This window comes from Oxyura jamaicensis, chromosome 1 (assembly GCF_011077185.1).
Source record: "Oxyura jamaicensis isolate SHBP4307 breed ruddy duck chromosome 1, BPBGC_Ojam_1.0, whole genome shotgun sequence".
Classification (NCBI taxonomy): domain Eukaryota; kingdom Metazoa; phylum Chordata; class Aves; order Anseriformes; family Anatidae; genus Oxyura; species Oxyura jamaicensis.
Genome location: NC_048893.1, coordinates 108,162,724 through 108,306,902, shown reverse-complemented (window position 1 = coordinate 108,306,902; position 144,179 = coordinate 108,162,724). Strand labels below are relative to the sequence as shown.

General features: G+C 43.4%; 1 protein-coding gene and 1 long non-coding RNA gene across 3 annotated transcripts; one reads left to right on the top strand and one right to left on the bottom strand.

Moving 5' to 3' along the window:
* Positions 1–70,222: 70,222 nt before the first annotated feature.
* Positions 70,223–127,621, bottom strand: HUNK (hormonally up-regulated Neu-associated kinase). Of its 2 annotated transcripts, none has more exons than XM_035315608.1 (11): positions 127,183–127,621; positions 108,583–108,875; positions 100,821–100,876; positions 95,112–95,247; positions 93,163–93,290; positions 87,250–87,385; positions 81,932–82,100; positions 80,735–80,818; positions 75,652–75,832; positions 71,082–73,315; positions 70,223–71,049 (listed from the first exon to the last, which is right to left on the bottom strand). In XM_035315608.1, exons 1-10 carry the CDS (start codon positions 127,462–127,464, stop codon positions 72,669–72,671), a joined length of 2,112 nt encoding a protein of 703 aa, XP_035171499.1. In that variant the 5' UTR covers positions 127,465–127,621; the 3' UTR covers positions 70,223–71,049; positions 71,082–72,668. The 2 variants fall into 2 exon arrangements, with proteins under 2 accessions (XP_035171499.1, XP_035171501.1); XM_035315610.1 differs by having other exon boundaries at positions 75,652–75,715; positions 127,183–127,620.
* Positions 127,622–134,735: 7,114 nt separating this feature from the next.
* Positions 134,736–138,091, top strand: LOC118155831. The gene is made up of 3 exons (XR_004746037.1): positions 134,736–134,898; positions 135,186–135,262; positions 135,453–138,091. It is a non-coding gene; the product is annotated as an uncharacterized LOC118155831 (long non-coding RNA).
* The last annotated feature ends 6,088 nt before the right edge of the window (positions 138,092–144,179 follow it).

Sequence of the window (144,179 nt, the reverse complement as noted above, 5' to 3'; positions counted from 1 at the left end):
CAGGGAAGGAAATACTGCATCTGCTGGAATCAGTAAGCTACCCAGCACTGTCTGATTCCCATGGGACCAGCACTTCAATATCTCACTGTGACCTGGCATGCTGCTAACACTGTCTTGGTTGTTTGCAAGTTTTTTCCTGCTCACAAGATTTTATTCACTGCTAATCCAAAAGAAATCATTTAGTTTCTATTTCCTCCTTTGTTTCTCGAATATATTTCAGAATATTTGCAGTAGGAGCCCTTGATTTGTTGCCTGTTTTACCCCTAAGAGGACATCTGTCTGCCCTGGTGGCATATGACAGAATTTTTCAGGGATGATCACATTCTTCTCCTTGGAGACTGTGTGCTTTTGTGTGATTATTTATTTATTATTACTTTTTTTTTTTTTTTTTTTTTTTTTTTTTTTTTTTTTTTTTTTGTTTTTCTGCTCTGCTTGGGTAGAGTGAATGTTATCTCTGAAAACAGAAACAATGCAATGGTAACCCTGTCAGTAAATGGCTTCACATAGTTTGGGAGCCTGGACACCACGGCTGTCATATCTGGAGGGAGTAGAATTGGAGGTGGTGTAATTTTCTGGAAAGCATCTGATCTCTGGAGACCAATAACAGCGTCTGCTACCACGGTGCCCTGTACAGTTTTAGGAATTATACCACAACTTTGTGTGTGTTTCTTCTCATGCTCCTTTCCTCAAGGGATTTTGTAGAAATAACAAGAAGCCACTGGAAGATGCTGATGACTACTGTGTTTGCGTGTTGGTTTAAAACCACTATATTGTTTAGAAAGTATTTTCACAAATCCATGCCTACACTTTCCTATGCAATCAAACAGTCTTCTCTCCATTCTTCCTCTCCCTTTTATTTACAATAGTTCTTCAGCTGACTGTCACTAAAGCTCAGGAGAACGAAACCCTGAGCCTGGCTGGGGCACCTTGAGGCTACCTTACCACAGGTGATGACATTGATACTGATCAAAATACATATATGGGTAGAGTTACCGCTTGAAAGAAAAATGCTTTCACACTGGAGTCACTTCAAAATCTATATGAATTCTGGTGAAGTCCATTATTATTTTCCTCTGGGATTTTTGTCTTGCAAAAATCATACTCACTAACAAAAAAAGAAAGCCATTTTAAATTATTATTCAGTGAAGACCCGAGAAATTCTGTCCCTTATAGATAGCAGCCTGATTGCATGGCTAAAGCTATTGGATTGTGACTGAAGGGCAAAATCACTAAAGAACTGTACAGGTCATTAAAACTCTCAGGATGTTCAGAAGCTCTTAGGGGTTTGTGTTCACTCAAGTGGAGATGCCATCTGCCTTTATCTGCATTAACAATATGGCTTTTAATAAATGTGTTTCTCACCTGCTGTCCCTGTAGTGCACCCCCATCCTTGGTAGTCACAGCTTTAGGGGAATCAGCCTGCCCATACAGAAACTGTGCTGGCTCACACCAGCCAGCCAAGAGCCTAGCTCTGTTAAAGCCAATGAAGATCTCTGCCCTTTATTTTAACAAGAAAAGGATTGAATAACATAAGCAAAATCTATTGTGTTTAGAGTCTCAGGATGCTATATTGGAAAAGTGATTTTTAGACACTGAAGAGGGCATTCTCCTGTTGGGGGTGGAGAAGAGCTTGTCATTTGTTCTTTCACTTCTTCATCCATCTTCTATTTCTAAATGAACAAGTTGCAAGTCACACTTCAGTCACAAAGGACAAAATGGAAGTAGTATCTATCTGCCCTCTGCTTCCTCTTGAGAAGTCTTTTGGGTGGGTGGAAAGGACACAGAAGGAACTGAGGGTAGACTGGGTGCTCCTGCCACCTTTGTGATTTAAAAAAAAAAAAAAAAAAAAAAAAAGGAAAAAGAAAAGTAATGATAATAGAAAAAAGCTTTCATGATGGACTTTTCAGCCAAGACCACATATGGTTTGTATTATGGTTTGCAGGAAGGTTCAAGAACTGAATGCAAACTTGATTTCTTCTACTACTCTATTACTTGTTTGGCTTATTTGTTTCAAGGCTTGGTGGACCCTCCAGGTAAACAGGGAAGAGGTAACCCAGTCCTGTTCCTACTGGGTGGCATGGCCGAGAGGATTGCATTTAAACAGTTCTGTACCTTTCAGATTTTTATGCTTAGGAAGGGACTTGAAAAAGTTGCAGTGGATGGAGGCACTAAATGAGGAAACAAGAAAACTTGTCTATGTTTGCTGGTGTGCTTGTGTGCATGAATGTGTGCCTCATCATGAGTATGCTGCAGAAGAGACAATAAGCTGAGTGTAGTTACAAGCCAAAACTAGAAAATGTCCTATATGAAACTTAAATAAAACTTACTAAACTTACCTGTTTTTGTTGTTGTTGATGATGTTATTGTTGTTGTTTTTCAACAGCACTGAATAGTGCAGTGCTTTCATTTACTTTTCTTTACTGCGTTTAGGTTGACCTGCGTCTTTTGCTCACTGTAACCCAGATAGGTAAGTCCTGCTTTCCATTCAGTCTTCCTATTTTCTCATTCTGGTCACTCAGGTCAGTTCTGTTTGAGATGCCTGCTCTGAAGTGCTCCTCATGCCTCCATCAAAAGTAATGGAAACATTGCCAGTGGTGGAAGAAGGATCAAACACTGAATTTTTTGCTAAAGTGACCTTTCAAAATGTTCACAAATTCAGTCATTTTATCCACATTGGTTTCCAGCACAGCTGTAATTCCCTTCCTTCCTGGAGGAATAGAAGGAATTGAGGAAAATCACGGTTTCAATTAGATGTATTACAGATAAATTGGCATCTCACAACAAAATAGTTGTTTGCTATCTCTCAGCTTGGTGTGGTAAGATATCTCCTGATAATCCTGAAGGTCTTTTCCAACCTAGAAGAATCTAGCCTCCTAGGGTTCCATGAGGCATAGGAGCCCAAGGACATGTTCAACGTGTCAGCCAGCAGGGAGATCACTCTGAGTTATCTTTTCCTCTGGGATTTTTTTATGTATCACAGTGGTCCTGTTTTATCAAGCTGCTGGAATTTCTCCAAGCTGTAGGAAAGATGTCCTCCCTTGGATGTTTTCTTAGCAGAAGGGAGCACATTTGAGATGTATAGCTTTCAGTCAGATGCTCCCTGGGATTAGCTCCCTATCGGGAAGGAACAGGAAGGCAATTTCCTTCCAGGCTGCTCTGTGTTTATCTGCAGAAGTCCCAATGCCTGTCTCTGAAGTGTAACCAGCAAGGGGTGGTTCTTTCATGGGGAGAAACACCAGGCATGGGAGCAGTGCACAGGAAATCTGGTGGCACTGCCTCATCACACAGCTTTGAGTCTCCTACAAGCTGATATTTGAATGTGTTTCATATGCACTGTGCCAGTACATGTCTGGGATTTTTGTCTTATGGAGATGGCCTTGCCTGACTGCCTGTTGTCTCTCCCTGTAATAACTTTTTTGGTGGACGTTTCAGACAAGACTGACAAAGCAATAAGAGTATCCAAGGTAACTGAGGGCTATAGACTTCGTTAAATGCAGCAGTGTGGTGGGAAGGCAGTATAGAATGTACTACTGAGGGAAATGTGGGCAGAATTAAATCATTATACGTTCTGGACTCACATAACCTCACATAACTGCAGCACATGACAGTGTTCATCTGGGACGTGTGTGACAGAGGACATGGAGCAGCTAGAGTTACTGCAATGCTGGCAAAGGGAGTGGAGATCAGAATCATTATTCTGTAGGAAATCCTGCAGTTTAAGACTGTATGCTTGGTTTTCTGATGGGTGTCCTAACATCTAACTGATTATCTCAGCTGGTTGCACTCCTCATTGTCTTGGAGATGGGACATAATAAGAAATTATGTTCTTCAGCAGTTTGGTATAAACTCTACCCAACTTCTCTTTTCAGATGTTCGTGCATGAATTACTTAGGCTGCTCTATGGCTGCAGAGCAGTTATTCAGGTTCAGCAGCCTGATAATAAGACTCATCCTTTTGCCCCTTTATTCTCCAGGGATTTTCAGCTGTCTTGAATAGGCTGGTGAATGTATTTGAAGGTTGGGAAACAAAGACCTTGATCGTACATGACATTGACATGCTGTAAGACCAGCATGAGCATGTCCTAAACAGAGGGGAAAGGCAGACTGAATGATCTGGAGTCTCTGATTTCTCCTGTTAAAGTCAAGGAAAACTTTGCAGTTTGCTGTGATGGAGGCACTACACAGTCTTTGATCAGTGGGTGATCAGGCAGTGAGATTGTGGTTTGGATGTGTGCAGCTGTGAGGCAGACTGAGCCAGGAGGAAGCTGCATGATGCTTGCTGCCGCCTCATCTGCTCCAGAGTGCCAGCTAGGGAGTGAGTGTCCTGTGACTTCAGTAAAAACTGGACCAATGCAGCTTTGCACTGGTCATGACTGATCTAGGTGCAGAGATGTGTCAACAACTTCCTCAAAGAAAGAAACCATGTCACCTCCCACTGAAAAAACAAAGGCCACAGGCATGGCTAACTGAGGAAAGCTGGCTTTGTGCATAAAATACCAAATGGGGAGGTGAGCTGAGAAGCTTGTTTCCAGTTATATCACCAGGCTGCTCTGTTGGCTTGTCCAAATAACTCCTTGCTCCCTGCATTCCAAGGCAGCTTTACACCTTGAGGGAATGGGGTCTTAGCTCTTGCATGCTCACAAGGTGCTCCAGCGACAAATTCCCAGGAAAGTCAGTCTTCAGGTAACCTCAGATGGTCACTGAGAGCCACGTTACCCATACAGGTGGTGCTGCAGTGGCTGAGAAGACATTCCATGTTCTCCTCCATTCAAGTCCAAAGCATTTTGTCACGTGCACCAGGTCACTCACCAGCGTGGCAAAGCAGTCAAAATATTTTTGTAAATGAAGCTGTTGTAGTGACTGTATTTCCTGATGTCACCTTTGTTTTCATGCTGAAGGAAATTAGCTATTTTCTTTTTAAACAGTGAAATAGCCACCCAGACTCTAGAAATTTCCTTCAAGCAGAACTTCCTTTCATTTCCTCACCAGGACTCCTGGTCCTGTGGGTGCTCATCCTTGTGTGGCACGAGCTGCCTCTCTTTACAAAGAGTGGTTATATCCTCTTGAAAGCAGGGCAGGGGAAAGGGTTGCCAGTTTTAAAGTTTGTAAAGTTTCATATCTGTCTTTCTGGAAAATGTGAAGTTCCTGTTAGCTGCAGCAGCTGGTTTAATCAATAAGCTAAATAAACAATATTCATCTGGAAAGAGTTAGAAGCCCCATCAAGTAGACGAGGAAAGAGCAGCACGTTCAGTGCTGCTGTGTGAACTGAAGTGCTCAGCAGAGTCTGGGAGAACTTCCCTGACCCCATTTGTCCATTCTGATTGAATAGAGGCTCCTGTTGTTCGTTTTCGTTCACATGGACTCCAGCTGCTTCAAGCATAGAGCCTGTTTGCCTCTCTCCATTTTGCACGTACAAGCCTGTGAACACTTGTGTGCAGACACACTTGCACGCACAGAAGAACATGCCCACAGACACACGCCCACTTCCTCATGCACTCGTGAGCACATGCAGACACTTTTTCTCTATTAGATCTCAATGCAGATCCTATGGACATATGTACAACTTCTTTCCTATTAATTGGCAGAGAGAGCATCACATAATGCTAATGAGGAGTGATGGCCACATCCCCTCATCTGGGATGGAGGTGGTGGGAGGAACAAGCTTGTACAGGCAGAGCAACTTGCTATGAGGCCTGTCAGGCATTAATAACTTCAGGCAAATTTTCTCTTAAAAAGGCTGCTTATATATCAGTGATCATGAATTTCATGGAGCAAATGTCTAATTGACAGTTTGACCTTTGGTACGCTTGGTCAATCTAACACGGCCTCTAGCATCATGTGTCCTCCCCACAAAAATACCTATTTTACCTACTTGAGCTATTTAGCTATAAAGTAGGATGGGAATGCACCTCTTGATACAAAAGTTCCTGGCTCTTTGTAGCATTGCCATAGACATTTGCATCCCATTCCCATCACAAGGACCAGACGTGGAGGAGGAATAGCGAGAAGATCCTCAGAGAGGAGGATGGAACCTCCAAGAGCAGGTGGTGCTGGGACCTGGAGCTGCAGGTATGAGAGACTATGGGATCAAAAGACTGTAGGACTGTCCAAGCTCAGCTAGATGAAAAGTTTCCTCTCCCCTTCCTGGCTTCCTGCTCAGCCTGCACTCACCATGCACTCCTTCATCTCCTTTGCACCCAATCCAGCAGACAAGTGAGTCACTTAACTAGGGCACAAACTTGTGTTTGTGCAAAAACAAAAACAAAAACAAACAAACAACAAAACACCAAAAGCACAACAGAGAACGTTACTTCTTCTTTGCTGCTTTCTGCCATATTGGTGAGTTTGAATCTGATGACCGCCTGATCAGCTGAAGGGAGGGCAGCAGCAAACAAGTGGCCTGGGGCAGGGCAGGAGGAGGAAGATGGTGGAGAAAGGCTGGGACCTATTCCCTTAGGTGGAGGGGGGCTGCTCACACCAAGAGGCTCCCAGACTGGATGTTTTCAATGTGAAGATACCACAGAGGAATTTTATTTATTTATTTATTTATTTATTTTCAGACAAAAGCTAATATCTGTGAGTGGTATCAACAAGGAACCCAGTCTTTGTGTTTCATCCTTAAACAAATCTGCTAAAGCTAACCCCAGTGGTAGGAGGATATGGCTAATCTTGGCAAGACTATCTCAAAGTAAAGCCAACACACTTCAAACAGCTTTGAATGGGGTTTTGCTTTTGGCTAGCCCATATAGCCTGTTTATGTTGAAGTAAACAGCACATCTTCTATCAAGAAGAAAGCCTCAAGTTAGCTTCATCTGTCTCTATTCTATGTCTCTTAAAACCATGTTGTTGTGTCCCATGACTGCTAATCCTTGTGACACACACAAGGCTAATATTTTTAGCATAATTTAAACATAACATTTTTTCATGCAATAAATTAAATCTAATAAACCCAATTTATGCCCTCTGGTAGAAAACAAAACCCTTTTTATTGCACAAGTAGCAGTGCTACTTCCCGAATGTTAAATAAAGCCCAGAGGGATTATCACATAGACTTTGCTGAGAATTCTAGACCCCAAAATTAATAAAACGAAAAAATAGCCACCCCAAGGAGAAAAGAGGAAGAAAATGGGAGCAGAAGACATTTTTTTGGCAATGTTTTTGTAACAAGCAAGGTAGAGACCTCAAACCTTCAGCATTTCCATATGTGAGACACTCTTTGGAAGTCAACAGGACTGTCCTTGTAAGTAAAGACTTGCCCATTTGGATAAAATAACTGGAAGAGCTACTGTCACATTAGCTTTCACATAGCTATCCTGGAATAACCTCTCTGTGTTATTTTTAATAAAAGAATATAAATAATTTTATTCCGGAATAATGACTTCTCCCTGGAAACACACTAATTCTTTTACAATAGTATCTGTTCTACCATCGCCAGTTTTGCTAGTTTCTCCATGCAGCCTTTGCCACATGAGTCCCGTGCTAGTTGGGGGTAGCTGGCTAGCTGGCATTCTGGGCTCAAGTATTTGTTCAACTCAGTTGAGACAAAGACTAGTTTTCTACCATTATTTTAGGGATTGCTTTCATCATGATGGAGGCTTTTTTTTTCCTAATTATTTCCAGACGTTATTTCTTTTCCTTTCATTATTGTAATTCTTAAACATGCCAGCAGCTTTGACTCTGGTCATATCTGATGTGCTCTTTTGCAGGCCTTGTAACAAGAGCTGAGGCTCCTCTGCTCCCACCGTGAGCTCCACCAGGAGAGGAGTGCTAGCTCTCCAGATGGAGCCCCATGAAACGTCTCCCACTTGTAAAACCTTCTTGAAGGAAAGACTTGGGCAGGCCAGACTGCTTCCTACCTCTCTGGGATCCAGCAGACAATTTGTGGCTTCCTTGCCTGAAGGTTCAGGCCTGGTTTGAAGTACCAATCAAACTGAGGCTTGAAATGATGAGTAATCCAAGGTCCTCAGCCAAAAGTTTTGCAAAAGAATATTTAGCAATCAAATACAGCACAATTCCAATGTTAATAAGTGCACCACATGCAAATGGATGTAAATATTAGTCAGAAGAACTGCCCAATTAAATGTAATCATTAGCTTCTGGTATTAGTAGAGGACTCAATGAGAATTCAGGTGTAATGCAGAAGTCCTTGTGAAGTAATAATTCGAACAGATCAGTCAGTCAATCAAAGTCATACCAGGCACTTGCATTGAATATCTGGGCATACCTTCATTAGCCTTGCTACATATTTATACCAGCTGAGACTTTTTTTTTTTTTTTTTTTTTTTTTTCCATCTGGAGCAAGTAAGTCTATAGAAAAATCCTAAGTGTTTTGCAGACAAGTTCACCAGGAGGTGTTGGGTAAAGGCCCTTTGCAATAGTAGCAAAAATTAAATCAGAAAAGTGTTATGAACAGAAGGGTCATTGAAAGTCTGCACATTTGACAAACAAATCTGCAGCAGGATTTGTTTTGTTTTTAGTTCATGCCTAGGGGCTGAAAATCAAACACAAATGTCAAAGGTTCACCTAGTTCTTCAGTCTGCTTTCTTTGTTTTGCTTTTTGAATACTGAAAAAAAAAGAAAGAAAGAAAGAAAGAAAGAAAGAAAGAAAGAAAGAAAGAAAGAAAGAAAGAAAGAAAGAAAGAGAAAGAAAGAAAGAAAGAAAGAAAGAAAGAAAGAAAGAAAGAAAGAAAGAAAGAAAGAAAGAAAGAAAGAAAGAAAGAAAGAAAGAAATTATGTGAGCATACATAAACCCTTTCAGTCAAATATTTTTCCTTCAGACATCTGAAGCTTTTCTTCCTAGTAGGATGCTATTAGCATATAATTAAGGTGCCAGATCTGTGACATTTTCCTGTATGCTTAATGGGGTGAGTTCCTGAGGTTTCTTGGGAGCATTTTTTTTTCTGAACTGAGGTCAAACAGTTAACTAGTCCTTCCTTTCCTTGTTCTATTTATATGCCATACGAAGAGCAGGATGTAGTAATATTCTCTTGTGGTTCACCATAAGGAAAACATTCCATTTCTCTTTGGAGACAATCCTCAGCACACCCCACAGCAGTACTTCATTTATGGTTTTCTGGGGGAAACCTCTACTTTCTCCCTAAGTCCATGAACTGACTGCAATGCTGTGTGAGCCCTGTCCATTAATTCAAGCGAAGGACTTGCTTGACCACACACTGGTATCTAAATGGGAATGATTCTGGCTTTGCAAGGGCACCCAAAATTTCTCACATGCTCAAGAGCCTTGTATCTTTTAGAAACCTAGCAGGATGGTGTCTATGTCCTGGCCTTTCCCTAAGCGTCTCTGTGCCCGGGGCATGTAAATAAAGGGTCCTCATTCACAGGGTGCAGGAGAGGCTGCCTTGGAGCAGTCCAGCTGGAAAAGCAATTACAGCAGCCTCCCCCCGCAGAGGAACTCCCCCAGCTGAGCCCCAGCCCCTCTTCAGCTGCAAACAAAAAGGAGAGAAAAGAGACCCTGCGAGTCCCTTTTCACCTTTTAACAGGGCAAAGAGGAAATATCCCTCAGCTTTTGTTTCTCCTTTCAGGCTGTCGGAATCCCATCCTTTTGAAATCTTTGTGTTGGAGTGATGGGTCTCCACCTCCCCTCAGCACAGCATGGGGGGCTTTCCTCTGGGAAGAGCTGAGGGAAGGAAGGAGCAGAAAATGCCACTGATTTCAAAGAGAGACAACATCCCCCAGGAACGGGTGGGACTCCTGAGATGACAGATATCAGGCTACATAACATTTGAAGCTCTTCTGCTCTTTGGCTTCCAAGACGTCCCTGCAATTTGTCTCCATCCCTTTCCCTTTATCTAAAGCCCAAGGCATTGCAAACAGGATCAGCAATGACAGAAGGGCAATGAAGACTGAAAAGGATGGACTCCTCTAAAAAATCAAACTGTTGTTATTTAGAGGCACAGACACTGACTTATAAAACTCTTGCTGTACACCTGGGTTTCATAACTTTGTCTCCTTCACGTGTACAACATGCCAACTTTTAATACATGGCATATGAATGATTTTCATTGGCAATATAGCTGCTGGGGGAGGCTTAAGCACTTCACACTGCTTCTGGTGGTTAAAATCATCAGCTGCCTCACTTGGAGGAGACCATTTTATGACCAAATACAATGTCTGAGGAAGATGAGCTGGCAGAACAAGGAGTGCTCAGTGGCATCTGGCAGGTGATAGGAACAGGACATGACAGAGTTTTGCTCTTTTTGAAGAAAATGAGCAAACAATATAGGAGGTGAAACACGCAAGTCAAGGACAGTTTTTTTGCAGACAACCTACTGCCTTTCTCATGAAAGAAGTGGAAATTGATTGTCATTTTCAAGATGATGAACTATTACAAAACATCATCTTCTTTGAAATGTCTCTAAAAGTAGGAACATTTCAACTCATACAATTCCAGCAGAAAAGAGCAACAGGGTTCTCCCATGTACGTGTAGACAATGCCAATAGTTGAAATAATATTTCTGTTTTCAGATACAGCATTATAAACTTTGACGTCTTGAGCAGGTGAGGAGAAAGCTGATCAAAGCACAGACTTGAAGACATAAAAGTCCAACAGCCTGCCATTGCCCCTTCCGACTGCATTTCCCCTTCCCACTGGAGCACCTCAGAGCTTGCCAAGAGGGAGCAACAACTTCCCAGATAAGGCAACTGGGACTTGTCAGCATCAGTCCCAAGGTAGATTAGAAGGTATAGCTGTGCAGTGTAGTAACCATACATGTAGGCTTAGCTTAGGCATCATCTGCAGCCTGGAAATGCCACCCTTTCTCAGCATGGTCCCCTGTACCAAAAGTTACTGGCACGACTGGCAGCGCTCACTCCCAGCTTTTTGCCAGTTGCAAACTCCCTAGTCTGGCCAATATCTATACATTACTTTAGCATTTCATCTGGTTGAAGTGCTGAGATTTTTCCTAACACCTCCAGGAGGACCAATGCACCTGATTTTGGGGGTAGTATCCTGACACAACAGCAAGCATTGTGCCCACTTCTACACAGCATTTAGATTTTGACCCTGGTTGTACTGTATTGACTCTTAAACTATCTTGTAATGTTCGAACTAACTCCTTATATTACGTGATGAGAGCTGTAGCTCTTGAGCCAGGAGATGGGCCAGAAAAGGAGGAGGAACAGGGTCTGCTGTGAACAGAGGTGCTGTGACCCACCCAGCATCCATTCTGGAGCAGGAATAGGTGGGTCCACACTAGTACCCCTCTGACTTGGCAGCCACCTGCCCAACTTGTCACACTTAGCCACAGCCAAAGCTCAGGCATCCATGTCCACTCCAGAAACTCTGTTTCAGCTTTTCTGTCCCTGCAACTTCAGATGCCTGCCTACTGACCCCTGTACTGCAGGCACATTGTCTGTGTGCTCAGGAACCTTCATTAGATCGCCGAAATAGTGTGATGACCATGGTTCAGCACTTTCCTGCAGTAGCCGCCTGAAAATTGATACCCGAATATCAGCCTGACAATTTCTAAAGTTAAAAAGATATTGGAGTGGAAGTGCCTTTCAGATCCATCAATTTAAAATAATTATAGGGTCGTTTAGGAAATCATACAGTGGAGCACAGTGGATTGACTGGAGCAGTCGTACTGGCTTGAACTTGTTAACTTGACCTTTCAGTCAGACAACAAAGAACTTGTGTTGAAGTAGCCAGTCATTGTGCTCATCAGGAAAAATGATTTCTCCCTTAAAAGTGAGTACGTATTTATCTGTGTAGAGCTTGATGAAAGATTTAAACAATTACCTACTTGAGAGCTTGATAAGCATATTCATAAGAAAATTGGTTCCCATAAAATACCCAAACTAGCTCCAAACAGATACTGGCTGTTCCAGTTAAAATGCCTATGGCAACTTTACAATCACAAACATCCTCCTCAGCAAAATTACTCTCAAAGGCTTACAGAACTGAAGGGGTGAAAGAAGATTTAGAGCATTTGAGTGAATATGCAAAATAGCAGGTTTTAGCCAGCTCTGATTTTTAGCTAATACAGTTAACTAAGAAGAAAATCCTGAGATGTGGCTCAGACAAACCCACTGTACCATCTGTCAATGAGGCTTGATTGAACCTGCAAGCAGCCTCTTGATGAGTCTGACTCCTGGCCTTGCTGAAAAAATGTATGTGGGAGTTAACTCTAGAACCTAAGAATGAAAACCAGCACTTGACTATTCACCTGTTGCTCATTTTAGAGGAAACACCCAACATACAGACTCATTCCAGATATATCATTATGCTTTCACAATCAGAAAATCTTTGTCTTTCTCTCCCTTCTAGGCTAAACATTCAGCTTCCCTCTGTGTGGCTATTTTCCATACAATATTCAGCAGCGCTCTGAATATGAAACGTGATGTGGGAACATTCAATTAATGCAATTAAGTACGACACAATCATGTTTCACGCTAATCATTTCCACAATCCAACAAAAGTCTGCCCCATTTTTAATTTATCTGGAGCTGCCACTGAGTTTCCAGTCTGCTGCACTGGAGCCGTCACAGATTTAGGTCAGACTTGCCACATCCACTCCTGCATGAAACAAGCTGTTTTCTTCCCTAGAGGGTAGATAAGCACATCCTTCACCACCTCTCCCACTGCCAGGGTATAGTTTGCATACTGCAACTCTTCATGCTGGCTGCTGGTTTTATGGCCAGGGACAGCTCCCTGTCACCCACCTGCAGCTCAGTGTGGTGTGCTGTATAAGGGCCTGCAGTGCTGGGATTTGATGCCTCAGATGAAGAAGTGAGCAGAAAGTTACCTCCCCGTGGGGCGCTGGTGGCACGGCTGGGTTTTGGTTGCACCAGGTCACGTACAGAGTGTGAGCGTCTTTTTCAGTCACCACGACAGAAAGCTCGGGTTTCTGTTAAGCTTTAGAGAAAGACACGGAAATCCATGGTTATGTCAGGTGGTTACGAGATCCCTTGTTAATTCACCAGGACCAACACCTGGTCTGAGGTTTCTGTTGCCCCGTAAAGAGTGGCCACACACTGCTTGGATAAAGTGCTCTTCAGATTGCTGAGCTGTGCACAACAAACCAGCTCAGGCTGTTTCACTGGCCCCAGTAATCGTTTCCCAGGCTTGCAAAAGGGAGGCTTATCTGTGTTTTAATCCCTTTTCCTGGAGCAAGACATCTCTGATATCTGATGCAAACTCTATTAATTCCTGTGTGTATTACATCATTCCCAGAGACACCTGTTTCCCGAGATAGGGTGCTATTAAGACAGATTTTCTTCACATATTCTGTAATACTAATTAAACCAGAGTGTCATGATACACGTCGATACTCGAAACTGATGCCTGCTTTGAGGCCTCAGACCTACACATCTTCCTGATAGCTATACCAATAAATTGGAGGCTTTGAAAATCCATCAAGCATATCTATCAGATATAATGCTGAAGAAGATGCAAAACACAGCTGAGACATATAGCTACAACGAATCATTGGACACATCTCTCGTACAGCTGGGGAACTTTACAGAACACCCTGAAATTCCTTAAGGTACCTTTGCAGGGGGGATCCTTCCTCATCTGACCCTTTTCTTGCCTCTGACTTACAAGAGTGTTTGAAGAATGAGGACAGGAAAAAATTTGATATGAAGTCGTGAAATAATACAGCATACAGCACTAAATAACAGGCCTCTACTGATATGGCCAATGCGGAGGCACGTGCGAGCTAAAGGCAGTAACTCAACACGGATGTGAGATTTCCCCCCGTTGACCACCAAAGGGTAAGAGAGAACATTTTGTGAAGCCTCGTCCTGCTTAGATAAATCCAGCACTAGACACATCTGCATAAAATAGACCAGTGTGTCCCACAGACTGTATGGCAACGTCTCATGGACTTTCACACATCCATGTCAAACTTCTACTTGAGACTACCCCATAGGTTTTTGTTCTCATAAATGCTTAAAAAGGCTAGGAAGTGGAATGTCTGAGCTACAGGTTTTTTAAATGTCTTTGAGCCCAAACCATATCAAATTCATAAATATTAGCAATTTTCTACAACCCGTGGAATTCCAAGGAAGGTTAATTTGAAAACAACACTCCCTAACAAAGTCTGCTCAGCACATTACAGTCGATTGAGATGAAATTAAGCCTTCAGGCACCAGGTATTTTTCAGAGAGTGACAGAAAATCCCAGCTCAGCCAGACCCTCAGAGGTGACAATGCTTTACAGCTGTGGCCCAGGCAGTATTGCACAAGCTATGATCTCCCTGGCTGTCATTGTGGACTTCCAGGTCCAGGCCCTCAAGCTCTAGGGCAACGTGCCGTGAATTTAACCTGTGTTCTTCCCTGTGACCTGTGCACTAGGCTGGATAATAGGCTCACTGAAGCTGCTTGTTTCGGACAAAATGTTCCTTATTCAGTGAGTCAGCAACGTCAGACTGCTTTCATTTCGTGTCCGTGCTGTTGAGCTGAAATGCTCTGTGCATCTGCACATGTTGGGAGAGGCAAAAGCAGTAGCTCCACAGATTTTGTGGAAGGAAGAAAGAATGAAAACAGAGGGACAGGAGTTCAGGGAAAGTCCAAAGCTGAATAAGCAACCCATCTGACAGGATCTGTGGAGCAGTTGATTTGCTGCACTCGTTGTCTCATGTTGTCTGACATGACTTGGGAAGAGATACTGAGATTTTTCTTCTGCTAGAACTGCTCTGGCCAGTTCCTCACCTTCAGCTTTGGGTTGGAGTGTTTAGCTCTGTAAAGAGAGAAACTGCCACATGTTGTCTCCTTTGTTCTGAAAGCAGGACTCCTTGGAAATACAGTAGCAATTCTGAGGCAGCATGCTCAAGGGCTCTTGCTCCTAGACTTTTAGCAGAACATTAAGTGGGAGTGATTCATACTTGGAGAGGTTTCCAATAAAGAGTTGTTATTAATTAGCATTGCATTTTTCATATGACATGCAGTGATCACAGGGAAGTTTCAGAAAGTCTGAGACTACTTAGATTCACCCTGGAGATGGATCAGGTCTCTGATGGTAACTAGGTTCATAACTGCAGGGAGGCTTTTATTTTTAAACCCATTGCAAGTTCTCTCAAAAGCATCTGGGGAAAAAAAAAATGCATCTGTTGGATCATTCAGAGCAAGTGAATAAACGAATGATGAGCCTTGACAGTTTTCTCAGCAACATTTTAAGTTTTGCAGCATTGACAATAATGGATGGATGCACTGGATGCAGCATGAATGGACTAGTGGTTACAAATGCATCCTTGGGAGGTGCTTTAGTATGTATGCCTTGTAGCAGATATCCATTTGTAAAGCACCAAAAAGGATGAAAAATGCTGCAGGTTATTGCTGTCCCTGAATACCCTCACTTACAGGACGTTTGAGTCATTTTTTTTTTTGCAGTGGTAAGAGCAATGGTGAGTCTAGCATGGATATTAGAAGCAAAGCACACACTGTAAACACAAAAGTTGGCTGTTTATTTGGCAAAAAGCTTTCCCAAAGCTTTTTTTTTTATTATTATTATTTTGTATTTTTTTTAAAGACATCACAAAATTCTACACATGCATATATATATACATATACATACATATACATTCTACAGGTATATTGACATCTATATGGGATTGTGGCCATGTGTGTGCACATATGTCTCTATTGCTGTAATCTCATGCTTAAATCACTATGGCCCTATAAAATCCCAATTACTAATGTGTTTAAAATAAAATCTGAATGTATATTTATAACGATGTGTAATATTTTATATAACAGTCAAGAACAGATGTCCAGAGAGCAGCAAAATTTTAATTAAGGTTTTTCATTGCTTTCCCTAAGAAGTCAAATCAAAGTCCCAATGAAAGATGGGAGTGAGACAGATTTAAAAAAGCAACACACAGCAACAAACATTTACATGTATTTTATAGCTCTATCTGTAAAGGACATCTGTGGCTCAGTTAGTGTAAAAAAAATCAAAGACTATCTGGTTATGAGGCTTCCCTGATGTATGTTTCTCTAATGATCATGTCCAGAGTAGTGCAAAAAAAATGTTTAGTGTGCTGTTTAGTGTTTCTGAGTTTCCTCAGTGTCCTGTTAGCCTTTGTCACTAACCTTGTGAAAGAGTTATTTTAGAGACAGCGAAGGCTACCTCAGGTGGCACCAATAAGCTGTGGGCTGCTGAAGGCACCAGTGCTATGGGCAGGATTTCCAGCCCCCTTTGGATGCTGTTTCTATGTTCTTGTGGACAAAGCTGGTTTAAAGTAGTACTAGAAAACATGGACATACCTGCAGAAATGTTTGACCTCTGGGCTGACGTATTTGTAAGCGTGTCTCTCAGCTATTATAACTCTGCAGGCTGAGGATGTCATGAGCTTTATTAAACCCAAACCATCTCTGCACACAAGAACTCTGTTTACAGAGAAGTAACCAAAGGAAAAGATGCAGGTAGCTGCCCAGCACCACAGAGGATGGCCCCAAGAGAGCTGGACACAGGCTAATGCCTTCACCACAACAATGGCCTCTTGCCACCATGAGTTCGCCATGTCAGAGCAGAGGTAGGACACAGTGCACTCTTCGCACACGCAAAAAGGGAAATTTTCATGAGTTTAAAGGAATTACCAAGATGCTCACAAGGTTCTGGGATCATGGTGTTTTCCAGAGATCAAACCTTCCCAGTTCCATGGGGAACTTTACCTTTATCCCACATGGCACTGACACTGGAGATGGGATGCAGCAGCAGATGAACAACCAGACCATTTAGGCATGCCATTTCCTTGTGTACTGAAGCAGATACAGAGTGACTCTGAGCCAGACTCTCCAGGAACATCATCAGCCTGCTCAAAATGGAGCAGTATAGCACAGGAATAAGTCACTTGCTGTCCTCCTAGTGCGATGACCACCGGGTGCTATCAGGAAACCTTGCTGTAGGTGGTCAAAGTGCCTCCTGGGGCAGGACCTGCTTCTTTGCAGCATGTCTCGCCTTGGGCTGAGCAGCACTGAGGCCACTAGGCTGGGCTGGGTCTGCAGCTCCTCAGCACTGATGGAAATACACATAGCAGATAGCCTGGCAGGCATAACCATCCAATCTGCCCAGGTGGAGAAAAGATAATATTTTTCACTCTGCTGCGTTCACTTGAGGGCTTTTTATGTAAACATTGATTTTGACTGACTAATGTAAGTGGCCTAATTAGAGCCTGTTTCTAAATATGTTGAGAATTACTGGTCATCCTAGGCTGCTCATAAAGCAGCAGTGTGTTAAAATATTCTGCTTGATTCATTTCATTCAGTATCTCAAAGGCAAATTCACAGAAAAAAAGTGCTGTGAAATCAGTAGTAAGATGTGCACTCTTGATTCTAATTACTCTCCATGGTTATATTTAAGCATTATTAGATATGATTAAATGCATGATCAGTAGACAGACCTGTTTTTATATATTGCACTTAATATTCAGGAAAGGCTGCTGTGATGTGTACTTCATAATGTGAGTAATGTGATGGAAATCAATTAACAGGTGAAAAAACACTCCGCTACACGAAAAAGTGTCTGAAAAGGGCAGTCAGTTCTTCCTTGGGATCTTACTCATTAAACAACAAAAGAAATCCCACACAGATGAAGGCTGAACTATTCATTTGGAAGTTTTTTATTTCTTCCCTAAGGGCAACTGAAGAATATTTTTATGTATATACTACCTACAGTGTCACAAATGACTTTTCTTTGGCCTAAACCATTTGTTTCTTTAGTATGGCCTGTAAGATAAATGCTCTCCAGATAGGCATTGTATAGCAATGCAAAGGAAGTTAACCTCATAATTCCTGTCTGAGACAGAGGACGTTATTCCCATTTACAGGTAGGAATCCTGTGGGACAAAGAAGTTGAAGCCTTCACTCAAGGTCATGCTGGAAATCCTTATTGCAGGCAGGAGCAGAGTGCTGATTCTCAATGTGGAGATCCAGGAAAGTACGTGGAAGTTCAAAGTGCCAACTATGTATCTCGCTTCCAGCGTGTGAGCCAGGAAAGCCTTGACAGATCTACTGAGATGTCTGAGGTACCACAGGATTATGGAGATGTGCTGCAGGACATGACTTTCAAGGCTATGGCTGCCTCTGACCTGTCTCAAGGTCCCTGAAAGGCAGTAAATAGAAATTCTTAAGCAAACCCCAGTGCCCTGAGGAAATGGGCAACATTGGGCTGCATTTCCCACTAGGGCAGCACCTCAGCAGCTGCCACATAAGTTTCAGAGCGGGCCTCTGTGGTGTGGCTCTTTTCAGTAAGGTGAAACAATACCTCATTTTTAGGTATTTTAGGTATAGGAACAAAGGAGACAGGACAATCCTGTCACTACACTGGGGCCAGGATTTTGAAAGCAGAAGTTATTTTCTGCATAGTTCTGTGCAAAGAACTCTTTTCTGTGAACTAATTTTAGCTCCAATGATGTACTAACAATGAGTGACATCAGACATCATGAGGATCATGACAGAAACAGCAACATCACATCCACACTGACCAGATGTGTCTGCAAGGAATATGTATGGCCTTGCCTAATTATCACTGCAGGCTTTGAAGGCATCATGGGTGCTGGCATGTGTTTGATGTTTGTAGAGAGAGAGGCTTATGATTTCTCTGGCAGAAACAGGCCACATTCATCCAGTGGGAAGAAAAGTGGCATTTTCCCATGCCTAGAAAAGTGAATGCTTGAAGAAAAGTGCATTCAAACAGACCTCCACACAAACCAGCATCCGCTGACTGCTGTCTTGGAGGGAATACCATATGATCTATGGTAAAATCTCCGCTTGCCTGTTTGGATATCTGTCCACTCATTTCTGCTCGTCTTCTAGCTCTGCCCCCTACCAAGCAGCGACTCCAGGACACGCGTTCTGTATTTGCATGGCTACAAGTTTTCAAGTGCACGACACTTAACAACAACAAAAAATTGACGGCAGATGGTCTAAAAGGACAAAGCTGAATTTCAGGATTAACCAGACCATAATAAAAGCTGTCATTACAAGTTGTCATCGTTGGTGAGTTATTTATTAGCTCTAAACAAACAGTGTTCCCTTCAGATACCAAATGTCAAATGTTTTAATATGTAGAAACCAAGTCTTCCTCTTCCAGCTGCTTCTATTTCATCCTGCCAGCTGTACCGTCTCATCTTCTAAGACCTGCCAAAGAGACTAATATTAACATACCTTATTATGCATGTTATTTTGCCAAAAGAGGCCAGATGAGGCCAAATTGTTCTGATAATAAGCCCTGCTGTCATTAAATACTATTATGCATGCTACTGTTGATCCTGAAACCTTTGTGGAATATTAACGAGGGCATCCTTGGTATTTGCTGAAAGTGCTCTGGAGTAAATGAATTCAGCACTTACTAGATTTGTCCACAATTCAAAGAGAATCAGTACTATATTGGTCTGTAACTCAGGAAAAAAAAATATTAGGTGGCTGGTATACAATAGGTTTCCATTTCTTAGAAGAATTCTTTCTCCTTTTAAACAACACAGCTAAAGTGATAATGGTTTGGGGTTTTGATTTGGTTCATTAGCAGTGAAGAAAGGAAGGATAAAGGAGGGAATTGCCTCAGGATGATCAGAGTGCTTCATCCCTTTTTTGAAAACCTGTTTTTCAGGTCAATTTGAAATGAAAATGCTATTGTGAAATGAGAAGCTGGAAATGTCATTATGAAAACAGAGCTGAAACTTTTGAAATTTTCTGAATGCTATTTTTTTCCCTATCATACTGAATCAATGTATGATACTTTGACCTAGAGTTGTGATTAGCTTTGGTTAACCCAGAACGAGATTTTTCTGTGATTTTATTGCTTGGGAAAAAAATATTCACCTGTTCTAAACAATCTAACTACCAGGGGCGAGTGTTTGACATTTATCTTGATGTTTTGAAATTTCTTTCACCCAAGGTTTCAGCTATAATTGGAATCTTCTGACTTGTTTTCTAAAATTATTTATACTTAGTAATTCAATTGCTTTTCCTTTTCCTGTCCATCTTCTGCAAGTCTTTTGACAGTTTTTATGTAGCATGATTACAGGATGGCAGTCGAACACAAAAATCTTGGGGAAAAGTACTATAAATTCTCAATTGGAACTTGACCATAAATTCAAACCTTATATCTGTTATGGGTGGCCCCTTCTCAGATATTTAAAGGTTAAAGCCTCACTTGCTGTGATTAACTAGTCAGAATCTCAGGCAGCTGCACACCCTTTGCCAGGACCCAGGGAAAGCATTGGCAGAAAGTTATTGCAGATTTTTTTTTTTTTTACTGTGCCAGAGAGACGGAGTAAAAAGGAACACCCAAAAGGAAAATATTTTCACCTCATAACATCTGTCTGGGAAGAGACTGCACGTCTGCAGAAAAGACCCTCACTGCCCCTAGAGGAGCAAAATCTTACTGTTTTAGCAAGGTAAAAAAATATGTGGGGAAGATATGGGGTCTTCACACCTGGGCAGTCTGCCTCCCAGGCATCAGAGGGGTCGCCATGGCCCTGCAGGGCTGCAGCAGCTGCATTGCAGGCAATGTCTTGAGCTGTAGGCTGGCAGGGGCACAGCATGGTGCTGCAGTCCTGGTGGTCACAGGACCCCCAGCACAGCCTCGTGCTGGTTCACGTCCACATAGAGCTGGCCCATGGCTCCTTGCTTGGGGCAGCCCTCATGGTCTGGAAGGTGAAGCCCCCCAGTTGCACTGGGCAGAGACCTTGGAGGCAAGCATGGGCTGGCAGCAAAATGGTGTGGCTTGACAGACTGGGGTAAATTCGTGCCTTGTCTGGCACGCAGCCACTCAAAATTCAGCTCTAATGCCAAGAAAATAAACTCTGAGCAACACACCTATTTCTCTTATCTGCACTCCTTTCATACTTATAAACATATATATATGTGTGTATTTGTTTGTTTCAGTGTGTTTGGTTTGGATAACGCAGCTTTCAGTACTTGGGCAGACACTGCTCTGGAGACTAATTTAATATATTTTCCCTGACCCTTTTGTCAAGCTGCCACTTTAGGCAATTTATTTCAGTTTATGCAGAGGATGCCTGTCCTGGAAGCTGTGCAACTTTCAGCCTTCCACGAAGCGATGTCCGTGGCTGTTCCTGGACCATACTATTGACCTAACGTGCAGAATTGAGCAAATCACATCATCTCTCTACATTTCACAATCTCCTTCAAATTCAAGGGTGCAGTGAATGGGAGAAAACTCCCAGAGATATAGGATTGAGTCAAGAAGGGGAATCTGAGAGTCTCTGAGAGGCACAACTCCCTCCTGCCATGATGCTGCTGTACCAAAAGGTCCTGTGAAACATCTGCTTGCCATTGCTCAGCTTTGGCAATGCTGAGGGTCTTAATCATACTTTACTGCAAGTCTTTCCACATGTGTGCTTATATGCTCTGTGTAAGTGTGGTTATTCATATAATTTTGTAGCAGAAAGTGTAAGGTCTAGGGTTTTTCTTTTCTCCGTTATACCCCACGGAGCTCTGGTCTCCATTCAGAGCTCAGGACTTGCTTTGACAGGAGGTAGCTCTTTTTAATGAGGTTTTCACTGCATTTATTTCACCATCCCTTGCATCACCCAGGAAAGCTGGCATACCTCCCCACAGCACGTGAACACAGCGGTTGGAGGCAAAGTGAGGGCAGAGGAGTGGAGAGGGAGGTTTGTGAGCTGAGCATCTGAGAAGGAGCTTTCCAAGCACCATGTCTGGGGGCAGCAATGGGACAGGGGCGAGGGACCCACTCTGCCCCCCCACCAATGGCCCCTGGATGCTGCAGGGATACAGGGAGCCCTGGATGTTGCAAGGACACTGCATGCTGTGGTGGGTGGGCAGGCTGTGGATGGGACAGGCTGCTGGGGCCACATGGGACCGAGCTGGCATTGTAAAGACACCCACCCCCCCCCCCCTTAGTGGCAGTATGTTAAGTGTTCTGTGAGAATCCCCCGTGGACTAAAGCTTCTGACTGGTTTTGCAAAAGCAAGAATAAGAGCTGCAACTTAATAACTATAAGAGGCAGGAATGGGTCATGTGCTTTCTGCTGTTCTTGTCGTACCACGGTCCTTTTACTAGATGGTTTTATTTTTGTTGCTTTCTTCTTTCATAACATCTCAGATTGTAGTGTAAGTATTACAGCCATACCATGAAATGCTTACTTTTATATGCACAAGAATGAGCTGTTGCTCATGTAATATGCAGAATTTGCTATTTTGGACTAGATATTTAATTTCAATCAACATTTTCAGCTGAAAAGGTTGAAAATATAATCTTGTTTCCAATCAGCTATGAAGCTTATATAAAAATGAAACTGACACATCATTTTGTTTGACATTTGAAGTTTTGGTTAAAGATAGCATTTTCATGACCATGTTTGGGAAAAAAAATACATTTTTCAATCATCAACTTCTTTTTGTATTTTGCAGGCCACTGTGACTGGCAGGTCATTTATTTATTTATTTATTCTTAGTAGTTAATAAAAATGAAAAGAACAATCAACAACCTAAAAGCTGTTATAAATAGTTGTTTTCTGCTTCTGTGTTTCTAACAATGATGAAACGCCCATTTTATTGAAAACTTTTCAGAATTCATCCTCCAGATTCCATGATCTTCAATATGTTTTTATGACCCAGGCCTCAAACAAAAGACATCAAGAGTAATCTGGAGCACTTCTCTTCACTTATTTCAAAATTAGCCAAACAGATCAGATCAGACCCTCTCTCTGAGATGCCAGTGTTGCACATATACAGACGTCAGCATGGTGTAAAGCAACATTCCTTTTGTTAATCCAGTCCTTCTGCTCAAAGAAAAAAAATTGGGTGTGAGCAATTTCAGGACCATTTCACAGAAGTGGAGCTGATGGTATTAGAACTGTGTGACAAGCTGGAAAAAATAAGGGTAAGAATCTTGCTTCAGCTATTTAGCTGGTCTGTAGTCTAAAAAAACCCCGCCACAAATGAGGCACCTGCATTTTTTCAACAGAAAAATGGCTGTAGTTTATAATATACCTTACCAATGTATCAGATGTGTGCTATTCCCCAACTGTTGTAAAATCTGTGTCCATGCTTTCAGAAAAGGATTTATAGAAAACCATGTGAAAAAAAAAAAAAAAAAGAAAAAAGGTTAAAAAAAAAAAAAAGAGAGAGAGAGAGAGAAAGAGAGAGGCAACTTTTTAGGTAACATTTTTCTGCCACCAAAAAGAAATAAACACAGAACACATGCCTAAAATCAGAGGCAGAAAAAAGAGCCAAGGTATTTTTAGTTCGTCTGGGTTTCCAGCATAAGTAAGGGAATGACTTTAATTAGCTGTAGCCAAGCCTCAGCCATTCTTTCTGTGGTTGACTTCAGTTGTACATCTCACATCTTTGAACAGCTCTTCTCAATTGCACACAGGCAGCTTTGTTTATAGTGTAGGGAAGGATCAAATGGTTTCCATTTTGGGGGGAAGGGAGAGAAAAGGAAGGCATTTTCTTCTTAGAGATCCTTGCCTACAGAGGAAGCTTTATAGCTTCACAAGAGAGGGTACAATATGCTCAGCGTATGTCAGTCTTTCCTCCCAGTAAGAGAGATGAATCACCTGTTTTCTCTTCAAGGGAGATGTTTAAATCCTCTCTGCTCATTAGGAGTAGGGAGCAGCTTTCTTATTATAATGCATATTAGTAATAATCCCAGCAAGAATATCAGCATGTGCTGTTGATGCTTCATATTGGCCATGGATGCTGGCAGAAGGGATCTTGAGGCCTTTTTTTTCATGACTAACGCAAAGTACAGTATTTGCAGCTCCAGTAACTCAGCGTCCATGTAGGAAGCCTGGTTCCTTCTGCATGGGGCCACACTTCCTCCCCAGGGGCACTAATGATGTGGCTGGGAGGCCACTGCAGACTCTGGAAGAGGACCTCTGTCACCTCAGAGAAACTCTCTGGCTCAAGAGTGCATGAAATCAGGGCCTGGAGAGGAGTAAGGCAACACATCTTTCCAGGGAAGTGGGCTTTGAAAACCACCTGCAGCAAAGCATGTATGTGTGGACTTCAGTCAACCCTTGTTCAAGAAGGCATTTTGGTACAGTCTAATAGCCACTATTCATAGTTTTAAGTCCTCGCTAAAAGACAAGCTTCTGTCAGAAACTCCCCAGAATAAGAACAATTTGCAAACTGGGCTGCAAAGTTAAGGGAAGCAGAGTTGCATAACCTCAGAAGGGCTACGGGGGCTCCACTGTAAATCTGATATTTTTGATTAGTACTGTGATGACAATAACCACCAGCCTGAGACTTGTTGATGCTGGGGACTCTACAAACAAGGGATAAGAAGGCGTTCCTCGACTCAGAGAATTTAGAAGCTGTATGAAGGGTAGATGGAGCCCAAGGAAACTGTAATAATATGTCAAGCAGAAATGATTTGCCTGTTGGGTGGCTTGAATCTTTAGGCAATTTGTTGATTCTAAAAAATTGCAAATACATCAGAAGACTGCATACTTCATTCTGTGATCAAGTTAGGAATCCTCTAAGCTCATTTTACTGTTTGCTTTGAACCAAACTCTTTTAAAATTTTGATATAAAAAGGAACACAATTATTCCCTTTCCTGGCAAGAGCATAAGTACTACTTTGGAAAGGCTAAATGGTTTTCACAATTCACCTTTCTCTGTATATGAGTTAATCAGTCACACGGTGGCAAATGTCCTGGTCATGCAGACAGTCATGGTTGAGCGCAGGTTTGTCATTCCTTTATGTAGGAACAAGAAACAAAAGCTGTCCAAAAAGCATCCTATGTACTTAATATCACAGTGCGCTTCTGATTATTGGGCAGGGCAAGAAGTGGGGAGTTGAGTGTGAAAGAGAAATTGTTGCTCTGAACTCAGATTGAACTGAAATAGTTCAACAAATGAAAATTAGTAAAATATCCTGGGAATTAAAGTATGGAGGAATTTATCTGGGGAGAAAGTGGTTAGAGCAAACTTTAAAGAAGGACCTTTGACTTCTTGAAATTTGTGATTTAAAGTGCCTCTTATTATTTCTGGCCCTCTGATCCCAGAGATGGCTTGCTGGTAAGGAGAAGCTTTCCTGTTTGGTGTATACCTCCCCATAACACCTGTGAACAGCCACCCCCTTAAAATGCCAGATAGCAGAGAGCCCATGTGCACGTGTGTATGGCTGCCCTGCTGCTCTGTTTCTCATGCTAGGGCTTCAAAGAGGTGTTTGCAGGCAGCTCTGGCCTGGCCATTCAGGTATGGGCTTTCTTGGTCAGAGCACGAGGTGGACAGCTTGCTCCTTGGGGCATGGGCTGGGGTGGGTTGGCTGATGTGTATGGCTCGCACCTCCCTCAGTGGGGACAGCTAAGGTCTAAGTAGCTTCTGAGATAATTATCTGCCTGCCCTACTAGTAGCTTGTAGGTAGCTCAGGTGCGTGTAAGGCTGTGCAAGGGTGTGGGAACTCTTCCTACTGCCCATACTCAAAATCATGGCTACCTTAACAGTGGATGCTGTTCCCCTCCCAGAAGCATGAGTGCAGGGACAATTCTTCTGATCATGCTACTTTCATACATTAAAGGTATATAAATTTGTCCTGATAGCTTTTCTCTTGTTCATCAAATGACTGATTATTCAATGCCACCAATACACTGAATGTCCATGAAATGGATGTCCTTAAAATATTTCACTGTGCTTAGAAAAAAAAAAAAAAAAAAAAGAGATAGGAAGAAAGAAAGAAAGACACCATTGGTCAATGAAATCTTTTGAAGCAAGCTTCTACTGACGTATTTATAACCATCTGTAGCACATACTGCTCATGTCAGCGACTTCTTACAATATCTACTAATCATTTTAATCCTTTGCAAAATATGCAAGGGAGTGTCATGTATATAATGCATGCCCTAGATTGTTAAAGTGTTAGGAACTGTGTTTCAATGGCTTTAAGATCTTAGGAAATCCATTTCCTACAAAGAGAAGAAAATAAATCTTTCCGCTGACTAACCCCACCATGTACTGCTGCCTGTCACTGAAATGCTCCCCATGCTGTCTTGGCCTAAGTATTTTAGGTGGTAAATTTCTCTCAGCACCTTGAATCCTGTTTAAAGTTCATCACTGGCTGTGGAAATGTTCCTCATTGATTTATGAAAAGTAAACATTCCAACTTGTGTCAGAATAATTTGGAGGATTATTCTCACTTTAAAAATATTTATTTTCAAAGTTGAAAAGTTTAATTGTAGCCCCAAGCACAACAGTTGTGGAAAAGCCTGAGGCTGAAACTGTACTGCCTTTGGATCCTGGGTAGCACATTTTATACACGTTTTCCTTTCACCAAGCTTGAGAGTTAAGGTTATGCAAGTCTATTTTGGAATTAAATAAAACATTTTGCTTTTACAGCCCGACAGTTTATGGGCATTTAGATAAATGCATAGGCGGTGCTTCAGATTAATGTCTTTATTACCAGCCTGAATATTTTACCTCTGAAAAGTAACCTGCCTGAAAGAGATGAAAAAGTCTCTTTTGGTGAGCTCTCCCTAGTCACTGGCCAGAGTCTTTTTCAGCGAGAAGAGGGCAGCCTCACCCCTCTGACCTGCATTTATTCCCTCAATAAAACAGCCCCCAGTGTTCAGGGCTCTGTGTGCTGCCAAGCACATAATGGCTGTCCTGTTTGCCTAAAAAGGCGCTGCTCTGTGCGCTTCCAATTTACACGTTGCAAAGAGCCGTGACACAGCAACTTGTTAAACCCAGTTTTAGTGAAAGTTGGGACAGGAATAAGCCTTGGGGTGCTTGCTGTTTGGTGTGAGATCAAACCTCATCTGTAGGCAGTGCTTTCCCCACTGGCATGCCATTACTGTCATGGGGGAGCCCTTCCTCCTGTGGAGGCCGGAATGGCCTGAGTAGTTACAAGGCCATCAGAAGGTGATGGAGCTTTGCTGGGCTGGCTGGTGGTGCTCAGCTTGGTCCCACCAGGCAGGTAGCTCCACCGTGCCCCTGGCCTGTCCCCACATAGTAATTACAGGATCATTTCTACCCCGGCAGGGCACATGGCTCACAAAAGCACTTCAAAGTCATGTCCCCGTCAAGCTGGTGGCATCATCACATGCCACTTCGTGTCTCCAACAAATCTAACAGCAGCAAGTGGCAATCTTGTAGCTCCCAAGAAAAGCTAGCTGGATCCTTAATCTACCTATTTGTTTGTTTGTTTGTTTGATGAAGCATTACTGCATGCCCTGCTGGGGGTCTGGGCCTTCTCCAGCAGGCGCTGGCAGGATCCTCTTCCACCCACAGCCTCTCCATGTGGTAAGAGATGGCTGGGCAGAAGATGACAATACCTGGAAGTGCCCGCCAGCCTCTTCACAGGAGGTCCTGAGGTTAAAAACTGTTTTCATTCCAGATAGTTAACTTACAGCTTCATAACGGACAGAGATATTGGGTTGCTTAAACATCTTTTTCAAAATTAATTTTGAGCATATAACACAGATATATGATTTCTCCCTCTTATTACCTGTAGGAATCTCAGATGTATTTGTTTAATGGTGGGCTATTTGTTTAAAATGTCACAGCTTTTTTAGAGTCCTTCAGTTGTGCTTCCTATTCATGCAAAATTCATGGAGTGATAGTTTAAAACTCTGCATTGTATCCAGGTGTATGAATTTTCTGCAAAAAAAGAGATTGCCTGCTTCAGTGTATAGGCAGTATTTTTGTTTATGGGAAACAGATTTAATTCCCCACAGAAAGTTTCCAGATTTAACATATATACTTAATGTCTGCAGAGATAACACACAGGCAGCAGAATATTCTGCAACACATTACTGGGGCTCGCTTGTTAGTCCTGACTCAGACAGAGCTGCCGCTGATTGCAGGCTCTGGCGCTCGGCAAGCAAAGCATCTAATACCCAGAAACCACAGTCTCAAAAATGTGCAAGCAGTTCCACAGGAATTACCAGGATTTACTACATGCATTTGCTGAGCTGATAAAGGGTTATGTTTTCAAACCCAACTTTAAGTGCCAAAATCTTTTGTGTCTATTAATTCACTTTGTATGTACACACCAACATTTTATAGCATTGTAGTTTCTTCTGTCTGCTATAAATCTCTTTAGAAGGGATCAAGTTATACACACTGAGAATACACAAAGCATATTGAAATCTTGGCCCCAGTAAAATGAGTGGGAGTCTCGCCTTTGGCTTCTGTATGTCCAGGATTTTACCCACAAAGTTTAAAGAGTAAGAGGATTTCTCTAGGCTTAAAAGCATTTTTCTTCTCCTTACTGGTATTTAGAGTTATACTGAACTTTTCAGCATTTATTTCAATGTGATATCGCATTCCTTCAATAGAAAGAAAATGTAATACTCTGAAGTGAAAGAGAACAGAGCACCTAGTCTATTAATGAGCCATAATTATCCTTTTATTCAAAAGAAATAGCACTTAGCCCTCAGCCTAAAGGGCTGCTAATTCTGAGAATATGCAGGTTCTTGACATATTTTGTACAGTAGTACATGTAGGCAGATATCTGTATGTACACACAGACACACGCACAAAAAAATGGCTTTCCAGAACCTATCAATTTATTCATCTGACTTTTAGAGGAGAAGAACAAAACTAAAATAAAAGGTACAGTTTCTTTCAGTCTGCTCATTGTATGTATTTGTCCATTTGTCCTTGTTTTCCATGCAAATGAACAGACTGGAAAATTCTTTATGTCAGTCCTCACCTTGAGAAGATGCTGGGATGAATCCTCAGTTAGAATATGAGACATCTTTGCTATCAGTGTACAACTACAAAACATCCAGTGTGACCTGCTGGACAATTGCTCAGCATAACTAATTTCTATGTTATGCTCATCCTGAATTCCTGTTGTGTGTCTAAATAATTCTATTTGCTCTAGGAATACATCTTCAACAGAAATTCAATTGGATTATTAAGCAATTACCCTGTCTGGGTACAAAAGTCTCTGACTCAAGTTAGTCAGACTTGCAGATTGAATTAGCAGGCTGGTCTCGAGTGAGAGGCTGAAAGTCCGACCTAGCTTCTGTCAAGCTTGAGAACCTGCTCACTTTGCCAAGGTGGCAGAAGGGACCTCTCAAAGTGCTGTTCGGTCTCCAGATCCCTTTTATGGGCCCAGTTGCCCTGATGGCTCTGAGGGACACACAACTTCTTCCACAGCTACCAGAGAGCTACTGTAGAACCACACAGCTCAAGGAGGGCCCTTGTGGCTGTGCTCCCGGGGGTCTGGTAGGACCCAGAAGAGACTGATGCACCTATTGCCTTGAAGATATGTAGCCACATGCCAGAGGAAGGCATGACTTCATTTTGGGGAATGCTTAAAACAGTGTCTCATGTGGCTAAGACTTGGGCTGATTATGCTGGGGCTGAATTTGGCCTCTCCTGTTTCACACATCCATGTTCCTCTAAATCCCTCGTTCTGGCACCAAAAATCCCTTGCCACCAGTCCAGGCATGTGTGTTGCAGTCACAATCATATTTTCTTATGGCTAGTCCATCTGTATCTATTGCACTAGGCCAGAAGGGGTATTTCTAAGACCTTAAGTGGCGTCAGGAGTCACTTTGCTTTGAGACAGTGGCATGATGGGCTCCTTTCAAAGAGATCTCAATAGTTCTCATTCCTCTCATTCCTCATGAAGGGCAAGGATGATCTGGACATATTTTGGAGAAGGTTTTTATCTGCTTCAGACCCTTTGTAAGAGTGTTAGTGGAAAGGCCTCACTGTGCCATGAAGATCACTCCCTTTTTCCTTCTGTAAAATGCTTTCTGTAACAGATAAGGCACACACCACACATCAACAAAGTGATGTGATTCCTATCTTATTCCCTTTGTCCCTCAATTAACTCCCACAGAGAGGCAGCAAACTACTTTAAAGGCTAACCACTGCAATGACTTTCCAAGGCTACATGCTCTGAAATAGCTTTTTTTTTTTTTTTTTTTTTTTTTTTTTTTTAAGGAACTATTCACTTGCTTATGATCAGCCAAACCTAAATGGGAACTTGATTACTTATTGAGTTCTTAAAATAACCCTCTTTATTTGCATTCCCATTGCCTGCAGAGATCGTTTGGGCCCATATGCAGCACTGATTGGTTTTGAGTTTCCATTTTGTTTTTAAGAACAGGAGGTCTCACGTGTATAAAACTACTTTCCTCTCCTTACTTTCATTATACCAACTGAAAATTGACATGTTTAACTTTGTCAATTTTAAAAAAATATCACAAAGTTCAGAGCAGGTTTATGTGTTCAACAGATTTGTGGAAAGTCTTTCCTCAGAGAGCCAGCTGGACCAAAGCCATGTCAAAAAACTTCCTCTAGGAAAGACATAACTAGAAAGGAGAAAGGAATTTTACAATGGCCCCTTCTGCATTAAAAGCAGCTTCATGGTGCCACTGGCTCTGCCAGCTTGCTGAGCTGGGCTCTGCAAGGTCACAGCTGTAATGGGTTTGAAACAACTTCCACAGGGGCATTTCTGTGCGTGTGAGGCTGGATGCAGCTGTTGTATGGCTGGAGAGCAAGGGCTGATCTGGAGTTACGTGGCCACACCAGACAGCTGAGAGCATACGTGCAGCAGCAAACAGCTAATGGGATGAGACAGTCAAACCCTCCTAGTCAGTAAATTTACCCCTACTTGACTTTGTATGTGTTCTTTCTCCCCTGTGACTACATGCAGCAGTGATCTGCTGAACCGAGGACACGAGGCTGGATTTCATCCTTGCTCCGAACATTGCTTGATGTGCAGCTGCAGCCTACCGTGAGGTACTAACGCTGTGTGCAGAGACTGTCGGAGTCACTGGGAGTCTTTCCAGCAATGTCTGTTAGCTTTTAATCCATCACAGGGTGAAAAGCAGAACTCATGACCTGAATGTGCTGGAGTGCCATTGTCTCTGCCTGCGATGGCTCCATCAGCACAGAAAAACATACCTCACTGCCAGAGTCCAGTGTGTAACTCACTGCAGAACAGTGAAATAAGAGGTCAAATCTTCATAAAGGATATCTAAACACTGTGTTTTCTGCCTTGGATGGGTCTCAAAGCACAGCCATGTCTGAAGCTTAACACTGGTTTCCAGACAGATAGGCAAAGAACAAATTCATTCTCTGAATGACCTCCCTAGGCTGGTATTTGAATCACAATGGGGAAAAAAAAAGAAAAAGAAAAAGAAAAAGGAAAAAAAAAAAAAAAAAAAAGGAAAAAAGGGAAGATGAAAATAAAAGTGTAATGTAAGGTATGTGCTGACTGGACTTATTTCCCATTGGGTTTTCATCACAGGGTCAGCAACTCAGTGCAGCACATGGCCTACTAGGGCCTGGAGAGCCAGCCTGCTGTATGCAATATAGGAACTAGCTTTTTAGCTCTGTGCCATGAAGACAATGATTTCCTGGGCTGACTCTTCAGCGTATTCAGCCCAGCACTTAACTGCAGTTGTTCTACCTTTAGTGTGTTTTTGGTTCACGATGCTCCTTGTCACAGCCTATTTTGGACCTGGATGTGTGGGCTCACCCTGTAGCAGCTGTGCTCCTCCAGCAGAGAGCACGTGTGTGTTCTCTGACTCACTTCCCAAGTTTCATTGCTTGTGAGCAGCAAACGAAGTGGAATCCCATATTTCCTGGACAGTTCAAAGGGGTGATGTCCTGCTAGGTGGCAGAAGCCTAGCAGCTTTGGGATGAAGCACCACGAAGCAGCATATAGTGTGGTATAAGGGAATGAATGGCTGACATCACTCTCCCCAGGGTGGGATTTAGGCACCCACACTGGGTACCAAGCACTCCAGGAAAGCCACTGTAAAGCAACAGCCAAGGCTTGAAGATAATGAGAGCATGGAGCTTTGGCACTTGAAAGAGTTCATGTCCTTGTCTCTCCCATAGCTCTGTAAAGGAAGGAAAAAAAAGGCAGAGGGGGGATTCAACCAGCCAGCTTCTCTCCAGTGTCCAGGAGAGTGACACCAGGGGACACCTGGAGGTGTTAAAGTCGCCGGTGGCATCTACCCAACCCTTGTTGCCAGCAGAAAAGGAGACAGAGTCCTGTGGTGACCAGGAACAGCACGGTGCCAAAAGCTCTCATTTTGGAAGGCCAGAGTCACCACAGGCCTTAAAGGTCCCAGCTGCTTCAAACTGCATCAGGCCAGAATTTGGCAAACAAAGATGACAGAACAAAACATGCACATTTGCAAAACATTAAGTGGTATCTTCAGTGCCGGGCTTGGCTTTGCTTTTAATTGCCATCACAGCTTTATTTTATAGGACTCTGAAGCATGGGTGTGGGTTGCTTTTGAGGGTCCAGCTTTCCTGGTGACTGAAATGCTAAAAATCTTCTAGTCTGCAAGCAGCAATCCTCTTTCTCTTCCTTGCTGCACAGATGTACCTCTGGCTGAGCAAAGGGTCAGTTTCCAAATCACAGCTACCCAAAAGCCTGCCATTACGTGCCTGTGGAGGTGACACCAGTGCATCATTGCTATCACAATGCAGAGTCAGTGCGAATGCACAGGGACAGTTCTGTGGACAGGGGAACAGCTTAAAGGACACAGGTAATTGTTTTCAGGGGCATAGCAGGTCAGTACGTTTGAGCTCTTGGAGATTCAGGCACTCTCACAAAAATAAAGGACCATGCAAAAAGCAAGAGACTGAGGCAGAAAAATCCAGCTGCTGTTATTTCTGGTTGCAGAGGAACAAGGCAAGCTGGTCTGCCCTGCTTCTGCAGTAGCATGCTCAGATCCAGAGCAGAGGAAGGGACTCTGAGGTCCCCAGATGAGAGAGAATGTGGGAGGTGCAGCAAAGGAGATTTGCCTTGCAGAGCTCTGCCCAGCGCCTGCTGTAGCTAATACTCTTTGCCCTAGGCTTTGTTAGGAGTTTCAGCTGCTGTATTGCAGCAACCAGTAAAGGCTGGTTCAGCCTCAAGTACTTGGCTTTCCACACTCACTGACGTTTCGCAGCGATACCATTTCTTCTCCAGGTCAGCCTCCAGGATTGTGTTGCTGTTGGCTGCTGAAAACGTTATTTTCCCCAAAACTAACAGCAGGGGTCAGAACGGCTTTCTCCAAATCCAAACAGCGATACTCAGTTTACTCAGGACAAGCCATCCTTAAAAATCTCACTTAATCTCACTTTTTTGCATACCAAAAGACTTCGAACAAACCTGGTTATTATGGGTGTGAACCTGCTCCCTCATATTAGCTGGTGACAATGTTGAGACAATCTATTATTGCCTTTGATAGGTAGAAACTAAGCCAAAACCAGCAGGTCTACCTCCATCTGGGAGAACCTGAACAAGAAATCTCTTTAAAGGTCTGAATGGTGCATCCCCAGTGACTTCTTTTTCCCAGTTGGAGAACAATTCCAGTTCAGATCAGAAATACCTTATCAGAAATGGAAAGCACTTTTCAGGCTTCCTTTGAAACCCACAACTTTTCTTCCTTCTCTGCTTTAGCTCGTAGCTAAGTTACATCTGGAACCGGCTGAGAGCTAAAACCCAGGTAATTCAACAAGCAATTAAAAACAACTCAATCCCACGTGCTAAACGACTTGCAAGAGCAGGTTACTGTAGCTCCACTGAGCAGCACATGTAGATTTTTATGCACAGGGGAACATTGGTGAGGTAATAGCCTTTTAGAAGAATTCTCCATTTAGAATAAATATATTTTATTCTTTGCTGCTTAACTTAGTGTTTTTTAAAGAACCATCACCATTAATGTGAGCGAGGAGACTACTCTTCAGGCAAAAGAACCCAAAAATACTTGTTAAACAGGAATAGCACATCTGTCACTGGTATGAACAGTTTTGCAGCTGACTTTCAGTTTTTTTTTTTTTTTTTTTTTTTTTTTTTTTTTTTTCCAGCCTCATCAGAGTTCACCTGCATAATTTCAAGACTCCATGCATGCTCCAGCATTAAACTGAATATCTCTTTTCTCATTCACCTAGCTCTGTTAGGTTTCTCTTCACAATCTCTTCATGCAAATCATCATTCACAATCATGACTAACACTAAGTCATTTTTGTCGCCTGCAAATGTTGCCATTTTACAGTTTGCGGGGAGTTTTTAGTCATTCATAATATTGGCTTGATTTGAATTAAATCTTCTTGAATGTGCATGTTTAAGTAACCCCCTTCACTTCTCATTATTGAAAGAACAGATTGAAAGCAATGCCTCTGCATAATCAGGTATCCTTCACAAAATGGAAACACATGCACAAAGGGATAATGTGATGCAGGGAGGAAAAAAAGGATGGTGAAGACTTGGGTGTTTTTAAAAGGGGAATAGCAGAAAGATGGAAAGAAGTCAAAGAGAAGGCAGTAAAAAAACACCAGATGCAGCTTGACTCAGCACTGGGGATACACTAGCTCGAAACTCCTCTGGGAATGTTTTTGATCTGCAAGTTGGCTGAAAGGAGCCTGAAAACTGTAAGCAAAGAAGTTGGCCTCTGCTGTAGGATTTCTACTGGATTCAGTGCAAGAGGGTTTTGTCTACCTTTTATAAACGAACGGATATCTGTCACGGATCCCCAATTCAGTTTCTCCTCCTGGCAGGAACAACCAAAGGAGCCTTGACTGCAGCGGATGGCTCTGATCAGACGGGCTAATAATATACTGAGCAAATTCTCATTTTGCTGTGGGAACATTCATGGGCTGAGAGAGGAGAGAGCTGGAAGAGACTCCACAAGGTCAGTCTCACAGCTTATATGCAGGATCAGTTGTACTTAACCCCTCCTGACAGATGTTACTTCAGCTTGTTCTCAAAAACTTTCCCTGCTGGAGCTTCCCTGTTTTTCTCAGGCAAGCTGGTACAGAGCCTTGTCCAAAGCTCATTAGAAAGCTTTCCTCACAACTAACCTAAATCTTCCCATGAGGCCATTAATTCTTCCTCTGTGCCCTGAGCACATGAAGAACAGTTTATGTTTTCCTCTGTGCAGCTACCTTTCATGCATTTGAAGACTGCTGGCGTCTTTCCCTTCATTTTCTTTTCTTTAGCCTAAATATTTTCATTTCCTCCAAGACTTCCTCACAAGTCTTGTTTCTTAGACCTGGATGTCGTAGCTCTCCTCTGAAACATTATCCAGTTCGCACCTTTCTTAGAGAACTTCTCCTAAAAACTAGACAGGGCAATCCAACCAAAATCTTCACAACCAGACTCAACAGGGTAAAGGGATTATTTTTGCTTGTATTATGCATGGTATTCCTGTCCATATCTCTTACCACTGGGTGCTTTCTTCTCAGCAGTATGTCATTACACCCTGTAATCACTAAACCATTCAACATTTTTTTTCTGCAAAACTGGTTGTTCCTTTGTGTAATTGTGTGGATGGTCCCTACCGTGACATAGAGCAGCGTGCTTCTCCGTGCTGCATTGCAACTAACTTTTCTCCAGACTGGTTCCCCAGCTGGACAAGAGTAATCTATATTCTGTGCCAGTCCTTGAGTTGGCTTACAGTCTTGCACAGCTTTGTAGTATCTGCTTATTTGTAAGTGTCCTATCAATCTCATCAGCCATTACAGAAAATATTGAGTAGCATGGGCTCCAGGACAGATCCCTGAAGAACCCAGCTGAGCACAGTCTCCCAGGTTGTTAGTGAATGACTGAGATCTGTTATCTCACTGTCTTCCCTTTCCTTCCTCTACTTTTTTATTTTATTTTTTTTTTAGGGCTGTAGGCAGATGTCAAGGCCATGGACTTAGCCCTGGCCTAGTTAAATTAACAGAACAGGACATGAAAAATTACTGGTGAGGACATGAAAAATTGCTGGACCTCAGACATAACATATGAGAAGCTGATAAAAGTTGCAGATAGTGCCCGTAAGTGGTGGCTGGATTTTGCAGGTGTTCTAAGGAGGTGTTAGTAATGGCCCAAATTCACAGATAACCAGATGGAAGCACCGGGGACTCTTTGGGGAGTAGGGCCTTGCAAAGCCAAGAACAACATATAAGGACATATTACCCAGATACTAATATCATAAATATTAAAATTGGTAAAGATGAAGCAAAACTGGACCAAATAAGGAAAAAGTATTTACTGGTGGTTTTGGAAGAAGCCTGGAGTGGAGAAAGGGAGGAACAACCACAGCAAAAAGAAGGGTCAGTACATGAGAAAGAGAAAAATAAGATACATGAATCATGTGATTGGACTTGCACACCAGGCTTGTTTACAGCTCTTGGAAGGCAAGGTACCAAATCCATTGCCCTAATCACACCATGCAAGTGAAACCTTCCTCTGGTAAGGAGGATGGGGAGAAGGAGGACTGCTTTCCCCAGCTAATCAGAGATGATCTAAACGTCAAGCATCTTGGTGTTACCAGGTCCATGCCCATTCCAGGGATGACAGCATCACCATCTTGCCAACAAATTCCCCTAGAGCTTTTCTTTTTTAACCCATCAGTTATCTGAGAGTGTTTACATGGCTCCACAAACAGTTGTAACAATGAAGTACGGGAACAGTGTGCTGCTGCTCAGGAGTGGAAATATGAGGCCAGGAAAGGCACCTATTTAAGTCAATATTGTCACTAAAGCCTCCATTCCATCAAACCTTGGCCTGAGAATAAAAGAAAATTATTTTATGCTATAGCCCTCTCCTGGCCAAGATTCAGACCCTTCTGAGTGAAAAGTTATGTGCTTCTGCCTCTCATTTCCTCTTTCTCCTTTTATTCAGACATTTATTTATCATCCAAAACCAGAAACCTGGGGATTAACTTATTCCTTACACTGTGTTTTTCTTCCAGATCTTCCACATGACTGGGAGAGAATATTTGTTAGCTCTTAATTCATCCCCATTCTATTTATGTTTGCGTTCTTTCTTTCTGTGATTGGTATTTTACTTCACCTTTTGACGTTTTATTGGTCCAAAATGGGAAACTCGGGCCCCACTGATGTGAAGAGGAATTTAGCTATTAATTTCACCGAAATTGCAATTTCAAACAGTGACCTGACAGACTGCAAAAAGCTATGCCCGGGCTCTCTGCATGCAGGGGGCTGTCACCCTCATCACACATCACTTTTATTTTCCTCTTATCCATCTCTAGGCCCAGCTCAGAATCAGTAACAGACTGGAAAGATGTGAGCCTTGATATTAACTATCTGCTTATGCAGTTTCTCTGATGCTGGCTTCAGTTACCCATAACTGGGGGTCATGCTTTGCTGCCAAGTCACTGAGCAACTTCCTCTGTTTAAATAGACTCTGTAAGCCCTACTCTTTCCCAGGGTTCATGACTCTTTTGTAAAGTGTTTTATGATACAGTTGTTATAGAATCCACCATCACAGTAACAGCTACAGACAAGGCTTCACTGTGGGCCTGGCTTCCAGCCCACTCAGTTGAATGGAAGTTTTTCCACTGCTATCAGTGGATGCATACATCAAACTGCACCATACATCCCACTGTAATAACAACGCCGCAGTGTTTTGAGGGCTATGTCTAGTCGCTATTTTTCTAGGGATAACTAAGAGATCATGAAGCTAACCCCATGCAGAGGATCCACAAAAGGCCTGTGCACTTCTGAGACCCTTAAAATGTGTTTTCAATGTGTTTTCAGAGTCTCTTTGCACTGGCACTCGGCAATGGAGCCATGTTAAGTCATCGCGCATGAGCTCGCACAAAAGGCCCCAGCTCCCTTTCTTTCCCTTCCATCCATCATTTGCAGAGGAGTTCACGTGAGATTTAATACCGACATTGAGTACTGAGAGGGGGAGCTGGATGGAGCAGTATGTGAAATGTGTGTGATACACCCTGGTACCTCAGCGATCGGTCAGGTCGGCCCCACTAAATCACAGCCCTACTGCAGCAGGGTGAAGCCAGGCCATGGATGCTAAAGGGCTCGGGACTGCAGGCACTTTGGGTAAGGATGGGACACATCCCCAGCATGTCTGCACCCAAGTGCAACCACACCGCAGCTTTCACAGTTGCAAATATAGCATTTTACCATGCTTCATGACAAAAGAAATGCCATGATTTCACCTGGGATTTGTTCGATATAAATGCACCGTTTCATCTGAGATTGTGTTGGGTGGCATTTGACTCAGGAAGTGAAGCACCTACTGTGTAAAAGAGCATTTGGGAGATGATGCCATTGGAGGCAATTAAGGAAAAGGCATAAATCAGCATATTGTGTTGTATCTACAAGGTTGTCACATTAAAACCACAGTACCTTCTAAGGGAAGCTGGAATTCTGTGCAGATTTTGATGTTGTGTTTTTAAGCCTCACCAAGTGTATTCGTTATTAGGGGAAAGCATTATGTAGGTCTCCCATACTGTGTGGACATGCACGAACCAAAGTATATACATTTTGTTCTTGTGCATGCAGCTTAAGCTCAACAACTACAGGCAGTCAAATGAAACTTTACTGTACTGTATACATTTTATAGAAACAATATTGATACATCCTCATACAAGCAGAGCTTTTTTTTTTCTCATTTCTTTGGGTTCAGAATCATCTTTCATATTCCATCATCATTCAATGCCAGATGCTGCAGAACGAGGACTGGACAATTTTAGGACATCCTCGACAAGAGGAAATTTTGGTCCCAGTATTAGGTTGAAGCACCAGTTGGCCTAACTTCAGAAATATAAGGGGGAAGAGAAAGAAAGGCTGAACTCCTATAAATTTTCCTTAATGTGGACCTGAAACTGAGATTTTTGTTTCCCATATGAATACACAGATATTTTCTCTCCTTTTCAAAACGATAATGAAAAAATTACTGTTAAACGAGGGTTTTAGTTCATCAAAAGGACAGAAAAAACCTCTGTTGTGACTGGTAGGGGAAACCATTCTGCAGCTAACGCTGAGCGATCAGCGCCCAGTTACCCTGGTCTGCTTTCCTACAGCTTCTCTGAGTGCTCCTCATATGGGAGTATCTGGTTTTTCAGTGGTAACTGCTATTGCCTGGGCCTGAGGGAGTTGAGCAAATTAATTCAATTGCTCAATTTTATTTCCTTTGTTTCTCTTTTTAAAGCAAAACAGCCCATATTTCAAAATCCCTTTGTAATGGATAAAAAACTAAAGAGAGTCCCTCGAAGTCCGTACTAACATGCCAATTCAATTACAGTGTAATTAGCCAGAACTGTTACTTGTTGAAATCCTGTCAACAAAAATAACTTGCCATTCCCCTTCAAATTGCTCCAGCGCCTTCATTTTCTTGACAATGATTTCGAAAGAGAGACCACCTTCCCCCCACACCGACCCTCCAGACTGAAGGGAGGGAATGAAATACAGATGTGCTAAGCATTATAAACCCAGGAATGGTGGAAAATAATGGGAAAAAAGAAAAAAAGAAAAAAAGAAAAAAAAAAAAAAAAAAAAAAAAAGGAGGACAAAGCCAGTCCAAACCACTGACACCCTTCTAGAGCAGGATGGGACCCTTGGGCAGGCAGGCAGCACAGTGGGGCAGGCTGGACCCCACTTTGCCCCGGTGTGATGTTGCAGGCTGCTGCTGCTGTCCCTGATTTATGCCAGCATGGACAGAAGGAGGCCCACTCCTGGCAAGCTTTATCTGCAATTCATTTAGGAAAGAGGCAGGTCCTCTCTTCTGACCTAATTGGAAACAGGCAGCCTTCTCCTAATTGTGCACTCCAACTGGTTCTTGTGCATTAGCGGAGGAAATTGGAGAGGAATGGGGTTCTGAGTTGTCATTAATTTCCCGGGCTTGAAGGTCCATACATTGGGAATGCCATTTGTTTACATATATATCATTCACACTGTTCTCCTTTATGTAGAAAGTTGACCTCAGTAAAATACAAATGTCATGATTTCTTTTTTTTCCACTCAAATTGTAGGCACGTATGTAGAAAGATAGCGTATTTCCAAAAGGCAACTCATAACCTGTTTTATTCTAATTAAATATATATATATGTATCAAAAGATAGCTCCAAAGTTCATATTGCCATCATTTCATGTTTTTCCTCAAAAGCCCCTTTTCATGTCTGGTTGTGTCCACCTGCAAGGAATGTTGTAAGAAAGTGTCTGTTTCAGTTAAAATGCTACCTCAACATCCATCAGGGACAGTGGCTGCAGAAAGCAGCGGCGCAGGGCCACCACTCTCCTCCAGGCAGGGTGGTTAGTGGGGTAAAACACCCATCCCCTGCCTTTGTGTTGAAGGCACCTCACTACCCAGCAAAGCCCATGTGGGAAAGCTCTGTGGAGGCAGCCAGTCACTCCTTCAGGCCAAACTTGGGACATAAAAATGTGCTTGAATACATATGCAAAATGTTCTTGCTCCTGTGTCCTACTGTTCCTTCAACACTAACCCTCTTTTAATTTAAGCCTGCAAGGGGCTTAGGCCTAGCTTTGTTTGAACTTGCACCCTACAACATTGGAAAGCTGGCTCCATGCACCCTTAAGCCTTGAGGGACTTCAGGACCTGGTACGGCCAGCCCAGATGAGCACCAAACCACAGGGTTTGATCCCAGCTGCTCCCGTGCACAGTCCTGCACTGCAGAGTGGGGTTCACGGCATCCTTGGGACCTCCCGCTGCATTTCCCAGTTTTCTACCACGGAAGGCAGCACCGCTCAGAGCTGCACATGGAGCTGAGCTGTGTTTGTTTATATTCCTACCCAGTAAAAGCTGTTACTGGGATCCCAGCTGCATCTTTATGGTTTCCTCATGCCACTAACCAGAAAGACTTCCTTAGCAGTGTGCTATTAATTGCTATCAAGGCTGGACAAAAAATAAATTCACAGCTCATAGGTAGGAATTGTGCACACCTGATTTAAAGAGATGAAAACATGTGCTGTCCTTCAGACTTAAACTCACAGCTGGATAAAGGTATGAAGCTGCACCAAATTCTTCTAACCTCTGCCGGTACTGAAAAGAAAGAAGGTTGGAGAAGGGGGGTTTGCACTGTCAGGCAAAATTTTCTGCAGTAACAATAGGCTGAAATTGTATATACTTATTTCATTAAGTGAATATTCAATAGAAAAGATTTTTTCCAGTGAAACTTTAAATAACTTTGGTCCAAATCTCTTCTGCCTACAATTTAAAGCCTTCAGTAAATAGCCAACAGGATGAGGATGAGAGATCCCTTCTTCAGTCAGCAGCTTTAAGAGTTTTACATCCCACAAAGTCATATGTGTTCTGAATACAGAGTTACCTTAAAGTAATACAAAAACAGCAATAAAACTTCCAGACAGCATTTTAAGTCTTTGTTTGTGTTTTCAGTGTTTCTGTGTCTATGCAGGTCTCAGTCCTGGAACTCTCACACATGGGAATAACCTAAAGTTATCTGAAAGTCACCACAGGACTGGGAATCTTGACTGTCCGTATGTAGTTACACCCTGAATGTGTCTAAGCAGAAATAGAAATTATTGTTTAATTGCAATTGGGTGAGTAGACATACCTAAAGGCAGCACGGCATGCTGAGCAGGATGCTCATGTCCCCCAGCATATGCTGATGCAGCGATGCTGAGATGGAGAGAAAGAAGGAGACATATTTTCTGAGCAGAAAAACACAAAAGACAAAATCCTGAACTTAACTGCATGTGGTAGAAGTTTGAAACCCAGGCTCATGCCCAGCCTCACCCTGTGCTGCCATGTAGCAGCCAGGCCCTGGGAGCTGCCTCTTGCCTCCCCGTGGTGTGCACAGGGGCTCCCAGACATGTGAAAACTCTGCTACAGTGCTGGAGGATGCCCCACAGCTCCTCTCTCAGGCTTTGTTGTCTTTTCTAGGAGTTTATTCACCGCACAGAGTGGTTTTGCAGTGAGCCTGCAGAGTTGGAGCCTTTCAGAAAGTCGCTGCTTATCGGGTGGTATTTCTGGAGCCCAGCACAACTGGGAGGCCTCCTTTGGAGGTGTGAGGGGACCACCAAAACGGATGGTGCTTGAATTATTACCTGTGCTCTTTCCAGGTCCTCTAGCGCATGTGAGAAAGGGAACCTGCATGCACTGTTATGGTTAAGTGCAGAGTTATTGATGGGAATTTTAAAGCTGTTTGTCAGGCAGAGGTCTGGGGAACCAAAAGGGGCAAAGATTTAAAGCAAGCCTGCTGGGTGCTGGCCAATTATGTAGACCAAGGATTGAAAGTGGGTGGTCTTGGAAAAGAGCCAGTCGAAATAGGGCCAGGAGATGGTGTCATCCTTGACTCAAGCACACTCATATTTTGGCTTTCTAGCAAGGGTTATTTCTTCTCTTTATTCTGCAGCTCAGCACAAACATCTCTCTCATTTTCTATAGTCTGTGGGATGATGTGTTCCACCTGCCAGGTGCAACACAGTTGACCAGAAAAATCTCAGCAAATTACTAAAAAGACCATGAATAAGCCCAGGAGAAAGAGTCACACCTGCTAAGTCATGCCTCTAGGAGAAATGTTGGCATTAGGCTCTCAGAAAGGTGAGTGAAAGAATCTCGAGAATTACAAAATAAAGCAGCTCAACATCAGTAGGACCTGCTCACACACTGAACTTTTAACCCCATCTTAAAATGCTTGTGGGGCTGGAGTATGGTGGGTGTGAGGTTTCAGCATCATTCCCTTAGCTGCCACCAAGGTTTTAAGCAGAGCAGCTTGACATCTTCCTAGCAGCAGGAAGGGTTTTAAAAAAAAAAATAGTTTCTATTTATTCTTCTTGTTTTCAGTATCAGTTGGGTAAGTGCATATAGGTTTTATAGCACTTTTGCACTGTTGCCATAATCTGATTCCAGCTGAGGTGAGATGTGCCCTGCAGGGCACTGCAGGGCCCTTCCCAGGCCATGGAGATCCAGGTGCACCTCCCACTGCTCAGTTTTGCCCTAGGTTAAAATCACATTTTAAAGATTTTAGACTATGTTGCCAAGGTAGTTGATGCAGCCGTCCCCGTAAGCACGGTCAGTTACTATGACTTGATTGACTTCACTTGGAAATCAGTTTCCCATTGCCAGGACTATGATTAACCAACCAAAGGTGCAAGTACTTGACTCTAACCTCACACTTTTTACACAAAAGGTTTCAACTTAACATACATCTCCTTGAAAAGCTCAGTGTTTCATCAGTTTTCGAGCATGATAGAAATTTTGATTTGGTTTTGTAATTGATGCCACTCCAGTTTCTTGTTACTTTACTACTGTCATGTGATAAGGATTTCTGGGTAGACACATATATTAATTGTAGGGCTGATCTGGATTCCATATTATCCTGAGCAGGAAAACATTGCATGGTATGTTAAATGCTATCTGTGTGTTTTTCAGAGGGGTGCAGCTACAACTGTACCAGCTACAAGTATGAAAAGCTGTCAAAGGCAGACGATTGACAATTAAACTGTAAATATGATTGCAAGAGAAAAATGTTCCTCTACCTTTTTAATTCTTCAGATTCACCATTAAATGATGTGGCTAGATACGGAGCATTGCCGAAGAGCTCACTGAATGCTGCTTAGGGCTAAGAAAATATATATATATATATTTTTTTTTTCAGTACATCAGCCAAACAAAGCAAATCAGCTGAAAATCCCTCTGGATTGAACTAAGTTATGAAAGATTTTCAAATTCCCTTCTTTTGGAAAAAAAAAAAAAAAAAAAAAAAAAAAAGCCATTTAACCTCAGCAAAATGCTGATTTCTGGTTTTGTGAAAGAAAAGCAAACAAAATGAAAAGCTAGGGTATTAAAAACTGCAAGAAGAAATATCCCCCTTTTCTCACCATCTCAGGGCTGAAAGGACTCGCTGGGCTGTGGGTAAATTTAGTTCTTTTCCTTCCCTTGCTTGAGGAGAGTTGAATCCCGTCTCCCAGCCTGCAGGCAGTTTTATGAATCTCTTCCCAAAATAAATGTACTTCCAGCCCAAACAGTTCTAAAGCCACTGATGGTTCCAGAAACACTGAGGCCACATTTCTCAATGAATTTACTATTTGCCAATATATATACATGGCTCTGCCCCAGTCTCACACAGAGTCTTATAAATACCACTCATCCATGTGTTAAATGTCTGCTTTTAAGTTGCTTTCCAGTGCTCTAGACAGTGAAAACAGGTTAGTCCAGCAGAACTAGTGTCCATGAAGCTGGGTTTAAGATGGCTTGCTTTGACCACCGAACATCTTCAGTGGGGCTGGAGCAGCCAGGTGCATCTGGAGTCCCAGCCACCATACATGATCCCTCACTGCAGTGCTCTGGGAAAGGGAAAAAAAAATCCTGTTTTCTTACTTTGTGTGAGATTTCCATTACACTTGCATAGGAAGGAAAGAGAAAGGGAAAAGTCACCCTGCTTATAACCCCCAAATGTCTACCCTGGCACTGATTTTCAAGAAAAGCATCTTGAAATCCCTGCTGATAGGGCTGAGGGTGGGCAGTTGACCAAGGTGGTGAATCCTAAATGTTTTGCAATCTTTTTCCAAACCTTTTCTGGGATAACAATGGCTATTTTCCATGTCTGACTCATGGTTTAGACTCACAGTAAAACTTCTGCCTTGGTCATGCTTATGCCATTGTGTTCTTCTGACAAAACGTGTGTTAATGGGGAAGTATTTCCCTTTGCTAGCTTTACACCTGTGGGATCCTTGCCCAACAGTCTCTTGTTCTTCTTGTGACTGAGAGCAACACTATCAGGTAGGTGCATCTTCCTCCAGTGTGCTGTGCCCTCGTTTCACATACAGCAGCACGCATTTTATGGAAGTGATGAGGAACTAAAGCCAGGCTCTGCCTCTGGTGAGGACAGCAGAGACAAGAACACGTGAAGGAAGACGGGGAAACTTCAATCTCCACCTTTCCCTGCCTTGAAGGCCCTTTGCCTTCCACCTTGGAGGAGCAAGAGGGAAACACAGCAACGTCTGCAAGCACGATGCTCAGCCCCTGGTGGCACCCAGCTGACCAAAGAAAGGCCACAACATTTATGGGCTCCTACTTGCAAAACACAGACGTGTTAGCAGAGGAGAAAGAAAAGGCTAGTTTGTATGAAAAGACAGTTTTAGTTATTGGCAGCCAAACTGGTCTTTAGATGTTGCTGAGGTATTTATAGAGCTTCTGGAAAGGGATTTGAAAATATTCTATAATTAAACATTTGAACTGGAATAATGTTATGATAAATGATCATATGGAGGTCCCAAACACCTTAAATAGTCACTCTGTGCTCCTAAAGCAGAATGTTATTGGCTCTGATCTTGATTTAATGTCCTCAAAAGGGGCTTTAAAAACAGACCCAGGACAGAGAAGTCAAGCATTGAGTTTTTATTTCAGAATTCAAAAGCCTAATGAGGTAAGGAAGCTACCAAGAGAACTATAAAAATGAAAGGCAAAAGGTTGAACAGTCAACTAACTTAAACAGGAGGTGGTTGCAAATGTGCATGATATACAACACAGGGCAACTGCTTAACTTTTTATTTAAATGTTAATCAAATCCTTTCAAAATAGAGGCAAGAAAAAAGGGATAATTCCTCTTCCTGTGCTTCATCAGTGTACACTGGGAGAGCCCATCAGCTGCAAAGAGCCTGATGGCTGCTGGATGCTTGCCTTCTGTTCTGGTAATACAGATTTGATGAGCAGTGCACTTTCTGCCCAAATAGTGGCATTTCTACAGTCCTTAACACAGATGTAGCTGTACTGGCATAAAGGTGCCCATAACCACCAGCGCATCAGTCCTTAACGATTATTTAGTAGCCATAAAATAAATTTTCACTAATGTAACTTCAGCTGTACGAAGGAGCCCCTCTCACACAAACCCAGGCTCCAGCCAGCCCAGGTCTCAGCTAAATGGACAGGGCTTTGCAAACAAACGAACCTTACAAAAAGCAGCACAGATTGCATTGTGAAAACATGGCATGAGCAGTGCATCTTAAACCAGCCTCAACTTTGCATAGGTACTCAAGTGTATGGTAGGAACAATTTCTGCGTTACATGGCTGTATAAAACATTGTTAGAAAAAATACGCCAGTCAGAAATATGCTAGAGCTATCACCTTGGCCTTTTAGGAAATCCTTTCCACAATAGATATGTGTTAATTTTCAAAATGACTGGGCCAAATTTGGAGGAACAAAAAATCCAAAATGTAACTGGAAACGGGTAGTGAAATCTTTAACATTTTGGCATGTCCTTACTTGGCATGGCTCCTCTTCCACACTGAAGGAATTATAAAAATTTATATCTCCTAAGAGACTTCATAGACATTCTTTCTTTACCAAATAATTATAAATAACACAAAGTTTTTACTCACACTACTTTTAGAGGTGGGATAGTTGGTAGTCCCTTAGGAATCAAATGCAGTAGTGACCATGCCTCAGTGAAAAAAACAGTGAATAATTCCATTGACAGACTTTTCTCTCATCTTTTTTTGCCAGCTTTTCTGACAAATCCAGGACACTTTTTAAAGTATCTGTTCACCTCTCTCCATGATGAAAGCTGGAGCCCAGGCATATTTTCCTGTCCTCCAAAGACCACTCAGAAACAGCAAACAGACTGGGGAAAGTTTCCAATAGCAAGGCACGAGCAAGCTCTTTCCCCTTAATACACATACCAAACAAATACCCTGACATCACCCTCATTCACCACACACAATCTATAGCAAATGCAAACACCCTTTTCCTTCCGGTCAGTTCAGCTCTAACTATGCAGAAGTTAACCCTGCATCACCATAGGAGACTTGGTCTGTGTATTTTGTATCTTCCCTTTCCTGTTCTTCTATAAATAAGCTGTGTTATGCATCATTGTCTATTAAAACAGCACATTTTTTCCTTAACCTCTTTGACAGGCAAGCTGGACAGGACACAGCATGCAATCACGGGGTGGATCTGCAATGCTGTTACTTACAGTAAGGCCCTAACGCAGCAAGCAAAGGTTTGCAGAGCTCAGTGAGCTGAATCCTGGCACCAGATCTTGGGCTGTGCAAATGAGGGTATCAAAGCATGGATCATAAGAAGACATATACCTAAAGAACATTAACACTACTGTAAGAGTATTAAATCTGATTTCTCCTGAATTGTGTGTACAAAGTCAGGCTTTGGTTAAGTATTACACGCGTGTCATTTTCATGCTGTCATTCAGACTCATAAACCAAACAGGCCAATGTGCACACACAAATGTTAAGAGCATTTTAAGTTCCTCTAAGATTTTGTAAGCAGAGGGGATAAACCTAAATGGAACAATTATTCTAGCATAACATTATATACAGTAACATCCTGAATAATTCCAGATGTGTGGTGTCTCAAAGAAGTGAAATCAATCAAAAGCAATTGGCCCAGTGAAATTACAAACGTGTGCGTGGAAATAATAAGACATGAGGGCCTTTGACCGCGTCTGTGACTTTTCAAGAGCTGCTAGAGTTTCTTTGTTTGGGGTGGGTTTTTAAGTCAGCATCCTGGCTTCACTTGAATAGCCAGGAGACTTTCATATGTGAATTAACGCGTCTTTTTGTAAGAAGCTGACATGGCGTCTTTTCATTTCTCCTTAATATGTCTGTGTATATATATGTACACGTATATGTGTATGTATATATATAGTTGTATAAATAAATCAAATATATATACGTCAAAAAGAATTTCACTGTAAAATGCCATCTTGTAACTGTGTCATGACCAGATTTCAGAGCCTGGCAGGGTCTTAATCCACTCTTCAGCAGAGCAATGACAGGAGATCCACTGAGCTGTGGTTTAGAGTGGCTCCATCAGTTCTTCCCCTCAGGTACAGAAGGACAAATTAATGATCTTTGTTTCCCAATGGAATTGGTTTAAATAGACTTATGTGAAGCTCACTCAACAATGCGGCCAATGCCAGCCATCACTTGGCACTGCATCATTCCTTGCTCTTCTACCTTAGCACTTCATCCAGGGTCTCCACGACAGCAGAAAGCTTATATTTGACTTTTGGAGTTTGAAGCCTCATTATTATTATTATTGTTATTATTATTATTATTACTATTTTGCACAGGTGGGTTTACACCCTTAGCCTGAATAGGAAAAGGTCTGAGTAGAGCTTGAGACTAGAGTCAAAATCTACGTCTAGCTCTTGTGTACGTACAATGAAAGAGAGAGTGCAATTGCATCAGTGGTTATAAATGCATCCAGACTCCAGGGGAATTCAGGATGCAGAGTTTCTGCTGGCCCCTCTTTCCTACTGTGAGATGAAGGAAAATCCACAGACCAGCTCTGGGACTTGCATGTGGCTATATTTACAACACACTTAGGATTAACCAAATGCCTTTCTGTGACATGGATGATCATGGTGATAGCAGAAACACACTCCACTTTTCCCAAGAAGTAATGTTCACGTATCAGTGAGTCATACAACATGAGAACTTCATGAGAGAAAACAATTTATTGGCTGTATGTTTGTCATTTATGAGCCTAAGGCTTCATAAATAATTTAATAATTTAAATGAACAGAATCATGAATTTCCTTTTCTAGAGTGATTGACTACTTCTTCAGTAAACACTCTCTACACAATAGACATTACTTATTGGACAAATCAGACCCTCAGAGAGAGTCATCAACGTGCAGAAAGTCTGCTCAGGTCTGATCACCGAGTGCCCAGTTTTATAGATTACCCTAATGTCAGCCATTAAAAATTAGCTGATGAATGAAAGAGGCTGGCTATGAGCATAATAAGGAAAATTATGCTAGGACTGTGTTCATCTTCCTATTGCTCTTGGTGGCTTCCCACCAGGACTGTTTGATATCCTCCCCTGTGGCAGGCACGGAGCAACTGGAGGGCATCGAACATGCTGCTGGAGCCAGCAGGAGCATAAAGACGTTGCAAATTCACCAGGTTTGCTCTAGGTGCCTGTGAGGCTCTCAGAGGATAATACTGGCACGATCTCTTTGAAGCCGTGCAATAGCCACGTGCGAGCCTGAACCAGCCTGCTGCAGGAGAGAGTGGGAGCAGAGAGGGGAGGTAGAGCCATGGCTGTACCTTGTGCCAACAAGAGGCACTGGAAAGGGTCCAGCCATCCCACAAGCTTTCCTCCCTGTGAGCCACAGTAGCATGAACTACAACAGCCAGGTGGACAGTGCGCCGCTTCTCACTCCTGGAAGATGAACAGAGATTTTGACTGGCTTCCAGCTTGTGCTGCAGTGCACAAACCATGCTGGTGTGTGAAGCATTTGGCAGGAGGAATCCCCACAGCAAGAGTATAAACACATTGGCCTGAAGCCCTGGAGCTGATCAGAAGCAGGGGCAATGTTGAGGTGACCCTGGCTGGAGGAAGCTCAGCCCCCAGCCAGGGCAGTGGTGAGAGGGGCTGGGGTTAATCCTACCTGGCGATTTCTAGAAAGACTCGTGTGATTTGGTAGGTTTTAGTGAGGGGCGATTGCAGCAGCTGTAAGGAAACTGGGATGCTGCTTCAGCTGTTTAATGAGGAAGGAAATTTTGCTGTGCTTATAAACATCATCAGCACGTGTTTGTCTCTGTTCTGCAATGTCTGTTGGGGCTCCCAGGCAAGGTAACAAAAGACTTTGTGGGGATATGCTCATATTTGTACTGCTTGTGGTGTTTTCTAAGCCTGCCAAAAGGGGCTCAGGTGATGGGAAGATGGTCAGTGGCGATTCTGGAAGTTGCTGTACTTTTCATTAAAGTTGAATGGGTTTTAGCTTTCCCTGTATTACCCAGCCTGTGACACAATGTTGGTGAGAACAGCTTTGTTCATTCTCTGCATTAGATACCCTATCTTAGGAGTAACTTTTCTCCCCTTTTTAGTGACAAATTTTTGAAAGTAACAATAGGACCCTGTTTGCAAGTGCGTGAACAGTATAGAAGGAAAAATGAAAAAAAATCTGAAAAGCAGCTCTCCCAACATGTTTTCCAAGATCAAACCAGCCATGCCAACAGGTGAAACCATTCCGTTTTGGTCCTCCCATGAAGCCCAGTGAGTGTGCCAGAACTGTAAGGGGCAGGCCACGGGGCTGAAATGGGGCTCCCAGACGCACTGGCAAGGTGTGCATGGGGCTCCCAAATGAGGTTGCTCGGAGACATTTGGGTATGCAAGGGCCCCCATGGCCCCCATTATGGTTGAGCTGGCTTTTGTAGCGAGGAGAGACAAATGTACAGGACCTGAGAAGACAGGTCACGAACCCGGCGCTCAGGCTCCAGCGTGCAACCTGAGCCTCCGGAGGGAGGTCAGAGGGAAGCCGAGAAGCCCAGCACTGGGGGAACTTGCTCTTTCTGTGAAGATCTATGACCTGAGTTCTTTCTCTTTGTGGAAAAACAGCAGTTTGCTTTGAAACTCTCACAAAGCCTCTCTGTGTCTTGAGCTGTCTTTGCAGAGCTCTGGAAGAAGTAAATGGTAAAGGAAAAGGCTCACAGTTGGGGCTAGGGTGTAGTTTGCATGCCGGGGAGGCTGAGACGCTGGGGCTGGATCTGTGGCTGGAAACAGCACATCTTATAGCTCAAACATGTGGTGTGAGTTCAAGGCAGAGATGTTCTGTCCTGAGTTTGGACACTGGTGGTGTTGGACGTGCCTCTGTGAAGGCATCAGCATCTGCTTCTGTGCCAGCAGCCAGAAGTAGCAAGAGCAGCTTGAGGGCTAGGGGAGCTGCTGCAGTGGCTTCAGAAAGGCAGCCCACCTCTCTTCATGGCAAGTCCTGCTCCCAGTGATGTGCAGGGACTACCTCCATGCAGGTGTGCTCTGCAGCTGGATGTTCTGATGTGACTGTCACTATTGTGATCAGATTAAGTTGATTGTGATCAGATTAAGTTGATTTTAAGGCATTTTCAAAGCAGTAACCATAGGGTATATTTAACTGACTTATGCTTGCAGGAAAGTTATAGCCACTGTTATTTAAATACAACCTGAAATGACTCATGTCAAGTGGGATTTGTAATACCAATGTGTCCTACAAACATCACGGCGTATTTATAGTGGAGAGTCCATTTTATTTGAAACCCCTCTGCTGAGCAGAAAGTGAATGACTTTTCCACATGTGATGTTTAGAGGAGGAAAACCATAAATTGGTCTGGTAAAGAGGCCTCTGTGGCTTTTGGTGCCATACTGTGCTGTCAAAAGCACAGCAAGCAGTAGTTTAACCTGGGAGTCACCAGGGATGTGAAGGAGCCTGGTGCAGAGACACAGCAGGGAGGATGCTGGGGTTGTAGCCTCCTGGTTGTGGAAGTGATGGCTTGCACAAGACAAAACCCCTCCACATGGAGGCTTTGGGAAAGAAACCTGCACCAGCACTCATTACTGATAAACAGGGTTGCCTCCAGCCAGCCCCTGGTCATTTGTGGTGGGGTGATCTTAAAGTTTATTGCTCCTGGTCTGGAAATTGTCATCCCTGATGCAGGGATAGAAGGGGAGGTGGTGTGCTGCTTGGTCTGATGCAATTTGTGTCAGCCCCCAGGGGAGAACTGGTGGCCGAAGAGTGGCACACCACCCAGCCCACCACCACTGCTCCAAGGGGTCTGGCAGGCTAACAGGGCTGTGAGGAAATTAACTCAGCCTGGGTCACAGGAGCTCAGCCAGACACATCTCTGTGACTAGATGCCGTCACAGGAATTCATTCCTTGTGCTTGTACAGGGATACCTGCTCCTGTCAGCCGAAGGGGAAGAACAGTGCCCTCTTGGGTTTAACAGGTAGAGCACCTTACAGGTGTAGGGTCGTCCTGTGGCCACCTGGTGCTCAGGTCATGTTCCTACTTGGTGCCTACGCTGGCTCTGCTGAGGTGGTTTATATCCATCTTGGGATATAAAGAGAGATTTCACACTATCCACTGATGCCAAATCAGAAAGGCTCCACCCAGGTTAGTCATCCCTTTTGCACTGGGCTGCTCCACGGACAAAAATGTAAAGTAATAAGAACTCGACCAAAATTAAGACTGTGTAGTATCAGAACCTCATGCTTTAATTTGTGATTTAAAGAATAAAAAGACAACAATGAATTATGTGAACCATTGGAATTTGCATCCTTCCTCCTGCAAGGGAAGAAATTACCATCATAACAAATAAACTACCCAGAGCAATGTTGCATTCTTCTGTTAAACACAGAATTCACAAAAAAATGTCATTATGCCTGTGTTGTACCTATTATGCTCAGGAAAACATGAGGATCTGAAACAAAGTAATAAACAGATAGCAGAAATTAGCCAGAGGCAGATACAGGCACTGATGTACCATGGAGGGATTTTTCAGTCTTTGGTGACAGTAGACATTTGGATTCAGAAACATTTGCCAGGGGCCATCGTTTGCTGGGGAAGCTGAGACCATAGAGACCATAATGCCTTTAAGTTGTCTTTCAGTACAGGCTGGCATGTGTGTGGCCATGCGAGCCTGACACAAGTTAATGAAACAAGTGGCAGCATTTTATAATCCATGCCATCCCCGGAATTATTTTTCTAGTGTATCCTTTTTTTTTCAGTATTATTGCTGTGGGCCCTTTTAAAACACTAGTGCAGATCTAGACCTACTGCATCACCATTTATGAAGCTAGTACATTCATTGAATGAATTTTTCTGTATAAATGCCGTTTTAATAAATGAGTGTTGGTTTATAAAGAAAAAAGCAAGGAGATGGGGAGGAAGAAAGGCTCAGTCTTTCATCTGCTGTGAAGGTTATTGTGGAACAGCGGAGGAGCCATGGGTGCCGAGCCGTGTGACGTGACAGCCTGCAGAGCACAGCCTCTGACAAATGGGCTTTGACAAGGACAATTGACAAAAGCAAGAACCAGAGCCTGAATTTTAAGGACTCTTGCTTTTTTTTTTTCCACTTTTCGCTTTCAGGAAGGCTGTTGTCAGACAGCTGTTTGATGCAAAGCAGACTGATATATTACGCAGTCCCCGTAGAGAGTGGAGGGAGATGAACGTAGGAGCCAGCCCACCCTCTGGCCCTGCCTCCCTTCTTCACCACCACACACGCGAGGCCTGGCGGCCCTGCCCGAGCCCCCCGCCTCCCTTCCTTCGGTGCTGATGGGCTGTCTCCCACCTCCGAGGAGTCTGCCAGGAGAGCTACATGTGCTGCATTAGCAAGCAGGCCATGCCTGATTTCCCTGTGGTACTTGAGGGGAAGTTCTCTGTGAAACTAATTTAGCCTTTTCCTCGTAACCCCCACAAAAACACTCCCTTTTGTGGGGCCTGCAGAAACTAGGCATGGCTTCTGGCCATTGGATGCTGAGATGACAGGTTTGCATGCTAACCAAAATTAACTCCTTGTTACTTTGTCCCTCTCCATTTATTTGCTGTGGGCTGCAGTATCCTTCAGAGAAGAGCCATCTTCATAGCACACATTTACACAGCACTTTGCCTAAATTCCTCACTGGTCCTTGACTAAGTCTTCCAGGCATTCCTGCTACTCACTTAATATATTAAAGCAACAAGTAGCACTCTCATGGGTCTTTAGCTAGGATGGTTCCTTTAAAATGCATTGTTGGTTCCTTTAAAATCCTGTTCTCTTTGGTTCCTTACAAATATTTAAACAAACAGTATATTCATTTCAGGCTCTTTAATCCTTTCCCACACCTTGTGGGATCTTCCTAAAGAAAAGTGTCAGGAGTCCCCAATCTTACTCTCCTGAGTTAGCATAGATGTGTACGTGGAGGACATACACCAAGAGATTCATCTGCTCCTCAAGAGCTTCAAAACAACATACCCAAGGGAAACGATAGCTGCCAAGAGAGCTTGATTGCAAGACGTATTTTGTTTGGGCTATGCCTGGGTGATTTTGTCCATAGGTTGACTTTCTTGTAGGGTTAGGATTAAGGGATGGAGGTAGCCTCACCTGCTGTGGGGTGGGTAAGGGTCTGAGCAAGGGAAGAATGGGCTGCCATGATAGCTCGCCTGTGCAATATATTTTATCTGGGTATTTTGTGCCTAGTGTGAATCTCAGTCATTGGTTAGCTTTATGGTCAGCACCAGGGTTAGCTTTGAAAGAGCACGGATCAGTTCATTGCGATGGAAAGGAGCTGCCCAGGGAAAGTGTGAGCTGCCAGAAATCATCTGAGGTATCTTTTGCATGGACTACATCTGGGTGACCTGTCAGAGGTTAGCCTTCATGTAGAGTTACAGTTAGGGTTAAAGTTCAGGGATGAAGGTAGTGGGATGTACATTCATTATGGAGTATGAAAGAGTAGTCTTCCAGGAGAGGTTGGCTATGTGATACTTTTTGTATGGTCTGTATCTGGAAGTCCATGTCCAAAAGCTGTCCCTCAGATAAAGATAGGAGTAGGCCTAGAGTTGAGGGACGAAAGCCACATGGATTTTCAGCTTTTGGGGGGATAGAAAGGGACTGCCCAAAGCAAATGTGGTGCCAAGAGTACTTGTCTGTGTGTTACTTTTCAGTTTGGGCAATGTCTGAAGCACCTTATCCAAAGACTGATCATCAGTTCACAGGCATCTATGAAACGCAAGTGAGGGCTTCCAAGAGAGCTTGGATGCAAGATACTTTTTATATAATCAATGCCTGTGGCTGCATGCCCATAAGTCAATTGCAAGTTTTTGTTAGTGTTAGGACTGAGAGGGGGAGAAATCATGGAGTTGCATTTGGCATTGTTCTGGAAAGGGGCTGCCCAGAGAAGGTCTGGGTTGCCAAGAGAGCTTGTCAGCAAGGTATCTTTAAACTGGTTGTCCTCTCCAAAAGTTGTCCTTCCATTACTTTTCAAGTGAGGTTAGGGCTTAGGGTTCAGAGTGAGTCTGGTGCTGTGAGGCTGTCAGTGTGAGGTTTGAAAGGGGCTGCCAAAGGGAAAGGTGGGCTGAAGAGAGAGCTTGGATATGAGACAATTTTATCTGGGATATATCTGTGGGACCTTGTGTCTAGCCATCAGCTTTCCACCAGAGCTGTAGCTGAGAAAACCAAGGACTGATTTTGGAAAGGGGCCACCTGAGGGAAGTCTTGGCTGCAAATCAAAGACAAATAATTCAGTTCCTCATGTCTGTGTCCTCCTTACCTGTCTGGAGCATAGTCCACATTGAGCAACTGGTGTAAACCTGGAGCAATTCTGAACTGGTTTGGTTCTACTGGGTTTGTCTGAATGTAGAGAATTACAGAAAATGGTACTGTAAGCTTGAGGCTATTTTTCCCACTTAACCTCCTCCTAGTGTCCCAGATGTAAACTTGTTCCCATGAATTGCACACAGCCCTTATCTAGATTGCAGGGATTGTTTGAAAATAAGCATTGTTTGTCTTGGTCATGATTTGGGAGTGAAGGGGTGGCAATTTTATTATCACAGATGAGCCCTACTGCCAAGCTTTAAGCAATGCCTAAGATCAACTCATTCTGCCTCCCTCTTGCTATGCCCCATCTCTACATCTAGCTCTTTTGCACTGCCATTTGGCTGTGTCTGTCCCTTCTGATGCTCATGGGAAAGATCAGGGGCTGAGCCTGGTCTGTGGGACATGGCCATGCAGTCCCATCATAGCACATCTGGGAACAAGCTCTTCTGGAGAGTGTTTGGGAAACTTTGCAAAAAAGCATTTTCCACAGCTGAAGCTTGAGAGATGGCCTTGTGCCCATCACACTCCCTGGGCCACAAAGTGGGGTACACTGGCATTCAATGAAACTGGAAGCTCAAGAGTCAGGAAAGCTGCTGGAAGATGTGACTGCCCAATTCCCTCACCAGATTCAAGGACTAAAATGCTACCTACTTAAGCCTTGCTGCTGGCAGTCTTGCCATGGGGATAAGTCACCGAATCTTTGGAGAAATAGAGAGGATGCAGCTCACCAAAGACACCACATCTGTATGCAGCTGTTATCTGCAGAACTGAGCTAACTCCTGCAAAGGTGATAGGCAATATCCAGGCAACGTTCTGGAGTGCTTCAAGCAGAGCAGCCTTTACCCATCCATCTGGCATCTCCTCCTTTTAGAAGGAGTTAATCATGTGCAGGACTTTCAGGCTCCCCTGCAAACCAGGTTCAAGCATAACGTGAAATCTATGAGCAGTACTTACACTGCAAGTGCCATGAGGCTGCCAGCAGGGTTTTCCTTAGCTGATCTTTCCACACTCCACTGCTGCTAATATCTCTACTTGGCCAGGGTATGCATTTACCTAAAAAGTGCCATTTCACATTTTTCTATTTTTTTTTTTCCCATGGAAAGGGGAAAATGTCCCAGTATAGTAAAGAACATGAATGTTTTGTTGGGCTGGGACATTTTCTTAGCTAGTTAGTGGCATCCTTACATTAGTTTGGAGGATTTAGCACTCCAGTAGGATCTATTTTACAGACATGCCCTGAGGTTTTTAAATTGTCTTAGTCTTTTACATAATTTGAACAAAGCCCACAAAGATGTTGTGTGGCTCCTGCACTTCAGTTGCTTTGGGGCTGTGTCCTCCTGTGCTGAAATACTTGAGACTGAGAAAAATTGCCAAGACTCTGAGAGGTAGGAAAAGCAGGAGAGAGGAGTCATTAAAATGCTTAGCACCTACTGCGTTTGCAATTTGCATCTCTGTTGAATTGTAGAAAGATTAGCTAAATTTTCACAGTGACAGTCAGGGACAAATGAGATGCATCCCTATTTTACACATGAGGAAAGGGAAATACAGGTTTTAAAAGCCTGGGTTTTAGATATAGTGGGAACTGCTGGGGGTGTACCTTTGGAAGCACCATAGGAAACACCTGGTGGAATATATGTACAGCCCAGACCCCTGAGGGAACAATGACTCAGAGTAAAATCACTCATGTAGGCATCCCCTCTGTGTTTCTAGCCCCGCTGTCCTTGCTAGACTGTATCAGCTCATCAGCAAATTGGAGACTACTCCTCGTCATCATGGAAATTCTGTTCTTCAGATGGAAATCAGAAATGCTATTTTCCTACAAGTGCTAAAATTTAGATTCACTTGTGTGTTCTTCACGATCTCTAACGGGAAACAATGACAGACAAAATCACTCCTGACTCATGTCTTTACTGATTCATGCCTAAGGAGCCCCAGTATTGGGAAGAGACGTGCAGATAGAGAAAGCTGTTTTTCAGTGGGTTCAGGAACGTTTGAATTTCTCTTAATGCAGCCCCTTGTCATTTCATGGCCTTCAATGCAGATAACTGTCTAACACAAAGTCATGGGGGGGACCTAGAAGCCCTTCACACTGAAGTCACACAGCTATTGCCAGTGAGGAGCCCGTTGGACTTTTCCTGGTCAGAATATCCAGGAGAAATGGGTGCTTAACACCATTTGTCATTATAAGTCAGAGACTGAGGGCAAACAAGATAGTGTCTGACAAGAAACTTTCAGGCCTATCACAGCATATTTACTTCCAATTTCCAGAGGTCAGGAAAGTGCCAGGTATGTATGTAGAACAGCACAGTTTGGCCCACGCATTTGCTGTGCCCTTCAGTCCCTTTTAAGCCACACTCCTGGGCCAGAAGATCTTGTAATCTAAACAAGACCAGAAATACAAACAAGACAGGGGAGGATGTCCCCTCAGGAGAGCGGGACACAGGGGTGATTGATGAGGTGAGGGGGGAGGGATTGCTCGCAAAGAAAGGTTTTATGACAGTCATTGGCCTAACAGAACTAAAATAGGATAATTTTGTATTCTGAAATCCATCAGTGATGCTTTGGGTGACCTTTGGCAAATCAATTCATCTCTGTCTGTGCCTCTGGAAAATGGGAATAATACAGCCTTGCTGTCTGGAGAACCTTTGGTAATTCTCAGATGAAAGATGCTTTATTGGTACCAGTATCATCTTTTATTGTCATTAGCATGATAACAGATCTATCACCTAGCAACAGAGCAGTAACTTGCCCTGCTCTGGTTGTCCATGTATTTTTCTTGAATTTTGCCTCTCTAGCTGCCTGCTTTTCATTTGGAGCAAGTTTACAGCCTGTGACTGTTCTTTTTCCCTTAGCATTGCATGCTAGACAGACACAGCTGCAATGTCCTGAGCTACCCCCCTGTTTCACCCCTCTTTCATACCTCCCCCCAGATCCTGCTGTACATGTAAGTGGTGAGAGTATCCCCATTAGCTGGCACAATAAACAATATTTGCTTCTCTTAGCTAGGGTCTAAGAAGTCGTGAATTTTAAAATGTAAATATGAACTTTATATAAAATGTAAAATACAGTTATATATCTGATTTGCACTAATTATGGGGGAAGGGGGAGGAGGAATTAAATGAATTAAAAACTGTTAATTGTGAAACTTCCTAAATCTTGCAGAAGCAACCATTTTCACAGATATTCCAGACATCAGTTTAAGGACAGATAACAATGTATGTATGTAAATAACACCAACCCTTGAAGATCAGGATTTCTGCCAAGCCTTGTGATGCCTTAGAAGTGTGATAAGAGCAGTCCTTCTATCCTCAAGTGGCACACAGAGCAACCTATACCACTAGAACCATTAGCATCAGCAAAAGATTAGAGAACAAAGGGAAAGACAAAAACAGAAAACAAACAAACAACAAAAAAAAACATTAGCCTTTCTCATCCAAGAAGAGCCATTCCTAATCCTTTTTTTTCTTTTTTTCTTTTTCTTTTTTTTTTTTTCAGAAAGTGTTTATACCATTTCTTAAAGGAAGCAGTTAAAACAAACCAACAACAATAAAAACAAATCTCCAACGTTTGAGTCTGGGTCAGAGCCTGAGTCCAAGATCAGATCTGTTGGCTCATGACTGTGGCGAGCTGTGGGTTACTTTAAGTCCACTGAGTTTACCGAAGCAGCACTGATTTCTTCCAGCTGGTATTTGAGCTAAAATACTTTTATTTATTTTGCTAATTTTTTTCTCTCTCTCTTTTTACGTGTTCATTTCTCTGATTTGAGGGAGGATGATCCTGTAGCCTAAAGCATGGAGATACACCAGTTCTACTTGTACTGCAAGATATTTCAAGTAACATTATCCCACTGCGCTTTGGGGGTGAGAGATCTCCTGGTTGATTTGGCTTCTCTCCCCGGGAATGACTGCTGTAAAACAGCGGTGTCCCCGGGTCATTGGTCTGACACTTCACAGGAAGATAATGTGCCAGCTGGACGTTTATTGCCCAGTAAACCCCATGCTGTTTCCTTCAGTTGCTGCTGTAATGCAAGAGTGATTGCTGGCATTCAATGCGTATGCTGCTCCTTCCTACAGGAAGGAATGGCCAGACAAGAGTGTGGGTTTCTGATGTTTCTGGGTGCCAGTGCTATGGGAGAAGCGCACCTTTTCTCTCTCAAAAGATGCCTATCAGGAGGAAGACAGATGTTTCTTCATGGTGCTAATGTGTCCATCATCATTAGGCGTCTTTTTAGAGAAAACTCTGTCAGGACTATTGCTTTTTCCATAGCATTTGTGCTTTTGAGCTTTTTGGTTGGTTGGTTGGTGTGTACATGTTTCTTTCTTAAAGGTATTCTGGTTTCACATGTGAAAAGAAATTACGTTTTTTGTTTCTCAGTTTTCCCTCCAGGTTCTGCTACATCTATATCTTGAGAAACACAGTCCCCTCTCTCCTCTTAGAGGTCATCCTTGATCCATATTTGCACTCTCGCCACACTAGTCCCACCTCCTGCTGCCATAACTCATACCTTTCCACTCATGCTGCAGCAACCTCACTGACCCCAGTCTCATCTCAAGGCCTCATGCAGCCTTTGTCTTGCTGTTAACTCTAGTCCTAGCCATACCCTTTCAGCTCTGCCACAAAACCAACCACCTGGGGACTCTTCTCCTCATTCAGCCTCACTCAACCTCCTCCATCAGGATCTGTTTCTCCTTCCTCAGCTTCCTACAGACCCTGCAAGTCACTGCTCACAGCAGCCCTTTCAGGGCCTGCCTACCTTCTCCCCTTTCTCCCTTCCCAAAAAAGTGAGAAGGAAAAGTACTGGAAGACAAGTAAAGTGGAATAAACAAAGCTTCTTCCCTCCGCCCCTTCCCGTTGTCTTGTCTTCAAGCACTGCACCTTCGGAAGGCCTTTTTGCTACAAGACAGGCTATTTTCGTATTGTTTATGCAGCTATGCTTGATATGAGGAATAAAACTGCAGAACAGGCCTGCTGTAGAGGAGGCTGAGTGCACTTGACTCAACATTGCTAAAGAAGCAGTTTTTAATAGAAGCTGCAACTTCTCTGAAGATGTATACGGAGGTACTCAGCCACCTCTCTCAGTCAGCAGAGACAGGTCGGCTCCTGCCGAGGGCAATTCAGATCACTTCAGTCATGTTCCTCCCTCAGCTGACTCAGAGCAGGAGCCTGCCTATCCCCATTGACTGGGAGAAAAGCTTCACTCACGAATTTCAGGGGCTAAATGAAGTGCCTTGGCACAGCAGTTATGAACATTTCCTGTAGCCGGTGCTGGCCAGCATCAGCATATGCATCTGAGTTAGAGGCCTGATGAGCAACAGAGAAGGCATTAGTCAATTTTGATCTTATCTCCCCTTTCATGACTGTTAGAATCACGGCTCCCCATCACCAGAAAAAGTCTGCCTCCCTAGGAGGTATCTTACAGCCTCACAGCTACTTGATCTCCAGGGAATAGCTTACACAATAAATATAGATTAGGGAGAAATACAGAGAAATTATGCACAAGGATTTTTAGAATTGCAGAAAGGAAAAAAAAAAAAAAAAAAAAAAAAAAAGGAAAAATGAAAGAAAAGAGAAAAGCCCTTGCTGCTTGCCTGGGATTTGAAAAGGATCTAGATGGCAACTGTAATTGCCAGTTGGAAGTAACTGGTTGCTTTTTAGCGGTGTGGAGATGGAGATCACTACATTAAAACAGAAGAGTGGTAGAGTAGTTGTATGAGCAGTGGGAGTAACAAAGCCAGGCCTCCCACAGACCAGTCCCATGAGTGCAGCCTGCAGCCCTTCTGTGAGGGACAGGCAGTGGCTCCCTCCTCTACCTCCCTGTGTATTTTCATGAAACTTCAAGGAGCCGTGTGATTTCAGTGACATCTTGCATACCTGTACGCTGCAGCTCAGCTTGGGCAACAGTGCAGAGGTGACTGGAGAAGACAGATATACATGCTGAGGGATGGAAAAAAGCTAACGATATTGCAAGCCTGTGTAAATCAGGTAAATCAACCTCACCTGCAGGTTATATATTCACGTACAATAATATTTACATATGGTAAGAATGCATGAATACATGGACCGTAACCCTCAAGATATATTAGTAGCTATTAAAAAAATATTCTGTACTCAGTAGATCTTTAAAACTCTGAAGCAGCTCCAACACATCAGTTACTTTTTCTTTTGGGGGGAAAACACAGAGGCCTATGGTGTTTCTTGGTCAGTACCTGGGCCTAAGCAGTGTCACCACCATGGTGCTGCCTGGGACTTGAGACCTCACCGACAAGTGTAATTGCCAGCAGTTTGCCTTCCTTGTCCCTAATCACTTGAGCACAAAATACAAAACATAATGGCTTTAAGAAACTAACTTCAAAATTTCACTCAACATGCCTGAAAAGATTTGAAGTAAGGAGGCTCAGTGTAAAATGCTTGTAAAAATATTTCTAAGATGTCAGCATCCTTTTAAATAGGCTGAGTCTGATCCCTTATAATTGCCATATAATCCTGTACTTCTAATGTGGGATGCACAGGTAACTAATCACTTTTCTAATCTGGCTGTGAGCTAGGGATTTAGGATCTTCAACCAGAGGATTGCAGGTAACTGAATAATGATGAGACAGGACTCCCTGAAGATGACACGATCCATGCAAGCTGCTCTCCTGGCAACCACAGTCTGAGAAGCGGAAAATACCCAGAGAAAAGGATGAGTTGGGAAGAAGAGCAGTTGTCTGTGTGTGCAGATAGATGCTGGACTCTCCCAGAAGATGTTTGCAAAGACAAAATAAGTGGAGGAAATTTGTCTTATGATATCCTTTCTTCCCCATAATGGTTGGCCATCCTTGAATCATTCTCATAAGGAGCTTGCCCAAGCCCAAGTGTCCCACAGAACAGGCAATGAGTGGTATCATGTGGATGTCATGCCCCCATCTCCTGGGATGAACGTTCAGCACATGCTGCTGCCAACACCACAAGGATTTTCATCCTCTGGTGCTGTCAGCCCGTGTCTTTGCCTCGCTCACGCATTTGAATCAGATGCAGCAGGTAGGCAAGTGTTGTCTTGCATGAACTCATCCATTTGGGTTACAGAGGGAATTCTCCATCTCTGCATCAGCCCCGTGGTGCTGCCCAAACCCCTTCAGAGCAGGAAAGGCTGAGGTGCAGCAGCAATAAATAACACAGAACAGATGCACTGAATCAATTGTGTCTCTCCCCAGTTTCTATAAGCAAGGAGTCTTCCTGCTTCTGTATCCAATTTCCCTTGTCAAGTCACAGTGCCCTGTCTGCAAATTACAATTAATCACTATGGAGACTGTTGCAAAATCACCAATTTGGGATTAGTGTTTCAGCTGAGCACTAAGCAACAGGTGCTGGGTGGCTTTCTGGAAAGCTTTTTATTCATGCTGATGTGCATTGTCTGAAGGCAAAGAGAGGTTTTCCCTCACAACTAAAAATAAGAGCGCAGGCCAGGTGGGATTTCCTGCAGTGGGAAAACCCTCACGATGTGGCTCAGGCCCCTGTCACGGGTGGAGGCGGTGGGAGTCTGGGCTCATTCATCAGGGAACGGCAGGATTCAGATTCACGTGGAAGGTCTCCAATTCTTCGTGCTACAGAGGGTTTCATCCCCACAGGAAGCTGTGCTATATTTAAAGCCTTGTGATGGCTCATTCAGGGACTCATCTCCACAGGCAGAGAAGGCAGTGGGAGCTGCGGGTACGCAGGGTCCCCAGGTACGTCTGTGGGGGTGGGTGCAGACAGACCTCACGTTCCCATCTCAGGGCTCCCGGCTGCATCTGGACCTGAGGCTAGGTAGCAGCATCAGCACCCTAACACAGGATCTGCTGAGTGAAACGCTGTGCCTTTCAGCAGCTGAGGCACACCTGGGAGTGCAGCCCCTGGGGAGAAGCACATCCTCTCCAGTCCAAAGTGAAGAATCTGAAATGCAAGAACAAACCCAGGAAAAGCCTGGGCTGAGGGGGAAGGGAGCATTTTGCTGTCAGTCGCAGGCACAGTGAGTGTGCTACATGCTCTAATCGCAGCCCCAGGCCATCTGCCAGCCTCGCTCCTCAGGCGGAGAGGCTGGAGCATGAGCATCTCTCATCACTCTACCTATAGCTCTAGGCATGAGCACTGCAGGGGTCAGGATGCAATTCTGCTCAGACATGTTTTGGAGCTGAGGCTAGCACATACCTTAGACCCGTGACTCCCTTGCTAGTGCCTCTGCACATGGAAACTGGGGGACTGCAGTCAGCTGTAGGTAGTTTGCGGTGTCCTTCTGGAGAGCAGACCTAAATATGTCATCTTTTCCACTGGGAAAAGAGGGCGCAGCTCTGACAAAAAGAAAACTCTTCGCATCCATGGGATTTGCCAGAGTAGAGACAAACCGTACCAAAGCACTGTCAGCTCCTTGCTGAATTCGCACAGACAGCCCTGCCCCGTCCCTGCCCCCTCCGCAAGTCAGCGTGACATCGGAGCCGGCGGAGAAGGGGAGCGACAGCCGTGGATAACAACTGCACGGATTTATGCCTCATTTCAGCAGCCTTAAGGAGCTGAATCTACAACCTGACAGGCGCTCTGTGAAGCACCAGTGATGAATAACTGCATCCAGAGGGATCCCAGGATAGCAAGGCAAGTATTTTTTAGCCAGGTGCTGCTGATGTGAAGCCATCAGCACAGCTCCACATGAAACTCCCAGTGCTCCCAAAGGCTCTCTTCCTCACCCAGCCGCCACAAAAGGATGGGGGGTCACATCCAGATGCATCCATGGATAAATATTTAAATGAAAAGCTGTGAAAGGAGCCCCTGGGGCATGGTAATATATCAAGCTTGTAGTGCACAAGACAGTCAGTCCTGCTCTAGAGCTCTGCTTTGCCCCAGTTCCACTTCCATGCATGTACAGTAAAGACAGCAGATGTAGACCCCAAATAATCCTCCCACTTCCTTTTCCCAGTGGTTTATTGATAGGAGAGACTCACTGAAATATCTGCTGAGATTGTCACAGCGCAGTTTTGGCTGTGAGGCATACCGGGTACCTCCCCAAGGAGAGGCTGCAGGGCCCACCTCCTCCTGCTTCTGCCCAGAGGCACCTGAGCCCAGGGGAGCCCCATGTCTACACGGGATTTCAAGCAGCTCCGCAGCTGCTCTGCCTGTGCATGGCCTGAACCAGTCTCCAGGAGCCCTTCCTGTTGGGGACCTTCCACAGCAGCTCCCTGCCCACCCTCCAGACATTGCACCAGCCCCCCAAACTGCAGTGGAGATGCTCAAGCCAAACTGAGCATTGTGGAGCTGAAAGGTTTGCTGGTTCAGAAGAGAAACCCATATAACACAGCTGCTGGAATGGATAAGGCATGGTTTTAAAAGCATCCGTTCCACCTGTTTTCCAAGCTCAGGAAGGGCAACTGGTTTCAGTTTTGGGAAAAGGACCAGATGCATTCTCATTTTATTTAAATCCATGCCCTCAGATGTGGGCCATGGGTCATTGGGGTTGCAGTAGCCCCAGAAATCCTTGGGGCTTTGCCTTGCTACGTGCTCCTTCAAAATGAAGAGGTCATGCAGGCATCAGAACTGGCCTAACAAAAGCCTGGGAGAGCAAAAACTGTGTACTGTGATACACATACACACACACACAAAAGTATTTTCCTCCTAGTTCTGGGCCATTTTTGCTGAGTTAAAAAAAAAAAAAAAAAAAAAAAAAAAAAAAAAAAGTATTTTTTTTTCTCTGAGTTGTACTGCTCCGTTATAGGAAATGTTGTTTAGGTAGCTTTATATTCTTACACACTCTCACTGCCCAGGCATCAACGTGTTTTTTTTTCACATGGGGTTTTGCACCCAGCCACCTAGTGCAGTTGCCAGAGCCTCAAGACTGCAGAAATGTTAATAGCAGTGATACCTTTCAGAGATTTGGGAGAGAAGCACTGGTAACCTGTCACAGTTACCACCACGCACTGACAAAGCTCGGCTCCATTCCTGCCAACTGTGATTACACCTTAGCACAAGCTTGCTGTGTCCTTGTTCTCCCACACACAAGAAATGGAGATTTTGCTGCCTCTGGGGACGTGTACATGAAGGGTTGGGCAAGGTCTGCTACAAGGGCTGAGGCAGACCCCTTACTGAAGCAAGCATGTGCAGATTTGTGCTCTTTTACATCTGAAATCTGCTTTCACATTGAGACAAAGAACAAAGACTTTGATTTTTGTTTGTGAGCTGTCCTGAAAGGTCCCACCTGGGAGAAGACCATCTGGGGGTGCAGTTCTGCAGGACCTGGCTTTGGCCATGGGAGCTGCCCTGGCCTGCTAGGGGACAGGGACCCTCTACCCCACCTCTGCCCTCCTGTCCCCTCTCTTAAATGAGAAATTGTTTGGGCTAAGGGAGCTGCTCTAGCTGAAAACCAGCCTCGCAAATAAGTTAATTATTTTTCAGCTGGGTCAGCTCCTGAAGCCATTCCTTGTGAAGTACCAAAAAAAACAGTCCCAGGGTGGGAGAGGGCAGAAAACAAGTCAGCAGAGCTGGAGGGGGGTGATGGGCTTGAGAATAGATACGGATGATCCAGCTGCAGCCCTGCTTTTGAGAGGGTCAAGCTATAGCAGAATTGCTTCTTATCTACTTGTTGTCTTCCCTCTGCCTGCCACTCTGGGTTTGTTTTTCCGAGTTAATAATTAGCGCAGTGACTCTAGGAGAGAGCAAAACATGGCTGTCTCTGTTGAGATGGCTTCTAACAAGCCTTTGCTGCATGTAACCACACGCACCGACATGGGACTTATCCATGAACACTAGTATAGAGCTGGCTGAAGGCTAAAGTTACATTTTCCTACCTAACACACAAAATAAGCACATATGAAGGACATCTCTACCCGCTCTGTCCTAAAAAGCTGGCATTCAGCAGTTTTTTCAGAGTCACAGATTATACCCTGAGGTCGTTTGTGCAAACACAACCTCCCTCTTCAGGACACTCAATCTCTGAGGGAAGTGTCACTTATTAACTTCTCCTTTGGCATTTCCCAGGGTCCGTTTGCCTCCAGCGGCTCCTGAGGCACCACAAACGGGCTCAATTTGACAGGTAAGTGTGGGTGAGTGGTTTGCAGTGAGGACATCCCATGTCACCTGCCTAGCATCACCCACCAGCCTAAGACATCCACTGCTGGAAGCTGCACTTCTTGTCTAGGAGATGCTGTCCATCAGGCACTCACAGTCTGGTCTGTGATCTTCAGTGGATCCAGTTGCCACTGTGCTTTCTTCCCATGTGCGTGTAGCACATATCAAGGTCAAGGCATGAGCTGCAGGGAGGGAGCCCCATGGAGCCCTTGGTAATTTTCACATAGGAACAATTCGATTTAGTGCTTTCTCCTGAGGATGAGCTGCATATTCAGTGCTGGGGGAGAAATGGGAAATACTGCCCTGAGCTAGCACAGAAGTTGCCAAAAAGCATGCAGAAACATAGGATCATAGGATCATAGAATATCCTGAATTGGAAGGACCCACAAGGATCATCAAGTCCAACTCCTGGCTCCACACAGGACCACGCAAAAATCAGTCCATGTGTCTGAGAGCATTGTCCAAACGTTTCTTGTACTCCATAGGCTTGGTGCTGTGCTTTCCCTCACATGGCTGCTGCTTCTCCCTTCTGTCCTCTTCAAAAGAACATAAGAAAACAGCTGTGTACATTAAATTGTTGGCCACAACACACACTATGCTGCTGTTTTTGTAAATAAAAGCTGGTTTTGTAACTTGCAATTTTGCTGCATGCTTAAGGAACTGAATAAGGAGTTTTGCCTTGTGTGTGGTTAGTAAGAAGGTAAGCCTTAAACCCATCAGTAAAAAGCCTGAAGTTTTTACCAATAGCCCTGGGGTTCGAAGTAAAATCTAATTAATCCATAAACCATAACTAATTGCTGGCCTCTACAAGGACTGGAGAGTTAAGCACATATTTCAGACATTTTCTGTTGGGATAGCTAACTCCTGCACTCAGAAGACATACCGTGAAAATGGACTTCTTCCCTCCTCTGAAACTGTTCTGCACCAATGTTTCATTTAATTGCTCCTTGGAAATAATCAATAAAAGAGAGGAGCTGTTGCTGGGGGAATGACGGCAAGTGCCCCGATGAAAATATTAGTGTGGAAGATGTTCCTAGTGCTACGGAGGTAGTACCCAGGGAACTTCTTGGCCTGCACCGTCTTCCAGGGTGACTTCCCATTTCCCTGTGCAGGAGCTTGTGAAGGGCAGGTTCATGGATGCACCTCTGCGCAGGACTCCCAAACTGCAGAGGTGGCCTCCCACAGGATGAGCTCCAGGACCCATGGGCACTGCTTGGTGGCCCTGGTGGTGCTGAGCACCCTTCGCATGCATCAACATCACTGCAGAAACTCTCTGATCCTTCCTTCAAAGGCTTCGGTAGCTTGCCGTCCGCCCCCCAGCTTCTACTTGTCCATCACAGGGGGATGTGGGTGGCTCTCAGGGGGCAGACAGACGGCTTCCCAGCACAAAGGCCACCCACAGCTCCCTTGTAGTCAAAGAAAAAAGCTGCAAGAGCTCGTGAGCTTGGCGACTCTAAATACGTAGTCCCCCACTACACACACACTGTCCTTGGGAGTGGCAGAAATGTTACAGCTGATTTAAAAGAGTGTTTTAAAAGCAAAGACTGTAGCAGCCAAAAAAATAAAAGTGATTTCAAATGGCTAAAATTTTGGCAGTGCTCAAGGCCCTGCCTGTGGTGTCACAGGAACCCTGTGGCATAGCCCATGCAAGGGAGGTTTGCTGCACGAGAGCCCAAGCAATAGCTGCTTCCCTTGTTGGCTATCAGTATGTGTTAGATACCTTCCTGAAATAACACTCATGTCTACATGGGGTGGAAAAGGTATTTCACGAGTATATCACAGATCAATCGGTCCGTCCATCCATCAGTCTCTCCCAAATGAGGTCTGAACACTCCTGGCTGCCTTCAGCCAAAGGAGGGCTCCAAAGTTCCCACAGATCTCATGTGGCTCTCTGACCAGATACAGAAGGAAACCCAAATTAGCTCAGGGAGACACACAGAAAATATGGGTTCAAGTTCATGGACAGGTAAGCAGGGAACAAATGGTCTTGGGGCAGGTAGAGATGGAAGAGAAAAACCTTTCTGTCTAACAGTCAGCCCTGTGCTATAAGCACAAGACAATACTTCCTTCTCTGTTTCCTTCTGTGAAAGATTGAAACTATTTTGAAATAAAGCCTCTGGTGGTTTTTCTTTTCTTGTCTTCGTTTTAGATGGCGTATTATCTTTATTGGTTGCAGGAAATACAATAAATTAGGGGATTCTAACATTTATAAGTAGGAGTGCTATTTATACAACATTAATAAACGTATTTCTTTAGCATCTCAGAAATGCATTAGTTCTGTTTTTAGAATATTAACCAAAATTTTGAAATAAGTTTAGCACCTCACCTTTAATCAATAAACCTCCTCTTATTTCTTCTCTCTCGGGTATTTCACTGCCCCAGCATCAGCAGCCACACCGCAGGGAAGTTCATATGAACTCCAAATCCTATTTTAGGCTCTATCCTGATACCCTTTGTTGCTAACAGCAGCTAATTGCCTGTACCTAAATAATAGAAAGCATCATATTACAAGCTTCATTTGATACTAAATATTTAAAGGACTCAGAATGATGTAACCTGTTTTCCCCCAACATACATCTGCAAGCCATCTTTGTGGAAGACAAGTACACGTAATGTACACGTGTCCCAGGAAACACACGCCAATGACAGTGTTTCAGGAATGGATACTCAAGAAGCTTCCTTGACAGAAAACCTGCTGCAAATAATACACTCCCTCCCTTCTGAGGGAGCATGCTTCTCTTGACGAACAGTGAGGACATTAAACTGAACCATGTCCTGGCGTCCCTACACAATGTTCCTACTGGAGACCGCCTGAGATGTGAACAAGCCACACAACCAGGAGGTAGGGAGCTTGCTTAAGGACCCTGGAAGTCACATCTATGAATGAATTTGCCACACGGCTGTATTTGTGCATGAGTGATTTATAGCTCTTGTTCCACAGAGCTATGATAGCTTTTTAATAGGAAAACCAGGTACTGGTGCTATACCCAGTGGTTTTGTTATGCTCAAGAGGTATGTGGGGGAGAACAAAAGGGAAAGTTTACTGAGTATTTAAAAAAGCAGGGAAGAGGCAGGCAAATTCAAAACTACTGCACACAGAAATAGCTTCCCTGAAATTTCTGCTTTCTTCTTGATAAACAAAGTCCAGAATCACATTAACCCGTTTTGTGCCTGGCTGTCTCTGGGGTGGCACTGACAAAACCTTTTACTGGTGCAATGAGGATTTAGGAGTCATCTGAAAACATGACCCCATCATCTTGCAGTTATGCAGAGGGATTTTGTTGCAAAGATCAAATGAGGTAAAGTGCAAAAGCATGAAAGGAACTGTTAGTTACTTTAAGGATTTGTAAACTTCGTTATTCTGCAATTTTAATATTTATCAGCCTACCTACAAGGCAATGACAAAGAATAACACCTTAAGCAACAGATGCCGTGTTCTTTGTCTTGCTGAATAAATTTGACACCAGTTTTTCTAGGCAGAAAAGTCTAAAAATCACTTTATTACTATGGATCCTGAGCTGCTGTCCAGTTATCAGTCTGCAAAGCTCTTCAAGTGCTTCACCACTGGTCCACTGACACCACTGGGTTGTGGACAAAAATAGCACCTTAAAAAGGCCCCATTAACCACAGTCCTTTCACCTTGCACTTAAAGCTCAGAAGTGCTCTCTTTCCCCCAGGGCATGACCTGAAGTGTAAGGTGTGTTTTCAGATCTATCAAACAGGTTCATCATGGGCTTGGTGCCAAGCCTACTGCAAACATCTCAAAGAAACCTCTGCTGATTTTGGAGGTCTTCAGAATAGCTGCCATATGAAAAAAATAAATAAATAAATCAGAAAGGTAGGAGGAAGAAACAGTACTTACAAGAACTGTGAGATCAACAACAGAAATGCTCAAGCTGAAGCTGTAAGCTTGGTAGTCTGTTTGCATGGCTGTGCTGAACTTAGCAAAGGTCCCTACAACTCCAAGCAATATACTCTAGAGGCACAGAAATCTGATCAGCAAATACTTTTGTTTGTACCCGTGTGAATTCTTATCTGCGGGACTCACCTGGATGCCCAAGAGCTCAGTTCCCATCTGAACTCACTGACTCTATTCCTGTTCTTATAACTCGAACAGCTGGACACTGTTGAGGAGCAACTCATTCCCCTATTTCAAATCTCTATTTTAAGGTAAGGAGAATTGGAGTTCCCTATCAGCCTGCACTGGTGACAAACAGCTTGGATAACGAACACAGATGAGATGTGCAACCTGAAGAGGGCTAATGTTACACAAGGGAAATCCCACCCTGTAGCAATCATCCACCTTTTAGCTCACTCAGGGTTTATAGGCAAATCAGCAGCCCTTGCAAAGGAACAGCCTTTGACGGGAGAACATAAAGTCACTGGCAATCCTCTTGTCACCTTGGTGTTTTGCTGGTTGCTTTGTACTTATGTGTTCCTTGCTATACAGTGACCTCACAAACAAAGTCAGCACTCCATGGCAATCTTGTTCAAAAAGTACATATATTTAATAATGATAACAAATACATTTTTTCCCCTGGAATTTCCACTACTGTATTTCAATAAGTCCCCTACATGGTCACTGCAGTTTGACTGTACATAGCTACTGTCTAAGCTGGATACATGTTTATGTTTTAGCAGTGTAGTACTCATATATTCTCTATAAATATAATAAAAGATTTAACATTTCTGTTTTCATTCTGATTCTTACATATATTTACTGGGTTTTCACAAAAAATACATGTCTCTTTCCTGCCTCCCCCAACCTTTTATTGGGTTCCAAATAAACCTGAGTTTGTAATTCAAGTCAGTATCTGCCATCAGGTACACGAGCCTGATGCACACACACGACGGTGTTTCAGTTCTCCTTGCTCACTAGCTTTGCAGCGCAAACATGTTCTTAGTGTGAAAGAAAAGAAAATGGTTTGATGTTTCTAAACAAAAGGAAGAGTGAAAATGGACCCCTGGGATACACGGATGTTCTGTACAGATAGAAGATAGCAACTTTCAATCTCAAGATGAGCAAAAGTATTTCAGGGCTTTCTTAATAAGTTAGGATTTCTATGTATATAATTTTAGAGCTGCCTTGACTACCAGAGAGGCGTGTGTCCTCACATCCCTGAAGAGTACAGTAGGAAGCATGCAGGCTCCCCTGTACAACCCGACAGGCTGCTTCGAAGCTGAGGTGAAGGTCCCATCTGCAGGGATGAGCATTCATGCTCTGCTGGTTTTTCCAGCAAGCACTCAAAATACTGAACAGTCCAATTATCTGTGCTGTTAGCATTTGGACTGATTTTTATTTATTTTTTTTTCCTGCAGATTTTGGTGTTTAGCCTAAGCTATACTGAAAATGAGGAATATGCACTCAGCTATGTATGGGCTCTGCTGGGGACCCCTTCACCACCTCTGGTCGCCCTCCTCCCCAGTCCTTTTGCACCTCATGAAACTGGAAGGAAAGCTTTTCAGACAAGGGAATCTCTTCATATTTGTACAGAAACCAAAGCAGCAGGGCTCCCTAGTTATTTGCAGTAACACTGATAAAAATAGGGCGCGGGTTCCTACTGATGCAAAATCCCGATATTCCAGTAAAGACCCCAGTAAGAGGGCAATGCTTCTGCTGCCTCATTTGTGGAATGGCATGAGGTGGGTGGGCAGCAGTGGGGTACCCAGCAGGGAACCAGGTTAGTACAAGCTTTGCTGAGATGTCCCATATACACGAACACATATGCAAGCACAGTACAGACAAAATAAAAGCGTAGTCTTTGGCTAAACCTTCTAGTTTATAGGAAATGGTGAGAACACAAAAACAGAACCAAAAAATATTGCCAACCTCTCAAATGTATCATTTACTTAGAAAAACAAGACCAGTATGCAGAACATGTTGCCTTGTAAGAAACTTGATCTTCACAGCTCATAATGATACCAAATTTTTGGTAGCCACTGCATTACCAATCTTGCAGTATAAAACGGCATTGGTACAGGTTCATGTGTCCTTTGTTAGTCTCCTTAATTCACTGCAGTCTCTCAGAAAAGCCTTCAGGTATGTCCAGTGCTCTGTTGCTGTAACAGGGGCTAATGCAATCCTGCACGCAGGAGTGGAACTACAAAAATTGGAGGTGACTGGGTTGTTTAAACACAGCGTGTTGCAATTGGTATTACTGCCTAAAGCATCCACTTGCAAACCCATTACAAGAAAGGAACGGGCCTTCAGTGCGGTAAATCGCCATGTGATGTACCATGTTTTTAAATAATCGTGTTTCTTCTGAATGACATCATTAAATCATTTTCCTTAGAAAAAAATGATTCCATTATTAGCTACTTTATGTATTTAACTAAGAGCTGCTTTGACTTCCAATATTCCCACTTTCTCTAAATGTTTAGATCACCCATGTCTTTATTCAAGCTTCTACCAACTTTATCTTCTTGGCAGTGCTTTTTAGCAAGTTGATTTTGGGAACAGCATCTCGAGTTTTTGCACTTGTCGGGCCACGTGAGCAATGCCTGTAAGAGCACAACATACTGTGTGGCACAGGCAGGTGGAGCACGGACAGTCTTACCACCGGTCCTGATGGGACCAGCGCTCATGGCACCACACCTTGATGAATCAAATCATCAATGCTCGTCGTTCTTCCAACCTACTTACTGCAATACTAGATCACAGCAGCGAAAACACAGACTGACATGGCTCTTTCAAGACATGTTTTACTGTACAGTCAGATGCCAAATGCTAATATTTCTTAACAGCCCAAGCAGAGCCCTCTTCTTTCAACTTTATTACGTAGGACAACCCCTTCCTTACAAGCAGATTTTCTACGCTGGACAACTGTAGTGTATTACATAGCGACGGTAACATGCCTGTGGCTTTCCCCTCTTTTTAACAATTAGAAAGGCTAGGTCCCAGACAACAGCAGTACAAATCCTGGCCTGCCAGATTAACACTGGCCGCTGACAGCGTCTGCAGCATTGAAGGTGATCTGCGTGGGGCTCATCTGCTGCAGCTGAGGCATCCGTGCTTCCAGCGGCTTGTCGCTCGCCGACTGCATCGTCTGGTTCCTCTTCCGCAGCATCTGTCCGATCCCCATCATGGGGAACCTGCCCCTGCTTTTAACACAGTTAGGGCTGCCCAAGGGGTTGTTGGAAAAGAGCTGAGTGGGGGACACGGCTTCTTCCTTCGCGGGATATGCTTTTTCCTCATACGTGAAAGAGACTTGGGTGGGGTGGACGGGGGACGTACTTCCTGGCTGAAAAAGCGGGGACAGTGTCCTTTCACTTGAGCTTTTGTAAGGGAAATTCATGGGCGAGCCTAAAATCTTGTACTGGTGGGAGGGGGAAACCTGGTCTGTTTGGTCCTCTCTGTCGACGGACTCGAAGGAGTGCACGATATTCAGGATGAGAGGAGAGTCCTTGGCCCGGCCCCCAGCCCGGGCTGGCTCCTGCTGTGGGGAATCCTGCCTCTTCAGGAGCCGCGGGGTCCTGGGCAGCGGCGGCTGGACCTCCAGGTACTCCAGGGAGCTGGACGTGACGCAGCCCGTCTTGGTTGCCACGGGCTCATGGAAGGGGCTTAACCCGCTGGTGGAGTCTACAAAGCAACCAGAAAAGGAACCAGAAGAGCAAATGGCAATCAATGGCACTGCCTTCTCTGCCTGGTGGCAGACAGCATCGGACATCATCTCTAACAAATTTGCATGACAAATGTTCCAGCTAAAACAAACGGAGTTAGGGATACACTCAACGCGGCGCTGAAGAACCTGATCCTTGTTTGATACTCACACTGTTGTTTCATGGGTAATTTATCTGCCACTTTCCTCAAATGCAGGAAGGGCGCTTAAAGTGAGTAAGACAAGGACATGAAAAAGAAAACCACTGATGTGTCGTCAGCTGTTTGTAATAATTATATCCTCTAAGGCAATGCCTGAGAAATCTCACATTTCTCCTTTGCACGGTTTTAGCTGGGTCTGTGTACTGTATTCACTGACATACCTACAGACATAGGGAACAACAGTGAGTTAATTCCTAATGTCTCTACTTGCATTTTGGAAGAAAATCTGTTCTTGGTTTCCTACATGTAAATACGGAGTAACTGCATTGGCCAGACTCAGGCTGTTACAGTTGGAACAGATTTGCTGCACTGACTTCAGCGAGAATCTTCCCCAAGCAAGGACCGAATATAAATGGAACAATCTTTTCAGAATTTGGCCCAATAATACAAAACAGCCCATGGAGAAGATCTACTCAGTTTCTACAGAATGTTGGCACTCACGCCAAGCTAGTTGCAAGGAAAAAAAAAAAAAAGCGCACCACATTTTGCTGCGTTTAGGAAAAGCTAGCCAAGTAGTCTGCTTTGCTAGATTCCCCCTGATGGAAAGAATAGAAGACTGGCAGTTCATCACTGTCCATGATTTCTCCCACCCTCACACGAAGAAAATTACTGAGGTCTGCAGCCCTCGGGTCATAGCCACAAATCTCACATGTATGTCTTTTGAAAGGGATGGTTCTGGCAGAGGCTGAGACCTGAATGGGTGTATGGGGTGAAATCACGTGCGTTGAGAGTAGCTTGGGAAAAGCAGGCCGGGATTAATCTGACTAGTCTCTTTCCAAAACTGGTCAAAATTATTTGGCCGCTTGATTTAACAAGCGTCAAAACACAGTTTCCATAAGCAAATAAATGCTCTAGTGGAGATCTGGGTGATTTTCATGTTTAAGTTCAAAAAAGCAAGGAGAAGCCTAGAGAGGAAAAAATATCAACTGCTTATTGCCTGCTGTGCCTCACTCCCAAAAGTAGTGACAAATTCTGAAAAAAAGGTATTTTTTTTACTTTTTCACAAAAAGCATGTCCTATTTGTGACCAGCTCTACAGGTTGCTGCTGCCTTACAGCAGAGGTGCCCGTGCTGCCAGAGGAACACCATTCTGACACTTCACGTTGAAAGCATCAAGTGGTAACTTATGAAGTTATGAGAAAGACCATGAAAGCACCCTAAGCCAATGCCCTAAATAACCGCCTAACACCACAATCAGCATTTTAAGTCACCATATTTGTCTGTGCTGGTCTTTAGTTACCCTCCTTGTTCAACAGCCAGCTACGTCACCTTGCTGCTCCCCTCCACGTCCTGCCCACATATGCGCTCCTGCAGCCCCATTGTCCCTGCTGTCTGCTCTTTCCCCCTCCTCCTTTGTCCTGCCATCCTCAGAGCAGGTCCCACCCAACACTCCCCAGGCTGCCTCCTCCCCTGCATTATTAATGCTTTCCCTTCTACATCTGTCTCATCTTTTCCTGTTAATGCTTTTCCTCCTCCTTTCACTGCTTGAAATACACAATGGTTGGCAGACCCTGCCACTTTTCCTCTTGGCTGCTCATCTCCCCTCCCTCCATCATCAGCTGCTGCCACTGCTTCTCACAGGAGGCCACGGGTACCAGAGCTCTCCTCAGGGTCAGCAATTTCTTTCTGTGCTGCCCCTTATTCCTCTCTGAGCAAAACACATTTGTTGGCAGAAAGAAGCTCCCTATCAGCTTTGGTTTGTCAGTGAGCAGCCCAGCACTGATCTGGGGTGGGTGTTGATGCTTTCAAAGTGCCAGTGTGAAGTACAGATGATTTTGTACAAGCACATAAAAATAGGAAAGGATTTTTTTTTTTTTTTTAAATGCAGTGGAAATTCTGTCACATAAAAAGAGAAGTAAAAGTGAGGATTCATGACTGCTGAACATTGTCATGGTTTCCTCAGGATGTTTTGTTCAAAGTTTGACTACATTATTCCATCCCCGTTCACATCACCACCTCCAGAGCAGGCAGCGAACGCAAGCACACGACTGTTTACTAACAACCATATGCCACGTAAGACACTCGTATTGGTACAGGCAGACCCATTCACAGGATGGCACATGCGCACAGAGACACGCTGGCATTTCTCTCACTGACCTTTCTCTGCACCTCCAGCCTTGGTAACTTTTCGGTCCCTCAGCAGAGCCTTGGTGTTCTGTATCTGTGAGATAAGACAGGAAGAAGGCTGTCTATATGAAACTGGACTTTTCTCAGCTTTCTTTGGGAGCTGACGGTGAAGAATCTCCCCTTTCTTTTCTTGCTCTTTGAGTTTTTTGTCCTTTAGGTTGTAAAACAAACAAGAACAATTTGGTTTACTTAAAGAAGTTTCAATGTCCTAAACCCCCCAGAGCTATAAGCACGCCACTTACTGAAGTCAGATTGAAAACAATATCTTTACAAGGCACTCGTACAGGTTACTCAAAATAACTGCATCTTCCACATCACATTTTCCTCTGACCCGTTTGACATGGTGTCAGGGTTCCCATCTGCGCTGATACGCAGAGGAAAAGGTGCTTTCAGAAAATTAAGGAAAATGGACAGCTTTCTGTTCAGAGGCCATTTGTCCTAGGAGACCTCATTCAACCAAGTAGATGCAGATTTGCGCTCTTTCAGATCTGAAATATGCCTGCCCATTTAAACACACAAAAAAGGTCTTTGATTTCTGTTTATTGCACTTCTCTGATATTTCAAAAGGTGAGCTGCAAAGCTTTAAAGAAGTTTAAACTCTCTGAGTCATTCATCTCCTCTCTGGGCAAGATCTGGAGGAACATGGCCTTTGCTGTGCATCCACAGGCTCTGATTCTACGTGGGGTTGCAAACATGGACATCCGAAAACATATTTTTGATGTCCAGTGATGACAGAGAAAAAACAATACTCAGGCTCCAGCTTCTGAAGAGTTGTTTTACAGTAAAAATGCACTGTATCTTTTCAACAGGAATCGCTAGGTTCTCTGTAATACTCCTTATTGGCCACCGATTTCAGAGGCAGCCAAAGTTATTATTTTACTTCTAAAACTCAGGCATCCAATTTATGGCTTGTATCTTGCTATCACTCAAAGACTTCAAGAAATTCCCACTTCTCTTGAAGAAACTTGTGTGCTTTTTGGTTTTAGATGTGAATCTCAAAGAAGCGGGGCTTTTGTTTTGGTTGCTTTGGGGTTGTTTCTTTAGAGGGGCATCTCTAAGATGCAAAGTAATGTGCATAAATGTGAGGGAGGAAAATAAAGATGTACAAGACATTTTGCTTGTTTGTTTGTTTGTTTTGTCCTCTAAACAACTCTGGAAACATGTTAAGACGCATAAGACGAAAATAACTGGGCAGCACACATTTTGATCGTTGCCACGTCAGACAGAACTGGGCCCACTGCACAGATGGTGTCTGGGCACTGCTGGGCTCATTGATCTTTGAATTTTCGGACGTTACAGAGTCAGAAGGAAGAGCTTCAGGAAATCACAGACTAAGACTTTAGTTTTATTACAGAAGCTGTGAAGTGACTGGGGAGAGAGAGAGAACCAGGGACCCTCTGGGCACTCCTTCCCATCTTCCTCCCCTCCGTGTACAGCCACACACCCATTTTTTCCCCAGCCTTCTCTCCACACATCCCTTATTCCCTCCAGTTTATTTTCCTTTAGCCATCTAAAGCTGGCTAACTCTTCCACAGAAACTAACTGACACTTTCTGGAGCTGTCATCGCTTCCCTTGTGTTATCCCTCCTTGTTCACCTGGTGTCTTCCCCCTTGCCTTTAGGGGCTGTAACCACGTCAGGCATGGAGCATTTATTCCTCCCTGCCTGTGCTATGCCTGGAACAATGCAATGTCTGATCAGTCCCAGACGCTATCTTGGCGAGCACAGTCACTATTGATGACAATGAAATAATAACAGCCGTAATAACAACAATAGCAGTAATAACAATAATGCTGTGTGAATAACCGTCTATGACAATAAAGCCAGTGGGAGCTGTGCATTTAATTCTGAGCCCACCAAACTATTTTTTTTGCTTTCAAGGCTGTAAAACTCTGCTGCCCAGTTCAGCAGAGACTGGGTTCTACCAGCTATCTTTTTTTTTAAAGGTACTTGTGAGGGTGAGACCAAGTGGTGACTTTATAAAGCCTACAGGAGCCAATCACGATTGTTTAAGGGCTTTTTGCTATTTTGGATGGGTGAGGATAGAATTTGCATTTTGGCTGCTGCAGCATCTGTCAGAACGCAGGATGTTGCAGCGCTGCGATCATTTTAGCCTAATGGTGTGAGAGCCAAGCCCGAACTCCTCACTGCTCTCCTCTCAAACACGTGCCACGTGCCCCTGGCTTCGCTTTCACACTGCTGTAATGTTTTATAAGCAGCAGGAACACAGTTGTACTGTACAATTAAAGCGCCGATGAAAAAGCAAATGCACACATCCAGCATTAGCAATGAATTACTTTACCCTGGATGAATGTTGTAAATAGCCTTATTTTTAAAATTTACCAAGACTGCTTCTCTTTGATGATAGTGGTGGGAGGGGAAACGGCCAAAATCCTGAACTCCCAAGGTGCTGCGTGCTATTATATTTTAAAAAGGAAAGGAAGTGTTCCTTCAGGGGAGTTATAAAAGTTCACTCCTCCCCGTGCTGTACGCAGCCGTGCAATGGCATGCTGTTGCACAATGAAAGAGTTGTGCCGGTATGTTATACTTGAATAGGTTCGGCATTACATCAGCCTCTGCTATTTCCTGTCCTGACCTCGACCCTAAAATCTATCCTAGGCCCGGCAACGAACTTGGAAGGAAGATAATGGGTATTTGCCTTGGCCTTGCCTAATACTGTGATAGGACAATGACACGAATTCTTATAATTACAAATTCCTCCAGCCTGAGCCCACCAGCTACTTGGAGGGCAGCAGATACCCCAGTACCTGTCCCCTGGCTTTGCTGCAGGGATGGCTGCTCATCACCTGAGCCCTCTGCAACAAAAAAAAGAGGCAGACAGACAGACAGACAGACTGCTGTCTCCCTCTGTACTTCTACACTGCCCAAGTGCTCTGAGTGCTCAAGTGAAGCCAGCCTGCAAAAACACCCATCTGCTTCACCCTGACTGCAAGTCTCCTCACTCTCAGCCCCAGCTCACTGTTGCAACCATGCCAATTTAGGAAACTGAAGGGAAAAGAGGGTCTGGGCATGTCTGCTGCACGCGTGCTGTGCTGCCTGCCCCAGCAACAGACGGCGCTGCTGGCAGGCAGCCCCCGGCCCCTGGAAAGTCCTCATTTCACATGATGGGAGTGAGGTGGGAGAAATTCAGTCAGCTGCTTCTGCTGAACCCGACCACCTCTCTCCATGGCATTTCCATGGCAACACACAGCGACACTTCCTTTACATTATCTGCCCAGGGACCAGTACCTCCCAGTTCCAGTCTGGAAACAGGGGATAGTAAGGGGACCCTACCTACAGCCCACAGATTTCTCCGAGCTTATGAATTCTGCATCTCTGGGTCCCAAAGGCACCCACTGCTCCCAGCAGCACGATCCAGACACTTCCATGGCTGGGTTCCCGTCCCCCTGGAGGCATTTTAGAAGAAACATCTCCCACAATTACAAGTGGCAGGAGCATCTCAGGGTCTGTGTTCACCCAAGCGTGCTGTTTTAACCACCCTGGTACAGCAAGTGTGATGCAATCCCCACATGTAAACACAGCTAAAGTGATATAAACACGCTTTATATTCAGCTATGCCCATGAAGAAAGATATTATACTGTATTATTATCACAGTGTCTGCACTGCGATTGCTTCAAGGTAACTATTTCAGGAAAGAAAGGACACCCCCTCATCCCCTAAATAGCTACACTGGGACTAACTCTGAATGCAGGAAGGGCTTCGGAGGGAGCCTTTATCCCTAACTGTGCATACAAACAAAACTGGGGTCATACAGTGACACCATCATTAGTTTTCAATGATTCTTACGGAAGTCAAACATCAGCTCCCTTCCAGGGGCGTGGGGATTTCAGGAAGAGCACAAAAACAGAGCATGCATCTCTCTCCTGGCTATGTGCAGGTGCCCTGACAAGCCTTGCTGCAGAACTGCCTGTATGTGGCATGGATGCAGACACAGTGAGCCAGCCATGCAAGTGAATTGCCACAGAGTGTTTTGAAATATGAGATTCAATGAGCCTACCCACTGCTGACACACGTTAAGTAAGGTGGTTCTGATTTATGTAAGGAAAGAATAAGTACTTTGCCCTGATATTTCCATCTGGCTTGCAATTCAGCTTTTCTATTAAATTTGCAAGCAGTCTTTAAAATAAACAAACCAGGCCATAATACAAATCTGTTCCTGCAGTTAGATCATCAATCCAACACTGAAGAGTAGCTTTAGAAGCAGGTAAACTCTTCAGGAATACTGTTATTTATGTTGTTAGATAGGACTTGCACAGTTCACGCAACCCTTGTAATTTTAGTGCTCAGCAAAGAAACAGCCAAAGAAGAAAAATCCACGCAGGGGAAGCTTCTTATTATCTGTTATGTACTCCTCTAATGTAAATTACCTCCTCTATGGCAGGCAAAAAGACTGGAGACAGACAGAGTGAAAGGTAATCTGGTCAAATCTTTCCTCTGGCCAAGGGAAGTGCCTCACAACACAGTGGGCTAGTTCTGCATCAGTTCTGCTGAGAAGCAAAAATTTCACCCCAAAAGAATCACAGAATAGTCTAGGTTGGAAGAGACCTCCAAGATTACCAAGTCCAACAAAGAGTTTAGTACTAGTACAGTTTTACATTTTCTAGGAGTCAAGTCAGGACATTGCACTCTGCTACGCAGATCTGTGGCAAGTCACAGGGGAGAAGGAACCCCGGCAGTCACACAGCTCTCTGCCCTGCACCACCAAGGTCTTTAGACTTGAGGCAATGCAATTATACTCTTCTTCAGCAACTCATAATGAAACTAAGGAGCCCCCTGAAGAAGTTTGTGTTATTTTGCTAAACAGAGCATTTAGTTTCCTCATGAAAGCTGAAAGTTGTCTTTAAACCTCCCCCTAAGGGGCTGCTGTTTGTTCCTTCAAAAAGAAATGGAGAGAATTGCCCTGTGCAGGCAAGACCACAGATCTCTCTTTTCCTTCACAGCTCCAGAAATTCATTGTCTTAATCCCAACAGCTGGGGATCCTCAACTTCAGCCTGCTTTCAAAGTACCTTAAGAAGCTTTAATGAGCTTTACCTCATAGGAGTCTTTATTTGCCTTGTACTTTTCTATCTGGTATAGCTGGTTCTTGTGGCAAATGTTATCCTGGCCTTCAGACTTCTGTGGAGAGAGAAGCATGGAAAATTAAAGTATATAAGACAATTAATGAAAGCTAACGTTTAGCTACTGCTTAATGGACCACATCCACTCTTGGTGTTCAGTAGAGTCTCATCAACTTACGGATGTGGTGAATTTGGTCCATTACATTTTAAATATCATCGACAGCATCATCATTAAAACACGCTTGCTAAAAGAACTGAGAAGAGAAAAACTAACGTGCTGTTGGAGATAATTTCTCAAAGAAAAAAACATGCTAAAAAGAAAACTCCATACACAGAATCATAGAATGGGTTGGGTTGGAAGGGACCTTAAAGATCATCTAATTCCAACCCCTTCTAATAGACCAGGTTGCTCAAACAGTATACAACCCACCCTACTGACTACAGAAGTCATGCTGGAGCCTACAGACTCTTAACTGTTTAAGACTTCTTTCCAGACCACAGATAACTGTGTGGAGAAATAGCCATGGGTGCAGCTTGTCTTGGTGCTCTTTGCCCATCCTAACCCTTGAGCAAGTGCCATGCACAATGTGGCTTGGGAGCTCAGCTCCCCGAGATGTACCAGACAGGATGGTGTGGTAAGGTGAAAGCTCCCTTTCAGCCATGAGCAGAACACTCCTGCTGCAGAGGGAGGGACGCACAGGACACTGCAGCCTGGTGGCTCTCAGGCATGCCCCTCCAGGGCCTGGGCACAAGTGGGCTCCCAGCTGCATGAGCTTGGCAGGTGTGCAGCACTAGCACTGCCACTGGATTTTAAGGAGAGTAGCACTAAAGAAGAGAGAAAATGACCTGGGAGAACACTTGCAAAGTCAAGCGGGCCAGACTGCATGCCATGCTAGATACAGCCTGCACAACAGCCTACCTTGGGGTGGCAACTGTACCATTAGTTTTTTATGGAAAGATCTTCAAACTCATGAAATCATGAGACATCAAGCCTATAAGCAATTACCTATAAGCAACCTGGGGAATTATCATTGGAAATAATGCTTTTAGTTTGAAGGAATAAAAACTCAGGCAATGCCTTGAGATCAAATGCCAGAGAGCAGGGAAACTTTAAGCACTTTTTTACCCTCTCACCTGCTTGTCCAAAGAATCAACACCAAGCAGTACTTACCCTAAGGCTTGCCAAATAGCGCTCCAGCTTCTTATTAAGCAGAAAGTAGATGGCAAGCGTGTGACTTGCCCTGTTTGAGAGCACAGTGTTGATGACATCACTGTTCTTGTAGCCGAGCTTCTCAGTCATATGGAGCAGCACACTTTGACTGAGGTCCTCCAGGTGGATTCTGCAGAACGAGAGAGGAAGAACATTGCTTGCACTGTCCTCCCAGTGAAAGAGCCTTGTTAGCAATGGCAGAGAAGAGACCTGAAAGGCTCAGTAACATGGCTGTGACGAGAAACGCAGACTACTTGGGAACCATGCACACACTGTGGTAGCTGAACAAACCAAGCTGAAGTGACCTCACATCCTACCACAAATGAAATGGCACTGCAATGCCCAGTTTATCACCCTAGATCTGACCAGTGAAGACCATCAAGATCATCCACCGGGTTTTGAAGGAAAAGATGTAAAATCCAACTTAGGTGGCTACCTTTTCCTTTCTGAAACAACTCTTTAAAAGACACTGCAGTGTTCAGCTTCACCCCTCACCTTTTGCATAATACTTATGCACTAGGTAGCTAGAGCATTTCGCCCCAGGGAAAGGTGACACACAAGGAGGGTTATTACAGCAGCTCTCAAAATGGTAAAACTGCTGCAATTCTCATATTGGTTAGAAGCAGAAATACAACATGAGTTTATGGACGCGCTTTTCTGTAAAGTCCATGATAGACTTAGCCAAGGTAAGAAATGCAGTACAGCAGGCTGTGGAAATAGCAAAGCACTTTCACAGTGTAAGTTAAAAACAATTTTTCCAAAGAACTCTACTCCTATTTAGACATATAAATATGCTGGCCAGATTCCCAGATGTACCTGTCAACTCCCATCCATCTCCAAAGAAATGCTGGATTTTGTCTGCTTTCTAAAGGTTATCCTTTGCACGCAATATCAAGCCTAATATTTGGCTAAGGCAACTAAAGGAAGCTTAGATTATGAGCTTTTTTAAAACCTGCTTTCCCCCTTCAAAAGGATAATTCTCTACCTTTCTCACCCCTGCTCTTCTATACCGCTGTCCTGTACACCTGTGATGTGAGGAATGCCCAGAGAGCAGTCTGGGTCTGACATAAGGACTGAGACAAGATGAAAAACAGAGGCTGGAAAATCTCAAATGTTTTCCTTTATTCAGCATGCTAATGAACATTCATTCTGCAGTTAAAAAAAAAAAAAAAAGCTTGGGTGTTGTTTTTTTTTTTTAAGTTCATAATCAAAACTTATCTTGGCCATTGAACATTAAGACATTTGGACAGCAAAAAGAATTCAAGCAGTTTCTACTCGAAGTGCCCAGCAAAATGGGATATATTTGCTTGCCTCTTTAACAAAAACAAGCTCATAAAAAGCCTGAGAAAATATTTGCCTGAAAATGCATCTTCTGCTGTTCTTCTACCTTACCTTCATGTTCTCCCCTTTCCTACAATGTTGCTGCCTTGGAAACAATGGTGGTTACCTCAAAATGGTAGAAGAGGACTGCAAGAACAGAACATAGTTTCTTGTGTGTGCTATAAAAAGCATGATTAAGAGAGAAAGTGATTCCTAGCATATTTGGTAGTTGATTTTTCAGAACAGATAACATCTTACCCACATTTGCAAATGAACAGAAACTTGAAGAAACCCTGTTGAAGCTGACTCTAGCAGTACTTTTGCAGGAAAACGCAAAAGGAGGCAAGTCAGGTCTTTAAATATTTCAAACTTTGCAGTGTTTTCCCCATAAGGTTTTAGTAATGCTCTATAAATTCTAGGTAGGTCAAGCTTTGGGCATAAACTAATAAAACTAATTAATTTTTAATTAAATTAAAATAAAAAATATCAAAAAAATGAAGGGAAAGAAAGAATCATTATAGCTTTTATCCTTTACAGCTTCACTGACTTCATCACAAAACCTGTGTTCTGAAAGAAGTAGATATTTTTCTCTTATTTTCAAGTAGAAAAAATAAGAAAAACTATGGAATGAGAAAAAAAATGTAACTGATTTATTTAATAGTGATATCCTCCTCATATTGATACTCCCTTTAAAAGTGCCTTTAATAGAAAAGGATTATGATCATCACTATATCCACATATATGCATGAGCAAACATGTGCCCTCTCTGTAGTTCAGCACTGCATTTTCTTCCATTCTTACATTTCATTTGCCTGCCTTTAGGAGGGAACAATTAATGGGCACTCCATAAACAGCACTGCACTGCTATTCTACCTAATAGAGGTTGGCCTCTCTCGTAAATCTCTGACATAATTGCACCAGAGAGCAAGCTCTAAAGTGACACCTCCACCACAGCCTGTCTAAGGGCTGTTATCGTCAAGCTAAGAACTCAGAAACCAAGGCATGTAAATGTACCTAGAAATGCAAAAGAATTCTGAAATCACATTTAAGCCATATTTCTTTATTTCCTCTTCTGCAGCTAAGACAAACGCAGCAAGAGAATTAAATCACCCATGCAGCTCTCAGTTACACTTACATTCACTTAACAGATGCCACGTTTAGCAGATTGATTAGGCTCATTATGACAGTGATTTCATTAGCTTAACGACTCATTCAGTTTACACTTGTTTTCCCTTTCTTTACCATACAATGTTCATATGTACAGTGCACTTCGGTACAGTCCAAAGCACCATGGAAACTCAGATTTCCTTTTGTTGCACAGCACACTACTCAAATTAACTCAATTGCCCTTAAATTTCAGGCAGTAACGTTGAGATAACGAGTCTGTCTGTTCTCTATCTTATTTCCTGCAAAACAATCATTCTTACAGGCCATTTTTATACTCTGTCCACGTAGGTCTGAGGATCGCAGGCAGCCAGCCTCACAATTGTTTCAGTGGATGGCTCTAGTGATGGCACCCGTTGGAGAACAAGCATCCAAGCTGCTCAGCAGATACCCAGCCATATTTTGAGAGCGAGAGACATCATTCTCCTCAGGCTGAAGAAATGCATAGTCAAAGTCATTCTCTACAATGCTATACTTAAATTGCTAACTCAGGAAGGGAAATGCCTGCTGCTAAATGAGGGCACCTCAGATCCCTATACATATAGAGGGGACTTGGGTAGCAGACAGGACTGTGATCTATAAGCCAGCTGACAGTAATATTGAAAGGAAAGACCTCCAAAAATTCCTGAAGGCTATCCTGAGTTTTGGGACCCAATTTGATCTCCTGACCTCAGTTGTCAGCAGTATCAAGCGCTTCAGCAGTAAGAGACTAGCACTGTAGGCGCATCTCAACCCCACAAGGTTTGGACCTACAGCTCTGAAACATGACCTGTTCACCTGGCTAGCAGGTGACCAGAGGGGAGGGCAGGTGGGGAGGCAGTTTTGTGGCCTCAAGTGAATGCTCAAGCCTGTGTGTATGCATGGTCTGAGCTTGACTAGGCACTGAGTCTGTCAGGGCACCAACACAAAGAGATGGCCTAGTTGATGAACATGAAGTTGTGTTGGGTAGAGGACAATAGTTCAAGCATTCACACAAAGAGAGGTCATCTTGCCCCTGGTATATGCTACATCAGTGTGGTGGTTTTACCGTGCTAGGCAGTTGAACACCACAACCGCTCTCTCACTCCCCCTCCTCAGATGAGGAGGGGAAGAAGTAAAGGAAAGAACAACTCACGGGTTGAGATAAGGATGACTTAATTAAAAAGGGGAAATATATATATATATATATAATTAAGGAAATATTATTATTAATTAAACAATTCAACTAAAGGGAAAAAAGGGAAAGGGGAAAAGGGAGGGGGAAAGGGAATAACTAAACAAAACAAGTAAAGGCTATGTGGAAGTGCAGAGGAAAGAAATTACTCTCTACTTCCCACAAATGAGCGATGCTTGACCACGTCCTTGAAGCAGGGCCTCAACGCACGTAGCCAGTGTTCGGGAGGAGGACAGACGTTTTCGCAACGAGAGCCCACCCCTCCCCTCTTCTTCCTTTTTCCACCTTTTATTGCTGACATCATATGGTATGGAATATCCCTTTGGTTGGGTTAGGTCAGCTGCCCTGCTGATGTTTCTTTCTCACTTTTTGCCCACCCCCTAGGAGGGTCAGAGAGAGTCCTGATGCTGTGCCAGCACTTCTCAGCAGCAGACACAACACTGGTGTGATACCACTGCTGTTCTAGCTACAAGTGCAGAGCGCAGCACTGTATGGGCTGCTGCAGGGAAAGTTAACATCCCAGCCAGACCCAGTACAATCAGGTACCTGGCACTTGAATAAACTGTAGAGTGTTAGGCTCCCACCTATTCTAAGTGAGTTAGGAATTAAATTTTGGGGCACTATGAAATTTTAAGCACCAAAATCAAACTTTAAGTTGCTGTCTTTGCCTCAGTACTACTTTGGATCTTTGTGTGGGAGCTAGTAACTACTACAATGAATCCTCTGCAGGTAATAGATTGGGTGTGCTGAAGGGCTTTGATGCAGGAAGGAAGTTTTATCTGATCAAATATAGACATACATTTCTAAGTGAGTTGCCTGAGGCTCTATTTACATTCATGGGAGAGAAACTCAGATCTCCTGGGCACAATGTCATCCTACTACAGAATCAAAAAGAAGTCAGATGAATCGTTCTGTAAAATGTGCCCTTATTTCTCTCCATTGACTGTAATGAGAGCCCACGTTGACTTGCTCATGTGAAGACTCTATACTGAGGGATGTTGAAAGTCAAGCAAGATTATTTCTAACCAAAGTGGACCAGAAGTATTTTTCTTTCTTTTTTTTTCTTTCTTTTTTTTCCTTTGACTAATTTTTGACTAACCATGAGATTTGCTACCTGTTTGCATGTAGTCATGCATTTAGCATTGCACGGGTATTCAAGATCAACAACCAACAAACGAAGATCATTTAACTCTGACCATTCTCACTACTGTTTGCATATTTACCTAATCCACAGAACCTGACGTGTATCACAAATAGGTATAGCCTGTACTGGAAAAGTAGTATGGGTCTACTGACAAACAAGGAGAAGATCAGAACTGATAAACTATCTTCACACACATCTATTCTAAGGCCTGCAGCCAATTAATCACCTGATATGTACCCCGGGCCACCCCACAAATGCATCATATGCCAGCTTCTAATTTAAGGTTTGGTTTTGGTCATTTCAGGAAACACATATTCAATGGCCAATCCGGAAAAAAAAAAAAAAAAAAAAAACACCTTTAAGGACTGAGTCAAAAAAGCAATCCCAGAAAATGCAGTGGGACACTGTCACACAAGGAATGAAACTGCAGCACTAGAGTTGTTCACATTTTAATGTATGCACATACTGGCAGGTTTTCTCTTCTCTTTCACACAGTACCTGTTTGGATATGTTACATTAGGTGGTGCTCTCCCAGGGTAATTCTCATTAAGCCACCGATTTGCAAGTGCCTGCTGGATGTTTGGTCTCTTTGCAGGATCTGGCTCTAGCAGAGATCGTAGAAAGTTTATGGCCGCTGTGAAGAAATCAAGAAAAAACAAGAGCTACGTCATATGCTTTATGACTTAACACGGCAGTTGAGATGTTATGTTGTGTAGCGTGATCCCAGTATATACTAAAAATCAACTTTTGCCTTCTAGTATTCTCAGATGTCCTTGAGAAAAAGGAAAGCCTGATAAGAGATTAGTAACTAAAATAAACGAATATTTTTGGAGTCATAAAGGAGAGGAGAAAAAGAACTTTTTGTTTCAGAGCTTGTTTGAAGTTTCTGAGCATGCTAGTCAAAATTTTTGTTTGAGGACAGGAGACTGGAGTGAGATTAGAGGCAAATCACTCATTGTCTGTTTAGAGTAAAAAGGAGTGATTGCGAGAGAGTGGAGGGGAGGGAAGGGATGCAGCGCTGGGAGGGAAGACATGGAGAATTGGGTTTTCTGCTCCTACTGACACGGGGAGAAATTCTATTCTGGTTTCCATCCAAACTACAATCAGTTGCAGGAGATGTTAGCAAAATTAAAAGGGTACAGTAAAATTAATGGACTTTGTTCTGTTTTCAAATACCAAACCTTCAACTTTCAGTGACATTCAACTACACCTTGGGATTTTCTTATGAAAAACCTCAAAAGTAATTTTCCAATATTTGTAAGTAATGTGTTTCTTATATGGTTATGAACAATGAAGTCAAGTGATTTGCTTAAAGACACACAAGAAGTGAATATCTGAGCTGAAAACACACTTGATATTAACTATTTCTGGTCTTTATTCCTCAAATTATCAAGGCTAGATTTAGTTTATCGGCTACAAAACAATAAAGAATTAACTATGTCCTCTATTATTCTCTAAACAAAAGACAAAAAAGACAAATAAACCTAATTCTGGGAAGATCAAAACCAGAATGATTTTGTAGAGATGATACAGTCAAGTGAGATGCTGAGTGCAGCCTGAATGAAGTCAATGGCAAACAAAAGACACAAGTGATGGCTTCCAGAAATTTTCTCCAATTCATATGAGTGGCATCTTGGAGGCTTTTTTTTCACCTCACTCTGCAGTAGAGCTGCAACTTCCCTCCCAGACTCTCCTGAGTGTCTTATCTACTTGTTTCCAGGCCTTGAAGAGATCTTGTGCAGTAGCAGCACAGGACCACTGCTATGCCTTGCTTGTGGCTTGGTAGGGTGTCTGAGGTCTGAAAATTTTAACTCCACTTCAAGTCTTTGGATTAAACAAAGGTGTTTTAGATTGAATGGAGTCTTGTCTCATGTATACAAGTTTTGTCAGAACTGCCTTGCTGATTAGGCATATGAAATACACTGCTCTTCTCACAGACTGAGCATCCGCACAGACACAGCACCACTGCCTTAAAGAATAAAATTATTTTCTTCGAGACTTCTTCATGTTTGACTGGTTGTCTACCCAAGCATTCTCAGGCCTCCAAGCCCACCCGCAACAAGGGACAGGCTGGATGGACTGATGTGCCAGAGCAGAGCAGCAGGAGAAGAAGGGAGGGTTTCTCATCAAATAAATCAAGGTTAGACGTGATAGGTGTTGACTCCTAGCAGCTTGGGTAACCTCTGTGTTCACCATCCTGCAACCATCAAACATCAGCCAGAGAAGGCCCTGAGAGGGTATCTGTTTCAGTGCAGGCCTAGTGTTGAGAAGTTTATATTTGGAAGAGAGAGAGTTATGATTATGTATTTACCAGTTCAGCTAGGCACGAGCTCATTTTTTTTTCTAAGCTCTGTCTTCACAAATAGCTGATTTATGTGAGGTACTTCACTTTAAATCTTTCCCAACATTTTTGTTATTTTCCTGTGACAGCAATATTGTGGAAACAGCAGGAAGAAACTACATCCAAGTTCATAAATCTCCTGGAAGCCGATGTTAGGACTGTTCCCTGTGTACCCTGAAAGCCCGCACGTCAACACGTCTTGGGCGCAGACCCCTGTTATGGGAAACAATCGCCCCATTGTTCTGCCATTTGAGCTCCTGTCTTCCCAGTGCTGCCCCATTAGGAGCTGCATGCATCCCACAGGCTCAGAGCATGCTTCTCAGTGCAATGCAATCCCTCCCCATACCGACTGCCAACACCCTCAGCCCCCAGATCAGCCAACGGCTCCTTAAAAACCTTGATTTTTTCCCCCCTTTTCAAAAGACAAAGTAAATGAGGTCTGTGAAGCCGTACAAAGCACAACAGATTCAGACCAGGAGAAACTGATTCCAGAGAGGGGAGTCCTCCAGGGAGGTTCCCTCACCAGCTGGTCCCAGGTGATGCAGTAGGGGTTTTTAATAGCGCCTTTGCTCACCTGAGATGTTAGATGGTGTGAGGAAGACTGGGTCTTTTTCAGTTAGCCATGCAGCTGTAGGATAGCTAAATTAATCCCCCAGGAAACAAACATGAAGATAATGAATCGATTTTTGGACCCACTGCATCTGAAGCCTCTTTTCATGCTGAACCAAGTAGCTTCGTGAACAAAGGATGCTGTGAATTACCCCTCCAATGCTTCATTATGTGAGGGAATGTGAGGGCCTCATTTACAACGAACTCGAGGACAGCACTAATCTGATTAGCCAGTGACCTGCACTTGATGGAATTTTGTTTCCATGGTTTAACTTTGGGGCAAAGTTTGCTCTTTTGACAAATGACAGACCAGTACCACGAGAAAAAAAAAAACTCTCCCTTTAAACTTCCTTTAGCGTATTGAGTTCAGTAATGAACAGAAACACAGAGTGCTTCAGGTATGAACTACAAGACCTCTGCTACTTTCATCTGCCTTGACATGAACAAAACCAGCTTAGTGTCTTGTTTAGAGAATGCCATGCTTTGAGTGGGCCCTGGCTAAAATCAGGTATGCAGGTGCTGCTTACACAACTGGCCAGAGAAAATGAAATAAGGTCATTTTACTTCATAAAGCCATAAGTAAGCTCAGAACTACAGACGTGGGCAGATGATTGCTTGCTGTTCTTAAGAATTTACACAGACCTCGGCTTGACAACACTGCCTCTCTGCTCCTGACAGTGGTAATATCTAGCTGAGGTGCAGTAACTTCTCAGGACTCACTTGAACAACTGTTTGCAATTAATCTGTACTTCACAGAAGAAATATAAGTCATCAGATGACCCACATATTCCTGGAGCTTAAATGATCGACTTCTGAATGCTCATGAAAAGTGACACTTCATTTCTGCTCCAAAAGCATGGAATACATGGCCACACGTGCAGTAGTTAGTTCTGATAGGCTTTAAAAAGGGAATCACCAGGAAGTAGCATGTCAGTCATTGCTACCTTTTAGACTCTCAGCTATGAAAGACATGGGTTTCTGTAACAAAAAAAAAACATCAACCATACAGAAAACTTATCAAGTAAAGGAGCTAAGGATCTAAAAAACACTTTTTTTTTTAGAGAGATTCTTCTAGTCTCCACTGCACTTCTCTGTTCCAAAAGGAAGACCATAAACACACAGAAGCAGTACATTGAGAAAAAAAATAATGCGTGCAAGGTGAATATCAACTTCCTTAACAACTGAACTCAGCTCACCTAAAATCAATAATCAGATAGCTGTGTTGTTTAAGCAGCTTAATGAAAAACAGTTTCCTAAGTGGGAAAATCAAATGCTAACCCCAAATTTTCCCTGTTGCTACACAGTTGCTTTGGGTGTCCATGGTCACACAAAACTGTAACTAATACAAATAAAATATACTCTTGTTTAGTGATAAGAATAGCTATTATTACAACGAACCCTGCATCCAGTAGCTGTGAAATTAAATGTTGAAAGAACATAATGAACAAGCAAAACAGACTACTGCAAAAAACCTGTTCTGTGATCTCTTTGTGAATTAACAGAAAGAGAAAACCTGATTTAAGAAAAAGATCCATATACCTAAGGAGTTAACTAATAAAACAATTTGCAGGGCAGAGGAGAAGATTTTCTATCTACTTACCCAAAGCCTAGCTCTGACAAGAACAGATGTCATCTTAAATCACAGTTTGCCATGTTGGTGAATGTGCAAGCAAGACTTAAATCAAGAACTGATGCATACCTTTTTCACAGTGAATAAAGGTTAACATGTTTAAATCTATTCCATTAATTTTCCATCATCTCTGAAAGTTGAAGCTGCTATTATTCTCACAGGATAAACAAAATATTGTTTTCACTGGAGACCATATTGTTAGTGAGCCACAAATTCTACAAAGACATGACTGTTAGAAAATTTGATCTCCATGATAAAATTGTAGGATGACTGAAACAGTAAAATGAAACCTGTCAAAAGTAATGTTATCTTTTTTTGCTACACAAAGTCTGGTCTTCTACAGGCCTTTCATGGGTGATTCAGACTTCAACACAGGAGTTGTCCCTGTAAAGTCAGTGTAACCTCCCACTTAAAGAATGACTGTGGTTGAAATAAAATGATTGGGGAAACAGTACATTGGATCAAAGCGACTGTAGAGTCATTTTACATCAGCTATTTTTTGTTAGAAGCCTCACTGTGGGAGGTCCATTTGGTAAAATATTTGGCAAACTTGGCAAATTTTTACTACTACATCTGAGTCCCTGAATTCAAGAGTAACTTTGCTATTGATGCAGGATTTGGCTTCCAGATCAATGCAATATGAAGCAGTCATCTGCTTTATACAGTATAATCCATCTTTTAATTTACTCAGTGGGGCTTTAGAACATGTGCTAGAACATTAAAATAGCAATTTTGTGCAACTGAATCCTACAGGGGAGTCCTCAGAATGGAAATACCAAACACGCTAACTGAATCAAATACATGGCAAGACTTGAAGCATCCCAGCTCACTTGTAAACCTACCACTTTACAACATGCCAGCAACATGAGCTGCTGGCAGAAAATACGTACTTTATACAGACGCTGAGCAAATGAGAAACAACTTACGCCACTTGATTCACAGATAAACCATGTGAGAAAATCCTTAACTATCTACTTCTTCAACATGCAGGGAAATCTGTACTTGGAGAATTCATCCTGTGACACAACTTTCAAAGGCTTTCTTTTACCCCATGACAATGATTTGCCATTATTAGTGATCTAAGTGAAAATATATGATCTTTCAAATTTTTCCTATTTGCAGTCTTTTAAATGTATTGAATGTCCCTTGCAAACTGTCTGCAGATAAGAACAGAAGCTCTCCATGAGCATCAAATTTAGCATACAAAAATAAAACCCAAGTACAAAATATAGTTTGTTCCAAATGCTGACACAGTCTTGCTATAAGCTGAAACATGATTCTGTTGCCTAGTGACATGGCTTTGAAGAAGGAATTAATATTTCTAATATTAATGCAATGACAATTTTGCATTTTCTGAACACACAAAGGTTATCACAGACTACTGTCCCAAAATAACTTTCTGAGTGCATGTCATTATTCCATAATGAATGTGAGGTCATTCAAGGTAGCTTATCATTCAGCCTTAATCATGATAGTGCCCAGGAACGTGTTATTCCAAAATAATGAGTTCATGCATTCATACCCTACACTAAAATCATCCGAACATGCAAAACTGACCAGCTATTTTCTGAAAGCAGTTTCACAGATTTTCACAGGTTTGTTCCTCTCTCATATTCAGTACAATTTGGCGCTTCTCCAGCTTACATACAAAAGTCAAAACAAAAGGAGTTATGCTACACCAACACCCGCAGATCTTTTGGAGAATAAAATGAAAAAGAACATTTTTCACGATTAGTGTGCCATGCTGGTAGCATGACTCACAATCCAGAATTCAATGCAATGGTTCCAACCAACTGGATCTGAATAGGTCCAAACATACTCCTTTGATTACCTGTAGAGAGCTGGGTGGGAAAAGGGTTCATTTCTTTGTCCACCATTTTCTGGTATAAAGCTCTCAAGCTGAATGGCTCCACAGTAAAAGGTAACGTTCCAGTCAACATCGCATACATGTTTACCCCACTAAAAGAAAACATACAATAAAAGAAACCAAAATGATCAGGAACAAGGAAGAACTTAGTTTGAGGTTTTAGTGACTGTTCTTTGTTTTCAGTGCCTAATAACTACTAAAAAGGATGAAAAATGTTCTCTTTCTGTTGCACACAATGATTTGGGCAAGAGTTTGCAGAGGTTTGCTCCTGGAGGGTAGCACAATGTGTAAGACATAAGCTGGGAGTCACAGAACTGAGTCCAGCTGTTAGGCAAGTTCTCAGCTAAATGCCAGTCCACAATTATGTCTCTCCTCAGGCTGCATAAATACTTAAAGTGTTTTCAGGGGCCTTATCCTGCTGCTTCCCTGGGTGTGGTATGACTGCCCGTGTCAATGGGTACATCGCAAGTCCTGGCTTGATGCCCAAAGGCTCCCACTGGCCTCTGGTGCAGCACAAAGCTCAGGTGTGAACAATTAAATTTTTTCATAGCAGAAAACTTATTGCTTATTTTTACCCAGCAGAGTCAGTGATGAAAAGTGGGTTGGGTACTCTTGTTCTTCTCTCTCGGAAAAGGGCTTTAAATTCAAGTGAGTAGAATTCCTTCCTTTTGGGAATTTGTTTCCTCAGTCTGATGAATAAACGTATGTGAACAGAAAAAATCTAAACCAGTGTGCTATTATGAACCATGATCACAGCAAGCATTTGTTCAGCTACGAGGAAGGGTAGGGGTTAACTGTATTTTTCTTTCTTAAATTAAAAAAAAAAGAGCAGGATATTATTACTGGAGAAGTTTAAATGGTTCACAGAAATGACCGTGCTCTGTTTGTCTGCATTCCAGTCCCAGTAAGAGTGCCTGCATTCCTCAGGGCTGATAATCTCCCCCTTGATGTGGAGGGATGGCCCACTGCTGGAGTGAGAGGTGAAGTAGCCATGTGATGGTTGAGGTGCAGGTCTCCTTGGAGCACAGACTGCAGATCAAGAGTATTAAGGTGTCGCAGGGTGCTGACCAGATCAGCCTGAGAGATGAAGTTGACCCAGGTCCTAGTCTCATCTATAAACTACAGCTAACATTTCTTAGCAGTAGTAGCACTTATGCAGCACTTTACATTTTCAGAGCATTCCAAATACTTCAACTAGGGAACCACTAAAATCTATTACTTCATTTAAATTGATTTGTATTTTATTATCCCCAGTACACTGGTGAGGGAAAATATTTAGATACTAATACAAAAGCTAAAACTCAGATAATCTCACTTAATTCCTCTCCGGGAGAGACAATAACTGACACCATGGCCATGGCCAACAGGAGAGTAGTGGGAGTTACACAGTCTAAAAAAAGTATTGCAGATAATTCACTGACTCCAGAACACATTTATAGCTTTCTCCATCTCTGGCACAGGTGATTTTTGCCTGTTCTTTGCCTGAATGCTACTAAGTGCTCGGGCTCACAAAATTTCTGGCCATATCTTCTTGCCTTTTAACTACTATGCTTTCAAAGGGATGACCTGACTAGATTTCACATTTCCTGCTGGATGTGACTGTGAATAATGCATGGAGACCATGTAAAATTTTGAAGATCCTTTGAGGAAAACAAAACAAAATGTTGTTTCTCTTGTGCGAGAGCTGTGTTTTCTACTGTGCCTCAGAGTCATTGATGAAGCTGTACTTTACTGCAACCTTGCCATGCTATGTGTTCTACCAATCTATATACAGCTCTATTTCAAATAAAAATATCTGCACAACTTAGTTCACAGAGTCATGCTAATTAAACACATTTTCTTGCTTACTTCTCATTTGAGCAATGGGTAATGATGACAAGTAACAACAATTATAAGCTAGAGAAGTAACTCACATGGACCAAACGTCTATTTTGGGCCCATATTTTTTCCTTGCCAGAAGTTCAGGGGCTGCATATGCTGGGCTCCCACACTGGGTGCTGAATGGATCAGAATAACCCAAGATGCCTGCACAGTTGCTCAGTCCAAAGTCTGTGAAAATCATAGAGACAGAGTTATGAAAGAGATAGATACAGTAAAAAAGCACTAAAACAGCAAGGAAAAAAGCACTTTTTTTTTAGATACAGTAAAAAAGCACTAAAACAGCAAGGAAAAAAGCACTTTTTTTTTTTTTTTTTTTTTTTTTCCAAAAGCTAAGCAATGAACTAGGAAAAAATCATTAACATGAAAAATTCTTACAATTTGTGCTAAATAAAAAGAGATTTCAACAAGCAATAAAAAACATCTTAGAACACACATGATCATCAGTTTCACAGACAAAGCAATTATGTTTCACTGGGAACTGGATGGCAGCAACTGGAGCTGAGTTTGTCTCATGCCCTCACTCCGTGATGGGCATGGGGCGGAAAGCAGCCTTGGGTTGTCATGGGTTCCGTACTGGGGCTAAGAGGCCAAGCGTTGCTTCTTCAAATTTTTCCTTTAAATCTTTTAAAGGAGCCATCAGATTTAAGGCAGGGAGGTTGCTTTCTGGGACTGCTGTGGTGATTCACAAACACATGGGGTTGCAGAGTCGACGTTTCAGCTCTGAAGCAACACAAGGGAGATCTTGGAGCAAGGGGAATGTGTTGATTTGTCTCTCCCTCCCCCTCTTCTGTCTTGAATTATTGTATTTCTGGCCCCTGGGTGTATCTGATGTTCTTTGCTGGCAGTAATAGCAAGGGACTGGCAAAGGCTGGCATCATGAACTGATCAGGAACAAGACGCAGTCTCTCCGCACCAGAGGAGGCTGCAGTTTCACAAGTGCTCCCAGCCAACCCAAGCCCAGGCTGGCGCCAAGAAGGGAGCTCTCCCAGCCTCCTTCGTCTGCTCCAGCGCTGGTATGGCTGCAGGGTGAGCTGTCTTTTAAGAAAGGATCTTAAAAATTAAACCACTCAGCAAGGAAAGAAATTCACAGAGAGCAGCCGTGGAATGGGCTTGCAGCTCGGTCACGCCAGCAGCAGAAGAGGCTGGGGGCAACGCACAGGCAGGGGTGTGCAAGCCCACCCTGTCTAGTGGTAGCCCACACTTGGCTTAGTAGAGAGCAATTATGAAAATACAGCCTCAGAGATGACAAGGGAAGGTAAGGAGAGGTTGCAGAGGGTCTTGAAAGACGGCAACAACTTGACATGATAAAGGGGAACAAGTGAGGCAAACTGGCAAGGAAGAGGAGGATGCAGGCAAAGCTGACAGGCTGGGAGGTCTGCCTTTGCAGCAGGGCATCATATCCAAGAGCAGAGGATCTACAGAGGTCACAATAAAAGGTGTTCTCATTTATTAATAGCCTCCCATTGATGACAGCTTCAATAGAAATACTGGTATTAAGAATACTGACATCTATCTCCTTTTCATTCATCCTCTCTTCTTAAAAATTCCCCAAATGTAGGTGTGTTTAAAATGAAAATTGTCTTATACATAAACAAGGCAGTGCGGAGAAGCAGACCACTCAAGTTTGTTCTAGAGACTCATGTCTTTTATCCACGTGTCTCATAAAACAGCCTTCTGTGTGTGCTACCCACCTGCCCAGCTGGACTAAAAGCATTACGTCTTGGACGCCAAATATAACAGGCAACTGCTGAGCGCATGACACCCTCCACAGTCACTGGTTAGGGTCTCTGTCCCTTATCTGCCTACATATTTGCATGAGACTTGAAGTAATGGCCTGTTCTTTAGGATTCACCCTATGCCAACTGTGGCTAAAATTAGCCAAGAGTCCCTCAAGATATTAAAAGCACCCTGCTGGGTGTTCACATAAGCCTTGTTCCCTTATGAAACTGGGCTAAAAATAAATAATGTTTACCAAAAAAAAAAGTATAAAAACGGCTATGTGGGTTGGAGTGTCCAAATGACTGCAGAGTGCTTGCTGCTTGCCTGGCTGGCTCTCTGAGAGGGAGGCAAGCACAGCACCACCACATTTAAACAGCCAAAGAGGCTCAAAGGGGTTTGTTGGAGAGCACTGTAAAAACTGTAGGGAGGATCAAGGCAATTTCCTTGCCTCTGATGGAAAACAATTGTCTCTGGACACTGCTTAATCATCTCTGCTAGATATGTATTATCCCTGGGGCTTATACAAATACTTCTGAGGATGCATTTACTTAATTAATTTATTTATTAGCTATGGCCTGAGATGGGTTATGTCAGCTGTAAAATACTTTTAAAAACTAGAAATAATACCTCTGCAGGGTATTACTTATGGTCTTTACCCTACTGTGACATACCACCTCAAAATTACTTGACTGTAACATAATGCTTCACACTCAAAATACATAATGGCTATATTCTGACCCGGTATAAACCACCATCTGTTTATCATTATCAACGGAGGTATCCTCCAGTGAAAGTTTTCACTATCTTATTTACTTAAACTATAAACATCTCATTGACTTTTTCTCAGCCCATTCATTACAACCAGGCTGATAAAGTTTGTGGTTTTTTGTTTGTTTGTTTGTTTTTTTGCTAGTTCCTGTTGGAATTAAAAATGTGTGCAAATGCATGCATACTGGGGACGGGGATTTTATTGCAAAAGAAATGGGAATATTGTTATGAATACTGTGGCAGCACATTGTGATCACAGGGTCATTTGTAGTAAGGATGCATTCTTATCTTAGTAAGAATGGTATTACCACCAGCATTGATAATTTTACTGCCATTCCTGTCTCAGTCTTGGGCTTTTTTCAATAAGCCTAGCTAATTACAGAATTCAGATCAAAGGCCACACTTGGTTTTCCAGAGTAAATATTATGACATGGGAGCTCCACCACCCCCACTCTTCATACTATCAAAGTATCGCATTGCACTACTACTTTTCAACGCCTCCAGGAAATCAACATTAAGCTATGGATACATGGCTATCTCTGAAGCTGCGACAGTAGGAATATGGAAAAAGGTATTTAACAGCACAAGCTGTTAAAGTGAGTGCTCATGGACAAGGTTGACCTTTGACTATGGAGGCAGAGCTCCACCGACCTCAGTAGAGCTACTTATAGGCAGGGTCCTTTTGGTGCCGTAGGTCCTTGAGCAGAGCGCCGAGGACTTTGCATAGTCTGTGAGTGGCCTTTTGTGGCACCTTTATCAGTCACCTACCATCATGGGCTGGTAGATAAAGAGAAGTGAATCACTTCCGGCACTGCTAATGCTGATGTTCCTCGATTTGAGACTTACCAAGCAGCTAGCAGCAAGTCCACTTAACACAGCAAATGGATTTTTTTTTTAATAATACTATCTAAGCACATATTCTAAACCATCTTATCACGTAGCTAAAAAGAGTAACAAAAAGCAAGGCGTCACTAAGCAGCTGTGTGAAGAAAGGGATTCCAGGGATTCGTCTCTCACTGAAATGCATGAGCAAGCAGGGACTGTCAGTGTCACTATGCTACCTTTTTCATTTTCCATTCACCTCTTCTTTTCCCTTTTTTTCTATTTTTTTATATTACACAGCTATTACAAGAGCAACTTTTTCACTAGATACTAGAGTGTTTGCTGCTGCACAAGACATGGAGACTAAGCTCCTACTGCAAAGCAGTTAATGTCATCTGGTTTTGTAGCTTAAAGTCTCTTCTTGAAAGCATGACAAGCAGCACATAATTCCTCTAAACACACTCTTCTCTAGTGAAGAACCTTCCTGGGCAGCACTACATGACAACACAATTGATTCATCACATTTCTAGAAAGATAGACTACATAAAATATTTTACTAAATGCGGAGTAAGATGAGTGAGGGAACAGGCATGGAGGAGGAAAACGAGTAAATTATCAGGTCTATTCCACCAGCCACAGACATGTGCTGGAACATTTCCCTTGTATGAGCTGTGCAGAAGCAGGACACGAGACAGCCAGCTTGTGTGAAACATGGGAAAACAAATCCTAACTGTTTGGGGTTGTTTAATAAAATAGTGGCTTCTCTGGAAAATTAGATCAGAGGTTTTCCTTTGGGAATGGGAGGAGACGAAACAATTGACTTAAGCTGACTGTTGATAAAACACAAGTGTTTGAGCAGACTGTGACTTTAAAACTGTTTTTACTTACAGTGAAATTATCACTAATAAAGCAACCTTGATTTTTTTTTATAACATACCCAGTTGGACGCTGCGATGTAATTGCTTTGTTTTAAGATACAGACTGTGTACAATCTGCCTTGTTTAAAACATCAGGCTGCAGACCTGAGGACAATTTATCTCAGCTATCTAGGCTACGGAAGATCTGTCTCTTTCTCTATACGTCCCACACCACCCACTGTGAGGAGACCTTTCTATGCAACTGAAGCAAACAAAACTGCAGGAACAGCTCTGAAGTTATTTTTTGGCATGTAAATTTTAATTGAACACATATCATCTGATTAGATCTGGTTTTGGATGTCAAGTTCACATACTGTTGTGTAATCAAACACCCAATAACAGGAAAGTTATAGAAATTCTTTAAATCTATCAGATGTTCATATAGCACTGTTGCAAACCATCTGGTCTCACTTATCTGCTAAATCAAGATAATGGGTGGTATCCATCATTACTGATGAATGATTCATGGTAACATATCAGTATCCTTTGACCCGTAACTGAGGTAATGCAGCATTCTCCTTTGCTTTTATTTTCCCAGAGACATTTGATTCACTACAGAGTAATGACTAGAAGTCATGGTAGTTCTTCTAGAGACCAAATTCCCTGAGTAATTTTTGAGTATTTCAAATTTCATTAACCATGCTCTTCTTGTTTGTTTTGAGATGTATGTGCTTTATACATTAGAAAGATTGTCCATTTGACCTGAATGTTAAGTGTTTTTCATCACTTTTCAGGTGATGAAACTTTTCGAAGAAAGAAAGTCAGTCAAGTGTTTTAAGTCTGCAGCCACAGACACTGCTTTTGGCAAAAGTGTAGGCATAGAAATAAATATAATCTTCTTCATTTTTTTTTTTTTTTTAGTGAAGGGCATATTTTCTTTTCAGTGCACACATTAACATTAATGGCAATTACCCAACAGCAGTGAGATACTATACCCACAGATGATTAATCTAAAACGTCCGCATAACTTGAATGAATTGAGAACTGCATGCAACTGACACCCAAATACAATCAAGTCTCTATTGTCGATCTTTTTTATATTTTTTAATGGCCCTCTAAAACAATTTCTTATCGGGTTCTGGAAGCAAACTTAACAAATATAAATAAAGGACCAAATTTTGCTAGATGCTAAAAATGCATGCAACTCCCACCGACTTCAGCGGAAGCATATGCATATGGGGGCAGAATCCAACTCAGTAAATGCAAAATTATAAAGATAATAAAATAAGTTACTTCTGTGATGTCAGTTCTCTAATTCTTTACAAAGTACCTGATTTAAATAGGAAAGCCGCTGGTTAGAAGATGAAGGATTATGCCCATACCCAGTTAAAGCTGAATTATTTGGAACATTTTTTCACAAGATGCTGTCAGGAACAGCTTGATTGCTATCTATACTCTCCCAGCTCCTCTTTGCAGCAACATTAGCAGTTGTCACATGGAGGATTATGAAGTCTTAAAATTCTCTTTATAAAACTACCAATTTTAATTACTGGAATTGCCGAACTAGTTTCATACCAATAAGCTTGATATTGTTGTCTTCATCTAGCAACAGATTTTCTATCTTCAAGTCTCTGAAAGAAACAAAATATTTTGAGTGAGCCTCTGAAATAATGAAGCAACTTCCCATCACCCTCATCAGTTCATTTACAAGACTCATATATATAATAACGGGTATTATGAAAGCAGCGCACACAGTTCCACATTCAAAGCAGAAAGCCCCATGCACTGTCTCCTCTCCGTAATTACCAGTACTTTCACATACAGGTTCACACCAACTCTTCATGCACAGAATGAATTTACAAACATTTGTCAGTAAATCCTGTAATTAATCAGATTCTTTAAATTTCTTGTGTACTTATAAGCCTGAAGAAACCTTGTACATGGGAAACATTTCAAATATGTTTTTGAATTGGAGGTCATTTTCTCATTGCTCCTCATAATCAAAGTCTCTTCATTGTCTGTAGTTGGAGAATAAACCGCAGAGATTTGAGGAGCCAAATGTCTCTTCTCTGATATTGTCTACAATTCTGGGGACCAGAATCAGCCTCCCCATGGGGATGAGACATCCAAACACTTTACAGAGGTGGTCAACACTAGAATGCTAGTGTAAGGATGAAATATAGTACCAGGAAGAATTTTTTTGCAGTGAGGGTGGTGAGGCACTGGCACAGGTCGCCCAGAGAAGCTGTGGATGCCCCATCCCTGGAAGTGTTCAAGACCAGGCTGGATGGGGTTTTGGGCAGCCTGGACTGGTAGGAGGTGTCCTGCCCATGGCAGAGGGGTTGGAACGGGATGGTCTAGATGAACTAGATGGCCCCTTTCCAACCCAAATCATTCCATGATTCTAAGATTTTCATGTGCTAGAGCTGAAAACTGAGGCTGAGGGATTGAAATGGTTTGCCTAATCCCATCTAGTATGCTAGTAAGAAAGCTGAGAGAAATCCTCACACAGGTTTTCTGAGTGCCACTTCAGTGCTTACTCCACCATGCTACTCTGCTTGACCTCCCCAGAAACACTTCACAGACTAGGGCCTGGAACAATTTGGGGGAAGAGAGCATAAAATGAAAGCAGCCATCTTCTACAAGACTACCAACCAGTCAGCTGACATGTATTTGTGAGCACTCCATTCACTTTACATGTGTTCTTTCATCATTTAAGAATGTGGTTGTGCATTTCTAAACCATGTTCTACATAAGAAAAATATCCCAAAGATTATTCTCCCAAAAAATAAAACAGTGAATGAATAAATAAATAAATAAATGGTTCAACTACAGTATAAGCATTAAGTATAATACGAAAAATCATTTAGGTTGCTACACAACTTCCACACGACTTCTAGGAATTGCTTGTGTCTTTCTTACAAGAATTTTTTCCACAGTCCAGACATAAAATATTTCTATTAGCATGCCAGGATATCAATAGCTCAGACTGCCAGTGGTGTTTCTCTCAGTACACTTTGGAAAAAAATGGATAATAAAGCCATCAGCTATAATTATGGGAAGTCAGTGACATCCATGTTATTTTGCCTTTGTAAGGAAGAGGGAGTAATGAAGAATGCCTCTGTTGCAGATGAATATATACGCTTAATAAAATAAGACAAGTAAACCAACCAAACCAAACAAAGCACTTTCACGGGAAAGGATCTGGGAAATAAAAATAACTGTGACCAACTCCAAGCCTTTTTTTGTAAATGTTCCCCTCCCCTCATTTTATGTCCATGCTTTCTTTCAAATAAATCTAAGAAGATTATCTGCGTGTAGGATGACACTCACTTCACCCATACAATCACAAGGACCTTCTCCCTATTGAACAGATGTTTCCATACCCTAGTTAGCACTTCTTGCAGATTTTCCTTGCTTCATGCATGAAAAGAAAGAGGGGAAATGATACATAAATCTATCGAAGAAGAGGATTTTGCAAATCTCTGCTATTCGGCGGCATTCCTCTCTTTGCAGGAAACTCCATGCATTGCAACGCGCTACAAACCCACCTCTCTGCCTCCTCCAAAGGGAGCTTCTGCCGTATGGTAACCACCACGGCTGAGAAATTGCTTGGTACAAGAGTGACGTGCCTTGCCAGATGGATCCAGATCAACCCACTTCCACTTCCCCCCACTGCCAAAAAAGGGCTTATTTCTTCACGTGTCACGCCTTTATTGCTTGCAGATGGAGATTTTTCCACAGACAGGGTGATTAGCCTCTAGAAAGATACCGGGGCCAGGTATTTAACAAGAGAGAGTGCCAAAAAAAACAGTATGGAAAAGAAAAAAGACTTGAAAAACCAACAGAACCAAGTGGGACTTCGAGTCATACACTGAAACACTCAGTACAACCTCTCAAAGCGAGAAGCAAGGCAATTTGGAAGTTCTGAGTACATTAAACATTAGCTAAAAAGAGGTAAAGTTTTAAAACTAAAGGAAAGAAAATAGAAAGATGAAAGCTGTACGTTGAGGCGAAAAGACATGCAGGCAATTAGAATAACAAATGAGCGACAGAAGAGCTAAAAATAAACACAAGATATTTAAAAGGATTCATGGTTAAAAAAAAATAAAACCAAGGATAAATATTACAGGGAATCTTAAAGCTATCAGAGGAAAAAATAAATAAATATAGCTTCAGTATAGAGTGCAATCAGACCTGGTTAATTAAAGCCATTCACCCGTATGTCTATTCTCAGCAGACTTGCCAGTAAGCGGTAGCTGATCTAATTGTTCATATGTACCACATTTTTGTCAGTCCATGTCAACATGAAGGCCCTTTTTTTGGTGTGACGCTGGGAACTAGGATAACATATTTTCACTCCTTGGTACAACCTAACGAGAAGATTCCACACAAACCTGTCTCAGAAACACAAAGCTGTACAAAACCAGACCAAGAAAAGCCAGACTAGACCATAGCTGGAGAACCACTGCTACACAGACATGGACTATCCAGAGGGTGCAAGGCAGGACCACTCTGCAGCCTGATCCCTCTGGGATGGCCACCAGCATTGCTCATAGATGACCAGTACCGATGTACGGCAGGAACCTGGCACCCATGGCCAGGTCAGCAGGAGTGCAAACAGCCTGATGGTCAGACAGGACAGAGGGCTTATTCTGTGAATACTTTAAGTGACTTTAACAATACACCAAATTACCAGCTATTTCTTTTTGACAAAAAGTGTGATTGTGCAATCTGGTTTTATATCTGTCTTAAGATCATCCCGTAGAGACAGCACTGATTTCCCTCAAGTTCCTAAATGTTTTATTATGGCAGTTCAATCTGGTTCCAACATAAGTGTTTTTGTCTGTTTTTAATTATTTTTACTATATTATTATTATTATTTACAGGCAGGCTTATCTCAGTTGCTACTTTGTTTGAATGCTTACATTAATTCCTTGCAATGGAAAAAAATAGCACCATTACATTGAAAAGTTAGGGAACACTGAATTTCATGCACAACCTTATAAATGGTTTGACAAACAAACAAAAGCAAACATCCCACCATATGTATTCTAGTGAGATTTCTTTTTGCACATTTTTTAATGGCAGTATACTGCAAGGCAGAACGCAAGTTATTTGCTACAACACGCACAATGCTTGAAGTCCTTCTTGGAAGTCAATGGGAAGACCCAGAGCAATTAAACATTAGGCATATATGCAGGTCCCTGCAGACTCAGAGGTTCCTGTAATTTTGCAAATGGCTTGCACTTTTCAACAAGGCACAGCTGCTTTGTGACTGGGAGGGCCATGCAGCTGTACACGTACCACAGTATGTGAAGCTGAGGTGGGGAGAAGACATGCAGTTGCTGGAGACCTTCAGTTCAGAGTGGGACATGCTTCATGGGATGGCTTGTTTAGGTTTGGAGTTTGTTCTTCTATTGATGGAGCTGATTTTTCCCTGGATTTGCTTAGAGCTTCACAGACCACTTTGGAAACCCCTACTCAAGCCAGTGACTACACTGAGCAACATGAGCCTGCTTCACTTAGCATGCTACCTTAGGCTTGAGCCATCAAAAATCACATCTCAACTACCAACCCACAAGCTCACTTTATAGCCCCATGAAAGAGCTGGGAAGGGTGCAGAGTTTTGGGTTCATCATCGTGTTAACACACATTTCAAAGGCATTGCTTTGCTATCTATTATTTACTGAGCCCGATTCTTCTATCAGCCACAAAGTCACTGAATTCAATGTGGTTGACTCTCTAAAAGTGGAATTTGTTCCATTGTCTTTACTAAGACAATGTTTAGTTTGTTTACAGCAGAGCAGTCCAAGAGAGAATGCCCAAAGGTAATTTTGAAATCTGACATAAAATAGAAAGACAAACCAGCTTTGCACTTGAAAAAGAGACTTTGTTCTGTAGTGCAGGATCTGTCGTAAATACTGCAGCAGCAGCCAGATTACTGGCACTTAAAATTAATGGGATGGAAGTTACAAAAGCCAACACGTATCAAATTAGTGGCTACCAAAGAAGGATTCCTGTAGCACCCTAAGCAACTGCATCATCATACCACCTTACTCTGCTTGGTGTGCTATAGAAAGACCAGAAGGGTATTATGGAAAAATATACAAACACCACTCAAAACCTCAACTATTTTCTTATGTCTCTCAAACTCCTGATCTGCTTTTAATTACAAAATGGCAGTGGAAGGTATGAATATACTGCCATGAAGACCAAAAAAGGGGAAACACAGAAAGCTACCTTTGCTACCAATACATTATTAAATTCTTTTCTTTGACATCCTGACAGTAATTGCACTGAATGGGATTGAATTTTGTTAAAATTACTTTAAAAGGGTTGTTGAGAATTTCCTGTGGGATGCAGTTGCAAGCACCAAGGCTTTCACTTCGTTTTCTCTGTTGTCCTCACACTCCCGAGGGGCTTATTGTTCATCCTGCCTTTTGACAGCATGAAGGCCTGTGTAAACACCCTCTGAAAAGAGAAAGCTTCACCAGATACTGCCATTTGGGTTTGTTTTCTTCTGTCAGAGGGAAAGATAAATATTCCTACCTGATTCACAGTCGAGCTTGTGGCAAGTGTATTTTTAGCAACCAACCAGCTCTTCTGATAAAAGCAGTGAAACAAGTGATTACACTGAATTATATTTAGAATAGCGGCATTTCTTTCTCCAGAAAGTGGCCACTGAAACTTGGACACTCCTCATCAAAGATGCCGTTCCTACCCTGGGGTACCTGCAGCTTTCATACATCATAAGAGAAGAAATATTTATAATTTAAAATATGGTCAAACTCAAATTATTTTTTTAATCTCTCAAATTAAAGTGAGGTTTCTTGAAAATTTTTTGACTGCTTGCATGTCACACTGCTTCCTAAAAGAGGCATTTCTTTTGAGTTCTGGGTCCCAGCTCTTGTCCAAAGATCAGAGTGCTTTTTTGCCATGCCAAGTCTTGATTGTAAATCATGCAGCCGGCTGAGTAATATTCATCAAATAATGTAACCAAATTTTATGCAAATTCTTTCTGTTTTTTTTTTTTTCACCCTGAATTAGAGAAGAGGGCAAGTCATCTAGATTATTCTCTGAATAATGCGGACAAAAATGCCAGTGACTTTTGTAATCAAAGGTTCGGTGCATACTTTTCAATGTTCTGCCTGATTCAGGGTGAATGAGGAAAGCATTTTGAGAGAGGCAAACAGCAGACCGCTTCCTGGCCTACAATGCCATGTTTTGTTTCACACACAGCGAATGCGAACACCCACAGATCACCACCTCAATGAAAGCTCTGTTATTTTTACCTGTTTTAAAAATAACAACAATAACAACAACAGAACACTGTCATTTCATCCAGGGTGAGCATGAATCAGACTTCTGCACTATTTTTTCCCCTCTTCAGTTAAGTAGTCTGTTTTTAGAGCTGCCACGGTTAACAGCCCAAGAAGCTGAAGGACAACTCCTGTGGTGACTACTAGTCCTTGTCCCTCTCTTGCACACGGAGGGACGGGAGAAGAAATCTGGACTGGGTCGCCTGTGTTTTTCTTGCGTCTCTGTGCTGCTCTACATACCTTGTTTGCAGAGTAAGCCACGATGCTAACAGTTAAGGCAGAGAAAGTATTTTATTGGTATAACCAGAATTGGACCTGCTAGTTATCCAGATATATTATGATAGTTTGGATCCTCTGACCAGCAAGGGAATCAAAGCCAGGCCTGCCAGCCCCCCATAAGCACACTGGACACTGTGACATTAAGCAGAGGGCAGATTTCCCTGTGAGAGAGACTGCTGCCGCTGAATTCAGCACTGCTGCTAGAAGCTCAACACCCTCATCTGTTCCTGACAGGTTTTTCTCTGCCCTTCTCGGAAACATTGACCTTTTTCTTCCCCCGCACCTCCTCTCCCTACATACAGGATATGAATTGATCCTTTAAAGCAATAAATAGACTTCTTCCTTTTCCATGCCCCAAACTGTAGGGTTAATAATTTAAAGAGATCAGCAGTTCAGCTGCTGATAGAGGACCTGCAGACTAGACCTGGCTGCTGCTCAAATATTTATAGTGCAGTACCAGGTACCAGAAGCTTAGCTCAAGATAAGACCTCAGTGTACCTGAGGTTATAGGTGCATGTAGCATGTACCCCTAAAAGACCACAGAGAACAAGCAGCGAGACCTCAAGACCAAAAAAAAGCAGGTTTCTGGGAGTGTATAGCTGGGCCTAGCAGTGTAGCCTGGCAGTATTAAGTCCCAGATCTGCAGAAGTATGCAGGTGCCTCGCTCCTGGTACCAAGAGGATGGGGCCTACACGACTTGCTCAGCGCCACGTGGCAAATCTGTGGGAGTTCAGACTTGACTCCCGTCATCCCAAATTTAGAAAGTGTAGTCTCCTTCTTAGACAACATCCTATAAATACACCTAGGAACAGAATAAGAGGCATACTGGGTCAGACCAAAGGTACATCAGCCCACCATCCTCCTGTCTCCATGGCAGCCAAGAGCACATAAGTGGAGAAGGAAATAGGGGCAGGCAATCATGTGTGGTATCTCCACCTGTGCGCTCTCAGCCTCTGCCAGGTGCTGCTCATGGGCTTCAGGCAGAGGTACAGTAAGGCTATTCCCTATTCTGAAACCCTCAGCAGACCTCTATTTGATTAACTTGTCCTGTTTCCCCTTGAGCCCAGGTAAACATCCTGCTTATGCACTGATTAAAATAAGGTCCTAAAGAAAGAAACACATCGCAGAGCATTGGAGCAGCTCTGGATGTCTCCTGAGAAGACACTGAAAGATGAACTGAACAGCTGCATACTCTGGATTGCACTTTCCTTTCTCCAGTCTTGCGAGGTCCCATTGGGGCAATACAGTTAGTGGAAAGAGCAGAGAAGCACAAGCAAGGGACTTCTGTGAACCCATTCAGGCTTCATCCTCAACAGACTTTGGCCAAATCAGTTCATCTCCCTATACTGCTGTATTTCAACCAGCAAAACAGCAGACGTGACCTCCTCAAAGAAACAGTGAAATTATACATTAGTTAATGTTGGTACTGAGCTTCAAAGAAGCAGAATAGTACTAATGTAGTACAGGCCTATGTTGACGTAGTACAGGCCTGTGTTTAAGGACATGGAGTTAGTGCAGCTCCTGTGCACTGTCCTAAAGTTAAACATTTAGGCAAGTGCTTTCTGGAGATACCTTTATTGCCTAAAATATGAACAGCTAAACAATATCTTAAAGATTAGACAAAAAGCTGTCTAGAATATGCTTTCAAAAAGAAGTCACCTTGCTATAAATGCATGCATAGACACCACTTTGAGACTCTGAGATAAATTTGTTCCAGAGAAGGTTTTCAAGATTACCTGTGGACTACTCCTGCCCGATGAAGATGTTCTACTGCCAGAATAAGCTGCCTGATGTATTTGCGTGCTTCATGCTCTTCAAGTCTTTTTTTCTCATAGATCTTGTGCATCAGGTTGCCACCAGGGCACAGCTCCATGACAAGGTAGTAGCTGTTCTCAGTTTCCAGTATATCCAACAGTTGGGCTATATTTGGGTGGCGGATCATCTGCTGGATCTGCCCTTCCCGTCGCAGATTCTTGGTGACATAAGTGTCCTTTTTGGCTCTTTTCTTGTCAATTACTTTCACTGCCACCTAGTGAAAAACAGAGGAGAGGGGGGTTATTAGCAGTCACACACCAATGATTTATTGCTTTAAACCTGCACCAACAACCTCAAAAATAAAAATAAATAAATAAATAAATAAAGGGGTGTAATTCCCAGCTGATACGCCACTGTTTCAGGCACAGCTGCCCAGGTCAGAGAAACAGCTGATTTTGCAACCCCAGCCTCCACTGACAATTACCCCCTTGTGCGATGACAGACAAAAGTTATTGCAAGGAAATAGGTAACAAAGGGAAGACAATGATCTTATTAACCACTCCCAAATACTGAACATACTTAATGCTAGACAATTTCATCTACTATCTCAAAAAGTCGCCAAGCTGGTATTTACAAGTTTTTAATTGTCATTTTTGGCTTTTCCTGGCTTAGGACGTACAACTTCAGATGATATGCTTCCATGACAAGTTCCTGAAACTATGGCCAAGAGTTAGTTTTACATGACTGAAAAAAAAAAAAAAAAAGAAAAACAATTGTTTTGGTACAACTCTCCTAGCACATTTCTTTTTCTCTTTTAAAATGTACATGAAAGGCAATCCCCTTGTTACTTCTAGAACTCAGCGACTTAGCAAAATTAAAGGAGGCCAAACTTTTTTTTTTTTAAACGCAGGTACTGAATTGCATACCACTCAGAGCTGTCCAAGTCAGCTGAAGCCCATCATGAAAGTATGTAATAAAAGCAAAGAGACTCTGCCTGACAGCCTATGACACAGTCTAGCCCCTGTCGAAGTGCTTTCATTCCTACTGCTGGTGCAGACACTACATGAGAACAAAAGGACGGGACCAGCGAGAATATCACTCTTTTCTACGCATAAAGAATCTGGTTCCTTTTACTGTTTTAATGGAGGCACTAAATAATTGCAATAAATTAGTATCTGCCTTTATCTGCCTCAAATTTGTAGATATTTATTTATTGAGATTTCTCATTTAGAGTGCGTGCCGCAGACTTCCAGGTCATCTGTGCCAGACAATGATTTAACAACATACAATGATTTAACAACATATGCCAGCAGAGCAACAAAAGGCACTGGATCCTCCTCCCCTGCCCCTCATTTCCTCAGAGCTCTGCAACAAAGGAAGTCCTTTAACGCATGCACCAGCCCCAACAGCTCACTGATCATTACTCAAGTGGCAGTTGTTTGTCAGGATGAGGGGAGGGAAATACAGTGCTTGGTATTCCTGTGCAACGCTGAATTTTACATGAAACTGTTTGGAAAGGTTCTTGTTTGCACACCTACAGGTCCAACAGAAGGCAGAAAAAATGACACAATCCCTCTGCACTCCCTGATGGAGACAGAAAGATGCTACACTTGCATCTTTGCTGCGTGCCTTGATTTGGCCTTGGAGGACCTCCTGCATTAATTTATTCCTACAATGAGAAGAAATAACAAACATGGGGAAAATCTTGGAGTTTTACTGACTCAATTGCTAATTGTCAATGCCTAGATAGTATCTCAAGCCAAACAGGCTTCCATCCATTTCCATCTTGTACAGCATTCCTCCTCATGGCTGACAAGCTACCTACTCACAGCACGCTCACTTCCAGCTACAGCCAACTACATCGTTAAATCCACGGCATTGTGGGCTGCTGGTCTTGGGCGACAGGGAGACAAAGTTGATCACAAAATGCCTAGCCCACCTCCCTGCATGAGAAAGTGTCACATCAGGCACGTGACAGCTCCCAGTTTGGCTAGCCTAGCCTTTTTTCTACAAGAAAAAGAAAGGTTGAATTAGTAAACAATTTGGTTTTCCTTCAGCAAAGAGAATCAAAAATAAATAAATAAATAAATCGAGACAGGTTAACACAAACTCCTTGAGTCAAAGTCAAGTTTTTATCAGCAGATGAATTGAAAAATAAAACTACAGGAGTCTGGGCTGAATAGTTTATCTTAACAAATAGAAGTCAGCATCGCAGCACACATTATGAGCTGGACACATTTCTGCTGTTAAAAGATGATTCTAATGAAATACCCTTGATAAGAAGGCAAGGCTAAACACCACATGCGTGACAGCTGGCTGGGTGAAATATGGAGCAGCATCAGAGCCATAAATGCCTGGAAGCTACATTCCTGACTAGTCACATTAAAGAAAGATCATTTTGTTTTAAGATAAGACAACAGGCAAATCAGAGCTTTACTTAACCATTTTTGAAAGCCTCAGGTGATTCACCAAGGAAACAGTCTTAAATTAGTATGTTCTTCAATCTAATGAAATAAGACCAAGAACACAGAGGCTTGCATGGATTATTTGGACAGCAAACCACAAAAGCTATTCTGGTGAGGACAAACAAATTCGTGGGTAACAGAAACATGATATACCAGTTTGTTTGCTGGAAGCACAACACAACCTCTACAAAAGTTGAAAACAATGCACACGAAAATGCTGCTGTTTTCCACAGCTGCAGGATACACAACATGGGTTATTAACAAAACGGAGCAGTAACCTCTTGTCCATATCAGGAAGTCATCCTGAATTCATTGACTAAAAAAAGCACATTACTAAACACATGCATATCTCCTACACAGGCTGAGCATGGTTGTGGGGAACAGGGGCAAACACCTGAACCCAGGAGGCAGAGCCAACTAAGTGACTACTTGCCAACTTTTTCACCATCACAAAGAATTAGCTATCTCCGTCTTAAGGACAAATTTTCTCCTTGATTTTGACAGGTGCTTGGTCAGGCACCCTATCTGTCCCAGGAGAGCTGCCTTCAGACCCAACCTTGAGTCTCAGCTGCCTTTTCCATACCTTCAACACCCCTTGCATCAGGTCCAAGAAGTCTGCCAGCACAGCTAACAGCCAGCTGACAAAGGAGGCAGTAACAGTTTTGTTTCAGCAACAGCTTTGCATAGGGGAAGAAGAAGAGTAAAACACCAACTAACACTATGGAAAGCTTGCCTTTCCCATATCAGAGAGGACACGAGCTTCTGTGACACCTTGCATGATCCTGGGACAGTGCAAGCAGGACCTTGCCTCCTATCCTAGTTCCATGCTGTAGCACAGGGCACTCCAGAAATATTTCAGATGGATGTTCCTCTCTCCATCTCAGGGGCTATTCAAAAGCTTTAAAGAAACCTCCATATATCTAAAGAAAAAAATACACAGTTGACCCAATGATAGGGGGTCAGCACTGTCAGGCAGAGCTCCGATGGTTTGGTTTGTTGTTGTTGTTTTGTTGTTGTTTTGTTTTGTTGTAGGTTTTTTTGTTTTAGTTTTTGTTTTTGCCTGTTTGAGTTTCTTGGATTTTTCTCCAATTTACAATTCATTCTTAAGCATACAGAGGAAATCTATGGATCAAACTGTGTGCTCAGTAACTCCAGGGTTGACGTAGCTCAATATCCCTGAGTCTGACTTCATCCAGAGTTACACTGAGGTAAGTGGAGACGGAATGTGCCCTGACACATGTAATATGCACGGGCTCACGTATGGTGCATATGCACGCATACACCTGAAATTTTCATCCATGCAGAAGGAAAAAGCATTCAGTATAGAAAATACTGTAGATGTTAGCTAACCACAAAGCAAACACATTCAAGCTTTCACAACCTACTCAAGATATGACAATTATTCTGTTTTGCTCTCCCAAGTTTCACGTGGGGGTTCTTTGCATCACGCTTATCTCCTGACTTGAATTGCCAGCCTATATTGGCATAGAAATAAAAATAAATGATAAAGCAAGTAATTACTCTGAATATGTATCAACAGTGGCTCTTGACATTCAACACTTTGCTTTTGGCTAAATCTTTGCTGTGTAAATAAATAAATGGTTTAGGTTATTCTGTGGTATGAGATACGAAGATGAGTAATAGGCCATATTTTTGGTTCCAGAGTCCTAGAATTACTGTTGGAATGAATTACTTTCCTGAAGTTTATGGTGTGACACATCATATGAGCAATTGCTGCTTCTCTCGATCGTTGCACTAAAATAGTTCAGGCTGGGCTAAAATGTACTGGAACGGAGGTGAGGGGGAAGTGTAAACACCACTATTCTCCAAAGATAGTTGTAGGAGACGGTTGCATTGCTTGCAGAACCCAGCAGCTAAACCAACATCGGCAAATACAGGCACGTGCCATCACCCAAACAAAGGCACACGTTTGACACGCGTGGGAGGAGGATTTTTGCCACTTAGTGCTTCAGGAGGGTTTCTGAAGCTGCAAGAGAGAGGCAGGGGGTGGAGCTGGCTGGCACCAGACAGCACAAAAACAGTCACAGCAAGGCCCTGAGAAAAAGCAAGAAGAGACAGTTTAAAGGACCAGATGTTGCCTGGAGAAAGCTGGGAGCAAGGGCTTCAGCATCCAGAGAAAGCACATTTTGCATGCTCTTTATAAACAGCCATACCTTCACAAATAAAATTGCAACAGGGCATGGAAGGCAGCTCAGGGGAAGCATTTGGAGTTTCCCCATGAGCCCAAGTGAGGACAAATAATGCCTCGGTTCCTCCTTGCCTATTGCATTCTTCCCTTCTTCTCCTCAAACGCAAGGCAAGGAAAAACTTTATTCTGGAAGGAATGACTTGCCCAAAAGCCAGACCCCTGCCTTCAGACCTGACCACAGACAGACCTCAGCAGACCACCCCGCAAAAGGCTGTCCATACCCAGTATCCTGCTGCCGAAGCTGACTCTGCCTCTCCTCCAACACATGCTGTCTCAGGCTGACCCAGCACACAGCACACAAAGGGTTTCTGCTGGGCTCACCCTGACATCTCCCAAGGGAAGCCCTGGGGCAGTCTGTACATCTGTGCAAGGGGCACGCTGTGCAGGCCCAGCTCCCCAGATCCATGCCCTGACAGTATGCCAGACCCACAAAGCTGAGGATGGGGATGCTGTGCTAGGAAGGAGGAACCTCGTGGTGCTTGGTGTGCTGAAGCCACACTCATCCCTTCCCCTGCCCCTTCTGAGGCTTGTAACTCCACCGGTGACATTCAGAGAAACCATGGGTCAAGGAGTAATACTTCTGATAGGTATTCCTGCAGCGTCCTGCTGATGGGAAGCCAAATGTTGGATACCACAATGAAGTTGAACAAACACACAAAACAAAACATTGGAGGGGGTGGCAAGCCAAGCCTGCTATGCAGCTGATTTTCAAATATATGCAAAGTTGATGGAGGCTAATAGTTTTTGTTTGTTTGTTTTTGTGGGTGGTGTTTGTGTGTGTGTGTTTTAAGTTACTGGGTTCTGTTTGTTTCCAAAGCTGTAAAGAGCTTTGTTCAAGCTATGGTTTTGCAACAAAAACCTCTCTCTACCTAGCTTTTCCCTGGTGAATCTCAGGCTTCATCCAGTTACAACACACCATCATTCCTCCCGAATTAAACTAAGTTAGCAAGCATATGACTACCAGTGACTTCAGTCACACGGTATGTTAGCACCCAGGGAACCCAGGTCCTAATTTCACCTCAGGTTTCTTGCTTGCCAGATTGGATGCCTTTACGCAGGCTGTCTCTTGGCAGGCGGATGAATCTCAGTGGAAGGAAGCCTTCCTCTTTGCCAGAAAATGGTTTTTCTCAATGGCCTGTTTGCTGAGTCGAAGTCAAGAGGTCTTAAACAATACTCATGTCAGACGCTTGCGGTAACAACTGGAAGAACAGTTTCATAGCAATAGCCCGAGCCTAGCAAAAAATGTTATAACATGTTTACCTTTATAGAGAACAGAAGACTGCACGTGACCTCAGGGTATGACATTTAGAGGACTCTTAAAGAGTTTTCCCACTTATCCAGCCACTTGAATAGTTTCCTTCTGCAAATTCGCTCCTAACTTTTAATAAGAGGAAGCCAGTTCCTGCAGATCTCTGCCAAAAGGAGCTCCGGCTGAACTGAGAGGAAGCTGGTTTGAATAAGAATCCGCAGGCACTGTGGGATTTGGCCAGGAGACCAACACAACACAAGAGGAGAAACTTCAGCTATAGACTATTGGAGAGACACCTCCTCCCCTCCCCACCTCCACATCCCTCCTTGTTTCTTTTTTTTTTTTTTTTTTTTCCAGAACTACTGGTGGCAGCCCTGCTGAGATGATGCCAAGCCAGGCAGCAGAGCCAGTTCTCAGCACTGTCCCAGTGTACCCTGACCATTCACATGAAACTCAGAGTCACAGGTTACTGAGTGCAGCCAGGAGGATGGTCAATGGGAAGGACTGAGCCTCCACCATAATCCAAACCTTTATTTCCTGATTTATGCTTAGAGGAGAATGAGACAAAGAGCCAGGCCACATAGGTATTTCATACAGCCATAGTTAGTGCAAGTCGATCTCCAGTTATTTTTTGAGGTGCCCAAGGCGACTCATGCAGTGAATTCATTTTCTTTTTTTCCTTCCTTTGGGTGACAGCTGTCTGGCACCACTCGTAGCTTGCTTTGTAATTACCACTGCTCTCACTACAAAAATCTGAGCTTCGTTTTCAAAGCTGGATGGTGATTTTGGGGCGCCAAATCAGGTCATACTAAATAGACCTGTCTTTGAAGCCTGCCCAGTTCTCAGCATGTTCTTGAGAGCAATCCCTTTCAGGGTATCTCAGGTTGGGCAACCAAGCAACCAACCAACCAGGCATATAAGTTGCTTTTCGTAACTGAATCCAAGGATTAGAAAATGCTGACTTCTTTCACCGGATGGTGTTTATTCTTTGCATTAGCTGTTTAGCTTGGTAAATTTTATAGTACAGCAGTGGAATACATTCATAGATCATAAGTACCAACATCTCAAGAAACAAAGCATTAAAGAAAAGGATCATCCAAGTAAATGCATACCAGCAAACAATAAGCTGTACACCTTCAGAAAGGTCCATGCATACTCTGCTCAGGACAGGGAGAAGTCAGAGCTTTTCTGCTCGACTGTCAGATGTGGATGAGTCCATGCGCCATTACAGAAACACAAATTTAACCTTCTCCATGGCCTGAAGCTGGCATTCACCAAATTACCTGGCAGCCCGTAGCAGCTGATTAAGAGGATCTGCCTGAAGTGGTCCTGGGGTGGCACTTCTGGAGGAACTCCCCTCAGCTATCCTGCTTGGATGCCCAGTTCCTTAACAAATGCCAGCATCTTTTCAAGAACTGCTCTCAAAGAAGACTGCAGAGCATTTCTAAAAGTATTACAAGAAGATAAATGCTTGTTAACCATTCTCCTTACAGCCTAGCCATTCACTTCAAGGAAGTAAGCAATCATCCAAACCTACAGCAACGCGTGAAGGCAGACTTTTCCACAAGAATGACATCTGTTCTATTTATCAAGGATAGAAAAGACCAACCATTCAACCATGGCCATCTGATACCTTTTATACTTGCCTTGTGTGCTTGCTATGAATGGAATAGGAGGATCAGAGACTGAGTTAAACTTGCATGCATGTGCATGTATACGCACTGAAAAGGCTTCTCAGCAATACAATTAGAGATGCATTGAGATTTCATGTTAAACAAGCAGTATCATCTCTCTGCTTCACAGTTGAGTGGTGATGTTCAGCCTTTGATAACTTTTGTGTTTGCTCTTTGTAGGACAGCTGAATTATATGTTCTTTTTCATTTATATTTGCTCTGGAATTAGTAAAATCAACAATTAAAAAACATAGGGAGGAGTCACTTCTGTTAAAATATTGTCCTCTCTTCAGAGTCCATGACAGCGTAAGCCAAGAGTTTGGGGTTTAGCAAGAGATAAAAACAGCTGCTGGACAGATAAGTACGGGATAAATGTCTTAGTACACAGGGGACCACTCTCTCTGTTGGCAGACGAGACAGTCAGGAAAGCTTTAAATCAGCCCCTGAAGGAGAATAAACTTTTATAAACAGGAAAGTAGCTCACAGTATGCTCATTCGTATACTTCAGGTTGAAGGCAGCTTGAATGGAAAGAATCAAATCACTGGGAGATAAGAAAAAAATCTTCCCATTACCTACAATGCAAAGACAACAGTACCCAGCAATGTGCAAAAGGATTCAGATAAGCAAATGAACCCTCTTGATGTCACAGCTAACTTAAATGTAATCCTTAAAAGCATAAGCAGGATGTATTTGTTAAGGTAAGAAAAGGTATTAATTACACCTGTACATGGCACTGGGGACTATTATTAGATTACTATATCTAGTTCTGGCGCAAGCACTTCAAGAATGATGTTAAAAGTTTGCAAAGAGTTCTGAAAAGAGCTTCAGGACAGTCTGAGGTCCAAGAACTGTTTGTCATAGTATCAGCCTGAAGCTCAAAAATTTTAATTAAGAGAAAACTAAGCAGTGACGATGATTTTCTGCAAGTACCTGCAGGAGGAAAGGACTGCTGATAACAGACAGCTCTTTAGAAAAATAAAATTAACTGTCCAAAAGGTGAAGTTGGGCAAACTCAGGCTGTAAGCATGATCCATGCTTTATAGGTGCAGTGAAGCAGTGATAGGAACATCTTATCTTACAGAGATGAAAGTAGATTTTGAATCCCCCCTCCCCGGGAGTGTGCAATAGCTCAACAAAACATTGATACAGATATGCCCAAAGAGAATACCAGCTCTTGTCTTACACAGGAGGTCAGGCTGGATGACCACCGTGATCCCTTCGAGCTTTAATGATTGTACAGGTGAGAAGCATCTCTGGTCCCAGTAAAGACAGGGGCAAGGCACAGCACGGGAAGACTGGAGTTGAGCTAGGCAAGACAGTCTGGGAGCAATTAGCAGTCACATCAAGGGATGCAAATGTTGAAAGATCCCTCCGACATCCTTTCTTGAGCTCTGTGGCACAGAAGACACGAAGTGTCACGAGGACTCAGGCAAATATTGATGCTCCTGCAGACAGCCCTGCTCGCCCACGCTGCCGCCGCCTATTGCATCAGCACAGTCAAATCAGTGTTTCCATGAGGATACAGAGTCCTGATGCGTCAAGGGACTGGAGTTTGTAAGGACATACTATAGGGCTGCTCCCACCACGCTATGTGCAAGGGCAGACCGTATGAAGGCTTTAAAGCAGTCGATATTGCAAGGCTGTGAGCACAGACTGGTCAGAGTTTCCTTGTGATCTACCTTCATGCCCTTTTACGTGGTACAGCATTCCCCATATTTCTGCAATGCTTCCTCCTCCTTCAGTCAGTCAGGAAGGAAACAGAGGTAACTGCTGATCTAACACACAACTAATGCCTTCTTCAGCATGGTCTATTTCCACAGAGCAGCTCAGCTTCACTGGAGGAGAGCCATTCCCAGCCATATTTCTCTTCAACATGCTTTTTACTTCACACCATATTTACGGGTAACATCAAGCCATACTTCACAGGTAACTACAGATATCCTCTGCTGGACATACTTCTGCTCTGCTGTTTCCATAAGGCTAACTACCTTCTCATCTTCTGCTTCACTCCATTTTCAAACTGAAAGACATACCCTTATCTGTGAGCATCTCTGCCACCTGACATGGCCAGACCTTCAGTGACTGCCAGGAGATGGTTTTGAGGTAAGGGGCTGCAGCGATTCTGCCCTTTCCCATATGTTCTGTATGGAAATCAGAACATATGGAATCTGTATGGAAATCCCCACAAATTACACTTTTTCTTGGAGCTCTATGTCCAAACCAGCAGAATGTGTATGATGTATGGATGGAGGACATTCAGAGCCCAGCACAGGAGCCTGGGAAGCAGGAGTCCATGCTGCTACAGCGCCGGCACATCTACCGGCAGGACCCCTGTCCTGAGTGGGTCACGGGTGGGATCTGCCTAGCCTTTGGCAGAAAAAAAACAATTCCAGCGACCTTTCACTGCTCTCTTGGTCAGCTAATTAAGGGGGTAGCAATAATGGTATCCCCTGAGGACAGGAGCACATTTTACCTCCCTGGCCTCTAGCAATATCTACACAAGTCAAGAGAGATTACGCAGAGACCGATGGACGTGGTGGCGGCAGAAAGCCGGAGGCGGAGATAAACGACGATGCGAGACCGAGGTTCCCCAAGAAATCCTTAAAGGCTTGTCAAAAACAGCCTTCAGGTCTGGGCCACGTGCTGCGAGAAGAAAGCATGTGTCTGAATGCCTGAAATGGCTGGATTTGCCCAGCTGTTGAAATGTAAAAATATTTGCCCGGTATCACTTTCCAAATATTAGCTATTTTGCAGAAAAGGGCTCTTTGACATGCTAAAAGACCATCCATCACTCAATTCAAGATCTCTTTTGAGCTCAAGGTATTAACAGCTAGAGGGAAAGATGTTTTTCAGGTCCTGTTACACAAGCACATGGGGGCCTGATGTGCAGCCGCTGCAGCTGAGGGAAAGCCTGCTAAGAGGAGCAAGGTCTTTATTTTACACTGACCACAGCTGATGGCTACTTAGAGCCAGCAAGAAGGAAGCTGTGTGACAACTGCTGGGAAACCAGAGGTCTTCTTCACCCAGACACGGCCCCAGTAAGCTGCTAGGACAACAGGAAGCAGCGAGCGCTGGAGCACAGCAAGGCATGCTCCATGCCTCGGTCACAAATGAACCATATCCTATCCAGCTGCTTCTGATAAACTAAAACTCGCTTTTTTAACGCTGAAAACATCTTCTGTCACAGCGAGATGGATGAGGATCTCAGGTTACTTGTGGGGAAACAAAAGCGGAGAACTGATACCGAGTAACATTCCTCCAGCACCACTCCTCATACGAGAAACCTTGCGGCTAATGCCGCTTGCCCCTTGCATGATCATGGACCTGTGGCATGTTTCATATTAAACAGTCCCAAATGCTTCACATTTTAGTGATCAGATCCATAACTGAACCTACAGAAGACCAAGTGTCCCTAATCTAAGGTGCCTTAACACCAATACAGCTTTATGATTAAAAAAAAAGGGGGGGAGAAGAGGGGGGGGGAAAGAAAAAAAGATGTTTGTTACATCAACAAGAACCACTGCTTTCGAAGCCCAGTTATAGCGATTTAAAATACAGTAGATAAAACATAAACAACCATTGGGAACCAAGAAAGGGGTGTCACCAATAAAGTTTATATATATATACGTTCTGTGTGTTCTCTCCCTTAGTTCTGTGGACATTAATCACAGAAAATGAATTTATTCTTTGAAAAAAAAAAAATGTTTCCATGACAATCTTCCACAACAGGCAGAAAGCAAAGGAACTTCATTATATATAACTTATCTTTTTTTAGTTCTCTTTGTTGCGATGATTTTCCTGGTGGCACCTGATCTCACGCCAGGAATGAGAAGAGCTCAACTGGGTCCCACGTTGCAAGCGCCAGACTTGCAGCTTAGCAGCGTAATACTGCAGCAGAGCATGCACAGGAAGGAAAGCTTTGGTCGAGGCAGCACCAGCTTTTGTAGGTGGTCTTCCTCGGGGACCACGTTAAATGCTCAACTACTCTTTCCCGAAGCAGTCTTTCCCCTCAGGAGGAGGACGTTTGGCTCTGTTCCCTACAAGCACCAACACCAAACACAATTTTGGCAGTGCTTCACCTCATCAGTTTAGAAACGGGCACCTCTGTCCTAGCACAGGCCACAGGGTCGTGCTTGTGGTTGCAGCTTCTCTCTTTCTGCAGTAAAACTTACCAGAAAAAAACTCCCTGTCTCTCTTCATCAGCGCCAGCTCCATCAGCCCACTGAAAACACTGGCACCGCTAAGTTCATGCCCTCGAGGAGATTGGCCAACAGACAGCACATCAGGAAAGTAGAGCAGAAAAGGTTTTACAGAGACACAGAATGAAGAGGTTTGAGGTTTTTGCTCTTCAGCTTAGCTGAAAATAGTAGTTAAGCCAATCTGGAAAAGAAGTAGTGCAAAGTGAGACCACGCTGCAAGCAGAAGGTGCTCGGGATAGGCTGCACCTATCCTGGTCCAGCTGCATCCCATGGCGCCAGGTGAGCACCCACGCAGCAACCCACATAACTCTTCTTCTGGCCAATATCTACATAACCACTGGTTATGGATGGTTTTAGATCCCTCTTTAAGATCTCAAAGACTAGCACATGAACTTTCAGCCTATTTGTCTAGTGTTGTTTATACAACACAACAGCTTGGCTTTTAGGCTATTATTACCATTCAGTCTCCAGAAGGGCCATCACGTCACCTCATGACTGCTTTACTTGTGAGGTAAACAACATTAATAACATCCACTTTCCCGAGTGTAGACTCACAAGGGCAGAGGGGTGAAGATGCCTAATGTGTTATGTCCACCGAAAAGCATGAAGCTATGGTAGCATTCCCCAGCTCATTAGTATAAAAAGGGATACAGCAAACTGCGAGACGTGGAAAGCTAGACGTGTTTTAATTACTAACACTCTTGTAGGTAACGCATGCCTACAAAAACCGGCTCACAGCTTTACACATCATTAAATATGTTAAAAACACAAAACTTGGGAGAACAAATACAGGGATCCAGATGTGAGTGCCACAGAAGAACTACACCTGGTATCAATTCAGCTTAAACACACAGCTTCCCTCAATCCTGCCTATGCCACTAAAATTATAACGGTCTGTATGAGAAGCAGCACATTGCTGACATGCACTGTTAGTGACGTCCTTAAAACTGCTGAATGTAAACTTGAAAGCAGATTATCTCAAGAGGATAAGCAACTGCCACATGTGCATCAATTCAGCTCATTGCAGAACAAGTTGCAAGCTACAGCTGATAAATATTAAAACAAGCTTCCTGGAAGAAGCAGACTGCGATAATGAACAGGCTCTCTTGCCTATTCAGGCCTATTCTTGCTTACTCCAAGCATGCAACATAGAAAAGGGTTAGAGTCAAGAGTGTGGCTTTATAACAAGTGCCTGTTGCAACTGGTTATTCTCCCGAAGAACCAACTATTAGCAGGTGCTCATACAAGAGACCGAGCAGGTGAGCACACATCAGCAGTCTGGTGTTTATTCTGTCCCGCGCTCAAATTCTTAAATGAACACACTTCGGAGAACTTTGTGGTGACAAAGCATCCAGTTGTCTGGTCCTGCTTCCAGCCAAGTCCTTACTCATGTCACTGCAACCATGACAGCACCCTTGAAATCCTTCTCTGAAGTATCGCATGTTAACGAAAGCATATGTTAGTGGCTTCAATACAAATTATGCATCTGCGTGCACGTACACAAACCTCTGTGAAAAGAACGGTGTCAGAGCTGTGAAAGCAAACACTTAGAAGCAAAGAAATGTCAAAATTAAGGCTGAAGAAACACCCTCATTTCACTTCCTCGGTGCATATAATTAAGAGCGGCATCATAACACATCATCCAGGTGTAACAGTTGGCAGCTGTTAATAAAAATCCCAAAAGAAAGCCACCATGCAAATTTATGGTAAGTACTTTCTTAAGCAAGCTTTTTTGGGGGGTATAGATAAAATTTTAAAATATGTAGAGGAAATAGTTAAGAAGAGAACTACTAATTAAATGCTTACAGTGAGAGCACAAATACATTGAGGAAACTGATATACAAGTAGCACTGGAGGAAGGACAATTTGCAGCCTGACAGTATTTGGGAGTAGAAACAAAGGGTTGGACTGAAAGACCGATGGCCACATTAGAAACTCAACTTTTGTTTATGGTAAATAACTTTCTGGCCCACTTGCTTGGTAAAATGGCTTGGCCCCATGCACACACAGCCCCCCAAACTCAAATCAGACAAAGTTTAAGATCCTAGAACTATGTATGAGACAAACCACATTTCTCTGTTCCCAAGCTGCATTACTACTTAGGCAGCCCTGGATCTTGGGATACAGGCACGGCTGACGATGGCAAATCCTAATGCAGAAGCCCTTCATGTGAGGCCTACCACCAGGTTTTGGTTTCCCAAACAAAGAACAGCAGTGTTACAGGGGTGGCACAGTTATTGAGGGCAGGAACAAGGCAAGATCTCATCTTCCGATGCACCCAAATGCTTTTGGCCACCAAGTCAAGCCCCAGTTCCCTCAAGCCCATGGCAGAACATAAGAGGAAAAGAATGAATTTACTGAAGGCAATTTTAGCACCATAGCATGTGTTAACTTTGCATAAAATGCAAAGCATTAAATGTGTATGGAATTGTAACATCTACTGATGTATACTGGCATTACTTCTGTCCATGTTCCTGTGTCCATCTGCCTATATTATCCTGAAGGGTTGGTGAGTTTCCTAGGGGACACTGCTGGAAGATAGGAATTATGCAAAACGCATCACTCCAGCCTTTGCTCCTGGTAGCGAGCCCATGAGCAACTCAACATATGTCCTCGATGCCAGCAAGGGATTAGAAACGGGATGTTGAGACCAGGGTACAGTTTGTCTGACAGTTTTCCCCACCACACCAAGGATTTTAGGAGCCAACAGCCTCGGCTGGCGTAGGGCAGCAACACAACCGCCCGACCACCTCTGCCTCCCTGAGGCAGCTTGAGCCCCCATGGCTCAGCACCCACCGCAGAGCTGCGGAGCCGTACAGCTCCCCCCAGCTCTTGCACCCATTGATCTGCTTCAGAAGGTGACGACAGACCATGACGTCCCAGCAGAAATGCACAGGCAGAGCAACGTGCCACCAGCAGGGGCCAGAGCCTGAGGGGCCGCTGCCCAGGTGCCCTCTGAGAACACCTCCCCTGTTCCCTCCCTGGGGTGCAGCTGCCCACGCAGCCCTCCCCAGCACTTCCAAGAATCTCAAATGCAGCTTTTTTTTTTTTCATATTTTTTTTTAGAATCTTTAACACAGAAATGCATTCTGAAAGCAAACCCTTTTGTGAAAAGGCCACTTTCAATATTAATTGCTTTGCCCTCATAGAAGCTGGTAAACTGTATTTTTAGCAGCCACTTCCCACTAAGTAGCATTGTTACAGAAAACCACTCGATTCACGTAACTAAAAATGTCCCCTTTTTGAGCTTAACAATAGCGCTAAAGAAACTGATAAACACGACTTTCAGTGGATGAGAAGTCAAATGATTCAATTTGCTTCAATGTCTTTTTTTTGTTGAGCTAAAGATTGTACCTAAAAGTAGATAAAAACAATCTCGGGTCAAGTTTGTTTATAAAGACTCACGCTCATGCCGTTCTCTCCCCTCAATATACTGCCATCCTGTGATGCTGTATGGAGTTACTGAGACATTTCACTGGGGTCCACAGCGGATAACACAATCTGTCCAGTCTACCAGTAGAGCATATTACCCCCCTGCATTGTCAGGAACCCAATTTCAGCTGTCTGAAACTACACAAAGATATTTTCTTGCAATATTGCCCGCTTTCTGCTGCCCAGGGATAGACCATGCCGAGCCTCAAGCTTGGAACAATCCGGGAGTATCTTGTGCACAGGCTGCAAAAGTTAGCTGAATAACAATACAGCTAGCTCAGCAGGGTTTCGTAGCCACAATTTAAATCTAAATTGGCTTGCTCTTCATAGAGAAACTACGTTTCCTTAGGACTGGCAATAAAGACTGCCTGAGCTGATCTGACAAATCAGCCTTTTACTCCAAAATCTTAGATTATAGGCTGTGATATTTTTGTTCAAAAGCAATGGAAAGAATAATCTGTTCAGCATTCTCCCGTGCTCAGCTAAAATACGCTTAATTGCATCAGGCATTACCAAACATCTTTCAAGCCCAGAAAATAATAACATGCCTGACATTATGGTAACATAAACCACAAGAAGCACTGCAGCGGATTGGATTTAAAGCCCAGCGCTGCAGACACTCGCAGCTAAGGTTTAAGATCTCACCTTAGCTCACCCTCCCGTGCTCAGGCGCTCGTAAGAGCTGTTGGTTGCAGTCCCACACGCTGTACTCCAAATGCATAATCCAGCCAGCTGCCCTTGGAGCAGCTGGTAAAGCAACTAGCGTTTGGCCCACAGCACACACCATCTCATGCTCTCTTGAAGACCTCTTTAGCTCCTAGCGATTTCAGGGTGAGGTAATGGCAGATTTTTGGCATTCACTCCGCATTGCCTTGATTCTGTACAATGCATTGTGTCAGTGCAATGGATCCGAGCCTAGCTGGGGACTCATTAATCCATAGATTTCATTTCTAAATACACAATTTTCTGAAACAATAATGCGCATTAACTCCTCCAGAGTTGCTAATGTCTGCTGGAAATCAAAACCTGGTTGGGCACCCCTGGCCGAAGTCAGATAATCTGGTGACTGTAGCAGCTTGGGCTGTGCCAACCCAGCTACCAGGCGTTAGCAGTGAGACCCCTACTTCACTCTATTACAGCAATTTTATTGAAATTCACACGGTGCCCTGGCATTACAAAACAAAAATCAGATGTCAATTATTATTTTTTTTTCCTCTGAAAATACATGCAGGCACTAATCCTGGAATAATAGACTCATAAAACATCAGCCTAGAAAAATGCAGTGACTGGGACGATCCAGCGGGCTGTCCGCGGGAGAAGGCTTTGTTTCCACGGCTCACTTTGCTGAACTCCACTTGCAGGCACACTGACTACTCACTCCTGCAGATTAACTTTTCCTCTGCAAGTGAACAGACTGGAAGACAGTTTCTGGCTCACCCCACTGACCGGGGGACAGGCTGTAACAGGGCAATGTTCTCCACCAGCCTTGCTCCGGGGGGATGTCCCGAGCTGGGGGAACGGAGGTGAGAATGGAGAGGTGGCAAAGGGTGACTGTCCCATAGTCATGCGCTCCGGGGCAGCCCTGATAATGCCATCCTGACCCTGGTTTCCACCCCAGAGGAGGTCTGTGCTCAGCCTCTGGTGGCCTCTTCCCACAGGGCCTCCTTCCACGACCCAGTGCCGCTGATCCCGGCTCTCCCGCTGCCTCATGCTTTCCCCCCCCATTCAACGCACATGCTTGCTTGCCAGCCCCAGCCTCCTCTCAAATGCACTCCCAAAGAAAGGAGCCCGGGTAAGCAGATGTTTTTCTTCTCTTCCTCATGTTACAGCCAGAGCTCTGTCGCCTGTGGTGGGCTCCGTGTAGGCAGAGCTGCCGGCAGCTGCGAGGCAGATCCAGTTTGGGCACGTTTCAGCCTCCAGGCTGGAGGCCACGCGAAAGCGTGGTGGAGGAACATGCCCAGAAGAGCTGAGTGTCCATCAGCTCCCTCTGCCAGGCGAGATATCGGACCCCAGGATCCATTGAGGTCCCTTCCAATCCCTACAGCTCTGTGAGATCCTCATGTGGGGTCACGCGTGGGATGGAGAGCATTCCCCCCTCCGGTTAGAGGGAGGCACCTCACTGAGATAGGGCCTCACCTGAAGGAAGTCATTAGCTGCCCTTATCTCCCATCCGTTAACTCAAATCGCTCATCCATAAATACCTGAAATTAAAGAGGCACGTTTTATGGGCAGATGGACCCTGAATGTGTGAATTTGAAGCTATGAGACGGACCTTTTACCCGCTGAAGCCAACAGCGAGCGCCTCCTTTGACCCCGCGGCACAAGATCAGGTCAGGCAGAGCTCAGAGATCATCGCACCCGGCCACAAATAAGGACACGGGGGCTCAGCAGGAAGGAAGGGAGATCCTCCTAGAGTTTCTGCTCGGCACTTTGTCATAATGTGTTATTCAAGACGCTGGGGGAAGAAAAAAAAAGGAAGGCAGTGGGCCTGGGAGCTGAGACAGAGGGGCGTGTGGTGGGCCTTTTTATTTTTTCCTCTTAACAGACTGAGATAAATGTAGCAATCCAAAAAAGTGGAGGTGGGAAGGACGTGTGTGTGCATGTGCCTTTTATCAACGAGAGGATCATTGGATGTATCTGTTACCAAGGAGAAGCACACGCTTGGTAACAGAAGAGCACAAAATTATTTTCCTCTTGCGTTCCTGTATGATAATAATCACTAACATTACCATTTTTTGTCCCGATGAAATTCAGAGCCCTAACTCTACATTTCACTCCACGACAAACTTACTGGAAGGGGAAAGAAAAAAGACCCAGGAGTGCAGGAACGCATACTACAAAGATACAACCGTACCGACAGAGTATTTTGGGTGCTGCTAGAGCTGGAGGGAATTTCTGGAGGTGCTTAGTCCTGGTGGTACAGGGAGCTTGCAGTAGTGGTAAGGTGTCCTGCTTTAGGTGGAGCTTTGTTACCGGGTGTGATCCGACAGGGCAGCTCAAACGGGAGCAGGATAACTCCTCTGTGGGTCCCAAGCTGGGTGAATCGAACTAAAGCACCCGCTGCTCTCTATCCCGTTGTGACACATCCTGATCGATGGGCAGGAGGCTCCACCATAGGACTGGGGCAAAGAGTCGAGAAGCAGAGCCCCTCGGCGGACTTTTCTTACTAATAGCCGACGGGGGGGGGGGGGGGGGGAAGGTTTTACCGTGCCGACACTCAAAGCGGGCAACCCGAAAAGGGGAAAAGGGTCGGTGCGCCTTCAGCGGAGCATCCCCGGGGGGCAGCAGAGCGCCCCGCCGCCCTCCCAGCGCCGCTCCCCGCCGTGCCCTGCCCTCCCCGGCCGGCCGGGTACCTTCTCTCCGGTGAGCACATGCAGCCCCTCTCGGACCTTGGCGAAGGAGCCCTCGCCCAGCTTCCTGCCGATCAGGTAGCCTCCGACGCGCTTGGTGTGCTGGAAGTCGCGGAGCCGCTCCCGGGGCGCCGCGGCGCTGAGCCAGGCGGCCAGCAGCCTGCCCTCCGCCGCCACCGGACCCGGCACGGCGCCACCACCGCCACCACCGCTGCCGCCGCCGCCGCCGCCGCCACCACCGCCCGCCACATCGCTCAGGAGCCCGTCCCCCGCCGCCGCCGGCATCCCCCGGCCGTGCAGCCGCCCGGCAGCAAAGTTGCTCGGCGGAGGGCGCGGAGGGGAGGAGCGGGGCGAGGGGTTGGGGGGGGGGGGGGCTTGCTGCCGCCCCTCTGCCTGGGGACGGCGCCTCCCTCTGCCTCCGCCTCCTCCTCCTCCTTCTCTTCCTCCTCCCGCTGCTGCCGCTTTGGACTGGCGGTAATTTCATCCCCGAGAAGAGGGAGCGCTTGCACAGCCCGCAGGAGGGTTGCACAGCCCTGCCCCGGGGGCTGGGGGCTCGCTGCCCTCCTCCCCCGTCCGGATGGGGTCCCTTTCCACTGCCACCACGCCTGCTCCCCCCCTATGGGATGCTCGCACCCTCCACCCTCACACCCCCAAAGACTTCGACCTGCCTGCAGCGGGGTGTCGGAGGGCAAGCAGGGAGCCCTGCCTGCCTGCAGCCTCCCCCGTGAGGATGCTGTTGTACCTGGCCGCAGCGAAAGCCCCGCTGGCGGCTCGCAGGGCTGCTTTCCCGCTAGGGGGCTTGCTCTCCCGTGCCACCTCTTTTTTTTTTTTAGGCTCTTCTTTCACTCGTTAAAAAATGTCAAAGCGGTTTTACGCCGTGCTGCCTTCGCTCTGCCTCCGCTCCACGCTGAACGCTGCTTGAGCCAAAGCCCCCTGCTCCCTTCCTCCCGAGGAGCCCAGCCGCAGCGCTAATAGGATTTCGGCTGGCACAGGTGTTGATTAGCCGTGTGCTCCTTTCACTCCAGCTTTCGTTGACAAGTCTACGCTGGTAAAACTTCCTAATTTAAGCCAGAGCTGAGAAACATCACCATTTTACCCGACCGGCTGTAGTGAATGACAACTGAGAGCCTCGCCGGTGTAAGTCCAGGCTTCCAAGCCACCGGTATTCAGGACAAAAACACAGCCAGGGCTGCCTTCAGGCAAGGAAAAGTGTAGGGAAAGAGAACCAGGGAGGCAGACTCACTCTACACCCTTCTGGAGCACAGCTGGCTACCTTCCCCTACCCCACTTTAGCTCCCTTAAGCTTCTATCAAAGCCTCCAAAATCAATTCCCTGTGGCTACATGCACCGTGGTTCCACTTCTGGGCTGCTGGCTGCTGTGCCAGTGCGATGCTCCCAGCAGCTGGGGTCCCCCCGGATGCCACAACGTCCCTAGTTTTACCCTCAGCCGAACTTCGCGCCAATATCAGACCGTCCCAGCCCTGCTGAATGGGCTGGGGCTGGTAAATCTGTCTCCCGCCAATTGTGAGCGGTCCAGGAAATAGCTCTGCTGATGCTGCCTAAATCAAAGCTGGAAGCGGGGAGGTGCCCGGGGCGCCCCACTGTTCACAGGAAGGTGACCCCGTCCTTCCGCAGGTCAGGACAGCGGCCAGGGTGCCGTGGTGTGCGGGAGCTTTTTAACAACGCGGATGTATGGGGGGAATGTTGTACTGCAGAATGGAAGGGGGGAAATCCTTCTATGCATACCATCCTTGGTATGCATGGAAGGGGGACACAGCACTGCCACTGTGTCCTTAAGGGCTAGGGAAGGCGGGCAGGGACACCACGTACCCCAGGGCATCACCTTCAGTGCCTGCATCCCTGCTGGTGCCACCTGGGATGAAGTTCACCCCGACACCGTGGGGCTCTGGCACCTGCTGAGTGGGCCCTGAGCTTGCCCGAAGGAGTATGCTGAAAGACAGACAGGCAGACAGGCAGACAGAGGTACGAGCCCTTGTTTAGGCTCACAGCTCCCACTCAGCGAACAGAAAGGTGGTTTGGGGCCACCATGAAGGTTAAACAGATGTTAACGGTAGGCTATGTTTTTTTTTCAGTCAAACACCTGAAAATCAGCCCCTTGTAAAAATAAAACAGGCAAGAAGTGGCCATTGCAGAAAACGTTAGGGGAGCTCCAAAAGAACCCGGTGCTTTTTTAAAAATTTTTATTTAATTTGCTCAACTCGAGGATGTAATGAGTTGACAGTGCCCTTTTAAACAGGCGAGACTGCTCCCTTCTCACGATTTCTATCCTGTCCAGCTGTGCCCATCAGGGTGCAGTCTGGATGGAAGGGGGATCAAAGGCTGCATTCATTTCTGTCCATGCTTTAATTTAAATTTAACTCCAGTGTGCTTTATTTTGAGCCGCAGTCCTCCTAGGTAATGACATTTTCTGATTAACTGTTGAAATTACTAATGAATTAAAGGCAGTAGTCTGTCTTCAGGTTGCAAAAGCTGTAATAACAAGCTACTAAAAATAATTTAAAGCTTGATTTAAATCTGTGAAAGCAAAGAAATTCAGAGTTACCCTGACAGTATTGTCCTTGGCCGTCTGCACCATTCTAAAATGCCGTAGTAAAGTGCATCGTTGGTGGGCAGATGGGGAGTTCTGCAGCCCCAAGGAAGGCTGAGGCCCCCGTGCCCCATCCCTGGTGCCAAGGGCTGTGTCCTTCGTGGGGTCAAGCTCTGTGGCTGTGTTCCCAGCCTCTGCTGCAACGCCAGGGGAGGATGCGGCTGGGGACAGAGCTGGAAAGCGCTGGTCCAGCAACAGAAAGAAGGAAATGTTTGTGACCCTGAGAGCCCCTCAGCAGAAAGGCTCGTCTCACCTTGCTGGTGCCTCCTCTGGTGCAGCTGCTGGTGGCAGCTTGCCAAACGCTCCTTGCTGGAGCACGGGACCGTCGCTGGGGATGCTTGAATTCTCCTTACGCCTCACCTGCACGTGCAATCCATATTAATTGCTTTCTGGAGTGGTCTGAGGTCCTTGAGCAAAGGAAGGAAGAAATCGCGTCTCTTTACAACAGCACAAAGGTAAATTAAGAAGCGGGTAAACTTATAAACGTGCTGCACAAGAGCAACGCGTAAATTCTCTTCAGGTCAAATTAAAAATGGGAAAACTCCATCTACCATCACCAGGCCTTTGGAAGGCAATGGTTAACTGCTGACTTCAGACGGATTGCTGGAGGAACACTGGCTTAGTACCGATACCTTAGGTTAAAAAAAGCTCTGCTGCTATTGCTTATTCTCTCTTTGGCATTTCTTTCTGCTTTAAAATAGCAGTTTGGTTTTGGGGTGCTTTTTTGGACAGGTGTCCACGTTTCTCATATTTGGGTTTCAGATATTACAGGGATATTTTTTCAGAACAGTTGTTTTTATTATAGTTTTGGAAGAGGGAATGTATTTCCATTTCGGATTTATGGGGCGTGTTTTTTGCAGCGTTCAAATCCCGGTCCAAGTTCAGGCTGCTGAAAACCTTCTACGTTTACTGGCACAGTAAAAGCCTGCAGTAGCAGATGATGCACCCGGTGCGGCAAGGGTGCCCGTCCCCCTGCACGTGGCAGTGCGGACAGCAGCGAAGGACACGGCTCTCCCAGTACAGCCGTGATGGCCAGGATCACATTATGACTTCTCTTCCTATGGGTGAATGCAGCAGATACCGTCTGGCTGATGTTCACAGTCCTATTCCTAAATCCTTGTGGTCTTGTAATCATAGAGAAAGATTACTTCACCTTTCAGCAGAAGCAGGAAGGGGACTTTCACAGTTAAGCTTTCATAAGCTTAAAGCTTGTGTTTGAAAAATATTGAACAAACGTTTGTCCTCAAAAATATTCGGGCCGAATATAGGTGCAAAAGTGCTTGAGTCAGTAAGCATTGAAACTATTTGCTGACTTTTACACAAACGTGTTGGCAACGGGTTTATCTGCTGCTGTCTCTCTGAGCTCTGATCTAGCTTTCCCTGTGCTCCCACTGAAATCTTCAGCTTGCTCTCTGCCCTGCAGCTTCTTTAATGTAGCTCTGTGCAGCTGATATAAGAGTCAAGAGTGCGATGACTGGGAGGTATCATAGAAGAAATTGAATTTAATATCAAAGTAAGCAGCAGGGGGTAGCTGTGTTGATGTTGTTATTCTTTTCCATATTCCACTAATTAAGAAGTTCCATTTTTGAACTTAAATTGCTGTGAAACCCTTCTTGCAGTGCACGATGACAAAATTTAGCACCTCGAATTTAAGCTTCACTTACATGTGAGGGAATGCAAGAGCATTGCATAATTATGCCTATTATAAGTCCTTACATTTTTAAAAGCCTTTGGATATCAGTGATAGAGGCCATGTAAAGGAAAAGGAAATCAGAGTTTTGTAAATCTCTGGAATTAGTGTATCTTATCATACTGAATTTCTCCTGAAGTTCCCCGTGGTAATTTTTTTTCAATAACAGTAGAGAAAAAATATGTCACTCAAATACTGGACTGTCGATACAACAACCTAGACCACCACCGGTATGTGGAATTTAAAAATAAGTATGGCCAAATTCAGCTTAAGGGTCTTGCAATGCAATGGCCTTGCAGCCAAGGAGGGCTTGCAGAAAAAGGCATGAGGTATTACAAATGCTGTCAAAGCCCCCACAATGGACTGCCAGGTCAAGCCCTGGTGTCATGTTGGTACACTGTTAATGTGCTCTGAGATAAATTTAAATGAGCTTGTATTTGAAATAAAGCTTTAGATTTGAGTAGGGACTGACACTAGTCCAAATGATCCTATAAATGGTAAATGCGATGCTAGACAACATTCAAGTAAATAACCCACTGTGATGGAAATTCAGAATCAAGATGCCCTCAAGCCATGAGGTTGCATCTCCCTCTTCTCCTTTTCCTTGGCAATAAATCAGAAAATGTGCCAGTACTGCAGAGCGTGATTTAGGACTGGCGATTTTCCCATTGATGCTGCAGGCTGAGCACCATAACCCCGTGGCTGCTGTGTGCTCGCACCTACAGTAATCGCTGATTTGGGGGTTGAAGCAAGTCAGCTATTTAAATGCTTTCTTGCAAGACAAGTTCCAAGCACCTTGTTTACATCAGTGCTGAAACTTGAACAAACCAGTGACTCACTCCTGAACTAAGATTTCCATGTTTTGTTTAAGCCTGAAAGAATTTTTTATGACTGAATGCATTGTTGGAAAGCACAGTTTTGCAGCGGTGAAAGTACACGTTACGCTATCACAAAGCTATCACGGATATGTACTCTATACATATGAGCTCTGGGAGGGCTTGAGGGCTCAGGGACAGGATCTGAGGCGCTCAGGTCCAACTGCTGTCTGCCTCTGCTCGTCCTGCTTTAGTCCTGCTGCAGGCTTTGCCCGACTTCTCCACGGATGGGACAGCAAGCTGCCTATACCTACATGTAGCCAGGAGTGTGCAGGGGGCAACTTTGCTGTGCTCCTTCCTTGAAGGGAGGTACAGAGCGCCGTGTTAAAGCCGGGATTTCATGCAGAGCAACTCTGCACTTCTCAGCTGTGGCCCAGCTTCCTCAGTTCCCAATAGGTGCAGTCATGTTGCTCTGTATGCCACTTTCCTAACTTGAAACCACACCAAAAATTCAGAGCTGGGAGTTCCGTTTATGAAGTGTGCATTTTTTTAAAAAGGTGAATACTGTGACATACCTCCAAGACTTGGCACAGTCCTGAAACATTTCCAAAGTGATATTAGCTTAGAAATAAATAAAGAAAAAAAAAATCCTGTTTATGTGATTTTACCTAAATGGGACTTGGTATCTGAATTTCTAACAATTCCCAATTAGAATAATAATCCATGTGTGTCTAATTTGCAAAATCAGTTTATTTATGAGATTCATGTTTTGGTAGGACAGCTCATGCAGGAAAGAAGAAGACCTGGCTTTTGGTCCTTGCTTTAGAGTTCTGCAAGCATGGAAAGGCTGCAGCAGGTGTAGAGGACAAGCAGTGGAAGCATAAGGATGGACCTGACGATGCTGCACAGGAAGAAAAAGGCCACACTGAGCACAGGTGAATGGAGGTGAACTTGGAGGAACACATCTGATTTTGAGTGGAAACGTGGTGATACAGCTTCAGGGGCTCTACAAGAGCTTTTAGGTTGGAACTACAGTACTTGTGGTGTAGGGTACTTTCTAACAGCTTTTGACACCTTCTGATTCCCCCTGGTTTTATATCAGGATAAAGGCCTGAAGGAGTTAATCAGTACCTGTTTACCACCCTCCATTTAGACTACAGGTATTTCAGTCAACCGGTAACTCAGCTGGGTGCCAGGCTTGCAGTACTTTCTGTTGCGTGCTTAAAAGAAGGAGCAGCCAGAGTGAACTCAAAAAGAAGAAGAAGAAGAAAATTAGAAGAAGAAGAAAAGAAGAAGAAAAGAAGAAGAAGAAGAAGAAGAAGAAGAAGAAGAAGAAATACATTTATTTCTTTGTTACCTTGAAATTCTTAAAGTTTAATAAGGGCTTTGTGTCACACAAGCTTCTTCTGTTCAATGATTCAGTGTCAGCTTAATCCTGAGCATATAATGTGTGCCAGTCTGTCATTATGGAAGTGGCTGTATTGTGATTTCTTTGCAGGACCAAGGAAGAAGAGCCAAGGAGAGATCACACTCTTGGTCATGCATGGAGAACCCTAGCAGCACAGGCAGCAAAAGGGGGTCCTTTCAGTGAATCTATTTACTGTAAAATGCCTGTAAGGTTAAATTTTTTTGTTTAATTTCCCTGCAGTTGTTAACTTTCGGATAGTCTGCACGCATGCAGATTGTTTAAAAAACAGACACGTAGCGCGCTGGCCACTGTTCTTCTCGCACAGACTCCCACGGGACACGTTAACCATAAGCCTCGCTGCCAGACCCTCCGGCACAGATCTGAGCAAACAGATGGGCCTTACATCGTGCCCTGAAAGTCAGCGGACTTTGGCTCTGCTAGGCCGCTGGGAGAAGTAAATTCCTGAGCTGAGCATGTTTCACAAGGAAAGCAGAGCTTACACTCTCCAGATGTGCAGATCCAGGGTGTGCCGGCGAGAGTGCTCTGGCTGCTCTCAGCTGTCAAGATAGCGCTCGGAAGAGGAGAGGAGGAAATTCCTCGGGCAGCCCAGTCCCAGCCACAGAGCTTCACTGGTCCAAAGGGGTCGTTGCAAATCCACAGCTCCAGGATCAGTGCAGGAAGCAATGGTTGGAAACAAACATAGCACGCAGACAGTGTTTATTTAATGCAGGACACTGCTCTTGATAACATAGTTCATGTATGATATTCTGGTGCAACTCTTTTCTAAATGATCCAAAGTTTTCCTGCACTACATGTATACTTTTTGTCAGCCTTGTTCTTTCACTCTTCCCTAGGAAACCTGGGAACTCTGTGCAAAGCCCTCCTTCCAAGACTCTTGAGTCGCACTCAGATCTCAGCCCACAGCTGAATCTCCACTGTGCCCTCTGCACACTCAAAAGGGATGCTTGCTCCATTTATTTTCAGCTTATTGCTTCTCCCTTACATGATTTTCAGTCCAGAAGTGTTAGCAACAACCTACTGCATTGTTTCTGCACGAAGTCCTGAATCTACAGGCTCAAAGCAGCCTCCCAGCACTGCCAGCTCACCTCCTCGGCCAGCTCACTTGCAGAGCCTGCGCTAAGCTGGGCATCTAAAAACCATTACTCAGGCCTCCAAAAGTTATGAAACTGTCCTGAAAGTAGGTGCTAGCTCTTTACATTCTCCTCTCTTGGTTTCTGGCTTTTTATGTTAGCGTTGTGTAGGACATTTAGTCTAGCTCTGAACATATGTGCTCCTTCAAGCATTTGTTTACATGGGTAGTCCATATTCATATGAACACTCCCGTTTAACAAAATCATACTAGTCCTTATCAGGAAGTTTTACAAAGTAGGTCCTAAATATGTGTGGGATGATCAAATCCATTTTGCTTATAAAAAGTTTTTATTTTTTTATTATTATTATTATTTTATTTTTTTTCTCCTGCAGAGAATTTCCAGTGAGCATGTCCTTGCAAGCAATTCAGTGGAAAACTGGAAGTCAATAAAGCCCTTACAGTTTTACAGGTAGACTTTCTACAGATACCGAGAAGGAAAAAAAAAAAAAAAAAAAAGCTATGGGTTTGTGCATTTACGTGATTGCAGCACCACTCAAAGATGTGTTCGAATATGCCAGGATATCGGATTCACTATTACAAAACTCAGTAGATTATTCATTCCTGCACCTGTTTCTATAGCAAACACTTTCTTGAATCAGCACTCAGTTATCCACCTGGCTGAGGAACACTATGTATTATGAAAGATTTGGCACGGAAGAGGAATTACACATGAAAGCTTTGGCTTTGGTATCATTCAGACCCTGCCACTCCCTGTTTGCTCTTGAATGACCAAAAAAGAGAAGGTGACTCAGGCCCTGGGTGGTGGGTATTTCTGTCTATCAAAAATATCATCTTAGTCTATATAAAGTGTGGCCCATAAATGCATATACAAAGGAGAAAGAAGGAGGAGGACACAAAGAAGTTGTTAAATTATCAGAATATCCTGCATTCATGTAACCCCATCTGGAAAACCACATCTGGTTCTGTTCTCCACAACTCAAGAAGTGGGCAGACCGAAGAAAATTCTGAAAAGAACTATGAGAATGATTAAAGACCTAAATAATATGCTTCACAGTGGAAGAACTCAGTCCTTCTAGCCTAGCAGAGGGAGATGATGAATGTTTGTAGTCTCTATTGCTAAGAAGTATGAATGCACACTCACAGACAAAGCTATAATGAGATCCAGTGGTTAAGAGCTGAATCTAGACAAATTCAAGCTATAAAACAAGACACACATTTTTAACAGTAAGGGTAATTAACCAACACAGCAACCCAGTGAGGTGCTAGGGCAAATTCTCCTTCTTTGGAATTTTTTAAATCAAAATCAGATGCTTTTTATTTTACTTTATTTTATTTTTTTAAAAAAGACTTTCTATTTCAAGCAGGAAGAAGCCTGATGCTGTGTGTCAAACAGGAAGGAGGGCTAGAGCATCACAGTAGCCCATCTGGCATTACGAACCACAATTTGGAATTATTCCTTTGTAATGAACAATATTCTCTGGGAAGAAGTGGAAGGAAGATTTGCCATTGGAATTAGAAGTTATGTTGCTGGAAGACTGACAGTGAAAAGGTGAAGCAAAGCACTATTTATAGGCAGAGACGCTATCTTTCATTCAATCCACTGATACAGTTTGATCAACTTTCACTAGCTTGCCTGGAGTTTCTTCCAGCTACATGCATTCACCTAATAAAATATTTTATCTCCTGACAAACCCAGCTTCACTTATCATGGAAAATGATTGAAGGTCTAGTCACAAGATTGTCAGTATGAAATTCAAAGGGAGAGAGAAGCAGATTTACAGTGAAGATGAGAAGCAGCTGTAAGACATGGAAAGGAAAAATGGATGAATCTGTGTTTATGTGAAGAATCCAGTGGCATATTTATATACCTACTGATTAGGTACACAGTCAAAAGCCAGAAATTCTTGGTTTCTACATTGCAAAGGTGCTGAGCTCCTGAGCATGCATGGAATTTGGCACAAAATGTAGAAAAGTGATAATGGCTCATTTGCTTCATCTTCCTTTCAATCAGGGATATCCATTTCATTTATATATATATATAAAAAAAAAAAAAAAAAAAGGCAAAAAAAAAAAAGCTCTAACCTCTGAAGACCTTGTGCCCCTTTTCTTTCCCTCATATGCATTTTACAGCATCACAGGGGGCCTGGCATATCAGCTGGAACATCTGCTCCCCCTCTCGGTCAAGGAATTGAAATCCTACGTATCCTCAGACGCAGTGGTTTCAAACCATCTGGGCATGACAAAGTGTTAGCTGCGTGCACAACAACGGGATAAATAATTTACAGAAAGACAAGTACAGATGGCTACATATAACATAAAGCACATCCTATTTTTTCGAGGCAATCCTTTCCCATACCTGCATTATATTGTGCAAAACTCCCAACTCTTCAGAACCAAGATATCACATCTTAAAATTACTGCAGTTGTAAACCATCAGTAACAAGCTTGATTTTGCAGGAATGTTCAGTTGCAGGACCAGGATACCTTGAGCTGCCTTCCGGCCCCTAAAGAGACCTGAGATGGAGCAGGAAAACTGAGTGTTGAGCATCCAGAGTGCTGTAAGCTTGTTTCTGATGCCAGTAATCCTTCAAGTCCCTCATAGAAACAGTTTTACTGTGCCAGACAGTCAAGTGAGCATGAAAACCCAATCGACTGACAGACAGTGAAGATTATGTACCAAGAGGATTATAATGAAATACCTAGTTATTAAGTGCACTGCAGCATTCTGAATCACTTACATTTATTATATAAAATACATGCTCCTTATGTGGAGAGCCCGACTGCTAAAATACAGTAATATGGGATAGAAAATAAGACAGCTGAAGAGAAATAGGTCTTCATCTTGAAACAGAGTAAGCAGTTTTATGTGGATCAAAGATGTGCACAAATATATTAAAGGCATAATATTCAAAATGAGTCCACTGTTGCCAAAGTTTATTTCTAGAAGCTACCCTACTGATAGAGACGGATGATATACATATAAATGTTTATACATATATATAAGGATCAGTACTTGAGGGAGTTAAAGGTTTGGGCTCTCAATAGCCAACCCGTTAAGCAATAAGGAGGGATATAAACAAGTCATCCTCTGACTAGAGCAAAGCCTGATTTCACAAAAAATACTCAAAATAAACAAAAATGCGTACAAAAAGCATAATGACATGAGCTTCAGATTCTTGGAATTCTAAATAAAATGCTAGCAAATGTCATGCTCATTCAAAGCTTAACGCACACATCTTCACCATACATGCAAAAAGTATCTCATTTCCAGTTGGTTGGTTTCCAAATAGCGTTAATAGCAAAAATACAGAATGGTTTTAAGAATCTTTCCAAATGTCAGAAATAATTACTTCTGAAGTATGCCTCAATCACTACATTCAAGTAAAATATCTAAATAAAAATCTTATTTAGAACCACATGTATTCAACATTAACATGTTTCCATATCTGTAAGCTCATGGCAAGATATTTTTCCTGGAATCCACTACAAAGTTATATTTTTACAACATACCTCATATTTGTAGATAAAGATTAATCACAGGAAAACAGAATAAAGTAACTAATATATCAGAAAATGTTAGCAACGTACATGTCTCACCACACAAAAAGCCCCAGCCATATAATCATTAGGAGAATGATGCACATTTATACATGCGTGCAGGACAAGGATCACACTGATGAAGGCAGTGTGGTTACAATTAAGTTATCAGGAGAGTCTTTGCAAATATACTAAAATTAAAAGACAGAAGTCATCAATCTATTCTGGTGTAACTTTAGGATAACATTTTACATATTACGCTTCTATTTATACACCCACTTACATGGTACGTTAACAGAAAGTATTGTGGTGATCTTGAGTAAATAACTCACTTCAGATAACGTACTATGAATCTCCTTACAGAAACTCTTTAGTTGTACTATAGAGCACAAAGGACACATCTATAAGTACAAGGATGTCAGGAGTGGCCACCTGAAAACAAAGGAGCTACAAGCCAGAGCTCGCTCGAACATACAGGCTAAATGCTTTGAAGGCCTGCGGCAATGCCGGGAAGGGTGCACAGTGGGCCTACAGGGCAGCCGGTATGTCCTGTTTGTGTCAGTACTCAATTTTTACACACTCCCTACCAAATTACACACTGTATCTCATTTCAATTAGTATCAGAGGCAAGACCTAGGCGAGGAGGAGGAGGCTGGTTGTGGATGGTCACATTACCAGCTTTGGGTGGCATTAATTTCTGCGTGTTAATACCATCCAAAGAAAGGGTCATGCAAATTGCTCTTAGTGTTTCATCGCCTAGCAACAGCAGAGTAGAGAAACCAAAGTATTGCCAGACTATAGAGTTACAGCAAGCTCTCACAAGGCAAAATATTGCAAATATATAATGAGTCTGCAGAGTAACAGGACACAACAGAGTAATACTGCTCTTTTTAACAGGTAATTCAAAACAAAAATTCTCAAAAACCCGAACAACTTAACTTCCCGGAGATGCAGGAAGGCTTGGAGCTCAAAACTGTTGACCCTCCAGCATTTTTCACAGGTCACCCTGGAGTTTTGTCTTCTCTGCTCTTGCTACCTATGCTAACTGCATTAAAGCTGAGAGGGGCCTTCTTCTCTGCTTTACAGTCAGCCTCACTGCTTGCATGGTAGACGCATATCCCTACAAACAGAAACTGCAGGAGAGATGGACGTGTCAAGGAGGAAGAAATCAACTATTTAGTCTTCATTTCTCAGGTCACAATTGTTGAACAAACTGGGCCAGTTCCATACACATCAGCCACCCAGGAATACCACTAGACTACCCAGGGCCCACACTGGTCAGTAGCTAGTAGACACCGCTTCTCATCAGGACCTACCTGATTGTGCTGGGATGCTATTCACGTATTGGTAGGTCATTCTCAGAAGAGTCTGAATGGTTTGGAGGACAAAATCCTACCTTCAAAAGTATTTGAACCTACCCAGGTGGGTGGCACTGGGACATCTGACCAGGGTCTTTCTCCCAAATGTCTGTCTCGCCTCCCACAAGAAACAGCGCATCAAATGGCCATCTGTTTCCTCTGGACTTCTGCTGGGTGCAGTTTTCAAAATACTTTTGTAGCTTGAGGAAACACTTTTGCATTTGCTGCTTTTGGAAGAGAGCTTTGAGATTTCCTTCAAAAGTAGAATTCGCCATCTCTGTAAATAGCAAGCGTAGCTGAAGGATATACTGCCTGAAAATTTAATATGCCACCACTCAGGCCTGGAATGGCTACCTGTAGTATCTCCACAAAGTAACCAAAGATTACTTTACATTCACAGAAGGATTTCAAGGGTACTCTTGAACTATTTTAGGAGCTTCAGCAACCAACCAAACACCTCTCTATCTAGAACTTTCTGGTTGTCTCAGCAAAGTACATTAGCTGTGTTTCCATCCCAATCATGGTGGCAGAACACTAGTTGTGCTATACGGCACACTGTTAGGAAGTTATGCTGACACAAACAGTCTACAGCTTTTCTGCAGAAAAATAAAGGGCTCCCATCTGCAGACCTGACTTATTAGCACCCTGTATGATAACTTCACATGCTCACAATGGGATTTGTGTGTTTAAAACAGCCTACATATGTTTTGTGGGAGGCTATGCAATTAGCTGAAAAAATCACCTCACCAGTAGATTGTTATTTTGATAGACTTAATTTCAGTTAATGGGTTCAGCAGCTGTTTTTAGACTCTACCCAGTGAAATGTAAATACCTCTCCTAACATATTAAGGAGAGTCAAACGCACACCAGTATGCACTGAACTTTCCTATTTACTTGTTTTGCAGTGGAACACATATAGACCTTTACATCTCTTCATAAATGCCAACCCCTCTGAGACTGTCCAAGTGAGTAGTGAATTCACCCAAGAGGTACCACCAATTACATCTTACAGAAGGGTGCCAGGGCCAAGGGGCTGAGCAGTAGCACAAGGATGCCGTAGCAGAGCTACAAAAAGATGCCAGGACTGCCACAGTACCCTACCTCCACATCTCCGTTACATGCAATGCAGACTTCTGTATCAGACATTTTTTGTAGTACTTGATTTTTTCAGAGCAGCAAGACAAACCACATGCCCATCATATAACTCGTGTTCTCTTCTTAAGGAGGGGAAGAGTCAGACATGCAGAGTTTTATTTATTTTGGCAAGGTCCATTCTGATAATTTTGTATATATGAAATGACTGTATTTCTATTTTGCCAAAAAAACAGTGAGTTTTGCAAATGAGGTAACAGCTGAGCCGAACAGTTCACAGTCACAGAAGGCAGTGTATTGCACATGCATTTAGTAACAGGTACACTCACACTACCAAGTACTGCTTGAAGCCTTTGACCTGACAGAGCAAAACAGCAAAAGAAGGCTTAACTCACTACCAAGCACCTACACACATCCAGTCAAAGTACTGAGACCTGGTTTCCACAAAAAAAATAAATGAAAGCATGCAGTCTGGATAACAATTGTGCCTCATTCCAGCTAAGACCCTGCTTGGGACCATCAGCAAGCCAGCCCACCCACAGTGCTTCTCACAGTCCTTCCTCCTTTGCTCAGCTCATGATCTTTCATCTCCTGCCAGTGGTCAAATATTTGACATTGGCACACAGTCGACAGCAGACATTTTCCAACTGCTTCCCCGTCTGTTGATTGCAGTCTTCATACTTACTAAGGCCCAAGACCCCTTTCCAACGGCTCATGTGCTTAGTGCTTGGATGTGGCTCTTCAAAGCTCATGCTGGGGTTCCACACTGCTTAATTTGGTCTTGAATCGCAAAACTACCATCAGTGCCAGAGGATGAACCATCTTCTGCAATTATGTTTTGCATGTAACATCGGGAATAAAGTGGCTGTTAGTGGCCATGGTGCAGTATATATGTAAAATATAGCTAGACAGCTCAGGAGGGCCCATATTATGAATTTTATTACATTACATTATATACATTAAATGTTTTCAAGTTGTTCGCAATTATTTTCCTGACCTAACCTGGATGCATGGGCTGGGGAAACTTGAAGACAAGTTGGCATCCTCTGTTACGATGCTTACTACTTTTACACAGAACAAAGCAAAGGGCCTGGAAGTAAATTCTAAAAATAAATCAGAAAATAATAATAATAATAATAATAAAAAGGTAGGGGGAAGAAGGCTGTGGATACAGAAGGTCATGAAGGGTCTGTAAGTATGGCTATTGGTGTGAATTGAAAACATCAATGATCCCCTGGCGGACGCTGATAAAAGGTTTATTCAAAGAGCTGTGACCCAGCCTCTCCTTATCACTTTCCTGTAAGACTGCCATAGGCAGCAGTCCAGGGAATCCACCACACCAAGCAGAGCAGGCTAGATGAACCACTCTGACTTCTGTGCTGATTTAGGTGGGCCCCATGATCCTCACAAAAATACGCTGTCAGCCTTGGGAAGCTGCCTAGATAGGTTACAGCTACTTTATATCTTCCCCCAGCTCTGGCCCTTCTACGTGCAAATTCAGTGCTCCAACCCTTCAAACTTGGCTACACAGAAGAGCTGCGTTGTTTTAACCAGTCTCATTTGGAGTAATACCCCTGATGTTTGATGAAGTTACACTGGGATAAATAGGTTTATATTGAAATGGCTCGTCACAAGCAGGAGTGAGAAATCAGTTATACTGGAAAACAGGGCAATGATACAAATGCCTTAATTTGGGGAGGAAGAGCAAGCATAAATACAAAAAGTGATAAAGCTATTCCAGGGGAAAATCAGTCTTTATACCAGGTCTTAACATGCTGCACAAAAACTCAGCTAGAAGAGAAGAAAATGATAGAAACTGTTTTTAGACTTTTAAACTCTCTTTAAACAACAACAACAAAAATAACACATTTTTTGTTTGATGATCACTTTCCTAATTCAGGAGCAAATCAGATCCTTATAACTGAATAAAGAAATAAGAAGTTTCCATGTGGAGTAACAAGTTCCTGGACTTTGTTCTTGAATCTGTGATCCTCATGCGCAATGAGATCAAAGAGCTCTTTTATCCTGTGAGTTATCATTTCCCTACGATATGTACTGAAAAGAGTGAGCAACAATAGTTGTCAACATATTCACCATGCAGGTAGTAAACAGAGTTGTGACCACACACACAGACGTACCCTTTAGCCCCTGATCCTTCATTCAGATCTGCACGCAAATATTTATACTTGGATAAATGTCAACAGCAACTCACATACAAGGTCAGAGATAAGGCCACGCTAATAGTATCAAAATCTGAAGATATTTGTATATATATATATTTAAAAAAAAAAAAAAAAAAAAATCATGCTAAATGCATGAAATAAAATTTAAGCGAAAATTTTATCAGACGCCTTCACCCCTTCTTCGTGGTATAGAACTGCCATCTTCTGGCCACAACAGGGAATGCAAGAGAAGTGGTTTAAAAATATTTTTATTTCATTTTTTGTAACGACGACTTGGAGTAAAGCCTGTGAAGAAAAAGAATTATTTGCTCTACAGTTAGTAGTGGAGAAAGAATAAATGCACATGGACTTATTGTGAAGAAATTCCATCTTGAAGTTCTTCTTAAAGGTCAGATCTGTCACATCTGTGAGTGTCCTTGAATGCTCGCAGAGCGGGGAAGGATAAACGCAAAGCTTTGCTTTTACAAAGATCTTAATCAAATGTTACTTGCCTCAGTTGGATGCAGCTGTACCAGTGGCCCAGAAAGTCCTTCTTACCATATGTTCCCAAGATTAACCTGCTGAAGCCTGAAATGCTCGATGTAACAAAAAAGGATTGTGTCACTGGTACTTCTCAAAAGTATCAAGGAAAAGTGTTCACAACCCATTTAGGGCACTTCAGTGGAATTTCAGAGAACCTGACTACTGTGTTGTTGGACTGTAGCAACAACACCAGACCCTACTCACCAGACCCTACTGGAAGTAGGTATTTGAATCAAGCACATCTCAGCAATGTATCCATGCATCTCCCATTTATACGGAGAGGACTACCTAATGCCACATTTTAGAAACTTTGCCAAGAGTTATTGTCACTCGCATAGGATTTTTTCTCCCCTCTCAAGTCTAATCAGATAAGAATTGTTTACTAGTATATCATACAATCTGTTTAGAAGTGATAAAATTGAATGCTACATACATATGCTTCCTTATCTACTTCATGATTACATTCCCATAGTAAACACCATTACTGCTAGACACTTGTCTGCTTAAAATCCCATCTTTTGAAGTATATGATGACCTTGGGCTTTGGTAAAACAAATAAAACCAAATTTTCTCAACAGTATATAACAAAGAAACACACACACACACAAATATCCAAAAGCTAGAAAGCAAATAATAGTAATAATAATAAAAAAATATATCATTCTTGGTGTTT

Excerpts from the sequence above, each read along its gene's own strand:
- HUNK (XM_035315608.1), bottom strand. The coding sequence starts at position 127,464 with ATGCCGGCGGCGGCGGGGGACGGGCTCCTGAGCGATGTGGCGGGCGGT. Across the intron at positions 75,833-80,734 it reads CAAATAAAGACTCCTATGAG|GACAAAAAACTCAAAGAGCA; the intron begins GTAAAGCTCATT and ends TACAACCTAAAG. Across the intron at positions 73,316-75,651 it reads GGCTGGAGGTGCAGAGAAAG|ACTCCACCAGCGGGTTAAGC; the intron begins GTCAGTGAGAGA and ends GTTGCTTTGTAG.